This window comes from Lontra canadensis, unplaced genomic scaffold (genome assembly GCF_010015895.1).
Source record: "Lontra canadensis isolate GAN:19392208 unplaced genomic scaffold, GSC_riverotter_1.0 scaffold96, whole genome shotgun sequence".
Lineage (NCBI taxonomy): Eukaryota > Metazoa > Chordata > Mammalia > Carnivora > Mustelidae > Lontra > Lontra canadensis.
In genome coordinates, this window is record NW_022631090.1 from 1,141,992 (window position 1) to 1,284,436 (window position 142,445).

The 142,445-nt window shown below is 49.1% G+C and overlaps 2 protein-coding genes across 3 annotated transcripts; both read left to right on the top strand.

The window, feature by feature from the left end:
- The first annotated feature begins 27,855 nt into the window (after positions 1-27,855).
- Positions 27,856-85,263, top strand: FRMPD3 (FERM and PDZ domain containing 3). Its single transcript, XM_032837141.1, has 17 exons — positions 27,856-27,860; positions 28,449-28,603; positions 29,175-29,187; positions 31,551-31,615; positions 31,717-31,778; positions 34,650-34,736; positions 43,860-43,964; positions 47,589-47,696; positions 50,420-50,551; positions 52,230-52,349; positions 56,968-57,104; positions 57,431-57,557; positions 59,649-59,738; positions 61,652-61,831; positions 70,314-70,458; positions 79,284-80,105; positions 81,744-85,263. The coding sequence occupies exons 1-17, from the start codon at positions 27,856-27,858 to the stop codon at positions 84,797-84,799; spliced, it is 5,409 nt and encodes a 1,802-aa protein (XP_032693032.1). The 3' UTR covers positions 84,800-85,263.
- Positions 85,264-97,810: 12,547 nt separating this feature from the next.
- On the top strand, positions 97,811-117,444 carry PRPS1 (phosphoribosyl pyrophosphate synthetase 1). Of its 2 annotated transcripts, XM_032837021.1 has the most exons (7): positions 97,811-98,081; positions 108,538-108,721; positions 109,674-109,772; positions 110,843-110,967; positions 113,769-113,942; positions 116,284-116,443; positions 117,165-117,444. In XM_032837021.1, exons 1-7 carry the CDS (start codon positions 97,960-97,962, stop codon positions 117,255-117,257), a joined length of 957 nt encoding a protein of 318 aa, XP_032692912.1. In that variant the 5' UTR covers positions 97,811-97,959; the 3' UTR covers positions 117,258-117,444. The 2 variants fall into 2 exon arrangements, with proteins under 2 accessions (XP_032692912.1, XP_032692913.1); XM_032837022.1 differs by lacking the exons at positions 108,538-108,721; positions 109,674-109,772; positions 110,843-110,967 and having other exon boundaries at positions 97,981-98,081.
- Positions 117,445-142,445: the final 25,001 nt, after the last annotated feature.

Here is a 142,445-nt window from a genome sequence, read left to right on the forward strand (position 1 = left end):
GGCTTCCATTTTGGGAGTGTTTACTATGTGCCAGGCACTGGGCCCAGCATTTTACATGCAGGACTCATCTAATCATTGTAATACCATACTATCTCCATTTAAAAAATAAGGCATTTGAGGCTCAGAGAAGTAGGTGACTTACCCAAAGAAAGTCACAGCGAGTTAGCTGCCAAACCATGAGGAAAGCCCAGATCTGGGGGGCTCCCAAGCTGTGCTCTTTATTCATCAAGCTGGGGGACTGGCCTTCATGGAAGAGAGCATCAGAAAGCCTCTGAATTCTGAGGGAAGCAAATGGGCTCCCTGGAAAGCGAAAGGACTAGGGTGTCGAGGAGTGGTAGACATGAGCATTTGCCTCATAATTTTGCCTAGAGCTAGGCCTGCAAGCTAGCCAAGGTTAAGGTTAAGGTTAAGGTGGACCTCAAAAGCCACCTAGAGGGCTAATGACAGAGCCCAGCCTGAATCCACCTCTATACACATAGCCATTCATACGCAGTGTCCCAGACCAACTTCCAGGCATGCCAGTCTCCTTCATAGTCCTTGGTCGCTTGAGACACACTCCGTCCCTGGGTCTTGCACATGCTGTCCCTTGTGCCTGAGAGAATCTTCCCCCTGCGAGCCATAGAGCTCACTCCTTCCTTTCCTTCAAGTCTTTGTTCATCTGAGGAGCACTGAGGACTTCCCTGACCGCCCTTTTTAGAATTGCAACCACTCATCCAGAAACCCATATCCCCTTCCTTGTTTCATCTTTCTCCAAAGCACTCATCATTCCCTAAAATATCAATCATTTCACCTGTTGATCTAAACCATTGTCACTGAAATGCAAACTGTGAGAACAGGGATTTGTGTCTGTTTTGTCCACTGCCATATCCCTGGCATCTAGAACAGTGTCTGGCACATAGTAGGAGCTCAATAGATACCTGTTGAACAAGTGACCAAATACGCAGAGAGCTTTAAACATCCCCCCCACCCAGGGGCGCCTGGTTGGTCAGTCGGTTGGGTGATTGCCTTCAGATAGGGTCATGATCCCAGGGCCCTGGGATCGAGGCCTGCGTCAGGCTCCCTGCTCAGCAGGAAGCCCGCTTCTCCCTCTCCCTCTGCTGCTCCCCCAGCTTGTGTGGTCTTTCTCTCTGTCAGATAAAATAAACAGAATCTTTAAAACAACAACAAAAAACCATGGCTTCCCACCCCTGTCAGATATACAGAGACACACAGGCTCTTTGAGCTAAAACAGGAGGCGAACATAAAAGAGAATGAGTGCCTTTGTAGGTGAGAAATGTGGGGAGTACTCTGTGCACAAAATGCCCATGATCCTTAATCTGGCTAAAGTCGGGGAACCATATTGTGGACCTCTCTTGACAGCAGTTTTACTCTTCACATCCGGTGATTGAGGAACGTGGAATGACCGCAAACTGATATAAACGTATGCAATTTTAACATGAATTTTGTTAATTCTTATGACATCTGCCTAATGTTTGGAAAATAGTGATATGTATCTGTGTGGGATGTTTTAGGGTAGTGCTTAAATGCCAGATCTTTGGCATCTGTCCGCCAGTGTTCAATTTCTGGCATTGCCACCAATTACCGGTATGATATTGATCAAGTTGCCTAAACCTCTGTCTTCATGTCCTTGTCTGCAAAACAAGGCTAATGAGAATACCAAGGTTCATAGGGTTGTTACAAAGACTCGGTGAGATCTTGCAGGTCAGGCTTATGTAAAGTCTCCGCCATGGAGTAAGTGCTCTTCAAATGGGTGCTGCCATCACTGTCATCGTCATTGTCATCATCATCACCATCATCATCATCGCCTATTGATTGACGTATCCACAGGGGATGCTGCCAAGTGTATGGCTGCCATCCTTCCTGCGGTCTTCTGCAGTCCCTGCAATCCTGGGCCCACAGTTCTGGAAGCCAGAGTGGTAGACAGTGGATGGCTTTGGAAGTCAAGGAAGAAGGGTTGGCTGCTGGGTGAATAGGGGCAGGGGCATGGGCATGGTGAGAGTGGGAAGGTAGACAAGAGGGAGAATGGCCCCGGGCACCACCTGGGAATGGTGGCCAAGTGCACATAATCAGAGAGGAGGCCAAGAACCTACACAGGGAGCCTTCCAACCCTTCTGAAATCCTCACTGTTCTAAGATGGCTCAGGAAGATGGACAAAGATGATTATCACCAAATAGCCCCAATAGAAGCTGGAAGTGTTTTATCACCTCCGAGTGTTAGCTCTTGGCGTGTGATGAGGCTGCTGTGATCATCACCCCAGCTGGCCTTGCATTCCAGAGAATCCTGAGTTCCAGATGGTAGCCCATTGGTGGCAGGTTGGTCTGGGTGACCTGGACACTTTCTCTGCGAGATTTTCCTGCTCGCCTGCTTCCTACCCCCCAGATGGGGGCTCCAGAAAACTGTTTTCAAGACACTCTGTGGGGGCTGTGGCACCAAGAGCAACCAACCCGTGGATAGTGGATCTAGGAGCAGAAGTGGGTAGCCAGTGTGCAGGGGTACTTTCTACCATGGCACTTACAGAGTGGGAAACGCAGGGCAGATTAATCAGGGGGTTCAGTGAGTCCTGGTGGTTCAAGAGATCAAACAAGAAGGAGGTTAGGGATGGAGCTCAATGTGGGGGGCAGGGGTGAGGAGGAGTGGCCACCCTCTGAGGCTAACCACTATTAGACAGGAGCCAGTCCACCCATGCAGACAGCATGCAAGCTGTGCCCATTGGCTGATTGATTTGATGAGAGTTGAGTACGGTAGGTGATTTTTTTTTTTCTCAAAATGGGCAGTAGAGCCAATTAAACCTTCCCAGGGAAGAATAGGGAACCCTAGCTTTCGGTTTTATTTTAGGAAGCTGATCTTTCTGGAAAGACAAAAAACTCCACTGACACTTGGTAACATGCCAAAAGGAGGCTTCTTCCTGACCTTCAGGTGGAGAGCTCCAGCTCTGGCACAAGTAAGGAATGTTTGTCCTCAGACCAAGGATCTTAGAAAGATAGCTCTGTCAGTCTTGAATGAATTGGCCGGGGCCCCTTTCCCATTCTTCTGGAAACCTTGTCTTCATTCTCATCATCACGTAAGTGGACCATTTGTACCTGTCCAGCCCCTTTCTGGACCTGATGGGGTGTTCTCCTCTGGGGCATCATTTGCATAGACAAATGCAAACTGGCATATGTCAGCTTAGCACCTCAAGCCAAGGAGCTGGAGCTGCGACGGGCAACCTTCTGGGCAAATACCCTAGATATTGGATTCAAAAATGACAGTGTCAAATTGGGGCTAATTTGCATAGGCTTATCAGGTTAATTACTACAATGTCTCCAGGAACTTGAAAATCCTTGAATTCTTATGCAACCAGAATGCTCGAAGTCTGTTGCTATGAAACTTGGAGTGTAAATTACCATGAATACCATTAATCTGTTCACTAGGAGGTTAATTTGCAATTTGTTGGCAAATCACATGTGGGTCTTATAGCAAAAATGTGGGTGGTGTTTTAGTGCCAGCGTGTGGCCCCGCCTATGTCTCTGGGTGTGTGTGTGTGTGTGTGAGTGTGTGAGCGCCCGCACACATGTGCGTGCATGTGGCATTGGGACCCGCACTCTATGGGAGCTCACGTCCTTGGCTTTCTCACTGCTTGCTAGGTCTCATCGGGCTCTTCTGGCACATTCTGGCTCCTAAGGCATGTGTTCTCAGGGTTGGAGGGCTGTTGTGCCGAGCAGTCTTTGGCCCAGTGCCAGCTTACGAGACATTAGCTCCTCCTGAGACAGGATTGCAAAGGTATCCATTAATGCTTTAGAATCATCTGACTTTTCTGAAAGATGCTCTTTCCCATTAATGGTTCTCAAGTTGTTTTTGTATGCCAGCAGGTTACTCCTGGCAAAGGAACTCAGTCATCAGGAGGAACCAGGGCAGGGATGTTGCATGGGAGTAGGAGATGGTGACACAGACCACCCTGGGTCCGGGTGAGGAGGAGAAGACTGCCGAGCAGAGCCGGGAGGCTTCCGTGGCTGCCCTGGGTTATTGTTCGTGGCGGGGGGCAGACAGAGTGGGTGATAGAGATCTCACCCCAGCTGTCCTCACCTGCTCCCTCACAAAAGACCAGTATTTACAACAAAGTACAAAAAATCCCCTGTTGACTTAGGGGACAGGCTGTGAGGTGTGACTGAAGGGGTATTGGAACCCCTCTCACCTAGAAATAGCTCCCCAGCTAGCCTCCCTGGCAGTCCACTTTGGTTGGAGGCATTGGAGAGTCATATTTGTTTTCTGGGAAGGAAGACCCTCATGGGATGGCCTAAAGGGAATGGGGCCGTGAAATATCTCCATGTGGATGTGCAGGAGGGATCCCCCAGGAAGTGCCTGGTGCTTTGGGGACACCCTGAACAGCCTGGGAGATGGAAGCATGTGAGGGGCTGTTCAAAGGAACCAGGGCATGCTGAAAGTTGGGGAAGGCTGCAAAGCAGCACATCAGCCTGCCCCTGCCCCACAGGTGAGCCTTAGCATAACCCCCGGGGGGGTCGGACATAGAGAATTGATGATGGGAGTTGGAACAGCTTGGCGGGGGGCGGGGGGAGCAGAAGGAGATTTAGGAGTTCTGCCGGACCAGAGAGCCCCAGAAAATGTAGCTGCTAGGCTGTCCTCTCGAACCTTCCTCTTCCTGACATCCCCATTCCCCCCTCCCCCTGCCCGGCCCATGTCAGTCAGCATTTCCCGAGTACCTCTACTATACTCCCTTGCCCTGCCCCACAACAAGCTCGCATTCAAGGAGGGTAGACCTTTAAATTCGCACCGCCTGGGGAGGCAGGGGAGGCTCAGCGTGGGGGTCCCAGAAAAGGTGACTCAGGCAGAGTCCAAAAAGATGTATAGGAGTTTGCCAGGGTGACAAGGTCGTGGGGGGCATTCTGTGTAAGGAAAGAGCAAGTGTAAAAGCATGGAAGTATGAAAGAATTTGGCATGATCTCCATAAGCAGGGCAATACTGCCTTCTCCTAGAGAAGGAAATGCCATCCTCCAGAATAAAATGTGACCCAGAACTTCCACGATGGCCCCGAGAAGGAGACCGTTTCAGCGCGGAAGAAGCATCTGTAAGATTCACCTTCCCCTGTCTCGTTGACCCATCACAGGGTATTGTTTCGATCAGGCGGACACTTTCCAGACAAAACCCTATATTAAAGGCTAGGGGATGACAAAATGGAAACCAACATTTGTCGAGGACTTTCTCTGAGCCAGGCGTTATTCTAAATGTACATGTATTATTATACTCATTGAATCCTCAAAATAACCCCATGAGGTAGGCATGGTCCTATAATTATCATTGTGTCCATTTTATAGATAAAGGCCAGAAAGCTAATCTAGACAGTTTGCCCTGGAACGTACCACCCATCTTTCACTGCCCGGGTCCTCTGGGGACCCATTCTTCCTTCCTAACTCCCAGCGTGCCTCTATGGGCCAGAGGCCACCTACACAGTCCCAGCCACCTACAAGTGCCCCCCCCCCCCACAATGAGCGCCCAGCCTTCCCTCTCCCCACATTAAAGAGGCAGTCAAGGGGAATGGGGTGGTTGGATCATAAGCTCGGACACCTCCAGGGCCAGAGCCAAAGGAGACAATATATTCACTAGGGCAAGAGCAGATGTATGCCCAAGAAATATTTCATTCTCCTCTTTATTGTTCTCTTAATAAGAATAGCACCACAACAAGACCAGAGCAATATTGAATGGCAGCCCACACCTGACCCAGTGGCTAGGGTACAAAAAGCATGGTGGGGTTTGGAGTGACCTGGAGAGAGCCCGTCCCCTCATCTAGAAGGGGCACTGCTCCTTACCTCCAGCTGCTCACGGTCAGGTGGGACTTCACAGGCCCAGGGTTGCCAGGTAGCCAGAAATCTAGATTCTTCCATGAACTCTGAGGATTTTTCAGTGTTAGCAATGAATCAATCGTGTGTTTTGTTTTGGTTATTTTTAATGCTGTGCAGGCGAAACAAAACACACTTGCTTACCAGCTGGGTGAGCTTTGGGCAAGTGACTTCACCTTTGGGGCCTCAGCTCCCTAATATAAAGGAGGGGTAATACCACTACCTACTTCAGGGGATTAAGTGAGCTAAAAGAAGTAAAATGGCTGTTAGGGTGATTATTATTCCTTGGGAGTTCCCATCTTTTACCTGAGGAATATCTCTTCCTAGGTGATTGACATGAAAGTCTCCGTCCTTCACCTCCGGAGAGACCCGAAGCCATAGTCAGGGAATTTAGCTCCACCCCTGCCAGCAGAAGATTCTAGGGCTACACTTACACAGTAATTGGCCAGCAAGTATACATGGGGAGGGGGACGTGTCTCTTTCTTTATACCCTTCCACACAGCACGCTCAGAGCTGAGTGATTTTACCCAGCCATCCAGGGCCTGGGGAAGGGCTGAGAAGGCCTGCAGAATGGTTCCCTTCAGGCTAAAAAGGAGGAAACTGAGGCAGGAAAGCAAGGCCATCGTCCATATTCCAGTCTACCTACCTTCAGTTTTTCCTGCGGACAGCCACGGTTTTCAAGAAAGCTCTCGTCTGCTAAAGCTTTTACACCCTCGTCTTCCTTTCAGGCAGTGGTTCTCTCCCCACCCCTGGGTGTATATGAGAAACACCGGGGCAGCTTTTAGAAAAGACTGATGAGGGGGGCCCGGCCTTGAGAGATTCTGTGACTCCACCCACACACACAATCCTAAACAAAACTGGATATGCACTCGTACGCCTCTGTGCCGTTTTCTGGGCACTTGACTGGGGCCTCAGAGGGCAGTGTCCATAGCGATGGCCTAAGCATGCGGGTAACAGCTGTGGTTCTAGGATCACACAGTATCTGCCCACACAGACTGGCCTTGTCACCTCTAGGAGCTCCAGATTTCTCCCCGGCCCTGCAGGGCGCAGTCATCAACACCCCGTTTGTTTTCTCAGCGGTGGTGTGGGTGGACCGACCTACCCAAGCGCCCACAAGGAAGGGCTTTGAAAGAGCCTCACCCCCTCTCCACAGGGGAGGGCCGGTTATTACAAGGTTAAGGAGGGTGTGGGTGGGGAGGTAACAGAGGCAGGAGGGAAACAACACTGCACATGGAGAAAAGGCCACGCGCGTTAACAAAGCAGCTCACAAATGCGAGCAAATTAACACAGGGCCCAGCGAGAACAGAACATTCGCACCGCAGGGGCAAAGCACCCATTGGAGCAGCCAGGCCTTGGCCGGGGGCTGAGGGGGGGGAACGAAAGAATAGCAGACGGAAGAATAGCAGAGGGGACGGAAGAATAGCAGAGGGGAGACAGGGGCCAAGCGAGGGGGGTTTTCAGTGCTAGGGAAGCTTGCTCTGGCGAAGAGCAGAAGGGAACCATGGGCGGTGGGATATGGAATCAGTGCCCCCTTTGGGGACTAGTAGGAGGGCGGGTGCCTCCAACTTCAACACATTTGCCTTCACCCGCTGGCAACTGGATCCAGACCACAAGGCGGAGGGTTACCAGGGCAGCTGCTACTAACTACAGAGCCAGATCCCCCACTTCCTGCGGCTTCTTTCTTTTCCTTCCTTCTCTGAAATGACCAGGACCCACATGACTCAGAGGCAAGGAGCCGGGCATCCCTCTGTCTGCGAAGCCCTTGACAAATCTTCACAGAGAAATGGCCGGGAAAGGGGGAGGGGCACTGGATGCAACTGGAATCCCAGAAGAGGGTGATATTAAGAATATCCCTATGGGGGCGCCTGGATGGCTCAGTGGGTTAAAACCTCTGCCTTCGGCTTGGGTCATGATCCCAGAGTCCTGGGATCAAGCCCCACATCGGGCTCTCTGCTCAGCAGGGAGCCTGCTTCCCCCTCTCTCTGTGCCTGCCTCTCTGCCAAATAAATAAATAAATCTTTAAAAAAAAAAAAAAGAATATCCCTATGGGTGTATGGCCTGGACACTGACCAGGCAGGATGAACTGCCCTGTAGAACTAGAGCAGTGTTCCTGAGGGCCTCTTCTGGCCAGGCATTAACCCTCTGGTTACTGGATCAGAAGGAGGCCGGACCCGTCAGAGAGCCCTGGCGGTGGGGGTGGGGGTGGGGGCGTGTTGAGTGATCACTAAGTCAGGAATGTAAAATCTGAAGATGTGATGGTATCGTGGGACAGGTGTTCATGGGTAAGGTCAGCCCTGACCTGGGACAGCTGGAATCAGCCCTGGAGGGCACCAGACGGATTAACCTTCAGAGAGCTGCTGCTGGGGAACTGAAGGGTCCTGTCTGCAAGATGGGGCGGGAGCAATGAACAGATTCCACCTTTGTTCCCTGGCAAAGGTGGGTCGGACCCTGGTTTCGCTGCTGAACAGCAAGGTCAGGCTCACGCCCACAGCGCCAGCCCTTCGCTCCCATCTAGCTCCTGTGCACACACAGTGCCATGCCTAGTGTTCTGGAATGAGGGCCCATGCTGGAGGAGACATCAGTCTACTTCAGTGCTGTATAGCCTAGAATCTGAGCCTGGGAAGAATAAGAAGGGACCCTACAGATCAGCTCTCTTTTGTCATGGAGAGACCGAGCTCTAGAAAGGGAAAGTGTAGGGCTGTACATCTAATTAGCTCCAGAGCCGGGATAAGCAGCAAGATGTCCCTGCTCCCCGCCCGGTGTATTTTCTATTGCTTTCTTTGCTATTATTCCAAGTCTTCATTATAGCCGAGGGAAAATGCCAGAATATCCTCAGGGCCAGCCTTACCCGTAGGTAAACATGATGTGATCAAATATGTCTCTTCAGTTGCCTGTCACTCTGCCTGAAATTTCACCACCAAGGGAGTCTCTCCTTTGGATCTTGAAGCTTTCCGGTCTTTCAGGGGAGTATAGGTATGGGATTTATTGACAATCATTGAGAGAAAGACTTTGCAAATTGGACTCAGGCTATGTCATTGGAAGAGAGTAGCAACAGCTGGCCCCTGGAAGAAGACACGGGTTGAGGTAGTTTTGGGGACTCAGGCTGAGGATCTGAATCCAGAGCCCAGGCCATGGTGGTGGGGTTGGGGGGGGCGGTCAAGAAGAAGTAGTCGATATGCCCACACCCAAAGCTTCCATTATACCCTGGCTCAGGTGCTCAGGATCTGTGACCCAGGAGGGTACTATGACCCAGGAGGCCTGAATCACTGCTGTGTGGCCCAAGCTGGGGAGAAGGGCAGAAGAGTGAAGGATAACATTGGGCTATCTAGAGTGGCCTCAGGGGCACTTTATTAAGAGGAGCAGCCTGGGAGAGATGGATGTGACAAGAGAATCTACGAAGACATTGAGAGGAGCCTCAGCTGCAAGAGGAATGGGGCTCCAAGACTGCCGAGGGAGGCTGGGTATGTGGAGTCGGCCTGTTCGGTGCCTCCCCAAGGCACCTGCCGGCTGAAGGTGCCCTGGCCAAGGCTGGGCTCCTTTCTTTTGCCGCCTCTGACTTCCATCCTCCTGTGGCTCTAGAGCTGGGCAGAGCCACTCCAGGCTTGGGCAGCCCTGGTGCCCAGGCTCCTGAGCCCCCTTCCTGTTCCTCCTCAGTTCTAGCACTTTCTTAGGGAAGGGGCTTCAGGGTGACAGTCTGATGGGAAGGGGGAGAGAGAGGAAAGAGGCTATCGGATCTGTTTGGAAAGGGTTTGGCTGGCGTTTCCTTAGAGTCTGTGTTCACTTGGAGTGGCAGGGGGTTGGGGAGAGTGCTTTGGGAACTCGGGGGATTTCATTCAAAGCTGCATTTGCACAGCAAGCACGGTGTCATAATGTAAACTGTGGCTCTATTTAGGTTGAGGTGGCTTGCTGGGGTGAGCTGAGCCAGCCAAAGACCCTCCTGGAGGCTCCTCTAGTTCTGCTATAGATCTCAGCTAGCCAGGCCAACCCAGAACTCCTAGCTCCCTGCCAGAGAGAGCATCCGCCCTCAAGGCCAGCTTGGGCTGTCTGGCATAAGCCTCTTGCTCCCTAAAGGGGTGTCTCTGGAGGCCTCAAAGGGGTTTCTACCCATCTCCGTGTGTGGTCCTGGGCTAGGTGGGCTCCAGTCCGGGGAGGGATGCGGCTGTTGCCAGGAATTAGAGAATTAGAGACCCAGAGCCAAGACTGTCCCCTGGGTCCACTCAAGTCCCCCAAACAATCTCCCTGGCTTAAAGCCAGGCCATCACTAACCCGAGTGTCAGGGGTACTGCTGAGGGAGGATGATATTTCACAGAGCAGAGCCTCCTGCCCAGGTGCAGGACTGGTGACTCGGGGAAGACGGAATTCAGTGCAATCAATTCGGGAGACTCAGCCAGGAATTCTTTTAAGCTTTACTTCCCAGCAGCCCTGCTTCCACCTCGGAGAGGGACTAATCCTTGACATTTGTCTAGTGGCTTTATACTTTTCAAAGCTCCTTCGCAACCATTATGTCCATCGAGCCTCACAAACACCCCCGTGAATGAGGACAGGAAGGTGTTATTACCTCTGTTCGACAAACAAAGAAAACTGAGGTCTCAAAAGGATACATGACTCATCCAGGGTCACACAGCTATTTAGGCAAAGAACTGGGACTTAAAATCTGTTTCCAAACTTCCACCCCTGTGTGCCTCCCTCCCCCCCGGGTGCGGATGCCCCCACAGAATCGTGGAGGTCCCCAGCATCTGGCATGCTGCCTGGCATACAAGAGAGCCTAATAAAGTTTGCTAAATGAATGACTGAGTGGATAAGCAGGAATGAGGCAGAGAGGACTACAGACTGCTCTTTTTTTGTGATCAGAATACTGTGTTGTCTCATTGATTTGACCAAAAAGGAAGGAGTAAGAGATGGTTCCCATTTCACAGATGTCACTGTCAAGGTAGGAAGATGAGGATAGCTCCCTTAGGGAACCCACAAGGCTTAATCTCCCCACTGGCTGCTTTCTACACACACTCGAAAGAGGAATGAGTGACGTGAGCCCTCTCACTCCGGGACCAGGAAGGAGTCACAATCAGCCCTATAGGAGGAACACCCTCCACACCCCGTCCCTCTGAGTCTCTTCCCCCCCTCCCTGCCAGAGGCTCCGTGAGAACACTGGCTGCTGGCCCCCTTAGGGCCTCTGCACCCCCCCACCTTTGATCCTTCTAGCGAAACCCAGACCTCCCAGGCTCAGTGCCTATCTCCTGTATGGCACCTGGACCAGGACTAAGTCCTCTACCTTCTCCGGTGTCCCACAAGGCCAGGCACACAGTAGGTGACTCATCTGAGGTAGAGAGGGATGGCCACTCCCTGGCACCCAGCACTGCAGACAGTAAGTATCCTGCTTCCCGGGGTCCCCACCTCCACCGTCCCCAGCAAATCGGCTGGAGTCGCTACTTATCACTAGTCCTGTCACAGAAAGGGGGAAACGGGAAGTGGAGACGCTGGTATTCAAATGTTGCTTTGCAGCAGCACCGAGGGGCTTTTGAGGCAGGCGACAGCGAACCTGAGATCCCCCCACTTATTACTAGCCCGTGTATCTGAGGTTATTTGCTTCGACCCCTGGACGTCGGTTTTAATTTCTATGAGCTGGGGAGGATGCCCGAGTGGGAAAATGGATGTGGAGCACGGGGGCCGGTCCCAAATGCTCGCCTGGCCGCAGCTGTATTATCCGCACGGGCCCTCCCCGGCTCCCCCGCGCCCCCCCGCCCCAGCCCCGCGGCCGGAGGAGGGGGAAGGACGGGAGGGGGGCTCCTCCGCGGCGGATTGCGGGCTGCCGAGAGGCAGCAGACGCCGTGTTTACCAGAGGCCTCGCTAGTTCGCCACCTCAGCCGCGGCTCTGGGGCCGAGCCGGTCGCCTCCTTCTTTAAGATTCTGGTCACAGCAGGGGCTGGATTTCTAAGGCAGTCGTGATCTTTCTCTTCTTACAGACGCCGCGGCCGCTACGGTCGGCGCGGGGCACAGCCCGGGGCAGCGCGAGGGGCAGACGGCGACAGGGTTCCCGGGGCCGGGCTGCCGCCCAGCCCCGGCCCAGAGAGGGCGCCGACAGTAAGTACGGCGCTCCGAGCAGCCGGGGTCGGGCTCGCCTGGGAAGGGGCCGGAAAGCGTGGCACCCGGCCGCGGAGGCTGGGGGCTGCAGGGGACGGGACGGTATGGGAGTGGGGGGCCGGGGCCCGGCAGCCGAGCGCTTGGGTCCCTGCCGGCCCCTCGGAGTGACTCCCGGAGGGGCGGGCACGTCCCCCCGGTCCCGGGCGCGCGCCCCCTCGGCGCCCGCTGTCAATGGCGGGAGTTGGTGCGTCGGGAGCCAACCTCCCTCCACCCGGCCCAGAGCCCCCAAGGGAGCCCGCGGGGCCCCTTCTCCGCACCGCCCGCGAGGAGACTGGAAGACAAGATGCACGGGGCTGAGGATGTGGACGCCCGTGGAAAAGTGGCGGCGCAGGCAGGAAGTTTTCCGCTGGAGGGGGGAGCGAGGAGGGCGAGCAGGAGCGAGGAGAGCGGGAAGCCGGGAGGGCAGCCCCTGGCCAGGGGGGCAGAGGCGACCCCTCCAGGGGCTCGGGCCCCACTCACCTCGCCCCCCCTACGCAGGGCTTCCCCCGCCCCAGGCTATCTTTCCCACCACCCTCCCACCTGCCCCTGAGAGAGGAGCTCCCCCCTCCTCCACTGCGTGTCAGCAGCGCCCGGGCTTCCAGGCTCCCTGTCCCCAAGACCCTGGCTTCCCCAGGGCCTCGGCCCCCTGGCCGGCCTGCCCTCCTTGGAGTGCTCTCAGCGCTCACGCAGCATCATGAGGCCGAGAAACAAGATCATCCCATGAAGTGGTGCGTTACTTGTAGAAACCTTGGCAGATCTGGACACGCAGGCACATACCTGCCACTTTCTCTTCTTGAGCTGTGTACCATACGCGGGGGGGGGGGGGGGCAGCTGAAATCACAAAGGTGAGTTTATCCTAAGTCACTTAGTCCCACCCATGCTCAGAAAAGATCCCCCTTCCTTCGTCAGCCACCAGTCACTCATCTTTACTGACAGTAGGAATGATCACAGTAGGTACTGATCGCTTTTGCGCCCGGCATTGTGCTAACAAGCTCTTTAGGTAGCAGTAAGAATCCTGGTACGATAAGGATAGCTGGCACTCAGTCAGAGCTTTCTGTGTGCCTGCCACAGTTGAAAGTGCTGGGCATGTATTATATATAATCTTCACAACCCAACCCCCACTTCCAGGAGATAGATCCTCCTATTATCCCATTTGACAGATGAGGAAATGGAAAAGATGGAAATTGAAAGGTGGACAAGCGCCAGGTCCCCACAGCCGGTGAGAAGCAGAGCTGGGATTTCCACCCTGTCTTACTTCAGCAGCCCCACTGTTAACCGCTAGATATGTTCTGAGAAATGGGTTTTGCCGAAGTAGGAAAATGGTTCGTCTTCCCCCACAGAAAAACTAAGTCCTTTTGTAGATCTGAGGTCAGGGCTCAAGGTCCAGAGAGATCTGAACCACCCTCATTACGTTCTGTGGGGAAAGGCAGACCAAGTGGGCTGCAACAGGAAGGCAGACCCTGTTGGTAGTTGCTTATCTAATAATCATTGCTAATAGCCATGATCTATGGAGTGCTCACTTTGTATAATCAATCTTTACAGAGGTGGGTTGAAGGAGGTACTAGCAGGAGCCCCCTTTTACAGATGAGGGAACTGAGACTCGGGAGCTTGAGTAACTTGCCTCAGAGTTGGGATTCCAGCCCGGATCCACTACCTCCGGAGCCCAGACGGGAGCTAAGCTTTGGGGGATGTGTGCCAGAAGCAGAAATGCCCCTATCACCTCTCCTCTATTCCAGCTGGGCCCCTTGAGCTGCCCCCCACCCCCGCCAGTTGCCTGGAGTTCTGCGCTGTTCCCTCTTTTCCTGAGCCCCGGTTGACATGAAAGAAGGGATCTTACAGGTTGCAGAAGAAAGGGTTTCCTAAAGAACATGCAGCATTCTGCATGGATCTGGGCTTTGTTGTACTACTTAATATCGTGCCTGTAACATCAATAAGTTGTTCTGCTTTATAAGTTTTATTAATTAGACAAGTGTCTGGTCTGCTGGCTTGGAGTTGTTAATCCAACATTATGGCTCTATCTGAGTACCTCTGTTAGGAATTATTTTCTGAAAAGTTTTTGGAGCCTTACTTGCAATGCTGAGCAAAGCTGTCTTCTCACCTCCTGGGGAGGGACAGGGGACTTGTTTCTTGGCCAGGATTCCAGCAGCAGGAAACACTGCCTGTACTTGCCTAGTAGAATTGCCCAGGGCCTGTTGATAAGTCATCCCTCCTTCCCCCAGGGTAGTCCCCGTGGGCTGAACAGAATGTGGCCAGGTCCCAAGGGGAGGGGCTCTTCCTTCGTCACTTGTGGTCCTGCTGTGGTTCTGCTGGTAGCTAGCTCCCCACCATGGGCCCCGGCCCATTGGATAGAGCTGGCTTCCGCAGGCCCTCTTCAGTGTGGGCATAATAGGGTATGGGAGCATTGTGACTTTGGTCTCCATTACCATGGGAGCGTCTCAGTGCATCTGTGGCTGGTCTAACCTTCCCTCTTCCTTCTGTGATGTGGTGGGGGGGCCTCCCATGTGTACCTTTTGGGTAGTACATAGGGTACATGGCTGACCACCCAAGGGCTGGGCGGTGTCCCTGGCTGTCACTGTGGCCTCTTCTGAGTGCAGCACATCATCTCACAAGGCCGCATGAAAGGAACCCGTGGGTCACATAAATCCTCTGCCCTCATTCCTGCAACCAGAAACTGAAGACTCCCTTCACTTTTGCCTGAATTGGTTCTCTGATTTCTTCTTTTCATTGCAGTGGCTCAAATACCTAGAAGTTTCCCTCTTTCCTAAATCGTCCTTATTATTTGTTTGCTGTCACGTTTGACATTCCTTTCCTGGATTGTCCTTCTCTGCCTTGACCATTGGCTGGACTCCTCCTCTTCACCTTCACCATTCAGCTTAGCCTGGCGGGGTGGGTGTCTGCTGGAATTCGTGGGGGTGGTAAGCAACGGACCCTCCTCTGGACTCTCCTCACATCCTCTGCTGCCCCTTGTGGTTCCAGGTGACACATGGTTTTATGTTGTTCACATACCTGCCCTCCCCCCCACACACCCCCCACACCCCTCACTCCAGACTGCAGCCTCCCTCAAGGGCCTATTTTCTCTTCTTGTCTCCAGTACTCAGCACCATGCCCGGGCACATAGGAGGTACTTGGTAAATTTTTGTTGAATCTATGAATAACGCATGGCTGAGTGAATGTATCTAAAAACTGGTGGGCAGAGCCTGTGCTCAAGCAAGGGACTCTGCTCTTATTCTCCTTACAAGAAGGGATACAGGAACAGAGCTTGCCTTGTTCTGGAATAGAGTCCCAGCTCTGTAGATTTTAATCACTGAAAAAAATACAAATACACTGAAATGCCAAAACCCCAAAACCTGAATGCCTGGGGAAGTGCTTTTCTGGTTAATAGAATGTTCTGGGTGACTGAAGCTCAGGCAAAGAAAAACAAAAACAAAACAAAAGCAAACAAACAGAAGAAGCAAAAAACACCCTTTTTTCCTTGCCCTTCTCTCTTCTTTCTGAAATGCCTGATTCTGGTTCTCTACCTTCGTGAGTCAACTCTGGGGTCCGTTGTTGAATCTGTGTTGCTGAGTAGGGAGCATGCAAGCTCTCGGGATCCCCTAGGATTCTGTCACCCCCCCAAGTCTGGTTGGAGAGTAGGGTGCCATCTTCTTACCACCACCATCCCCACTGGAGACAAGCCCACAGTCTCTTTGAAGTTTGCAAATTGACTGTCCCCACCTCCAGGAAACAGGCATCCCCCACCCCAGACTAATATCACAGGAGAAGCGCAGAGTGCTTGGGTGCTCGCTCATGCTCTCCGAGATACTAACTCTGAACCTGCTCATGCCCTTGGCTAGTATTCTTAGGCAGAGGGTCCATCAACCTCCCTCCTCCTTTTCTGATTCCATAGGCTCTTCCCTTTTCTTTAGGAAAGACCTTACCATTCCTTCCTCCTTCTCAGCGGGGAGAGGCAGTCAGGCAGAATAGAAGGGTTCTGCTCCTGAAGCTGTATTTGGCACCTCAGGACACCTCCAGGCTGGGTGATAGGAACTTACCAGGCCTCTGCTCACATAACCTCTTTTATGGAGCTGTTTCTTGGCCTGATTCCTGCACTGCCCCCACCCAGGTACTCCTGCAGGGAGAGCAACAGTGCAAAGACAGAGCACAGGGGGGGAAGCCAAGGGTTGCTCCTGTCTGCTCCCTCCCAGGAAGTCAGTCTGGTGCCTGCTGGGCATGGTGCCTGGGTGTCAGATACCACCTGCGGCGTGTCAGGCAAGGAGAGGGCAGACGGGCATGGAGGCAAAGCCATGGGATAGACAGGCCTTTCTTTGTCCAGATATAACTAGACTGGCCTGCCCATCTCCTCACAGGCTCCCCACGGGGGCACTGGGGAGAAGACCTTCTGCCCCAGCAGAGCCAGATGAGACAGAGGGAGAAAGCGAGGGAGGAGAGGAGCAAATGTTTACTCTCCATTTCCCTGCGTTGGCTCAGCTTCCTGCTTCCTGGCTCACCTCTCCCTGCACCCCCTCCCCCGCTCCTGCTGTCATCTTCACACCCCTGCCATAGCCCCCTACTCCCTTCTGTCTCCAGACCAGCATGCTCTCCGTTCCTGCCCTGCGGACTTGCCCAAAGGCAGACCCTTCTCTAGAAAGCCTTTCCCTGCCGCTTCTGGAAGTCTGTAGAGGGTGGGCAAGGGTGAAATAAATAACCTCCCAGGTCCATGCCAACTGTGGGATTTGGCCGTTTGACCAGAGTCAGGGCCTGGAGGTATCCCAGGCTGGTGGCCCAGGACATCAGTGCCTGACAGCCTCACGAAGAGGAGGGAGACTGCACAGCCAGCCAGCCGAGGAGGCCCCTGTTTGGCTTCAGGAGGCTTTGCTGGGAGCCCTGTACAGCCAGAACCTGCCAGGCAGCCCCCTGAAGGGCGCTATTTGAGCCCTGGGTCTTTGGCTGCTGGAGGCAGCCACTTGTTGGGATGTTCCCAGCAGCTCCTGCCCACACCTGCTCCCCCTCTCGGGCCTCCAAGCCTTGTTTACAGTTCAGCCCTTGGCAGACTAGCGGCTAGGATCCAAGAGGAGAGAGAGAGAGCTGGGTGGCCAGGGACCCTCTCCTGGCCTAGCATTCTGTGCCAGAGCACTGCCACCCAGCCTGGCCTCGGAGAGACGTGCTCACTGAGGGGAAGAATTCAGGTCTGCTGCTCCCTTCTCTGCCAATTCTACTTTTCTCATCATGACCATTCCCTCCCACCTTCTGGAATCCTCTCCCCTTCTGATTTTCTCCAACTGAGTTCATCCTCTTTCACAAGAAAAAAGCACAGCCTCTGGTGGCTGGGGAATCAGGCCGAGTTCAGATGGTGTCCTGGGTGTCTTCCTCAGGCTGTTTCAGAGGGGCCGCCTGGCTCACCATGGCCCCAGCCATGAGACGGGCAGGGCCGTCCGTCAGTGGTGTCAGTGGTGTGTAGTCACAGTGCCCTTCCCCAAGGAGCTTGGTCACCCCAAGTCCTGTAGCAGAAGGCTCTCATTGCCCGCCATGTGGCCCTCTCATGGCTGCGAGAGACTGAGGGCAGAGCTGGGGGTGGCCTGGGCATTTAAAGAGCAACGTGCAAAGGGCTAATGCAGACTGGAGTTGGTGGCCAGGGGTTCCCTGCCGGGCTTGCCTTCCTCAATCAGGTCCTTTCTCCTTCCCTGTCTCGAAGGCCATCCTCTTGTCTCACTACTCATTTGTCTGTGTTTTTCTCTGCCTCTTGTCATGCCCCCTCCCCCCACCCCGGCTTTGCCGGGCCCCCTTTCCCACCCAGCTGTCTTCCCCTCCATTCCTTGTCCTCTCCCCACGGTCTGGCTCAATCTCTGCCTTTCCCTCCCTCGGAAGTGGAAGTCTTCAGTGTGGTATGTGAACAGTGGGGGCTGGGGTCCCCAGGGCTCTCCGGAGGGACACAACAACTCCTCTCAGCTCCTGTGAGGAGTCCATTGCTCCAGTTCCCTCTCCCCTCATCTCTGCCAGTGACAGGTGAGTGGGGACTCAAATGCGAGGACCTCCCCACTAACTCTGCCACAGCTCAGAGGCAGCCGCTTTAGACCTTGTGACCCGCGGTGCCATATGGCATCAGCCTCACATCTGGCACAGGCCTCACAACTGTCACTGGGCTGGCAGCCCCAGCAGGAAGGGTTTAGGAGCATGTCTGGGCCTATTAGACAATGTGTCTGAGGCTACAGGATGCGTAGCCCCTGAGGGGAGCAGTAGGGAGGAGGGGGGCGCTTCCCAGAGGTCCCCCACAATGTCCTCCCAGAAGCATCAAAGGGTCAGTCTTTTGTGAGGTGACTCCGGGCTCCCAGGTGTTTGTGGAAGGACAAACAGCCTTTGTCTCTCTACCTTCCCCTCTTGAGCTGCCAGAACGGGTGACAGGTGTTCTCCATTCCAGCCCACTGGGGAAAAGCAACTGTTTGGACAACCAGAAAATGAATCCAGACACCAGCAGGTTTTCCAGAAGATGCCTCTCCAGGCTCAGCTGAGGAGGAAGTTGTAGGGCCATGAAGACCTGGAGGAACAGAGGGAGGGAGGCAACCCTCGGAAAAAGAAACAGATCTTCTACCCAGAGACTGCCAGGAATGGGAAGGGCTATCCGAAGTCAGCCTGCCCACCACCCCCCAGACCTCTGGCCATTCTGAAAGGAGAGTTGTTTGCCCTTAAAAGAAACATTCCTTCCCTGAGAAGGAGTAGCTATTAGATTTCCCACCCTCAGGCCCCCAAAAGGACTGGAGCCATGCCAGCTTCCATCTCTTCTTAGATCGTAGCCCTCCCGGAATTTTCCTTTCACTCGGATTCCTCCCTGCCTTTGTCTCTGCCCAGAGATGTTAAGGAGTTTCTCTCACTGGCCAGACTCCCCATCCAGAAACCTTTCACAGGCTGAGACAGAGCAGTAGGCATTCGGTAATGCATCACGTGGACTGCCCAAAGAATCGTGATCTGTACGCCTCAAAATCACTCCTACCCATGCATCCATCGACCCATTTTAGAAAATATTTATTAGTCACCTCCTAGGTGCCAGGTACCATACTATCTGGTGGAGACACAATGTTAAACAAAAGAGACCCAGTAAATAGTCTTAGGGAGTTTATAGACAAATAATCACATAAATGAATATAGATCGTGATGAGTCTCCTAAAGGAAATGAACAAGCTGTAGCAATGGGGATCATCAGGCCAGAGTTCTCAGGGAAGGCCTCTGTGAGGAGGTGACATATGAGTGGAGACCTGGAGGGTGGAAGATCAGCCATGTAGAGAATGGGGAGAGAGGTTTCCAGAGGAAAAAGGAATACCAAGCAGGAAGGCCTTGAGGTGGCAGAGAACTTGATGTGTTCAGAGACTGAAAAAAGGCCAGTGGGGCCAGACCGTACCAGGCAAGAGTAAGAATAGCATGAGAGGGGGTCTGGCAAGGAGGACAGGAGGAGACCACACTGGGCCTCTTGTAGGCCAGGAGAGAAGGGTCTAGATGTTATTCACTTGTAGCGGGAGAGGTCTCTGGGGTTCTAAGCAGGGGAGCGACAGGATCTGATTTGGACTTGGCATTATCTCCACGGGGAGACCAGGAAGGAGGCTGCTACAGGAATCCAGGGGACAGATGATGGTCGCTTGAACAGGGTGATAGCCGTAGAGATGGAGACAGTTGGGCAGGTTGTGAAGGAAGAGCTGCCAAGACTTACTGAGGGATTCGCTGTTGGGGGGGCGGGGGAGGGGGTGGTGATGGAAAGGGAGAGACAGGACTCCAGGATGACTCTGAGGTTTCTGGCTTGAGTCATTAAAGAGATGATGGTGCCACGTACTGAGATGAGGAAGGCTGGGCGAGGCCTAGGCTAGAGGGGGAAAAGAAAATCGAGAGTTCAGCTTGGGACATCTTAAGTTTGATATCCCTGTGAGTCACCAAAGCCGAGATGTTGGAATAGATCGTTGGAAATAAGAGTTTGGGAGCTCACAGAGAAGGTGGAGGTAGACTGAGAATGTGGGATTGTGTGCATATGGGTTGTACTTAAAGCCAGGGGACTGGTGAGATCACCTGGAAAGAGAGCAGAGGAGGGAAGGCCTGGGACTGAGTCAGGAAGCATGGCAATATCCAGTGGTTAAGTAGCAGAGGAGAAGCCCATAAAAGAGACGAAGAAAAAAGCGAGCAGAGAGGTTGCTGGAGACTCAGGAGATCATTGCAGAAGTCAAGAGAGGAGAGCACCTTGAGGGACTGGCCAACTCTGTCCACAGCCAGGGAGAGGTTGAGTAAGATGAGAATGGAGAATTGACCTTGAAGGCCACTGGTGACCCTAACAAGGACGACTCTGGGGAGTAGTGGATGTGGAAGGCAGATTATAGGGGATCGAGGGGCAAGTGGCAGATGACAAAGTGGAGACAATAGGTGTAGCAAAGTCTTGAGCAGTTTTGCTGTGAAGGGGAGGAGCGGGCCAAAGGGACCGTGTAAGGGGACCAGAGTGGAGGGAAGCGATTTCTATATATTTTCTTAAGAATGGGTGATTTTCATCAGCATGCTAGCATGATTCCAGAGAGGTGGAGAACTCCATGATTTAGGGAAGAGAGTGAATGCCCAAAGGAGCAAAATCCTTGAGAAGATGAGGGGATGGGACCAGAGCATAAATGGAGAGACCTGCCATTGGTAGAAGAAAAGAAACATCCCCCATTTTCACTGGAGGGGAAAGGGAATCATGGGTTCAGAAATAGGTGGGGTGGAGTATAGACATGGTGTTGGTAAGATGAAGGGGTTGGGGTAGCTCTCATTTGATGGTTCACGTTTTCTCAGTCACATACAGGGCAAGGTCATCAGCTGAGGCTTGTCAGGGCCAGTGGGGGAGGGGGAGAGTTGTGGAAGATCGAGGAGTGAGGAGGAGCTATGATATAGTAATCTGAGAGAGCAAGAAAGTGGTGGCCAGACAGCACTGAGAGCCCACACCAGGTTGGAGACAGTGAATATAAAGTGAAAGCCTTGGACCCAATTGTGTGGTTTTTCTCCAGCTGCCTTCAACTAGTTGGATGCAGGCATGGCGGAAGCATATAGTTGGTTTCATCACGGAATGAGGTTTTGCAAGGCAAGAGTAGTAAAGGGAGAAGAAAGGAAGGGGGTTGAAGGTGGGTACGAGAGAAGGATCAGGTGGGCCAGGAGCTCTAATTTGAACATGAAGGGAAATGAAGATAAGAAGGAGGTTGGGGGACAGTAAGAAAGTAAACAACTAGGAGAAAGGCTCCAGGAAGGCCTCTCGGAGGAGATGACATTTAATCAGAGACCTGAAGGATGACACAGTCATCTTGCCGATGCAAAGACTAGAGGAAGAGATTTCTAGGGAAAGGGAGTACCAAATGGGAAGTGAATAAGCGATCATGATGCTTCTGATTATTGCTGCAGTGGGGGTCCTGCGGAGGGAAACTGGCAGGATAAATGGGGTAGTAGTGTAATCTTTTTTTTTTTTAAGATTTTATTTGTTTATTTGACAGACAGAGATCAAGTAGGCAGAGAGGCAGGCAGAGAGGAAGGGAAGCAGGCTCCCTGCTGAGCAGAGAGCCCGACGCAGGGCTCAATCCCAGGACCCTGGGATCATGACCCGAGCCAAAGGCAGAGGCTTTAACCCACTGAGCCACCCCGGCACCCCAGTGGGGTAGTATTGAATGGGATGTTGGCAAGGGTGACCAGGGAGGTGGTGCGCCCCAAGTCTAAGTGTGACGATGGAGTGAGTGATTGAGTGGAGGAAGCTGTTGTTGGAGGCCTCCCCATCATCATGTCTATGCTCAGCTCACCAACGATGATATCAAGAGTTGGAGTGGGCACACCCACTAGGACAGTTATTATCAAAAAACAAAAAACAAAAACCAGAGAACAGTACAAAGTGTTGGCACGCATGTGGAGACACCAGGACCTGTTGGCACTGTGGCTAAGAATGTAAAATGATGCAGCTGTCGTAGAAAATGATAGAGCAATTCCTTAAAAAATTCAACCTAGAATTGCCATTCGATCCAACAATGCCGCTTGTGGGTATCTATCCTGAAAGACATGAAGGCAGGGACTCAGACACTTGCACACTTAGGTTCACAGCATCTTTATTCACAAGAGCCAGAAGGTGGGAACAAGCCAAGTGTCCATTGACACATGAATAAAATGTGGCACATATATACAAATGGGATATTATTTTTTTAAAGATTGTATTTATTAATTTGAGAGAGAGAGAGAAAAAACGCATAAGCGAGGGGGTCACGGACTGAGGGAGAGGGACAAGCAGACTCCATACTGAGCAGAGAGTTCAACTCAGGACTAGATCCCACGACCCTGGGATCACGACCTGAGCCGAAGGCAGACACTCAACCTACTGAGCCACCCAGGTGTCCCACATATGGGATATTATTTAAACTTTCAGAGGAAGGGAATTACGACCCATGCTACAACACAGATGACATTATGCTAGGTGAAAAACGCCAGTTACAAATGTCCTACGCATCCGCTTATATGGGAATCCTAGAATCGGCAAATTCATAGATGCAGAAAGTAAAATGGTAGTTGCTGGGGACTGGGGGAGAGGAGAGGGGAATGGGGAGTTGGCGTTTCATAGGTCCCAAGTTTCAGTCTGGCATGATGAGAAGATTCTGGAGATGGATGGTGGTGATGGTTGCCCAACAATGTGATAAAGTCCATGCCACTGAACTGTACCCTGAAAAAGTGACTAAAATGGTACCTTTTGTGTTCATTGTTATATTTTGTCAGAGTAAGGATCAGAGTAGAGGGGAAGATCACATGCAACCAGGAACTGAAGTCCTCAGTGAATGTGGGGGCTACCCAGGAAGCTGTAGAGAGCAGTAATGGGGGAAATGGGGTGGTAGAAGTGGGCCGCAGGCGTGGTGCTCAAAGGAGCAGGATTTCTGGCAAAAGGAAGGGGGAGTACTGGCCTGGAGGTGGCACTGGCAAGCAAGGAGGACACCTACCCCCACATGTAGGTCCTGAAGGTGTTGAGATCTGAGTGTGTGTGTGTGGGGGGGAAATCCAGCTTCCATTTGAGGGAACTGGTGGGCAAGTGATGTTTGTTCCTCAAGGAACAAGTGAGGCCTTCGTGGGGTGAGAAGGGTGAAGGGTCCTTTCAGAGAAGAAATTGGCAACGTGGGAGAATTCGCTGTTGACTGAGAGTTCCAGAGGGCATAATGGAAGTGTTGGAAGGGAGGGAAAGGGTACCATTAGAGTGTGAACAGACCACTGTGGGGAGAGGACAGTGTAGGTGTCCGAGGGACAACCGGGGAAAACCCCGGAGGTGAGGGGACATCTTTCTGATGATGACTGAAGTTAATGGGCTCATAGTCAGACCCTATGAGCTGAAGCCCCCGCATGGGAGGGTGGACTTTGAGGCGTGTGAGAGGTCAGTTCTGAGTCTGCAGCGTGTCTCCTCCGCTGGGGTGACTCAAGGGAGGCCGCTGTGACAGAGAGTACAGGGGTGTGGCCCATTTCACTTGTGGAGGAGGGGTCTGCTGAATCCTTCCACCTGGTCTCCTCGATGTCACCCGCTGGGCATCTGCTCAGGCCATAGGCTCTTGGCAGAAATGGTATAGGAAAATGAGTTGCTTAATCTCTCCTCCCAAAGCTGTTTCCTCATCTGTAAAATGTGTCGTTGTGGGACCAGAGTGAAGCCATATGTGGACAGAGTTGTTTTCTGCATTTTCCTGTCTTTGTTCATCCTCCTCGCCTTAGTCCTGGATGTCTCAGGTCCTCAGGCTTTCCTTCTGCTGACCAAACTCTTCAGTGGAGCTAACTCAGGCCCACTCTGTCCAGCCATTCCTGTCCTTTTCCCTAATGCAATCTCACTTGTCCTATTTCATATCCACTTAGAGCCCTCCCTATTCCCTGGTTCAGCCAGTGAATCCTTCGTTGGCATGATTTTATGTGTCCTTTTTCCAGGAAAGCATTTTTCTTTTAACTGGGGCCTCCGATGCCATAACCCAGTGAAATAAAAACCCCTCTGTCCTCCCACCGGACTGTGACCTTCCCATTGTCTGAGAATTGCGTTCTTTTTAGATCCTTGCTTCTCCGGGTGTGGTCTGTGGACCAGCAGCATGGGCACCACCCTGGAATTTGCTAGAATCTCAGTCAGTTCTCCATCAGCATCATTGTAGCAATACCCCTAGGTGATTTATATGCGCATGCAAGTGAGTGAGGAGCAGCTAGCCAAAGCAAGGCCCCCTTAAAAGAAGAAGGGTTTGTGCCTGAGCTCCTTACAAGAGGACACTCAGGGCAGCGACTTCAGAACCCCAAGGACGGGGCTCCCATCCCTGACAGCAGGAATAGACGGCCTCTCCTGGCGGCCCAGCTGCCATGCTGGATCTCTGGAGCTTCTGGAAGAACCCGGCTCCTGTGATTGGAATCAGAGGGCTAATTGGTCCCACAAGGCTCCAAATCCTGCCAGTTGCAAGGGGAGTGACAAGACTCCCTAAGGAGCCAACCAAATGTAAAGAAAAAGGAGCCAATGGCCAGGAGAGATGGATAGCCGAAAGCTGATGCCTGGGAATCTAGCTGTTACATTTCTATCTTCCTGCCCAGAAGTGCCCGGGAGAGAACATTAGCTCCGAACCAGTCCATCTTCTCAGTTCGCCTGCCCCTTAGCCATGTCCTGCCTAACAACAGTTGTCGGTAGGCGCTGCAGCTCGTGGTCTGTCTTTGGACGGCAAGGAGGGATTCGTTTAGCCCACAGAGGAATTAGTGTCAGTGTCCACAGAGAGCCAGGCCACCTGACAGCTGGATCAGGGACGGAGCTGCCTGGGGAGCAAGGGGACCGAGTCCACTGTGGGGCTGCCTCTTGCAGGCAAGGAGTTGATGGGGGACGGGCCTGGGCTGCAGGAAGTGGGTGAAGTTTATCTCCAGCTTCCTCTCCCTGCCCCTCCAACCACCCAGATCAAGGCTACGGCTAATGTCGCCGCCTCCACAACTATGTGATGCGTATAACCTTCCAAAGTGCTTCTGTAGCCATGATCTCATTTCATTCTCCCAACAACGCTAAGTGAACAGGATCAGAGACAGGTTAATTAGGACGTGGGCCGGCCTTCCAGACTCAGCCAGGACGTGGAGTGCTGTTGGCCGTGGGGCCAGGCCAGCCCTGCAGTGAGGACTGAACAGCCAGAGAGAGGGTCCAGGCCCCTGTGTGACTGTAGGCAGTATGGCGGGGTGGGGGTGGGGGGACGCCAGGATGGAGGGCCCCACCCGAGAGAGACTTGGCTCCAGCTGGGTTGCTATTGTGCTTAGCCTCCGTGGGTCCCTACTTCGTCACCTTGCTTGGAGGCCGGGATGAAGGAGGAGCAGTCACCAAGCCTCTCTGGCAGGATAGTTAGACTGTGAAGAGATAATGGATGTGAAAGCACCTTTTCTCAGATGAGGTAATGGGTGTAAAAATGAAAAGAAGCACTTGGCTATGAAGTGTCATTATCATTAGGCAGAAGAGAAAGGCTAGGCTTTTACCCAGGTCACTGACTAGAGGGGGCAAGCCTGGAGTGGGGCGAAGGGACAACTTTCGGGGGCCTTGGGTAGGCAGGGGTCAGAACAAAGGCATTGCACGTGTCTGGAAACATAGAGCAGGTCCCAGAAACGAAGCTGGGGTGGGGTTGGTGGGTAGGGGAGGGAGGACCACAAGCTTCAGCTGCTCCATGATTTTGTTCCCGATTGCCCTGTTGGAAGAGATCAGAAACCAAACATCTTTCAAAGTGAAATTGCCTCCCCCCACACCCGCCCCAGGAGGGAAGCCATGTGACCCGTGGACAGCTGAGCTCCTGTCATCCATCACCGCTTGCTTTCATTGTCACTCCCAAGTCTCCAGGCACTTAGCAAAAATTTCAGAGAGACTGCAGTACTGTCCCTGAAAGATGCAGACCCCAGGAGGGAAGGGCCGACTTCCATTTGCGTTGTAAAACCGCCTTGTGTCTGGTAATGGAGGTGTTTCTTCCCTGACCCGAGATAACTTGGGAAGGCTCAGGCAGTGGAAGGCAAGGGCTGCTTGCTGATTGGGGGAGGGGGGGAGGATCTAGTTGGGGACAGTTAGTCCAGCTTGGTTAGGGACAGCCCAGGGGCGAATGTGCTTCAGGCCCACTTGGGAGTGAGACATGTCTGCAGCTCTAGGAGAAGTAGCTGGGATCCCTGGGCGAAGATGGGGTGCCCATGTCTAACAAAACTTAGACCTTAATTATGGACCTTCGCTACTGTTCTTAGTTACCACTCTGATTCTCCCGTTCGGTGTACACCTCTCTTTCTTCCCCCACACTAGATTGGAAGCTCTTTGAGGGCAGAGACCTGTAACTTATGTGTCCCTCGAAGCTCTGAGTAGGCACTCAATAAATACTTGTTGATGAATGACCGTGAGTCAAAACAGGAAAGCAAAACACCTGTGTCACAAAAGCCTCTTAGTGCACTGGTTCTTCTGGCTCTGGGAGCGGTTCTTTGCATCATTATTGGCGGGGCCTTCCGCCCTGCCAAGGGTCAAGTGTGCCCGGCTTCAGAAAAAGGAAAAGGCAGCAACACTGAGCCTGCAGCAGCCAGGGGGCCCTGAGCTCAGGACAGCGTACTGAGTGAGTTCTGGAACCCATGCCTGGGAGTTCTTGCCAGTGTCCCTGCTCTCCGCACACATCCTCCAGCCTGCCCTGGCTGGGGCCCATGTCAGAAAGGAGCTGGTGTCACCCTAAGAAGAGGCTCCTTTGGGTGCTAATGAGATGAGGGACAGGAAGGCGAGGGGCTCATTTCGGAAGCAGCCCCCGGGGTGAGGCAAGATAGCAGCTGCAGGAAAGATGCTCTCTGTCTCTCTTCGAGGCCAAGCTCCTGCCTGCCACCTGGCTCAGACATGAGAGAGGTGCCAGCCTGGGGCCACCGTCATCAGGGCCCTGTCCTGGGAGGGTGCCTATCTTAGGACAGCAGCCAGCCATGCTCCAGCTTCTGAGTGACTTTCTATTGAAAGTGACCATTTGTCCTACCAGCGCAGGAGGGCAGGAGCCAGTTTCTGAATTTGCCTTCAGGGGCCCTGACCACATCCTGGCCAGCCCCTTCTGCCTCCCTAAGGGACGATAGAAATCCCCCAAGCTGGCTTGGTTGGGTGCAGAGTTGATGTGACTGGCATTCAGGCAGCTGTGGTCTGCCTTCCTTCTTGAGGTCTTCTGTGAGAGAGACAAGCCCCAGACTATGTATTTCCCTTTTGTACAATTACTCTAAATCTCCCACCACCACCGTCCCCCCTGCTACCGATAAATAGTCCTAAAGTCTAATTATCGAATTTGTGTCCTGATAAACAACCTAATCGCTTGAAACCATTTGCAACTGAGGAATCCGGTATCCTGAGCTCTCCAGCAATCATTCTCCCCGTGTCAGAACCTCCCACCTCTTTTACGAACCTTATACTACTTTGATTAATCACCTCCCGCCCCTCTGTATCTTGTTTCAACGGGCCCTGCCTGGAACATTGGTTTTTAGGAATACACACACTGAGGCTGGGGAACTCAGCCCCATTTGTGAGACCAGAACTCGCCTGGGGCTTGAGTGGTGCCACATCCTGGAGCTAAGACTCTGCGAGCCTCTTGGCTCTGGTGCCCTCTCTTTCACCTGCACCTGCCCCGGCCTGCCCGTTGGCCATTCATTGCCCTCTTTACCTCCTTCCCTGCCTCTGGCACCTGGTGCCCTCCCAAGCTCCACGATCCCTGTGCCCTTAGCCTGGTCCTTGCTGTAGAACCATTCTAAAGTCCTCGTGTTAATTTTTCTGAGCTTCAACGACTCCATCTGTGGGCATCGGGAGAGCTATGTGAAGTCTCTTCCAGGCACAGGGGCGGTGATTCCCCGCAGCCCATTGGGGTTCACATCCGCTGGCAGCCACGAGACACAGCTCCCCTGCTTGCCTATAGGAGCCACTTTCCTGTTGTCCCATTACCTGAAGTAAGTCGGCATGACGTATGACTGAGTGTGTATGGTAATGGTCCTCCGCATCAGCACATTGGTTTATATACTCCAACTAGTTTGCTTTTATATAGAACCTAAGGGATATCAGAGTTTAAAATTGCCCAAGGACTTCATGAAGGGCTATTCTGAAGTGACTTCGCCTTCCTTCCCCCACTTACTTGCCCGCCTCGTGGTCCCCTTCCTCAAGGTTCTGGTTTCCCTTAGGGAGTCACTAGCCAATTCAGTGGGCACTGCCAGTCAACCTTTGGAATAACGTACCTGCACTTAGGCTCCTTCTAGAGTCCCAGTATCTTGGAGGAAAGGGCTGACTCTAATGTCAAGTTCCGTGGCAACAGATTTTTTTTTTTTTTCTTTTGGCTCTAGCCCCGTAGACAGTGGCTTTTCCTTGCCAGATTCCTCTTTCTCCAAACTGAACGGTGAGGCCGTCATTGCCTCTGCTGATTCTAGAGGACACTGGAAGCCAAGCACGTGAGCCCCCATGTGCCATGGCCAGCACCCTCCTCTGTGTCCCCTCCCAGCCAGTTAGGAGGCTTAGTCGCCTTTGCATCTTGTTTTGCTCCCATCTCCCCCTTCCCTCAGTCATGTGATGCAGGAAGAGAGCACAAATGCTATGGAATGGGAGCAGCTGCCAACAGAGACGCTCCGACAAGTGACCATTCACCGAGACCTTATATATGACTTTGGCTTCGTGGCTGGCAGTGAGCGGCCCGAGGTGGTGCGATCTGTGAGGCCAGGTAGGTGTTCCTTAGAGTGTCCCCCTGGCCCCAGCTCCTTTTCCCCCAGCACCCACCCATCTTCCCAAAGAGCAGGGCTCCCCCCATTCACGGTGGTGATCCCAAAGAATTCACAGACAGCAGGTAAAGTCTCGCTGGCTAAGGACCGCGTGAGGGAGCTGGGCTTTAAGAATGATGGACACAAGCCCCTGAGTCTTCCTGATGGTTTAGTAGAGTCTTGGTAGAACCTTCATAGTAGAACCTTCATAAAAGAGCCAGGCTGCCTTGGATGAGAAATGTCTATTCAAGTCCATTCAACAAGTATCCATAGATTGCCCACTCTTAGCGAGGCAAGATGATAGGGAAGGATAAGACACAGTTCCTGTCCCCAAGCACTTAACCACCAGGCTGTGGAGACTGGTACACACTCAAAAGAAAGGTCAGCCACTGAGGGCTGGATTCAGGATACGGACCAGAGGTGGGAGAGGAGTGGGAGGGGAATGAATCTCTAAATGCCACAGTGGCTGTAACAACAGCTGCCATTGATTAAGCGCCTACTGTGTGCTTTCCTTGTCTTGTTCATTCCTCCCAGCCAATCCTGCAAGGTGAGTAGTCCCCCTTCCCTGTTTAACCAGATGAGGAAACCGAGGCATAGAGGAAGAGAAATGACTGGTTCAGCGGCACTCAGGTAGGAGGCAGCGGAGCCGGGATTTGGACCTGGCTGGGTCTGTCTGATGCCGATGTGGGAGAAGCGGGGCTTGACTGGGACCAGGTGGGAAGGAACAAGTGGAAGCCCGCACCTGAACTGTGGAATCCCGCTGTCATGAATAAAAGGGGCAATGGCCTAAGTGCCCTTGCGTTCCACATCCGCTAGGCGTTGACAGAAAAGACAGACAGAAAGGAGCTTTATTCCTGACTTGCTGGGCCCGAGGCTTTAGATGTTTACAACAGTTTCTCACTCAGTCAAGAGGAGCAGCCAGAGTACAAACTGGTCTAGCAGAAATTTGATGAATTTTGCAATCCTCAAAGGAAAAAGAAAAAAAAAAGGTTTTGTAAGCTCCCTTTTCAACTAGAGGGCATAAAGGAAAAAACAATCTAGTACAGGAGTTCATGGCTGACCCCAGGCTCCCGAGTCAGTCATGCAGTCTGCTGGAAGGTTTTTGAGTCCCTGATCGGAAATCAAATCTGTCCTGGCTAAGAGGAATCAGGAAAAACTTAGTAGCAGGCCACCAGGAGCCCCCGCTTTTGACCTCAAAGGAGATGGGATTTACAGGGCCAAAGGAAGCCCCTAGACAAGGGGGGGATCAGCTTCAAGCCATGTGAAATTGAAGAGGCAGAGTTGGAAGGGGGGGGTGGAACAAAGGAGAGCCACAGGTGAGAGCCATGGAAAATCATGGGCTTGGCAGGCATAGCCCTATAAAGACATAGGCTGCTCCAGATTGCTGCTTCTGGCCCAGGTGGCCCTCAAGTACAGAGGATTTTTTGGTTCTGTATTTAAGATGGTAAGATGAAAGACAAGCGGCATCCCATAGAGGACCAGTCATGGTGGGGCCAGCCTCTGGGAAAGTGGCAGTAGACTGACACCTACCAGTGCCAGCAAGAGTTGAGTTTCATGAGGTTAGCTTCCATCAAAAGGAAGGAAGGGAGGGAGTGGGGAAGGGATACGGTGGCCGCGCTACAAAAAAGATTGGCATGTTGGCAGGAGGAAATAGAAGAAATGCAATGAGTTGAAGGATTGCCCTCGCTGGAGGATTGTAACTACCGTCTAGCAAGTTCGTACTGACATCAATCAACCACCTAAAGTGCTATGCGCTCATCATTTCATGTATCCACCCCGCGTTCTTATAAGGTAGAGAGGTACTGTTATTTTCCCATTTTCCAAATGAGGAGAGACTCACAGAGATGAAAGGTCTTGTCTAAGTTCACACAACCAGTGAGTCGCAGATTTGGAATTCAAGTTCGAGTCTGGCTAGCTGACAAGAGCAGGGCTTCTGCTGACCATTACCCCCCGCCCCGCCCTGTTCCCTGCTCCCGAAGTCCCTGTGCTATCAGGAGACTTGACCCGGGGGCGGGGGGCGGTGGCCAGGGCCAGTGCAGGTGGAGTGGTAAGTCTCCCTGGCTGAGTTACGTCGGCTGCCTCAGCTCACAGACCCCAAGCTCCAAGAGCCACCGGGTCATGCTCAGGTGACAGATTGTTTTGTATGTTCTTGCTTCTGGCATTTGCACAGCGCATTTCTTTGTAGAGAGAGGGAACAGTTGGGATCTAGCCCTTGGAAACAGGCGCACACAAGAGCCGAGGCTAGTTCAAGAGTGGGCCCTTTCAGTGCACATTTCTTTGGGGGCTTGAGTTAGGCTGGGCCTGACTTATCATTCTCCCTGAATCTCTGAAAAGCTTTTCTCCAAGGTCTTGGCTAACCACCAGATTCAGCACACCCTGTGGTACCCCTTGACCCCCTTCCTTTACCCCAACCAAGAAGGTATGGCCCTCAGGTCTGCTTTCTTAACCTCAGCAGTGGAGATGGGAAGTGCAGAAAGCCAATTTCCAACTACCCGTAATTTGGGGTCTGTGCTTGTTCCCCTCACTTAATGAAGAGTGGTGTCTCTCAGAGATGAGAGAAGATAAACCCTCTGGGTCTTTTAGTCCATCCCCCAGTCTTCAGGCAAGTGACTGCCTAAATCATTTTTGACCAGCAAGTAGAAATGTTGTTCAGGTAAGAAGATTCCTTGTGGCTCCTGCCTTCACTTCTACCTCCTTCAGGGGTCTGCAAGTCATTCTTTGGGCCTGAGCAGATCCCACCTGGTGAAAGGGAAACCTATGTCCCTCTTTAGAACCCAACCAGGAAAGCACGTATTCACCTGCTCTGGGGGCCAGGCCTAGGCTTGGGACCTTTTGCTCCCACACCACTGGCAGCCACAGGAGGTCCGAGCTATGCTCTTTCTTCCATCTTCTGCCTTCTGTCTGGCACAGGCAGCCGTGGCACGAACACCGCTACCACCAGGCCGTGAGGCCTACACTCTTTGCCGCAGGCTCCGGTACCCGCTTCAGCTCCCTCAGGCGCTGATGGCTCCTGCCCAGGCCTGTGCTCTCCCAGCAGTGGTCCCAAGCCCTCACACCTCTCTCCTCTCCTCTGCAGGAGGCCCCTCTGAGGACAAGCTCCTGGCTGGTGACCAGATTGTGGCTATTAATGAGGAGGACGTGAGTGAAGCCCCCAGGGAAAGGTTCATAGAGCTCATCAGGTAACAGGGGCCTCTTGGGCCTTGGCAGGAGCTGAGCACGGACCCCTCACCCAGCCCACCAGTGACATGGGGCTCCCACTGTCCTCCCTGGCCCTCAGAGGGAAGCCCTTGAGGCAGAGCAGCCCTAGCCAGGGATCTTGGCTACCCAGGGCTCCAGAGGCCAGCCCTGCCGGGGCCCCAGAGTCCCTCGCGCTCTCTGGCTTAGCTTTCTCCAGTGATGTGGACAGAGAACAGCCTTATGCAGGAGCTCACCTCACCTTCCTCCTCTTTACTGTGTCCCTCACTGAAACCCCTTGGTTTTTGACTTTCAGTGCAGGGGGACAGACCCAGTGAGCGATGAGAACCAAACAAGCCATTAAAAGAACACTCTGGAAAAAAAATTAAAAAGGGAGAAAGAACACTCTGAGATAAGCGAAGTGTGAGCTAGTTATTTTTTTCTCACCTATCCATATTCCCCAGCACCAAAAACAAACAAACAAACAACAACAACAACAACAACAAACCTGAGGAGAAGAAAATCTGAATCCTTGGCTAATGGGTTGAGGAAGGGAAGCTGCTATTGTGGATTCTGCTCAATGTGTGGGACTTCTTAGCGCCCTCTCTAGATGGGGGCAAGTGAGAGAGAGAAAGGAGTGTCAGAGACGGGTGACTTTTCCCCTCCTCACCCCTACACATACCACACACATACAAACACACACACACACACACACACACACACACACACTCCTCCTTGCATAGATGTGTTGATAAGGAATAAGAGATAGAGGTAAAGGCTCTAAGTTCCGTGGGTTGCCTTCAGCTTTGGTGACCTTGGCTGTGCCCCCCCAGATGGAACTATGTGCAGCTCTCTCTCTCTCTCTCTGCCTTGTGTGGTCTGGCCCATCTCTGCCTCCATCTCCTTCAGGCCCTCTTGTTTTAGAATGTTCTTCATCTCACTTGTCTTTCTTTTTCTCCCAAATTCCACCTGTCCCCAGAGACGCTCCCTCCCCTTCAAAGGCAGATTTAGCACACTGTGGATAGAACTGCCCCCTCTCACTTTCTCTGGAAGCATTTGGAATGCTCCCTCCCGAAGTCCAGGGCAGGTCTTCCTTGACTTGCTCCCCTCTCCAGCTCACATCTTGAAACGTGTCTGGTCCCTAATGATGTTTGGTTTGTCTCTCCTCCAAGTTCAGTAGTCCATTGCTTCTCCCTGCACCCAACTCCACCACCACACCGAAATGGGGTAAGTCCTTTCAACCCCATTGAGGACACGTTGGGGTTCTTCCAGCCTGATCATCCGGAAGTCTTTGCTCTGCTTCTAGTGAATATCTTTGCACCCTAGAACAGGTAGCCCAGTTTCGTGAGGGACTCCGGAGCTCCTTCCGGATCAAGACAGAGCTCACTCATTTGATAACCTCAGGGGCTAGCCAATTTTTATTATTTCATTCATTCAATGAATATTTGTTATCAAGTATCTACTGTGCACCAGGCACTGTTCTAGGCACTGAATACACAGCAGTGAATAAGAGAGAAACCCCATTGGAGTGTACATTCTCTTGGAAAGAAACACGCCTTAACGATAAACATGATAAATGTGTATTTGTACAGCAAACCGGAAGTGGATGAAGGCTATCGAAGGATAGAAAGTGGATTGGAATAAACAGGGTCCTGGAGTGCTGGGCACAGGGGTACCAATGCAACTTTAAATAGCCTGGCCAGAGTTAGCCTCATTGAGAAGGTGGCAACTAAAGCAAGACTGAAAGGAGGGAGGGTGTTAGAGAGGGAAGTGTCAGTGCAAAGGCCCTGAGGCAGGAGTGTGGCATGTTTGGGGAGCAGGGGAGAAGCCAGGATGTGAAGTGGAGTGAAGAGGGGAAGACCTGTAGCCACTATAAGGACTTTGGCTTTGTTCTATGTGAAATGGGGAAATATGGCAGAGGCTGGGGCAGACAGGTCACATAATCTGACTTACGCTATGCCCTGCCCTGTTCAAGAGACAGATTTTCCTGTGGGGCTTCCCAGGAACACAGCTCCTTCCTTCTCCCAGGAACTCCCCATCCCTGGACTTGGCCTCACTGAATGTGGAAAATGTTCCAAGTCCTTGAGCAGGAGGCCTTGGCGTTCCTTGAATATCTAGAAGCAAGTGATCTTAACTCTGCTTCTTGAATACCCTTGTTCCCAGAAACACATGAAAAAGTCCAGTGAGGAGAGGGGAAGCTCTTTCCAGGCAAACTCTTTCCATTTCTCTCAGTTATTTTAAAGGATTGTGTATTCCCGGGGGAGAATTTTCATACCTCATGGCCTGTGTGATCATTGGCATAAGTCTTGTCGGAGGAGTTTCAGATTCCTCATCCCTTTGAATATTTGCTGTCTGGAGAGCCTTGGTTCCATCTGTTGCTCCCTGGCTCTCGTTTTTTGGTCCTTCAATTAAAACAAATCTGCTGAGTATGAGTCATGATAACCAAATGACCTCCTTTGGGTTTTTCCTTTGAATTTCTCCTCTTGCTTAAATACCAAATTGCCAATTCAGTTCTATAATTCAGGCCTTCAGTTTCCCTCGAGAATTTTCTATTCTACAGAAAAAAATGCTCCTAAGGCTTGGGGAGTTCTACAGAGCAAACGTGAGAGGGAACTAGAATGGGAAGACCTGACAAATGACAGCCCCAGAGATTATGATAATGCCTTCTTTAGATGCCCACGTGAACTTCTACGGATGGTTTCCGTTGACTGCCACAAAAAATGGGAGGCGAGGCAGCCGGACAGATATTCAGAGTGCCCATGGCCTAATCCGTATCCCTGAATGCAGCCCAGGGGAGAATTCTGGTGTTGCTTCTCGTGCAAGATGAATACCTAGTGCGTGATACACAACTGTCCTGTGCCTTCTTCTCTCTGTAGGAGCGCTAAGGAATTCATCGTTCTTATAGTTCAGCACACTCATCAGGTGAGTGAGCTGCTGTGCCAGCCACCCCTCCTTCCTACGGAGGTGACCGAATCCCATATTGGAAAGTGACCGTGACGGGAGGGCGGGTGGACAGCAAGACTAGAATCCACATGTTGTGAGCCAAGGCGTGAGGAGTGAAGGCAAGGTGTACCTTCTGAACATCTGACTCTGTTTTCTACCCTCAAGGCTTGGGGATTTTGAAAGGCTCTCCAATGCTGTGTTCTGCCCTGTGCATTTTGCTTTACGCTTTACCCCCACAGAGGCCGCATGCTCACTGCCCCGGGTCCCAGACAGATTTTCTACCTTTTTTTTTTTTTTTTTTTTTTTTTGCTATGCCCCCTCAAAATGTACCTGCCCAGGGTCCAACTCCCATAAAGTCCTTGCAGATTGTGGGTGCTAGCTAGTCTCATTCATTCATTCATTCATTCATAGCAGTGTTTCCTAGATGCCCTGCAATGTATGAGGCCCAGAACCACAAGGGGGGAATTTAGTATGACGTTGGTGGGAAAGTACAGTTGGACAGACGGGTTCATCTTTGTCCTGGTGTAGTCTAACTGGCTGTTATAGTAATCTCAAATGCACAGACCCAGGCGCAGAACTTTAATGTGCAAAACTCAGAGCCCTCCTTCCACCTCCAGCCTAGTTGTCCCTTCTCAGTGTCCCCAAGACTGCCCTGCCCTCCAGCACTAATGTCCCACCCCCATGGCCACAGGAGAGGTCCCACCTTTTGGGGTTAGGGAGCATGAAATCAGGAGAGCCTTCACAGAGGAGGCTGCACCTGAGCCATACCTCCAGAGATGGGCAGGATTTCCCAGGCAGAGACAGAGGGAAAGATTTTCCAGAGAGCTGGCCTTTCTGTGCAAAGCCAGGGACAGTGTGCAGGTGCAGGGCTCGTCAGTCAGGGATGGGTTCAAATCAAGCTCTGGCACTAACTGCCTTTCCCCATGGCCCCAAGCCATCCTCAGTGTGAAACACACACACAGACACACACACACACAGACACACACACACATATACACACATTTATACAGGCACATTCTCTCTCCCTCCCCTCCTACTCTCCCTCTCCCTCTCATACTTGCTCTCTGGCAAATAGGTTTTTCTCAGTAGCAATCCTCCTATAGCTCTGGGCAGGCAAGTTCCACCTTAGCGGGTGTAACAAATAGACCCCTTCCTCCCTCCCTGCCTTTCTGCACAGCAAGTTGCCTAGTGGACAGTGGACTGTCATTCCTCACTCCCCAGGCTCCTGTCATGAAATGGCTACCAGTTCTCCCCCCACCAAAAAGAAAAAAAAAGAAAAGAAAACATGCTTGTTGTGTTTTATCTCTCATTGTGGGTTACTGTGTTACTCAGTTCTCCTCAAATGTCATCTCTTAGAAGACTTCCTTGACTACCTTTTTTAAGACAGCATCGACCTATCCCCATCTCCTGATACTGTGTCATTTCTTTCCTCAAAGCAAAAATATTTTATCTGTAGGCTTTTCACTGGGAGATCATTATAGACTCACAGGAAGTTGCAAAGCTATGCAGAGCTAGTACACACAGCCGTGTGTACCCTTTACACTGTTTCTCCCAAGGGTTACAGCTCCCAGAACTAAACTTCCATCTCAAAACCAGGACATTGACACTGATGCAATGTGTGTAGAGGGTTCAGTGTCGGTCCGTCACGTGTGGTGTGGGTCCACCATGGGGCCGCCAGCATAGTCAAGTCACTGGACAGTCCTACCACTACAAGACCCCTCACCTTGCCCTTTTAAAGCCACACCCCCCCAACTTCAGTCCCCATCAACCACTAGTATGTTCCCCATTTCTGTAATGTCATCATTTCCAAAATATTATATACACCAAATAATACAGCACATAATCCCTTGGGATTGGCTTTTTTTCACTCAGCACGGCACCCTTGAGAGTCATCCAAGTTTTGGCCAGTATCAGCATTCTGTCCCTTGTTAATTGCTGAGTAGTGTCCCATAGGGCAGATGGACCACAGGCTGTTTAGTGACTCACCCAAACCTTATTAGAATGTCAGCTCCACGAGGACAGGGCTGTGTATCATTCGCTGCCACAGAGTAAGCATTTGATGAGTATATGTCGAAGGAATAAAGGAGACCCAGCTCCCAGCCATCACGGCAACCCAAACTCAAGTGTCCAAACGTAGGTGCAGAATAAAAGGTCTAACACTGCCCCCCACCTCTCATACCAGTGCCCCCAACACCCCTCTGCCCTCCAGTTCTGATGCCTGCACTGTCCTATTCCAGGGCCTCTTTGCTGTGGCCAGGCTGCTTTCCTTCTCCCCCAGTCCAGGTCTTAGTTCTTATACCCTGCAGGCTTCTGTCCTTGTACTGCTCCACACTTCTTCTAACACGGGTCTGTTTCCTTGAACACCTGGCTTGAGACTCTTCCAGACACCTCAGCCTGACCAACCTCAATGAGAGTTTCTCATTTGTGGGTCCGTTCAGCAAACCTCTGTTGAATACCTACCATTCGAGGTGCTCTTCTGAGCTGGGAACGTGGCAGTCCATGGGACAGACATGGCTCCTACCCTCACAGAGCTTATAGTCTGGTACTTGGTCTTATGCTCTCTAAACCCTTGGAGCATAGAAGTGAGCACAAACACACAGGGGCCATAGTCAAAACAATTAACCTGTAAGTCAGAGCCTTTCGATCAGAATGTAAGCCAGCCATGGGCACTGGAGCAGACTCCTGGAGGCCTCCTAACTGGGCCAGGTGTTAACCCTTCAGTTGACCATTGGTAAAGAGATCCCAGGGCAGAGGTCAGGGGGCACCCAGGAAGCTCAGGGCAGTGGCTACTTACCAATCAGTGTGAAAGAAACCCTCACAATGGGAATGGCCATGCCAGCGCCTCCCCAGTAAATGTCAGTCTTGCATACATGTGTAGTCGATCCTCACTATTCTGGATTCTGCATGTGCAAGTTCACCTACTCCCTAAAATTTATTTGTGACCACCAAACCGAGACCCATGGTGCTTTTCTGCTCACTTACAGACATAGGTAGAGCATGAAAAATTAGAGTCTCCCCATGCACACAATTCCGGCTGAGGTCAAACAGGGCAGCGCCCTGCCATCTTGTTTCAGCCATCACACGGAGGTGTCCGGAAGATAGAGATGGCAGGGAGCAGTGCCAGGTAGTGCAGGAAGGTCAGGCTCTGGAGCAGTTGGATGGGCTTTGAATCCCAACTCTGGCACCCGTTAATGGGGCAGCCGCAAGCAAGTCACTTAACACTTCAGAACTTCATTTTCTCCCAGTGAAAGAAAATAGAATCTACCAGGATGAGTTGTTTTTAGAATTCAAAATTATCATCTGTGTGAGACATACACATACACTCGCACTCCTGCACGCCTGTGTGTGCGCACGCCACACTCACACATACACGCACACACACACGTATTTCCCCCAGGAGCAACTGTTCAGTATTCGTTCGTTCGGTGTTTGAGGTGACTTTATAAAACATAACTACCGTGAGTCACAGAAATGGACTAAGACAGAGAATCTTCTCTCAAGATGTGATGAGAGCTTATCTACACCTCCCAGCCCTGCAGCCTGTGTTCATTGTGATTACTGTTTCTTCCAGAAGACAGTCTCCCGGTAGGTCTAGCCTGTGGCCCAGGAATCCTCATACCTCTGAGGCTCCTTCTGGCTTCCACATTCCGTGGCTGAGGAGGGTCTAGTACAGTGGTTCTTGACCCTGGCTATACATTAGAACCACCTGAGAAGTTCTTAAAACTATTGATGCTTGGGCTTTAGCCCTGAGCAATTGAATTTGAAGCTTTGGGGATGGGACCCAGGAGTTGGTCTTTCAAAAAGGCTTCCAAAAGTATTCTTATGCAGCCAAGATACGTATCAAGAACTATTGATCTAATATGCAGTCTCTTTCAGATGACACTGTTCTTGTAATAGACTGACATTTATGATGTCAGACCATTGAGGGTGTTTTAGTGGGGGTGATCACAGGGGTCCGTTCCCCGGGCCCGTCTATGCATACTGCCTCTATAGCCACTTATTACGCCCATATGTATTTAAAAGAGTTCCTTAATCTTCGAGTGACTGACTATCCCCCGTGATTGACTCAATATATATGCATTTTGGTAACTTTAGACCTTGGCACATGGTAGGTCTTCAATCAATATTTTTTAAATACTTCGTTGGGACTTAAAATGGCCCTCGTGAAGAAAATAGACAGTCCCTTCAAATGAAACTAGTTTTCCAGTACTGAAGACTTACCTATACCCAAAGAGCCAGGATCCCCTCTGCTTGGAACCACCTGCCCAGAAAAAAAAGGCCAAAATAATGAGAACTACTCCAGAAGTATTAGTTTTCCACAGAGCTTCTCAAGGTATGGTGCTTGGCAGATGGTAGGTGCTTAAGCCGTATCTGCCAAATTGGTGAACTAATGCATTATGAACCTTAGCAATCAACCGCTCTCTTTAAGTCTGTGCCTACTCTATGCTTGGTGCTAGGGGTAAGTAGAGTAATATAAAATCTCATCTCTTCTTTTACAACCTAGTGGGGGACATGAGCTCCGGCAGTGTGGGTTAACAAGGAGTACTATAGGGGTGCCTGGGTGGCTCGGTCGGTTAAGCTTCCAACTCTTGGTTTTAGTTCAGATCACAATCTCAGGGTTGTGGGATCGTGCCCCATGTCAGGCTCTGTGATGGGCATGGAACCTGCTTAAGATTCTCTCCCTCTGCCCCTCCCTCCACCTCTTTCTCTCTGAGGGAGAAAAGGGGAAGGAGAGTGCTATAGAAAATCTGGGGAGGGGACTGGAGGAATTGGGGAAGAACTCAGGACCAAGGCGGAATTTGAGCTGGGCTTTAGAGATGGCTTTTAGCTAAGCAAAGGGGACACTGGGGGCCCAGAAGAGCAATGATGGTGAAGAGGCAGCATGAGGTGGGCACCGGAAGTGGGAAGCAGCCCAGTGTGCCCAGGGCAGTGTGCCCAGAACAACTTTGTCGGGGCCAGAGATGAGGAATGCGGGTCATGTGTGTCTTGCAGGGGGCCTTGGAAGCCAAAGAGAGAGCATGTTCACCTCCAGGCCCCAAGAGCAGATCAGAAGCCCTGGGTCCCTTATCAGTAGTCCCATGAAACTAGGTTGGCTAGGTTGGCCCTAGGTTGGCTCTCAGACTCCCACAGTGGTTACTATGGGGATTGCTCAGAAGGAGGCTCAGGTGTCAAAGACAATAAACCAGTGGAAAGGAGACTAGGAGGCTGTCCATGCTGCAGGAACCCAAGCTTTATTCTCTCACAATCCAAGTGGGGCTCTATCTTGCACTAAAATATTGGACCATATACCCGACTTTGAACCCAACCCTGAAATCTGTCCTAACAGAGCCACCAAATTAAAAAGAAAAATGGTCAGAGAATCACCAGCTGCTGAATTCAGTCCTGAGGGAGAGGCAGGCCCTCTCCTCTATTGCTTATTCCACTGAGCTGCTGGCTTCATATTGGCTTCAAGGGGCTTACAGTGGCTCCCAACGGTGCTTCCTGATTCTGGTCCCATGTTCCCAGCCAAAATTCATTTTCGCCAGCGAGGGGGCCTGTTGCAAAATGAGATTCCCAACTGCTTGAGGGGGAAAAACGGGGTCAGTGAAGAGCTCAGATGTCCCAATTAATCTCTGCCTGATGGGCTAGGACATTTTCAACAATATAAATTCCTGTGCCTTATGCTCCTAGAGATTCTGACTTTTTTTAAGTCCGGTGTGGGCCTAGAAATCTGTGCTTCGGCAAGTGCTCCCCAGTGATTCTTACCATCAGGAAAGTTTTAGAAACAGTAGGGAGTGCATGCTAAAAATTTAGTGCAGGGGTTAGCAAACTTTTTTCCCCGTAAAGGGCTGTCTAGTAAATATCGTAAGCTTTGTAGGTGATGCATGATAGTTGCAAAAACAAACACAGGTGGAGCCTGAGTGAAGATCACAACTGTATACCAATAAAGTTTTATTTATAAAAACAGGTGGCAGGCAGGATCCAGCCCAGGAATTCATTACTCCTCCCTGGGACCACATTCACGCTTTGATCAGGGCCTCCCCAATTAGTATTTTCACTCAAGAGAGTGACCCTCACGTTAAGAACTTCAGGCCCTGTAGCTGAGCTTCAAAAATGCTTTGGAACAGGGCGACCTTTGAGAGCCCCTCCTATCCCACTGCAAGGCAGACGTCACCTGTGTGGAGGCACCAGGCTAGACGTGAGTCGGTGACATGTAGTCGGGACCAGCTGGCGATGAGTGAGTCACCATCAGTGATCACGTCTGAAGACTGAGAATAGAACGGAGTCTTAGAGACGGACAGGACAAGGGTCAGTGAGGAATGAGGCATGAACAAGCTGAAAATAGCTCTACCACAGACACCGGAAATGATTACAAGCCCTGAAAATATAGGCAATTCCACTTCCTCCTTCATGGTTTTGCTCCTATAAAAATATCTGGATCTTCTGTGTATAGTCGTATCTGTTGGGCAGGATCCAATCTGAGACTTTTGGTTGGGATCCCAAGGAGGCTGTCCCCTCCTCATAGGTAAAGACCTGGAAGGATACCAGTTGTGGTCCTTCATATGTTCAAAGGTCCATTCAATAGGACCGGCATCAAACCGGAACCAGTGGAGGAAAGATGGGGAATGGACACCACGCTTCAGTGGGCTATGGGGCCTAGTCACCAATCCAAGACGCTGGAAATCTGGATTCCATTTTCAGCTCTACTACCAAATTATTTTGATACTTTGAGCAAACCCTACCCTCTTCCCAGGGGCCTCCATTTTCACGTGTAAAAATAAAGGGTGGACTACATAGCCCGCTGAGGCCTCTAGAGATGCCTCATTCCCCACGGTGCATGAAGGCATCCGATGACAGATGGTTATAGAAAAAGGAGGGAATGATGGGTAGAAGTGAAGATTTCACCTGCCTTGTGTCTGTGGTGCCTCAGGTGGACATTCAGACTACTATGGAGACAGAGCCAAGCAGCACTGCCTGAGCAGAGTTCCAGATCTATCTATCTTGCCCTTGCCCTGTGCTCCTGCTGCAGCCTGCAGCCCCTGCCCAGGATTTAAGCACAAAGCTGCACAACATCCAAAGGCATTTCTTGACTCCCACGAACAATCAATACTGTAATCACTTTCTGCAACGATCTCCAGGCCTGGATTTTGTTGTGCCATACCGTCTGCTGCCGACAAACCACCTCTGTGGCTCAGGATGAGAAGTCTACCGTGCCTTTAGCTCAGTGGTTCCCTGCAACTTTAGCCACATTTGGAAGTCATTGGAAACTTTAAAAAAAAAAAAAAAAGAAAGAAAGAAAATGCCAATGCCTGGGCCCCAGCCCCAGCAATCTGAGGTCATTGATCTGGGGTGTGGCCTGGGCATCAGGGGTTTGGAAAGCTGCCCCACTCTTTCTGTCATGCAGCCAGGAAGGAGACCCACCGCCTGAGGTTCGAGTGCACCTGGGTGGAACAGGTGGCTTCCTACAATCCACCCTCTGTGGGGAATGAGATTGCTGGCTCCAGAAGAGACCCAGCTGGGACCAGGGCCCAAGCCGTGATGAGGACGTTTGTTTCTGGTGTGTCTTTATCTTAGGGCCCTGCCTTCCTGTGGCTGATCTGGTGAATGGATTTCAACTGCAGCATTAATGGCTGAAAATAGCGTAATGGATCCCCTTCCCAGTTGGCAGAGGCCTTCGGGACCTTAACTCTCAGGGATTCTTGATTGTGGGACTCCAAGGCTCCATGACAAAGCCAGTAGAGGAGGTGGTTTGAAGGACCCCCAATCCTGTTGTACCCCCTAGTCCTGCTCACCTTAGTAAGTGGCAACTCCGTTCTCCCAGTTGACTCCTCTCTTTTTCTCGCCTCCCACATCGGATCCGTCAACACATCAGCTCAGTTCTGTCTTCAAAATAGGTCCAGAATTCACTCCCTTTTCATCACCTCCATTATGACTACCCTAGCCCAGGCCACCATCATAGTTGAACTGTGTTATTTCAGGAGACTCCAAACTGGTCTCCCTACTTTGGGTGTCGACCCTCCTACGCTGTTTTCCACACCACAGCCAGAGGCATCCTTTTAAAATGCAAGTCAGACCCTATCTGCTTAAAACCCTCCAGTGGAATCAAATCGAAAGTTCTGACCATGGCTGACAAGGCCCTACGTGACCCAGCCCCCACCTGCCTCTTGGAGCGCAACTCCTCCAGCTCCCCCTCTATCGCTCCTCTCTGGCCACACTGGGCTTCCTTGCTGTTCCTCATGCGCCCAGATCCCCCTTCCACCTCAGAGCCTTTATCATCCTTTCTGCCTGGGAGGCTCTCTCTCCCTCACTTGCTTCCGGTCTCTGCTTAAATGTTCCTTCCTCTGAGAGGTCTCCCCTGAACATCTAGTCAAAAATAATGCCCTCCTCACTCACCCCTCCTCACTAGTGCGTTCTCTTGTGTAGCCCTCCACCCTGCTTGATTTGGCCTCGGAGTCCTTGTCTGCTACCCAAAAGGAACTGATTTGTTTATTGTCTCTCTGATCCTGTGAAAATGATGCTCTTTGAGGCCTGGGAGTTTGGTGTTGCTCCCTGCTGAATCCCTCGTCACCTCGAACAGTGCCTGCAAATAGGAGGTTCTTCCTAAATTTGCCACACAAATGAATAAGTGCCCTCAAAGACATGAAGGGGGCCCCTCAGCAAGATTCCTCGTTTTCCTTGGGTCATTTTCTATAATCTCCTTCCTGGGGGCAGGGCATATCTGTGAGATGAATAAGATCATTCCTTTAACTCCTTTGAGGTGCTCATATTCAGATGTAATAAAAGCCACCATTTAGGTATATCTCACACTACGAACACCAAATATGTAATCATTCAGTGGATGTTATTACTAAAGAATTTTTGCCAACTCCCCTAGGCCTAGAGTGTTAATAACGGGATTCAATTTTCCCGAATTCAATGCACGCCCAGCTTTTCTCAGAACACACCAGTCGTGGAAGGAAGCACTTAGCACGTTGCCTTGCACCTAGCAGGGAATCAATACTTATCGACTTATTGATCAGCAAGGCGAAGTGTACCCGTACTGAGACATCTTAACTCCAGCATGGCAAAGGTCAGGTTCTTTCCGGGGATGGAGCACTCACCGGCCCTCTGTTCTTTTTCCAGTCCCCCAAATCTGCTTTCATCAGCGCCGCAAAGAAGGCCAGGCTGAGATCGAATCCTGCGAAGGTCCGATTTTCTGAGCAGGTGGCTGTTGGAGAAACAGACGCAGTAAGTGCAGCTTTAGCTCCCTGTCCTCGGCCCTCGGCTAGAATCAGCCGGGCCCTGGAGGTCTCCCTCTGGAGCAGGCGCTCATCTGCTGCTCTTTGGAGCGGGCGGGGCAGGCGGCCTTATGGGGCTGGACGGGGAGAACCACAGGGCTCCAGGCTAGCAGTGAGTTAGGAATATGTGGGCCTCCCTAGCCTAGCTCAGGCTCAGAGCCAGCGCTCCACAAACATCCCTGGGCTATTTGACAGAAGCAGGAAGGAGGAGGTAGTGGTTTTCTGAAGATTCCAAGCCAGAGCAGCTGGTGAAATCGATCTCTCTTCGCATCAAAGTGGTCCTGCACTGGCCCAGCTTGACCGGAGAGGACACCGGCTAGCAGCCTGGGGGAAATGATACAGACTCTCATTGTCACAGAGCTTTCATTAGGCACCTGCTGTGTCCCCAGCACAGCAAGGGATGCAAAAGAAACACTTCTTCCCTGCCCTTGGATACCGCTCAGTGATGGTGGGGGGCTCTGGGGGGTAGTGGTTTGGGTTGAGACGACGCAGTGTCCCCCCACTGGGTGGTATGGTTTCAACGAGCAGGTGATCCTTGACAGTCCATTGCTGTGCAGCTGCCAGGCTGGGTGGGGGGAGGTCATGGCCAGCCCGCAGTCTTTCTCATTGCTCTGTTGGGGTTTCCCTGAGCTGAGCTGCCTGCTCCAGATAAGCCCAGAGAAGAGATGGGTGGAGAGCAGGGAGGTGTCTGTTAAGCAGTCATGGATTATGGCCTGAGTGCCCCAGGAGCCTGCAGAAGTCCGTGATAGCCAGGTCGGGGTGGGGGTGGGGGGCGGGGAGAGCTGAGCTAATCGCCGTTTGTGGGCTTTTGCAGGCGTCTGCGGGCTAGGCTCCCGGGAGGCCCATGGCCCATCTGTACAGAGGACAGCTGCCATTGAGAAAAGCCAGCAGGCCCAGCCCGAGCGGGGAAGTCAGTGGGGTGCCAGGCACTGGTGTAGTTCTTTGAAACAGAGCCACTCAGAAGAAGGGTTAGAGAACACAGGTGTCTTCCATGGCCTTTTCCCTGGCACTCATCCCAGCCTCAGCCCAGGCCCTCTTCCATCCCTGTTCAGGGAAAGCTGAGAAGCCAGGGGACTCCAGGGTCCCCCTGGGGAAGCCATCGCATAGTTGGTGTTTGGGCTCCATCTCCGTCAAGAGAAGTAGGAGGTTGGTGATCATGATAAAGGACACTCCAAGGGCCAAGCCACTGAGGGGACATGTGTGTCCTAAGCCCTCGAAAAGCCAGAGGAGATGCAAACTGAATCTGGAAAGGACAGACTATCCCCTTTCAGTGTTACAGAGTAATCACTCAAGACCAGGCCACCCAGTGAAAACCTCCCTTCTATCTCTCCTCTCCTTCTCTCCTCCCCTCTCTGCCTTTCCCTTCCGCTCCCCCTTCCTCACTCTCCCCTCCCCCCAACATGACTCCCCTCTCCTACATCTCAGCTAGCCACAGTCAAGATCAAGGTCCGACCCCAGACAAACCTCAAAGCAAGTGCCCCAGAGTGGCTGGGACCCACCCAAGGGTCCTTCCATCACTCCTGGACAGGCTACCACATGCAGTGTGAGGCCCTTGACTAAGAAACAGACAGACATCAGTCTTCCCACTCTAGCTATGCTCCAGAAGTGACCTGATGTCACAACCCCCATCCCCATGCAACCAGTGTGGACCCTAGCAGCCTCACCATTGCTCAGGACCTAGGGGAGTCCAGGCCCAGGTGACTCCAAGACTGTCCCATCCTCCCTCTGCCTCAGTGTTCTGGGGCTTTATTAAGCAGCCAGAGCACAAATAAATCCAGTGGGCGTTCCTTGCCAACTCTATTTTTAAGCAAAATCAATTAAGTAATTATCTGAGTCCAACCCAGTGTGCTAAATAAAACGTGCCACGGCTGGGTGTCATCAGCCTGGGCCTGGTGGGAGAAAGGCATCTCAGGATCAGGCCGAGAACCAGGGAGCCACGTCTTCTCAACATTATACCCACTCCTGACTCTCCACCACCCGCAACTGAATCCCAACCAGGGAGGACTTGCTTGTTCATTTCTTCATGTCTGTGAGGGTCCCCAGATGTAGACTGCTGTTCTTCTGGTCTCTCTAACAGTCTACTCCCACCATTAGATCAAAATCTAATTCACCTCACCTAGGAAATCTTACCCATCTTATACCTGTTGGTTTGGTTTTGGTTTATAATTGCTTTCTAGTGGATTCACGTGGCCGTGCCCGGTCTCTACAACAAGATTATAAGACCAAATCCAATTCTCTCTTTTTGTTTGGCCCTCATGGAAGTTACTTAGCATAGTGTGAGGTATATACAAGAGGCTCAATGAATGCCCACTGAATTAAGAATTTCTGGCCGTCTTAGAAAGCTTTTTGGTTCCTCTAGAACTGGTGATGGCCCAGGAAAACAATTGGACTCTCCTGATGATTCTAATCATTCAAGTAAGCACACGTTACATATCTACTGCTCATATATTCAATACCCATGTATTGTGCACCAACTATGTGCCAGGAACTCTACTCAATGTCAGAACTACAAAGATTGAATAGAGCCGAGTTCACCATTTGTGAAAGACAAACATTCTTCAAAAATATGCTAAGAGCACTGAAAGAGGTGTGTGTGACATTACCCTGACAACACATGGGAACACCAGATCCAAGTGCCTGATGAGTTTGGACAAGACTTTACAGAACTGGTATTTAAGCTGGGTTTTGAAGGATGAGTAGGAGTTGGCCACAGAGGGAAAGAGGAAGGCATAAAGAACAGTCTTTATTTAACACATATTTATGGAGAACTTAACCACTCTATAAATCAAGGGACATTGGGCTGAGGCTGAGAAAACTTTTGCTAAGAAGTTACCAGGTATTCAAACATGGGCTTTGCCAGTGGTCCTCAGTCAGGGTCGGCACTGCCCCCCTCTCAGCTTTGGGAAATGTCGGAAGGTGTTGTGGGACATGCCAATGACTTGGCATGCTATTGGCATTGGGCGTCTCAGGGTTGGAGATGCGCAGTGTCCTGCAGGGAGTGACACAGTCCCTGAACGATCAGTTGTCAGAAGTATACAGGCTGAAAGGGCAGGATGGGTACCTGGACTGGCAAGACAGGACTCTGGAGAAGTAGGCAGGGGCCAGGTCAGAAAGGACCTAGGAGACTGTGGGGGTTGGCAGAGCAAAGGCACGGATGTGGACATGATCTCGGCCTGCGAAAGGGGTGGTGGAAAGGGGAGTGTCCGCATATAAGAGTGAGTAAGGTGGGTCCTAAGGAGGCCTTCCATCTGCTGTTTAGGGTACGGTGGTATCTGTGGGCCAAGCATCACCCCTAGTTGTGGAACGCTGAGCCACAGTAGATCGGAGGTGCGCCATGATACCGAATGAAAGGTGAACTTTCGATATGGCCCAATGTTTTCGTAGAGCATTTGGTTCTGGTCTGCAGGTAACATGATCACTGATCTGTTCTTTCCTCTGTCTTCTTGTCCTTCCATACCTTTGGCTCCCTGTCTCCTTCACTCACTCCCTTCTCTTCCTTCCTATACCCCTCCTCTGGCTTTCCTCTGCCTTTGAAATGAGCCCCTCTCCTTGACCTTTCCCTGCCTATTCACAGAAAATGATGAAGAAAGAAGCTCTTCTCCTCATCCCCAATGTCCTGAAGGTCTTCTTAGAAAATGGGCAGATCAAATCATTCACTTTTGATGGCCGGACTACTGTTAAGGTACATACAGTCTCCCCTCTCTCGGGTCAGACTTTGCCCTCTCTGGGGCACACACGGCTGCTCGTTCCTGGGTGTCTCTGGGTCTGTGGAGAGTTGCTGCTGGGGAACAAGGTGGCCTTGGTGCTTCTGCCTCTGTGAGCCCCAGGCTGCGAGAACACATAGCCCTTGGATGAGGGTGTGTAGGGGAAGGCGAGAATCTGAGTGCCCAGCTACGCATGTCTGGTGTGTGTGTGTGTGCATGTGCATGTGTGCACCTACTTGTGCACTGCTCTGTGTCCATGTTAGACCGGGTCCTTCAAGGCTCTCAGGAGCTAAGGAGCGTGAAGATCATTAAAACATTTATACAGCAAAAGTGATTTATATTGCTATGATAACACCTATGTACATTTACACACAGAAATCAACAAGCACAATCTCTTGGGAGATTAGCCTAGCCATGCTTTGCTTTTTAAATAACCATCGGATCTTGAGCACTGAACCAAGATTTGAAACATCCAGCAACAGTCCCTTTGGCTATTCCTTTCTCAGGAAGAGCAGTTACTGAGCTGTGACTCTTAAGAGCTCAGCCAGCTGTCCAAAAGCTGCAGTGATTCCCTTCGTCCTGAGGAGGAGAGACAAGGAAACGATTAACCCCCAGGTTCAACTCAGATCTGGGACAGAAATCACCACTCCTACTTCTTCCGGACCCCCTCCAGAAAGACAATGCCATCCTCGGAATGAATTTCCACGCAGCCAGTGAGATAGCATCTATCTGCCCAGAAAACCCACTTGGCTCATAGGTGTTCTGAGGTCCCCAGGCTGGGGCCAAGACAACCTTATAAAGAAGGAAACCCCTGGGCCAGGAAAATTGTGTAAGAGGAATTATCAGGTGTTCAGGGTTGGCCTCGCCGGCGGTTCTCAGCCAGGGTTCTAAGCCCCTCCCGGACAGCATTTAGAAATTTGGGGTCATCCCATGGTTTGGGGTTCTACTGACATTGAGTGTCTCCAGGTCAGAGATGCTGAGCATCCTGCAGGGAGTGAGACAGTCCCTGAATGACAAAGAATTGTCCTGCCCAGAGTACCAGTAGCACCCAAGTTATAGAACACTAGACCTACCCCGTGTGGATGGAACTGAGAGTCTCTTTGGAAGGCTTAGGCCTGGGTCGGTCCCCCAAGGGGCCTAGGACCAAAACGTATTCCTTAGGGTATCCTGGGATGGTCTCTGGCCTATTGGAGGTCTCAGCCTCTGAAAGGGACATCGAAGCCCAGCTAGGCCGCCCAAGGGTGTCCAAGTGCCCCTCCTCCAGATGTGGCCATTTCTCTTCATCAGTATGTGCTCTGAAACTCTGTCTCCGCACCAGAACATTTGCTCCTCTCATTCCCCTCGGAGACTTCTCCGAGCGTCCCCCGACCTCACAACAACCCAATGACACAACCACATTGTTGCCTCCGGGTACCCCCAGCCTTTCAGGACAGCAGTGTCCCCTGGCTTGTGATCTCATCCTGACCTCAGGAAAGGTGCGCCAGCCATTCCTTGGAACTCAGACAAGCCGCCAAGCCACTTGTCCCAGAGAGAGGTACCTGGGTATTGAATCAACAGCCTAGCACGGGGGCTGTGCCACTTGTCACACCAGCTTGGCAATCAGCAGCTTGGCCATTCGCAATCTCAGGGCAGCTAAACGGCAAAGAAAACCTCATTTGTCCCTACCAGAGCTCCAGCCACACTCACGCCTCTGTAACTACTTGAATGCTACAAAGAGACACTCTCAAGTACCCACCAGTTTCCAGGCTCATGTCTGAATGGCTTGGCGTCCTTGAATGTTCACGGAGGGGCTTGTTTGGCAACTCTGGCTGTAAGGGAGCTGTGCACTCCCGTGCTGGCTGTTCTCCGGCCTCTGGGGGCTGAGTTGTGCTGACTCCATGAACACACACCCACACACACACACACACACACACACACACAGTGTGTGTGTGCTGCAGTGACAGCAAATAGATGGCAGAAGTCTCAAAACTGACATCTGGGCAGCCCCCAAGGACATGTTTGCAGACATCCTGATATTAAAAGTAGGGCAGCGGAGCAGACAGAGCCTCGATGTAGTCCGATTTATGACTGTACACAAGACACGTGATGTGGTTTCTCTGCATGGACACATTTTTCAAGCTGCTAAATTGATCATCTCCAAAAGCCAGCTACAATCAAAAATGAACATTTTGCCAGTGACTCAAGTCATTCGATTTAGATTATGAATCCAGAAATAGTCTACTTTTTAACCACGTAATTGGGGCTCTTGCTCTTGTACGCTCCTGAGGAAAGGGTTGATGGACAAGCTAGAGTGAAGGTCCTGACTTATGCAAGGTGGGGGAAGAACCAGCATCGTGCCTTCCTTATTCAGTGGTGCACTTGGTAGGCACTCCAGAAACATTTTGTTGACTGCAAGGAGGGAGGGAGAGCCATGACCACCTTTTGCCAAATGTCTGGCCAGGCCAAGTTCAGAAACCTCTCCATCTACCACCCTGCACCTTTGCTGTTCCCCAGAGCCCAAGTACTCATGGGTTACTCTCCTCAGCCTGGAGGAGGCCTGGGCCACCCTAAAGGCCCGTGTCTCTGTCTGGTCACTCTCCTGGGCCCCGCCTCCTGCCCAGGACCATCTCTTGGTGTGTGGCCCCCCTCTCCCATGTTTGGTGCCAAGAGTGGTGTAGAACTGGAATGTATCTCCCTCTCAAGGCTCTCTTCTCTTCCATAGGATGTGATGGTAACATTACAGGACCGTCTTTCCCTGAGGTACATTGAGCACTTCGCTCTGGTCCTTGAGTACGCTGGGCCAGAACAAAACCACAAGTTCCTGCTTCTCCAGGACAAGCAGCCCCTGGCTTATGTAAGTAACTCCCTCGGCCTGGCTTGGGAACTGCCTGTGGCCTCTACTGGAGAAGAGGACTCCGGGCATCCTCTTTCTGGAAAATTCATAATGATTTTCTCAGCCAGCCAGCCCCCAGAAATGAACAGTTCTCAGTTAAGGTCTACACTAACCACATCCAGTGGGCTTTTGGCAGTGTTCCTCGTGACCTGAGAAGGGCATGGAGATTGTTAGTCTCGGTCTCTAGTGGGGCAGGTGTGGGGTGGTGAGTCACGGCTTGGCTCCCAGAATACTGGGATGGAGAGCGGTGTCAAGCCTGCTGTCTCCTGGAGGCCCTGCCTGCTAGACTTCTCTGCCTCCGAGGGGAAACTTGGCCTTCCGATGAAGGCTGTAATATGAAAAGGTCAACAAGTGGGGTCTACTGAGACCACTGAGACCGGACAGGCATGGGCGGAGAATGGGCTAAGTGGGGGATGGGCAGCATGTCGCCCACATCAACTTTCAAGGTAGAATAGGAGAAAGAGTCTGGGGAGAGCCTGAAATGCTGGCTGGTATTTCACTAATGGGGAAGCACCAGGAAGAACCAGGGGGGCCAACCAGGATTCCCAGAGAGGGAAGGAGGAAATTGGAGAGGGGCCATTGGGAAGAAGTGCCTAAATGGACGTGCAGCAAAACCCAAAATCAGACACACACACACACACACACACACACACACACACACACACACGAGGATTTTAGGAAAGAAAATTCTTCAAGGTTGGCTCTCAGCCAAATGCCGTCCAAAGCCTTATGGGTTCCCACCTATAGAAGGAAGATTGTTAGCTTGGAAGGGGGGCCTACACACCACCCCGGCCCCTCAAGAGGCCTTCTGAATCCAATTGGTCTCTTTTTCTAAATGGGATTTTAAACTTTTTTATTGATAAAAAAAAACACCTCAAACATCTGCAAGAGTAGAAGGAATTGTATCATGACTCATCATGACCTATGGCAGCTTCAACAGTTACCTATACATACATGGCCAACTTGCATCACCTATACCTCCAGATGGGGTTTTAAAGCTTGACTTGCTTTTCATCAGCCACTTAACTCTGCTGGCACTGAGCCTCTCTGCAAGGTGAAGGCGTTAGCCCCGCAGCAAGAAAAGAGTCGGAGAAGTTAACAGGAGCCCCCTCTTCCCATCTTGTGTCTTGGGCCTTAGACCCCATTGTTGACAAAGGCCATGTCCTGGTTAAGTGATTCAAAAATCCTAGTCAGTTTGGGGTGCCTGGAGTGGCTTAGTCTGGCAAGAGTCTGCCTTAAGCTCGGGTCATGATCCTGGGGTCCCGGTATCGAGCCCCACATGGGGCTCCCTGCTCAGTAGGGAGTCTGATTCTCTCTCTCCCTCCAACTGCCCCTGCTTCTGCGCATGCTCTCTCTCGCTCTCTCTCTCTCGCTCTCTCTCAAATAAATAAATACAATCCTTTTTTAAAAGGTCTTAAAAAAAATTCTAGTCTCTTTGGACCAGAGGGGTAGGCAAGACATTTCCTCAAAGGATAATTGGGCTGGATCAGGTGGGAGGCAATGGCAAGCGGCCACCTCACTCATCCCCAAGCCCAGCCTTGAGAATACACCTCAAGGTGTGTGTGGCTCTTACCACTACAGCCATGGGCCACGGATTCCCAGATCTCTTTTCCTCACCCCTCTTATCCCTGGGATTCAGGTGGTACAGCGGACACACTACCAAGGAATGAAATGCCTCTTCCGAATAAGCTTCTTTCCCAAAGACCCCGTGGAACTGCTGCGACGAGATCCTGCTGCTTTCGAGTACCTGTACATCCAGGTAGAGTCTGATTGGGGATACACAGACAGACAGACCCATGGACAAACAACCAGTCAGGCTGTTCTGCCATCACTATGAAGTCTCTATGTAAGTTACTCCAACCTCCAGGTAGCTCTGAAGGCTCTCTCCTTTGCTGCTACCATTGTGGGCCACAGACACCTTGTTCAGCTCAGTGACCAGAGCTGGCTGTGGCTCAAGTCCCGCCTAGATGTTTGGACAGAGCTCCTCGGTTTGGGGGAGCAGGCAACCCATGTCACTCTGTCAGCATCACAGTGTCCCAAGGTTTACCAAGCCCATTTGAGTAGTAGGGAGGCCCTATCCCCAATGCCTCGCTCCCTGATGCCCAATTCAGTTCATTCAGAAACATTCGCTGAGCGCTCCCTCCAGAGCGGGCCCTGTGCTAGGGGCTGGCCATCAAGATAAACAAAGAATTGTCCCAGCCTGCTAGATCTCATAGACAGACATATGCACAAGTGAGTAATAAAACAGCGTGATGGTCCTATGATGACATCAGAGTACGATGTCACCAGGAGCAGCCGGAAGCAGTTTGCCAACTCTTCTTGGGAGGAGGCCAGGGGAGGCCTCACAGAGGAAGTGAAGCATGTGTGCTCTTAGCCTCAAAGGATATGTGGACATTGGCCGTGTGTGGAGAGGGAGTGGAAGGTGTGCATTCTAGGCAAAGGGACAGGCATCTGCCAAGGTTTGGTGGCATGAACCAGCACAGGACGTTGAGAGAACTGTGGGCAATTTCTCATGCCTGGAGTGCAAAACAGGAGGTGAGAAGCAATAAGAAATGAAATGGGAGGAAAAAAAAGAAAAAAGAAATGAACTGGGAGAGACCAGAAGCAGGTGGGGAAGGGCCTGGCAGGTCATAAAACGCACAAAATTATTTAGGCCTGCGTTTTAACAAGCCCTCTGAGGGATTATGACGCCCAGTGGTGTTCGGGAACCACTGCTCTAGGGCATTGGGTCTTACCCCTAACTGTACTTAGAATTATCTGAGAAGATTTGGGGGAAAAAAACATTCTCGTCCACCCAAGACCAAATCAATCAAAATCCGTGGGAATGAGCTCCAAACACTGATGTTCCTCAGGTGATTCTCGGTGGGTAGCCAGGGGTAAGGAAATTCTGCTGCAGAGCAGGGGTACAGAAATGTGGAAAGGAGAGCAGGTCCGGGCAGATAAGCAACTTTGAAAGATTACATAGGTGCTGAGGGAGGCCAGAACCGGGGCAGTTTTGGATACAGGGTTGGGGGGAGAGGATTCAAGAGATAATGAAAAGGTGGAACCAATGGGCTTTGACTCAATACGTGTCTGGGAGAGGTGGTCTCATTCTGCAAGTTAAGGAGTACAGGGGGTTTCTGGAATGGGTTTGGGGAATAGATGGGATCAGTTGGGGATGTGTTGAGTCCTAGGTGCCCATAGAACGTACAGAGTACTTGATGAGAAGAGAAAAATAACTCCAGACTCATCTCTGATGATGTCAGACATCACGGTTGTCTCTTCTAACAATCCCAAACGTGAGGAACATTTCTCAAACAGCCCTGGGCTCCTCCACCAACACTCTGGTGGCAATGAGTTGTGGCTCCTCTCTGAATTTTTTAAGTTTAGCTCTCTCATTTCGTTGACCCTAAATCTCTTCATCCAAGCTTCCAGGGATCATCTTGGTTCGATTGTTTTGGAATTTGTAAGTCAAGACCATGTCTACCCTGTCCCTCCCCTTCGTGATGATATGAACTTCACCTGTAATTTCTTCTTTTTCATATAGAACAGCTTTATTGAGGTCTAACTGACATATAAACTGCACATATTTAAAACAACCATTTGGGCGCCTGGGTGGCTCAGTGGGTTAAGCATCTGCCCTCAGCTCAGGTCATGATCTCAGGGTCCTGGGATCAAGCCCCGCATCGGGCTCCCTGCTCAGCAGGGAGCCTGCTTCCCCCTCTCTCTCTGCCTGCCTCTCTGCCTACTTGTGATCTATCTCTGTGTCAAATAAATAAATAAAATAAAAAATAAAAAGCAACCATTTGATAGGTTTTGACATAAGTTTATACCCATGAAACCATCACCACAATCAAGATATAGAGCATATCAGGCTTCTGTTTCATCCCCTCCCCACCCCTAACCCCCAAGCAACAAATGAGCTGCTTTCTGTGACTATAGATGAGCTCACATTTTCTTGAGTTTTTATATAAATGAAACCATACGGTATGTACATTTATTTTGGTCTGACTTCTTTCACCCGGCCTAATGATTTTGAGATCTGCCCTTGTTATGTATTTCATTACTCCATTCCTGTTTATTGTTGAGTAGCATTCCATGGTGTGGATGTACCAAAATGTTTTTATCCGTTCCTCTGCTGATGGACATTTGGGTTGTTTCCAGGTTTGGGCTACTAGAACAAAGCTTCTATGAACATTCACGCACAAGTCTTTGTATGACATGTGCTCTCTTTTCTCTTGGGTCAATACCTAAGAATGGAATGGTTTGATCATACAGGAGATCTCTCTTTCTTTCCTTTTTAAAAAAGAAACTCCAATACTGTGTTCCAAAGTAGCAGTACCATTTTACATTCCCACCAGCTGTGTATGAGAGTTCCAGTTTCTCTACATCCTCATCAGTACTTGGTATTGTTAGTATTTTTTTTTAGTCATTTTAATAGTATTCAGTGGTATCTCGGTGGTATCTCACTTGCATTTTCCACCAACTAATGATGTTAAACATCTTTTCATGTGTTTGTTTGCCATCGTACATCTTTTTTTGTGAAGTGTCTTTTCAAATCCTTTGCCTACTTTTTTATTGTTTTTTTTTTTTTTTGTCTTCTTGTTAGTGAGTTATGAGACTTCCTTCCTGGATATAAGTTTCTTGTTGGATATGTTATTTGCAGTTTCCTCTCCCAGTCTGTGGCTTCTTTTTCCAGTCTCTGAACAGTGTCTTCCATGGACCAACTTGAAGAAGTCAAATTTCTCGGTGTGTTCTTTGATGGATAATGCTTTTGCAGATCATGCTTGTGATGCCATATCGAAGAAATCCTTGCCTAACTCAAGGTCACAGAAATTTCTCTTTTTTATTCCTGGAAGTTTTAGCATTTTAGATCTTGGATTTAGGTCTCTGATCCATTTTGACATAATTTTTTTATGCAGTACAAGGTATCGACTAAATTTCTCTCTCTCTTTCTCTCTCTTTTGTATTATGGATATCCAGCTGTGCCTGCACCATTTGTTGAAAAGACTATCCTTTCCCCACTGTCTTGTCTTTGCACCTTTGTCAAAAATCAGTTTATAAAGGTGTGGTTCTATTTCTGAACTCTTTATTGATCTACTGGTCTATTTTTTATGCCAACATCACACTCTTGATTGCTGTAGCTTTGTAAGTCTTAAAATCAGGTAGCACTTATCCTCTAACTTTGTTCTTTTTCAAAGTTGTTTTGGCTGTTCTAGGTCCTTTGTATTGAATTTTAGAATTAGCTTGTCAATTTCTACCAAAAATCTGATATGCTTATGATTGGGGTTGGGTTGAATCTATAGATCAGTTTGGGGAGAATTGACATCGTACTAATACCAGGTCTTCTGACCCATGAACTTGGCATATTTTTACGTTTATTTAGATCTTCTCTAATTTTTTTCATCAGGATGTTCTAGTTTATAGTGTACAGGTCTTTCACTCATTTTGACAGATTTTTCCCTAAATATTTTAAATTTTTGATGCTATTATAAATGGTTTTGACTTTTAAATTGAATTTCCAGTCGTTTGTTCCAAGCATGTAGAAATGCAGTTGGTTTTTGTGTGTTGCTCTTATGTCTTGCAGCCTTGCTAACTCATTAGTTTTAGTAAGCATTTGGTGGATTCCATCGGATTGTCTACGTAGATGATCACTGATGAAACATTCATTTTCCACTCTCTCCTGTGCTGCCGTGATACCACTGTGGCTCCCTAGGCCCTCAGCTCATCCTGGTTTCACCTCAACCAAATGGGCAACTGGTCCAACCGAGGCTGAATCATCAAGAGCTGGGACTCTGACCCTTAGGGTTTGGGGGCTGTCATGACTTTAGCCAGTAGTTCCAGGGGACCCCCTTTAGGATAACAGAGAAGATTGACTCATTGCTGCTTTTGACCTTCGGACCCCAAGGATCAGAATATCTGCCCCATCCCTGCAATCCGTCTCTTACCCTGGGCTTTGGGATCAGAGTGCTATGGAGAGCTCCTCCCAGTATCTCTCTTGATTCCTATCTGAGCTAGTAGAGGATCCCTGTATGGCTGGGGAGTGAGTTTAGGCCTCTTGGAACAGGACAAAAGAAAGAGAGTGGTGTCGTGTCTCACTTTTGCAGTGACCTAGATATTCTGCCCATTTGGGCCTTGCCATTGTGTGCATCTATCCCTGTGAAGCCTGTCCGGGATCTGCTAAATGAAGCAAAATAGTGTCCCTGAGACCTAAGATTCTTCTGTTGCCTCTCCCCCAAGGGGAGAAACTTCCTCTCCCCTTTTACTAGGATGTCTTACTTGACACCACAATTCTTTTCTGGGATACAGGGGAGTAGATGGGGCAGGGAGGCTGGAAGGGGGTTGGAGGGAGGGAACATCTTTTTTAATTGACAGGTTTGGACTGCCCTCTCCTGCAGAGTCGGAACGATGTTATCCGCGAACGCTTTGGAATGGACCCCAAGCCGGAGATGCTTTTGGGCCTCACTGCCCTCCACATCTATATCACGGTCTCAGCTACTCGGCCTAGTCAGAAGATCTCGCTCAAGAATGTGGAGTGAGTTGTGCCAGGGCCCTTTGGGAAGGGGGCAAATAGCTGTAAAGGGAGAAAATGCAATGGTTGAGCTGTGCTATGCTTTCCAGGAATGTAGAGCGTGGGGTGGGAGTGAGAATTATGGTTCCCCACCCCTAGACCGCGATGCCGTTGAGCTCCAGCTTCTACCAGGGTATCATGACCAATGGAATTCTCTTGCCCTGTCCCTCTCTTTTTCTTACAGACTGCATCCCTCTGCCTCTCAGATTTAATTTCTGCCTCACCATCTTCTTTTCTGCCCCACTTTGTTGCCCTCACTCATTTCTTGCTTTTCTTCTTTCTGCTTTTAGGAAGGAATGGGGCCTGGAGCCCTTTCTTCCCCCATCCCTCCTACAGGGCATCAAGGAGAAGAACCTCCGGAAGTCTCTCTCTCAGCAACTGAAGGCCCACCAAACACATCCTTCCAGTGGCACCAAGGTACCCAGTGTCATCCATTGGGTGCCCTACTCAGACACTAGCAGCTGTGGGACTCTCCTGTGTGGTTTCCCAGCAGGTCTGGTCTTCTGGGAGAAACCCCCTCCCCCCCACACACACACACACTGTTTTTGACTCAGGTACACATCCAGCTTGGCTGGATATGGGGGATGATGGTGGAGAGTGATTTTTCCCCAAGCCTGAGCCTCGCCCAGAGACCGCTCAGGGGCAAATCACCAATGGAGCCCAGGATCCTCCAAGCAAAGGGGCCAAGATGCAGGAGGAGGCAGTTCTCAGATCATTCCACCCATTTCCTCTGTGCCAATTGAGCACTTGCTGTGTGTGGACAGCACTGGACTCTGGGGAGGCGTGTTTTCCACAGAAAGGACTGCTCTGTTCTTCATTAGTTTTCTAATCTGTCAGGCGGGGAATAGGGAATTCTGGGAGATGAAAGCTCAGCTGGGCCTGACCTGGAGAATGGGTCACTGGGCAGCCAGTCGAGAGTTCACGTCACTGCAGTACCCTGTACCCTCTGAGGGACTCCCAGTCCCCACCCCTCCAGCCCTGAAGGTCTCAAGCCCTTCTCAGTCTTCTGGTTGCTTCCTGCCCAAGAGGCAGGAGGGGTGGTTAAAGGCACCATAATCAGCATACAGACGCAGACAGAGGACACGGTGGCCCCCCCACCAATATACTACCCTTCTGGATTCCTTGTATTACCCACAAGCTTCTCTTTTAAGATGCAAATTTCCCCAGAGACTTAAGCCAGGCCTACCTTGCTGTGCATATTTAATCAAATTGTTTTCCTCCCAGAGGGAGAACATCAGTGCTCCCAGACCATCTCCTCAGCAAACACATTTTTTTGAAGACACCCCCACCCCTAGTGCTTGGGCTGGAGGGGCGAAGATGAAAAAGGCCTGCCTGCTCCCCAAGCTTAAGTCAGGCACAGGCTAGTGGGGAAACACGACAGTCACAACACAGAGCAACAGTCAGTCACAACACCATGCAACAGGCGTGGGGGCTCTGGAAACACGGAGGAGGAGGAACACCCAGCCTAGCCTTAGGGAGATAGGAAAGGCCAGGAATTGGTGCGTTTGATGCCAGATCTGGGTCTTGACAGACAGATAGGGGTTTGTATAGATGAGGGGGAGGTGGGAGGAGGAGGAAGACTTTCCCAGGCAGGCAGATCCATCTGTACAAGGCTGTGGGGGTATAAGAGAACATTGTGCATGGAAATAAATGCAAATAATTCGGCATAAGCAAGTACAGAGAGTGCAAGGCACATGCCTCAGTTGGGGGGGGTGGTTCTGAGAGAAAGCCAGAGAAGCTGGCAGGAGTCAGTTTCTGGAGCACGTCTTGTGCCATGGACATCAGGACAGGACATCCTGTGGGCATCGGGAAACCACAGAAGGATTTAAGCGGGTGACTGACAGGATCGAACTGCTGTTTTAGGCTCTGCCCTTAGAACAGTGTGGAGAGGTTGAGGGAAAGGAGTATGGATATGTCAGAGAGGAAGTTAGGAGATCCAGTCAAGGTGAGATCGTGGCTGGTGGCCATCAGGTGAGAGAATGTGAGGGGAGCCCAGTGTGATACAGGTTTCTGGCTCAAAGGCCGAGGGGAAGTGGGTACTGTTTCGAGAGACTTTTCTATGAGGGGATGGCTGAGGAAGAGCAGGCTTGAGGCTTAGGGGTGCTCAGGATTAAAGGCATTGATTGGGACCCTGGCTGGGGATGGCTGGTACCAAGGTGGCAGGAGGGGATCTCAGGACAGAGGTGCAGACGATGTGGGACGTCTGAGTTAGGGAGAGGTGTTGAAATGACCCTGAGAACAAAATGAGTAAGCTGGGTTTTTAAGGCAGGAGGATCAGGAGGTCAGAGGAGGGTTTAGAAAGGGAGACAGGATGGCTGGAGGCAAGAGTTGTCCAAACTGGAACCTTCCTGCAGTTTTCCTGAGGGTCTCCTCACACACCCAGTGTGGCTTGCTGACGCATCTGACTAGCGCCCATCCTAAGATGTTGATGCTCCTTCCTGAGAACACAGGTTTGCTTTTCCTGTGCAACTCAGGCTTCTCACGTGCCTGCATGGGTTATTTCCACAGGGCTCTGCGATTCAGGCAAAGCTCCAGTATCTTCGAATTCTGAACGAACTTCCGACCTTCACAGGCGTTTTATTCAACACTGTGGGCCTGGTCAGTGAGGGCCATGGTGGGGAGGGAGTCCCTTGCGTGCATCTGGGTTTGGGAGGGGTGCAGGAGGGACTCCACTAGAGCTTTAGGGTAGCATTCTCTGTCAGCAAACACTTCTAAAGACCTTTCTCTTCCTCCTCTTTCTCCCTCTCCCTCCCCATGGTGCTCCAGTCCTGCCTCTGGTAAAATGGTCAAGTAGGAGGCCATATTTGTTTTCAGTATCCCTCCATGACCGTTCTGCGTCCCCTTTCCTCGATTTCAGGGCTCAGCAAACTTGTTGCAGAAAGAGCTAGGTGGTGCATATTTTAGGCTTTGCAGGCCATGCGGGGCTCTGTCACAACTATGTAGCTGCCATTATAGCATGAAAACAGCCATAGACGATGCAGACACAAATGAGCATGGCTGTATTCCAGTATCTCTTTATTTATGGACACTGAAATTTGAATTTCATGGGATTTTCACATGTCAGAAAATATGGTTCTTTTGAAATTTTTCCAACCATTTAAAAATGTAAAAATCATTCTCAGAGTGTGGGCCGGGTAGACGCTGGAGTTGGACTGGATTTGGCCCCAGGCCAGAGTTTGCCAACCCCTGCTCAGCCTTATCGCCTTTCCTCCTACCCCTGCAGCCCCCCCCCCATCCCCTCCTCCTGCCTACCTCAGGCTTTCTGAGTCTGCATACTTCCCCCTACCTGCCCAGGGTCCCCACTGTAGTAACACCCCTCCCTGGTGGCGCACAGGGAGGTCCCCCTAAATCTGCGCCCCAGGCTAGTCCACCCTAAGTGAGCCACGGTGGAAGGGAATTCAGATCACCTTGCTTTCTGGATGCAGGTGCTTGTCATGCTCGGGGGAACACGCTGTCATGCTCGTGGGTCACACTGATGGAAAGCCGCTTATCAAAGTGTCTATAGCAGACCCAAAGAGGTTCCTTGGGGTGATGCTAATGCCAGAAAATGGGCCAGCAGAGGGCTCAGGCTTGATAGTGCTCAGGTGCAGAGGGACGAATTTACATACTGGTACTTGCAGATCCCTGAAAGCCTACTTCCCTCCCTCCACCACTGTCTACCCTCCTGCCACTGCTGATATTCGTATAGGTCATTCCTTTGGGTTAAGACTGCTGTTTTGCTGGGATGCTAGCGTGGCTCAGTCAGTTAAGCAGACCTGTGCCTTCACCTCAGGTTATGATCGCAGGGACCTGGGATTGAGTCCGGCTTTGGGCTCCTTGCTCAGTGGGGAGCCTGCTTCTCCTGCTCCCCCTGCTTGTGTCCCCCGACTCCAACAAATACGTTCATAAATAAAATCCTTTAAAAAATAAAATGTTTTTTTTTAAAAAAGAAGACTACTGTTTTGCCAAAGAACAGATGTTCTTGCAGGGAGGGGCTCCCCCGACCCTGCTCTTAAGCCCCCAGTCGACTCCCAACACCTGAGGCTGAGTGACTGTCTAACTTTTGGCACCAGATGCGGAGTGCAAGCTTAGGTGGCTCTTGGGCAAGGAAGTGAAGACCAGACACAGGATGCCACTTGCTTGGGCAGAACACTGGGTTGGCGTACCGAGTGGCCTGCAGCAACAAATGGAAAGCCCCTGGGGCTTGGTGGGGAAAAGGACACTGCAAAGCTTTAAAACACAAACCTCCCCAATGTCCCAATTTTGCTAGAGCCAGCCCTATCATGGACCACCTCACTCAGCCTGCTGCTGAGGCTAAGGCATCCAGTGACCCGGGGCTTGCCCTGGGAATAGGAGTGTTCCAAGACCATTTGCCCCTCATAGTTGTCCCCCTGCACTGGCCCTAAGCCCCAAATGTTTCCAGATCTCCCAACAGAACCGGTTCAATGCCTGTTTTCTATTTCCTCCCACCTCCTCTGCCACCTCCTCTGCCCTTCTCTCCGTGAATGCTGCCCACCACACTCTGTCCGCAGGATGAGAAGCAGTCGGCCACCACTCTCCTGGTGGGACCCCGTCATGGCATCAGCCATGTTATTGACCTCAAAACCAACCTCACCACTGTGCTGTCCGAGTTCAGCAAGATCAGTAAGATCCAGCTGTTCCGGGAGAACCAGGGCGTGGCCCGGGTGGAGACCAGCATCATGGATGCCAAGGTAAGCCCAGCTTTGAGGAGCTACTCCTCTCCAGGGACAGGCCTTAGGAACAGAGAGAGGAGTAAACTTGAGAAAGAGAGTTTGAGCCTTTCCAGTGAGGGTCAGTGATTCTTAAGTGGTTCAGAGCCTGGGCCCCTTTGGGTTCATCTTTCTTTCCTTTCTCAGCCCTGTGGGACATGCTATCTTGGCCACATAGTATGGTCAGCCAGTGCTAGAGAAGGCTAGGAAGTGTCAGATTAACCCACAAGGGGTCTTCAGTAGAGGGCAGGGCAATTGGACTTGGAGCTACCCCCAGGCCATGGCTTCCCGATCTTTCTTATGTCACAGCACACACAGAAAATGACATTCATGTGGAATGATGGGATAAATGGTCCAGCCCCAGAGACTATGGCCTCCCCAGGCCCTGTCTGGCCACCCCAGAGGCTGAAGGGATATGCGCACACCAGTTGGGGAGCCCTGCCATAGGCATACACACTTGGAATCATGGAGTAGGGGGTGCGTGAATATGTGGATGGACCCACGGAGGCCTGGGGAGACAGGGAACAGGCTGAGCCTAGTCCACATCTGACCTCCCAGAGTCTAGCACTTCCAGAATCTTAGAACCTTTCCCACAGATCCACTCCTTCAGACTGGCAAGCGCCTATTACCTGTGTAGAGTCTGGCAGCCATGGTCAGCCACCCACTCCGTGGCTCTCCTGTTGAACACCCAAGTCACCAGTGTGGGGGTGGGGGCAGCCTTGCTTGCCTGCTGGCCGAAGTTGTTAGAGTAGATGCAATTCTCCTTTCCTAAAGGATTTCCCAGGGGGGTGATGTTGTTAGCAAATTAAGAGATGCACTATTTGCTGTTTCTAAAAGACCAAGTTATTTATTTTTGTCTTTGTGAAACTCAGAAAGCTTTAATATGTTAGTTTTTCCACCTGTGATTCCCAGCATTCACGTTGGTTTAGGAACCCACCTGGAGCTGATACCTAATTGGCTTGTGGCTACTTCCTCCACGAATGATTGCTGCCCTCCGCCAGTGTTGTTGGGTAAAAAGCCGGGTGGACAGGTATGGAAGGGAGAGGAAAAGACAAGACATGCAGTGTAGATATGGCTTCCTGAGAAATAAAAACGGTTTAAAACAGAGAAACAACTTTCCAGATGACTCTTTTTCTATGTTGTATGAGTCATTCTCAACACTTGACTGCCCAACAGACTTTCCTTGAGAACATCTTAAAAGTGCAGATGCCTGGGTCCTGTTTCCAGAGGTTGTGATCAAATTGGTCAGGGTGCAGCCTGGGCATCAGGATTTATTTACTTTGTAGTTCCCTAAGTGATACTGTAGTATAGCCAGATTTGAGAACCACTGACCCCTGGGTCCAGAGATCTGGGAGAAACCAAGCTGAGCAGGGTCAGTGGGTATTAACTGAGTGAGGAGCACTATTCTCATTTCTAGGAGCAATCCAGCAACTGGTGTGGGCATGAATGCTGCCCAGGTGGAACCACAGTCTTACCGGGGAGACTAGCCTCACAAAGACACACAACCTGCCTTAATAACACAACATCAGAACATGTATGGAGCTCTGGAATCTGACAGACCAGGTTTAGCTCCCAGCTCTGCCACTTCCTAAGCTGTGTGTCCTTGAAATTGTGTCTTAACCTCCCTGAACACTGACTTCCTCAACTGCACAATGGAATGCCTATCTCAAAAGGTGGTTGTTCAGGGTTAAATGAGAAAATGTAGGCAAAAGGTCTCAGCACACTGCCTGATACATAGTAAGTACTAAACAAATGAGACCTGTTATTTTCTTGAAAAGCAAAACAGCAATGAAGAAAAGTTAACATGAAGTAAATTTTGCAGGTGAGTATGGTGCAGCACATGGAACAAAAGAATGGGAAGGGGTTAACAAGAACTGACTTCCCACAAGAGCATGTTTTAAGTTGGATCTTGAAGTGATAGGCACGGATTAGCAGAGAGAAGTGGGATTGTGTTCACTGGCAGAGAGCAAGCACAGAAATAAGCAAGCCATATGTGCAGGTCGATAAGCATAGTTGCCTGGCTGGAGAGGAGACTAACGAGAAAAAAAGATTGGAGAGATTGAGGGTGGGCAGAATAAGCTGGCTAAAAGCTTTGAAGGCAAGGCTAGTGTGAAGCCAGGGAGGTGAGGAGGGGATGCTGGCCCTAGCGAAGGGATTAAGTGACAAGAGCAGGGCCTGAGCTCTACAGACAGCAGTGGTCATGAGAAAGAGCCAGTGTGAAATATACAGACGCAACAAGCGCATGCGCACAAATGCCCACACACGTTCCCCTCTTGTACACACAACGCACCTGTCTTATACTTAACCCTGCCTGCCTGCTGCCTGTATCATGGTTACACTGAAGACTGGGGCTATGCACACAGCACACGGAGGGGCCAAATGGGCAGGTGCATGGAGAGATGAGAGATCGCATTACGGGATAAACAGAACATCGCATGGGTGAATGGAGGGGGCTAGGAGAAGGTTGCACTCTGCTGAGTGGTAAACAGCACATGGTTGGGTGAGCAATGCAACCGTCAAGTGGTAGATAGTTCAGGTATGCCCCACTTGCAGCAGGCAATACGGTGCATATGAAAAACCACAGGGGAATTATCTTTTTTTGCATTAGAATGTTTCTGCGAGGCAGAATAGTGGCCCGCTCCCACAGATGCCCATGCCCTAATCCCCAGAACCTGTAAATACCCTATGTGATATGGCAGAGGAGAATTAGAGTTGCAGATGGAATTAATCAGATGACCTTAAAATAGGGAGATTATTCTGGATTATCCAGGTAAGCTCTGTGTCATCACAAGGGTCCTTATAAGTAGAAGAGGGAGGTAGAAGAGAAGGTTAGAGTAATGAGGGGTGAGAAGGACTCTGCAGGACCTTGTTGGCCTTGAAGATGGAGGAAGGGCCCATGAGTCAAGGACTGTGGGTTACCTGCAGAAGGGACGCAGCCTTGTCGACCCTTGATTTTAGCCCAGTGACGCCCGAGTCAGACTTCTGACCTCCAGAAGTGTAAGAGAACAGGTATGTCTTCTTTAAGCCACTAAGCCTGTGTTGATTTGTTGCAGAAGCAACAGGAAACTAACATAACTGTGAGATTCCTTCAAGTAGGAAACTCTCATCCCCTACATTAACGATAGGATTTAACTGAGAAACGTGCTGCTCACCCCCAAGTTTTGTTACATAAGATCAGATGCATCTGGAATCAGAGATGTCTGCTATGTGTATCGCTACAAAGCAGTGCCCTACGAAATTGACAGGATGGTTATTTATACTTTTCACAGATAAAGCAGCAGAGCCAGGATCGGGGATACGGTGATGGGAGAAAAAGAGGAAGATTGAGGGAGAAAAAAAAAAAGATCTAAGCTTCTATCTGAAGGTCATTTAGTATGAACTCAGCGTTGCTAGGAAGCAGGGGGTTTGGGAAATTGACAAAGAATACCCATCAGGACTTTATAGAACTTGTTTAATGTTTCCCAGCACATCACCGCATAGGGCATACTGAAGAAAGAATGTCTGAATCCCCTTAACTAGGAGCATGGAAGTTAGAAACCAGACTTTGCTCATTTCCTCCTAGATATGCCACTCTGGCCTGGGAATATTCTGGAAGGCCCTGGTGAAGCTAAGAGTCTAAACTCAAAGTAGTAGTCCTTAGCTCTGGCTGCACATTAGAGTCATGTATGGAGATTTAAAAACCACTGGTTGCCTGGGCCCTTCCTCTCAGGCCATTTAAACTAAAATGTTGGGGGACGGGCGAGGCTGGGTTATATAGGTTTTTCAAGCTTCCCAGGGGATTGTAATGTGTGTCTGGCCTGAGAACCACCACCTTATAGCAATAATCTGCCTTGTTTCCAGATTGGCTGGTTATGCCCGGTTAACCTTCCCCAGGGCCCTGGAGGCAAGACCCCAAATCCCCTGGGACCCAAGGACCATCATCTTGCACCCTTGCCCTTCTGTGTCCCTGGATTCCCATCTTTTTCCAGTCTTCAGAGACGCTAGAGTGCACTGAGTCTACCCCAAGAACAGTCCCCTCCCTAGTTGGCATCCCAGAGTGCAGGATGCCTGTGAATTCCCAGCACACTCTGAGAACCCCACCAAGGAGTTGGGGCTGGGGCATAGCAAATTAATCCCTGCTCTACCTTCTCATGGCTGGCCATGCTTCCAACCCCACCCCCTTTTCTCCAGTAATGTTTGAAGATGGCCTGGGCATATTTGGTTACAGTTTTCACTCTGCTTACTTGCTGTTAGTGGATTGACCGTGAGATACTGCAGAGCTCTTTCTCCAAGAGACAGCCATCTGGGACTGACACACCACTGGGCCATGACCATACCCCATTACCACAGAAGCACATAAGGGGGTAAAGAAACCATCAAAGAAATGTCCCAAGGGATCTCTTGTGGCCCGGTGTGTCTCCTGTTCTCAAGTTTGAGCTTTATTGCTCTAGTGCTTTCTGTAGGGACAAGCATTACATTAGACATCACGATTGTTAAAATCCTATTTAAAATAAAATGGCTTTGAAGGTTCCTAAGAAAACCTATCCAACCTCTTTGCTTGCCTGCCTTTGATTTGATTTTTACACCTGCTGGTGAAAAGCACATCTGTGTTCCTTTGACAAGTTCCTTTTGGCCCATGCTGGGGTGTCCCCAGTTGGCCATGTGGGCGTGCAGAGGACAGACTCCTGATGTGCTGGACTGGGCCAGCTGGGGATGCCTGTGGCCTTCTCTGAGCATGGGGTTTTGCCTTCATGCTGTTTCATTACCCACATCAGGCTGTATTTGGGGTAAGAGATAAGCAAGGGAAACTGAAATGAAGTCAGACAGGTAAGTCAGTTGGCCAGCTGGTTTCTCTGCCTCTGATCCATCCATTAGCCAGCTAGCCAGCCAGCCAGCCAGCCAGGCAGCTAACCAGTCAGCGTGTCAGGCTATTAGGCATTCTGCCTGTCCCGCAGCCAGATTGTGAGCCGGGGCACCAGTGAGTCAGACAGCTCCTCAGCCAGCGAGTCAGTCCATCTGTCCATCAGTCAGTCAAGCCAGTTGGCCTGTACTTTGGTCAAATGGAATGTCATTCTAGTCATCAGCCAAGGTTCTTTCCTCAGAGAAGCTCTCTCCAGCTTCTGAAACCGATTGGTCACAGGAGCACACGTTCACACCTACCTACCCACACACTGATCCAGAACATTCTATGTTTTGATATCTCTCTGTGCTTTCCCTTCATAGTGCTTATCACACCTTCCACTCATATTCATGATTATTTGATTTATGTCTTATTTCCTGTTAGATTATAAGCTGCATGAGGGCAGGACCTGTGTTGGCCCTGTTCTGCGATGAATGGCTGTCATCTGTCAGTGGGTTATGCTGTCCACGAGCTATCCCACCAGCATGTAGCAGTTCACCCGGTGGGCAGAGCTGACCGCAGGCATTTCAGCCAGAGAGAACAATGTGAGTCAAGCTAGGAAGTAATCAAAGAACGTGGCATCTCTGGAAAACTGAAAATTCTGTGTCATTGCTAGAGCATAAGGAGAGGGGCAGGGATGGGAGAAGGGCACAGGCGAGCTAGCGGGAGATATGCCTGGAGCTGTAGGTTGAGTCCAGGTCCTAAAGGGTTTATGTGACATGAGAAGGTAGTAGGTTTAAGGTGATGAGATACATTTTAAGTGAGAGTTGTGTTTTGGAACCTTGGGCAGCAATATGGAGGTGGAGTGGAGGGAAGTGAAGTGAAGAGACTGGAGGCAGGAAGGCTGGTCAAGAGGCTACGGGGATTCCTGAGATTAGTGTGTCCCCACATTTTCCATATCATGAAAAATGCCACAATGTATGGCCCACTAGAATAAGCAGATGAACCAGCTTGGGGCGAGACGCAACAGGACCCAGAGGCTGAGGGGCTCGGGATCTCAGCCCTCTTGTCACCCATTCACACATACCTTGAGAAGTTTTGGTGTTGGAGGAAGACAAAGAGGGCCTGAAGTAAAGCAGTGGCAGCAGAAGCAGCCGTGATGTCAGCGAATGCTCTTGAGGCGGACCTAGTGAGTCTTGGGTCCTCCTAGTAATGGTGGTAGCAGCTGTTCACACCCAAACCTCTGGGTATCCTTCTGCCACTAATGGCAGGGGGTCAAGGCCCTCTTCTCACCCCCATCCCATTCCCCTTCTGTCTCTCCTTTGTTGTACACAAGGTCAACCTTGTGTTCTCTTGAATGTACAGATTCTGTTGTACACATTCTGTTGTGACAGAAGCATCCATTCACTAGAGGTAACAAACACTCCCTCTGCCCCTTCTTAATAATAACCCAAAGGGTGTGTGTTAACTAACTGGAACTAAAACAAAAACTAAAAAAACAAATGACCCAAAAGTGACATCTCATCCCTGTCCCCTTCTCATTGGAGACAGGATCCACTTGCTCCTCAGGGTACAGATGGTCCCTTTTCTTCCTGATGTTGTTGAGTGAGCTCCACAGGAGTATCATCAACTCAGGCCTGGGGGATGGAATCCAAATGCCTTGCCATGGCCCACAGTGTCATTGGATAGAGAATAACTAAACAATTCAAGATAGGATTTGACCCAGCAGGAGACTATATGATAGAGACACAGCACTGAGGTAGGCAAAGAGTCCGAGAGGGAAATAGGCTGAGGATGGTGATTCTTGGGGGGCTCTCCAAGAAGAGTGAGCCAAAGATAGAGATGGAAATGGTCAGGGACTACAGAATGAGAATCCAGTGCCACCTCATGGGAACAAAAGCAAAGAGAAGAATTTCCGAAAGAGAAGGGGATCGGTGTTGGCAAATGAAACAAGCTGAGAGCTGTGAAAATGAGTGTGAACATTGTGTTGGGCTGGAAAGAAGCTTCCCTCCTAGATCAAACCAGACCTGACCCACTGCTTGTTTCTGTGCATAAGGTTTCCTTAGACCCCTGTCACACCCACTGTTTAGCTCATAGATTATCTATGGCTGTTTTCATGCTATGATAGCAGAGTTACTGCCTAAAGCATTTGCTGTCTAGCCCTTTACAGAAAAATTTGCCAGACCCTAGTCTGATGAACTACAAAATAGTCAACCCGAGCTGTGTGTCAGGGTCCTGGGAGATAGCAAAGGGACTTGGGCAACTCTATTTAAAAGGTGAGCTGGTTTGGATTCAGAATTGTTCCCCAGGTGGTGATCCAGGCCAAGAAGCCTAGTCTAACTGGTGACCAAGTTCAACCAAGTCTTCCACGGTGTTCCTTTTATTGCCACTACCCTCGTGGAGGCTCTCATCACCTCTCATTGGACTGTTGTGATGGCTACCTCACTGGTGAGAGAAGGGATTCATTCCATCCTAATTCTTTCAGTTCTTAATGCCTGGTCTGGGAACAGCCAAAAGTCAAGGTGAGTCATGGCCCCATGGCTCCCTCTTCAGCCAGTCTCCATTAGTCTTTATCTGGAGGCCACTGCCCTGTCCCAGGACAAATACTCCCACTGCTGACTTCAATCTGATCCAGACTTCTTTCAAGCCACACTTTGACAAAATCATGATACAGATATTGGGAAGGTTTCTTGGAAAGGTATTGATTTGGGAAGGGTCTGTCTTTCCTCTGGTGTATCAGTGCCAAGTCACTGAAACAGTCAACCAGCTAATCCTGGAATTAATTTGACTGATTCAGGGTCAAGAACAAAAGTCAACAGAGTATGCTAGCATTTCCTAAAATAGGTTTAAAAAAAATACAACCTTATTACCGTGAGATTTTCTGTGAAAATAGATGGTTTTGGTCAAATAATTTGGAAACGTTGGAATCCTAAAGCCCCCCCTGGCCACACTGTTAACATTTTACAGTGCACATTCCTACGTGAAAGTGTCTGAGAGTCTGAGAGTTCCTGTAAGTACAAGTCTCTGCATAATTTTGTTTGACCCAGGGTTTCACACATTTATTGGACCAAGGAACTGTTTCAGAGGGTACCAACTAACATCTTGAGGACAATCTAGGAAACAGGGGGTAGCATGGAGGTCTGAGCAGGGCTGCAGGCCAGAAAGGACTGGGTCCAGAAGGCACAGTGAGGATTTTGTTGCATGGAACATTCTGGGTACTGGGTGCAAAGGGCTATAGATGAGCAAGAGATAGTTTATGGGTTCAGGAACTTTCTATCAGGGATGTTACCCAGTCCAGCCAGGACTCCCAAGTTCACCCCATCTCTCCAGTTTCACCCCCCGACAAACACAAATACAACAACACAGCAGGCACATGATATTATATAACTTTAATCTTTTTTTCAGTAAAGGTAGTTCATTAAATGTGAAACTAAAGTTTGATTTAATTTTGATACCTGGGTAGGAGTTCACTATAAATAAACTCTCAAACCAGAAGAATTGGTCTGTCAGTCCACACGCCTCGGTTTTTGGTTTAGAAAGTATGACTCCTGTACCTCTGCAAGTCATCTTTTCACTGTGGTCCCCCTGGACGTGCACCTGTTCCCTCCTTCCCACGTCCTCATGGTTCTTCTTCTTTCTCCCCAGCCTCTGGTGCTGTTGATGGAGTGGCCTGAAGCCACCAACTTTGCCTGCCTGATTGCGGGGTACTGCCGTCTCCTGCTGGACTCCAGGAAGATGGTCTTCTCTAGGCCGGCCAGCCAACCTCTTCCGCCTCCAATGATCAAGGCAGGTAGGGCTCAGCCTCAGTTTTCAGTATGCCATAGCCCCTTTGGGACCCTGGAAACAGGGAGGGAGGGGCTCTGCTGCCTTAGTGCTTACCCCCATTCCCCCAGCACCCTGATTTCCCAGGAGCCAGTGCTATACTGCTGGGTCCTTCCTGGCACAAGCCAGTGGGAAAGAAAGCTGACGTTCAGATGGGCCTGTCCCACAAAGGATGCCTGTGACAACACATCACAATCGAGTCAGTGAAGGAACGTAAGATAAAAATAGCAAATAAGCAATAAGTAGAACCAGTTAGAGAATTGCATTAGATCTAAGGCACAGCTTTAGACGTATAGTGATCTAGGAGAGAGGCATGGGCATTTTGGCTTTGTGGAAGGTGGAGGTTGAAAGTGAAGATAAAATTGTTCTCTTATTCATCATAATGGGGATTGACAGAGCTGCCTGAAGTTAATAGGCCATGGAAGACTGGGATAGGAGAGATTGTGTGGGTTTAGACTTTATTCTAGAGATATGACGGGATGACCACCAAGAACAAGGTCAACTGCAGCCCCCAACACCAGGCTTCCCAGTTAGGCAACTCCGTGCAGCTACCCCTCGGAGCTGTCCTGGTGCTGACACAAACAGGGGCCTTGGGAGCGATCAGCCCAGTCCAGATCCTGCCGCCCCAAACCAAACCAGGAGACCTGAACAGCATACCCTCACGTCATTTTCTCTTCATCGCAAGCACCATGACAAGCCCATGCGTACATCTCCTAACATTGCCCACAAGACGTAGAAGGCAATCCACCAAACAGAGACTGGGGAAAGGACAGGTGGCCTTAAGGACAGGTGGCCCCAAGGCACAGACAGAGGTTCCATGTGGAGAAGCAAAGGAACTAACTAGAAATAGGAAGAAGCTAGGAGGCCGAGTTGCCATGCATCCTCAGGTGAATAGCTCCCAAGCGGATGGCCATAGGTATTACCAGGCCTGCAGATGGCCAAGTGATAGCCAAGCCTGTGTTAGTATTATCATTGTCCCCTTTGGTCCTCTCTGTCATCACAGCTAAGTCAATGATGCCTATCCTAAGCAGGATAGGGAGAGAGAGAAAGGGAGAAGGGAATACAGAAGAAGGAGCCTGGAGCCCAGCCAAGAACCAGATGAGGGAGTGAGGGCTCTTTAGGGGGAATCTGCTTTCGGAAGGCCCCAGAGATGGCTCTGTAGTCCCACCTGCCTTCCAGAGTGTTCTGTCATCCCATCAGCACCGTGGTCGGTGCTGCCCTTAAGTATGCATCTCTCTGTGGGGATAATGGCACCAAGTGAGGGCACAGGCTTCCTGTTTCCCTTCAGTCTCACTGAACACGCCTAGAGTTGCATCCCTGTTGCTTCTCCAGAGGCAAATCAGGACCGTGGGATTCCCTTGAAGGTGTTGCAGCCTGGAAAGAAGGCTTCTATAAATGCCAGGCATGGTTTCCAAGCCCTTCCCTGATTCCTGAGCAACCCCCTTGGGACCTGCAGAGGGACAGTGGCTTGGCTGTCGCTAGCACAGGGCCCATCTTGGTGCAGGAGCCCAAGGGACCATGGTGGCATTCCCCTTGTTCTGCTTTGCCTCTCCAGGGGTGTGGGTCCATGCCTGGGCCCAGTACTTAGCCTTTTGAACTGTTAGCTGTTGGCTCGAGGGCAACCACTAAGTGCTCCTGGCGGCTGGGGCAGGGTTAGAGCCCTAGCCCTGCCGTTTGGGGGCTGGCGTGCACATCTGACCCCATGGCCCAAGACACGAACAGGGGGACTGCAAGCAGCACCCTGAGGAGCCCTCCACCCAGGTCACAGTGCAGGGCCATCGGTTCCTGGTACAAAGCTGAGAGACATCTCCATGCCCCGCCCCCCCCCACTTTCATCCCAGAAAAGAAGCCCTGGTGCCCAGTTGTTGTTTAGTGAAGATCTCTAGGGAACAGGCATCCTGCAGGCCTCCTCTGGGCTTTATCCTCAGGGCCAAAGCTCTAGCCCACTTAAGGGCTGATCTGTCTGCCTTCGTCCATATTCTTGTCCCAGAGCAGCTGCCAGCTAGCCCCACCAGCTCAGTGCTCAGCTGCCATTTTTCTCCAGTATCCTGGGAGAAATCCAGCAAAAGAAGGATTTGGGGGCCTCAGTGGGGACCCCAGTCAGAAGAACTCCCTGATTTTCTGCCATGGTTAGGAAACAGCTTGGTCTGGTAAATTGAATATTCTGATTAATGGCTACTGTATATCCCATGCGTGGCTCACCCATTTTCACGTAGTTAAAACCCAGCAACACACAAGAGATCTAAAGCTTGACTGAACATACTAGGTGCTTTTTTGGGTGATTCAGAAAGAACTTGAGGGCCTCTAAAGGCCTCCAGATCGTCCCTTTGACCAGTATTGATCATCAGACTGAGAATACAGCAAAGGCAACTAATAGAAAGCTGGTTGATTCCGTGTTGCACTGTGTGTGTGTGTGTGTGTGTGTGTGTGTGTGTGTGTACACTGCATATATTTTGAACATAACTCTAGTTGGATCACCAGCCTGTTCTTTGCAAGCATTTTTTTAAAAGTCAGTCTTCTGAGCGTCTGAGTACAGAGAGCTAGACTAGGACATCCCCCTTGGGGAAAGCTGATGAGCAATTTACAGCAGATTTGAATCTGAGAGGCACACTGTTCCAGCCATCAGCCCAGCGCACCTGGCTCTCCTTGTATGTCTAACCTTATGTCTGGAGGAGACTTGGGCTTTTCCAGACATATTTTCCTCCTTCGCACAGTACTGTATCGCTCCTCGGATCTGGAAATCACAGTACCAAGTGGTGGGCTAGGCCTCCCCTGGCCTTGTCAGCCTGCTGTGGGGAAATGTTCCCACCTTGCAGGGAGGGGAGCCATCCTTAGACCTCCAGCCCTCATCTGAGAGGAGTCACCACCTGCTTTTGGACATGCCCCCAGGAGCCACCTCTGATGGCAGATTGTTGCCAGGCTGGCTGGGCTGACTGTTCAGCTGTCTCGTAGGTAGTCAGCACCTGGTGCGTGGCCCGGACCTGTGGTCAATGCCTGAGGATAGAAACCTCCGGAACTGATCATTCGTGCTCCTGGCTTAGCATTGCTGTAGAGCGCTTCCTCACTGAGGCTCAGAGGGTTGTGACGTTAATATTCCCCCAGCTGATCCAAAGTACCCTAGATCTAGATACAGCCACCAAGGCCTGATTGACCTGATTACGTGGACTCTGTATTGAAAAGGGCAGTGGGGTCTATGGAAGACAGCGAGGGCTTGGAATCTGAAGGTAGAGACCATGTCTTAGCCACGTGATCATCAACAAATTCCATAAACAGTCCCAGTTGCTTCATCTGGAAACTGACGATAACAGCTCCTACGTCAGGAGAGATTTGACAGGATTATGGTGAGATAAACCCCATGAAGTTCTTTCAAGAGCAGAGCACATTTTTTGGCTCTTTTTCTAATGATTGAGAGTACACTTGGTGCCCAGTGCTGTGCTTTTTTTCTTAAATAAACAGCTTTTCTTTTAAAGATTTTATTTCTTGGGCCGCCTGCTGTGGCTCAGTCGTTAAGCATCTGCTTTTGGCTCAGGTTGTGATCCCTGCTCAGCGGGAAGCCTGCTTCTCCCTCTCCCACCACCCCCCCCGCCCCCGCTTGTGTTCCCTCTCTCACTGTCTCTCTCTCTGTCAAATAAATAAATAAAAATCTTAAAAAAAGATTTTATTTCTTCATTTATTTAGAGAGAGGGAGCACAAGTAGGGGGAAGGTGCAGAGGAAGAAGGAGAGTGAGAATCTCAAGCAGACTTTGTGCTGAGCATGGGCCTGATTCAGGGCTCAATCCCACCACCCCAAGGTCATGACCTGAACTGAAACCAAGCATTGGACTTAAGTGACTGAGCCACGCAGGCGCTTCTTAAAGAATCAGCCTTGTTGAAATATAATTTCAAAGATAGAAAATTTACCCATTTAAAGTTCACAACTCAGCATCTTTTTTTAAGATTTTATTTATTTGACAGAGAGGAAGATAGAGTATGCACACACACAAGCATGGGGAAGCAGCAGAGGGAGAGGGACAAGCGGACTCCCCACTGAGCAAGGAGTCTGACGTGGGGCTCGATCCCAGAACCTTGGGATCATAACCTGAGCTGAAGGCAGTTGCTTAACCGACTGAGCCACCCAGGCACCCCAACAACTCAGCATTTTTTCAGTATATTTAATATATTTACAGGATTGTGTAATCATTGCCACAATTTAATTTTAGAACATTTTTACCCTTCCTAAAAAAATGCTGTATCCGTTAGCATTCATTCCCTGGTTCCCTCCTAGTGACCACCCAGTTCTAAGCAACTATGCATGAACTGGCTTTCTGGGTCTATAGTTCTGCATATCCTAGACATTTTGGGTAAATGGAGCCATACAATATACAGTCTTTTTTGTGGCTTGCTTCTTTTTTTTCATTTAGTGTAATGTTTGCAAGGGTCCTTCGCGTTGTAGCCTATATCACTAACTCCTTCCTTTTTATGGCTAGATAATATTCCATAGTGCTGAAAGACTGCCTTCCGTTCATCCATTCATCAGTTGATGGACAGTTGCGTTGTTTCTACCTTGTGTCTATTACTAATAATCATGTTATAAACCTTTATGTGCAAGTGTTTGTGGAGGCATAGGTTTTCATTTCTCTTTGGTATACAACTAGAGCAGAACTGCTGGTCAAACAGTAACTCTATGCTTAACTTCGAGAAACTGCCAGACTGTTTCCCAAGAGGACTGCACCATTTTGCATTATCATCAGCAATATCGGAAGACTCAATTTCACTGTATCCTCACCAATACTTATTCCTGTCCATCTTGTTTTTTCCTTTGAACATCCACTGTAGTGGGTGTGAACTGGTATCTCATGGTTTTGATTTGCATCATCATAGCTGATGCTGTTGTACATCTCTGCATGTGCTTGTTGGCCATTTGTATATCTTCCTTCACGAACTGTCTATATTTTTAAATTGGGCTCTTTAACCATAAACATGAGGGTTTACTTTCTGGACTCTCAATTCTATTCCATTGACCTATGTGTCTCTCCTTGAGTCAGTACCACACCATCTTGATTACAATTGGTTTGTATTAAGTTTTGAAATCGGGAAGTGTGGGTCCTCCTACTTTGTTCTTTTTTAAAGATTGTTTTTGTTATTACGTGTCCTTTGTGATTCCATATGGATTTTTTAATTACCTCATCAGTTATTTTCAAAGTCAGTTGGGATTCTGATAGGGACTGTGTTGAATCTATAGATCAGTTTGGGAAGTACTGCTATGTTCTATTGGAAGGCACACAAGATTGGGTCTTCAATCCATGAATATAGAATGTCTTTTCATTTATTTAAATCTTCTTTAATTTCTTTCACGAATGTTTGTAGTTTCCGTTGTACAAGTCTTCCACTTCTTTTGTTCAATTTATACCTATGTATTTTATTCCTTTTGGTGCTATTGGAAATAGAGTGTTTCCTAATTTCATTAGTGGATTATTCACTGATACTCCCTAACAATATAATTAATTTTTGTATTGTCCTTTACCATGTGATCCTGCTGAGCTTATTAGCTCTAATAATTTTTTGCAAATTCCTTGAGATTTTTTTTCTATACAAGGTCATGTCATCTGCACATAGAGATAGTTTTACTTTTCCTTTCCAATCTGGATGCCTTATATTTCATTTTATTGCCAAAATGTCCTGGCTAGACCTTCTAGTACAGTGTTGAACAGAAGTGTTAAGAAGAGAAATCCTGGGTTTTGTCGTCACGTTAAGGGGAAAGCTTTCTGTCTTTCGCCATCAGGTATGTTTGCTATGGGTTTTTCATAGATAATCTTTATCATGTTCAGGAAGTTCCCTTTTATTTCTAGCTTTTTCAGTTTTATCATGACAGGGTGGTGGTTTTTGCCAAATTATTTTTCCGAGTCTATTGAGATGATCATGTGTTTTTTGTCCACCATTCTATTAACATGGTGTATTACATTAATTGATTTTTGGATGTTAAACCAACCTTGCATTCATGCAATAAATCCCATTTGGTCATGGTGTATCATACTTTTTATGTTGCTGGATTCAGATTGCTAGTATTTTGTTGAGGAACTTTGTAGAAGAAATATGTGGAAGAAATGTTGCTCTATAGTTTTCTTGTGATGTTTTGTCTAGTTTTGGAACCAGGGTAATATCAACCTTGTAGAATGAGTTGTGAAGTGTTCCCTCCTCTTCTGATTTTTGGAAAGGTTTATGAAGAATTTGTTTAAGAGTTTGAGCATTTGGCATAATTCACCAGTGAAGCCATTTGGGCCCAAGTTTTATTTTTAGTGGGGGCATGGGTGGGTACTTTTAATTACTAATTCAATTTATTTTCTTTTTATTGGCCTATTCAGGTTTTCTATCTTCTTGAGTCAGTTTTAAGCATATATTTCTAGGTATTTGTCCATTTCATCAAGGTTATCTAGTGTTTTTTTTTTAGCATAAGCTTATTTATAATAATCCCTTATAATCAAGTCTGTACCTGTAGAGTCAGTAGTGATGGTCCTTCTTTCATTCCTGATTTAGTAGCTTGAATCTTCTCTCTCTCTTTTTTTTTTTTTTTTTTTTTTGGCTTGGTCTCTACAGCTAAATGTCCATTTTATTGATCTTTTCAAAGAACTAACTTTTGGGGTGCCTGGGTGGCCCAGTCAGGTGAACGTCCGACTCTTGATTTGAGATCAGGTCGTGATCTCAGGGTCATGAGATTGAGCCCCGCATCAGACTCCATACTGAACATGGAGCCTGCTGGCAGTTTTCCCTCTCTCCTTCTCTCCCTACCCCTTCCCCCATTCACACATGCATGGAAGCTCTTTCTCAAACAAAACAAAACAAAACAAAACCAAGTTTTAGTTTCGTTGATTTTCTATTGTTTTTCTGTCCTCTATACTTTACTATTTCTTTCCTTCTGCTTATTTTGGGTTTAGTTTGCTCCTCTTTTTCAAGTCTCTTAAGGTGGAAGGTTAAGTTATGGATATAAAATCTCTTCGTTTTTAATGTATGTGTTTATAGCTATAAATTTAATCTCTAAACACTAATTTAGCTAGATCCCTTAAGTTTGGATATGTTGTATCTTCATTTTCATTCATCTCTAAATATTTTCTAATTTCCCTTGTGATTTCTTCTTTGAACCATTGGTTATCTGGGGATGTTTGGTTTAATTTCCATATTCTTGTGAGTTTCCCGAATTTCTTTCTGTTATTGATTTCTAATTCCATTATGCTAAAAAAAACCCACATATTTTGTATGATTTCATTTCTTTTAAATTTATTGAGGCTTATTTTATGACCTACCATCTGGTCTATCTTAGAGAACATTCCAGATGCCCTTGAGAAGAATGTATATTCTGCTGTTGGTAGGGGGCATGTCCTATAGATTTCTGTGACTACTTAGTGTCTACTTAGTTTATAGTTGTTCAGGTCCTTTATCTCCTTGTTGGTCTTATGTTTAATCGTTCTATCCATTATTGAAAGTGGCGTATTGAAGGGTCCAATGATTGCCGTCGAATTGTGTGTTTCTCCTTTTGATTTAGTCAGTTTCTGCTTCATGTATTTTGGGACTCTGTTGCAAAGTGCCAACACCATGTTTTTGTGATGGTTGGAAGCTCTTGTGTAAAGCAACACTGACACGCTGACTCCATCAAACTGGAAATTGAAAGGCATTTTGAAGTTTTGTTTTCTAGCGTCTTGACTGCCATGATGAACAATAGGGTACTGGTTAAAAACATGGGCTTTGTAGTCCCTCAGACCTGGGTTCAAATCCAGGCCACCATTTATGATTCATGTGACCTTGGATAGGTCACGTAACCAAATGGATCCATTTCTCGCTCTGCAAAATGGGGATAGTGACCTCACCTACCTCACTGGCTTGTTAGGATTGAATGGGATCATGTGTGATGACCTTAGCCTTCGTTAGTGCTTGCTTGCCATCTGTTGTTCTGTCTGCTGCTAGCAAAATGAATTGGCCTTATCTGAGTATATTCTCCCAGATGACATGGGGAAGGGCCCCAAAACAGTCTACAAGAGAGAATGCATTTAGAGAGAAAGCATTTCATTCGCTATGGATAATTCTCAGATGTGCATACCGACCATCATTAAAAAGCTGTTGGCAAGAACACTGTGTAGTATGCAGGCTAGCCCTGCCCAGATACAGAGAAATAATGAGATGTGAGGGATTGGAAGAATGTTCCCCCTACCCTCCTCCCACATACGCACGTCCCAGCCTATTTCCCATACACTTTACACATTCAGATGCCCAGAATACTACCAGTAGCGCTTTAGTCTTCTAGGGTCCTTCCGTAACAGTCCTCTTCAAAATGGGAATTTTCAAGCACCATATGTGGCCTGTTTTGCATTTTCCCACTAAGGCACGAGGAACTGGTCAGGTTATTTCCTTCTGCTAGTAGAGATCCATAACAGAGCACTGGGGGTTGAAAAATATGGGGATGGAGGGCAGGAGGGCGTGCTGGGCCAGTTCCAAGGGGGACATAAAACAAATTTCACTTTTTTTTTAAAGTATGTGGACAGCTGACTTTCAGACCAGGCATACTTGGGTGAGAGCCCAGGCGTACCCAGATGACAAGGTGCTCAGCTCCTCCCCCATCACCCCATGCCTTTTCCCATGGGGCTGGTCTCCTCACTCTACTTTGAGGGTTGGCAACAACATGGCTGCCCCTTCCCCTAACCTCTAGCGGCCAGGTAATCCTCTCTGTCAGTACCTGCCATCCAGTGGCACCCCAGATACGCCAAGGGAGCTCAGCCACAGTCCTCGACACCAGGGCTCATCTGTTGATTCTCTTTCTGGGTTTAGATTACATGCACAGTGCCCACCGCCCTGTCCCTGGGGGCCACCTGGGGAAAAAGGAGAGTAGTTATGTGGGCAGCGTGGGCACCAGCCCCAGGAAGTCAAGCCGCAGCATGCCCCCGCCTGCCGACTCTGAGCTTGTCAGCTTTTGCTACCTCCACATGCGGGAACAAAGGAAGGAACAGGAAAGCCGGACTGATGTCAACGAGAACTTAATCTTCTTTGAGGAGACCAGGCCCCGGACCAAGTCTGACCCCACGTCCAAAAGCTCTGGCCAAGGTTACGACGTGATCCCTGATGACTTTGACGCAGCCAGCCTGGACCATGAGCCTTGTGCCAGCAGGGCCCGGTCCTACACCTTGGACAATTCCCTTGGGGCCGAAGCCCTGAATTTCTACTGTGACTCTTGCAAAGCCAAACTTCAGGAGCAGCTGGGCCCTCGCAAAGGTGGGAGGCCCGGCTCTTCTCGTGACAATATGGTAGACTTGATGTCCCTCCCACCCCCTGGGAGTGAGGAGGAGGAAGAGGAGGAAGATGAGAGCACGTCGCTGTTGCCTGCCATTGCTGCGCCCCCTCCTGGTTTCCGAGACAACAGTTCGGACGAGGATGACCCCAAGCGCCGGGCGGTCCAGAGCCAGGAACAAGGACGCCACCTGCGTGGGCTCCTGTATGATGAGATTCCAGTGACACTGATCGACAGTGTGCAGACCCGGACAGTCCGAGATCATGCCCAGGAACTAGATGATGCCCTGGTGTCCACTCTGCAGGCTCTGGAAGCCCTGGCAGCCTCAGAGGATGGACCCCACCCCCAACCCCCACAGACTGCAGGTAACGGCCTGTTCCTCCTCCCTCTTGCCTCCCCTTCCTTCTCCTGGCCAGGCAGGGCCAGCGGGTGATATTCCTTCTTCCCGAGCAGAGGTCAAAGTCACCGTGGGGTGCCAGGGCAGTGGACAGCCAGAGGTAGCTCAGATAGGGTCAGGGGATCAACAATGCTGAGTCAGGGACCGGCTGCTTAGCTCCTGCTGGAGCTCTGGCTCTCACCATTCCATCTCTGGAAATGTCCTGCAGGTGGACCTCAGGGACTGGGGCTGTGACAGCTACGGAGCCAGGCCAGGATGGAGGATCAGAGCAAAACTGTTGAGAGATCTAGAAGACAGGCAAAGAATATCCAGCATGCATATGACTGGAAGAAAAAACAAAACGACCAACCAACCACCTAGTGCCCTGGGGTCAGGGGAGGCCAGGAGCCATCACTGCTCAGGGCTGAGGTCCTTACCTTGCCTGAGAACATGGGCTCCCACCCAAGTTCTGGCTTCTTCACTCACTTTCAGTGCGACCTTCGGCAAGGCACTTAACCCTTTCTGAGCCTCGCTTTTGTCATTTTCAAAGGGTCTGGTAACAACAGTCATATCACAGAGGCTTGCTGTGAGCACAAAATGAAATCATTTGTACAAAGCACTGCCTAGCACATAGGAATAAAGCTATTAGTCTCCATCATAAGTAGTAGCTAGTAGTGGCAGGTATTATCTGGTGGGAGAGCCATATGACGTGCATGCTATTCCGTTACAGACACACGTGCGTCCACCGTGTAGCCAAGTACGCGTGTCAGACTGTACCCCTACTCACGATACATACCCCCACACATATACGCCTTAAAAAGAACAGGTAAATGCTACAGCAACACAAAAGGAACAGGGAAAAAGAAGACGTATGAGAAAGCGTGTGAGGCAGGGGGCACATGTGGACAGAGAAGAAGAAGAGCTTGGGGTCAGAGGCAGCCTGACTAACCAGGGAGAGACCCAGCCCCTCCCTTTTCTGTATGCAAGGGCATCCTTGGTGGTGGGCAGCCTGCATGCGTTTGGCCACCCCCCTCCCTGACCCCCCACCCCTAGCATTTCTCTTTGCTCAGAGTCTGGAGCACCCGCTCCCTGGCTAGCGAAAGGCCCCTTGTGGTCACCAGAGAGAGGACACACTGAGGCACAAGGGCCTCAGCTGTAGGCTGGCCTGGCCAGATGAGGAGGGCCAGATAGAGAGGGGCCTCTCTCTGCCAGCCCTCTTCAGGACAATTGACAAACATTTCCTTGCTATTGAGTCTAAAAATAGTGATGATTAGCACGTTGTTCTGCATGCGCTGTGCATGTTAATTTGCCGTCACACTGCCCTGTCGATCTCTTCTATGCCTCCTTTGTCTCTTTTTCGGATTCCCGCCCTTCAGGAGCCCTCTGCCAGCTTGTCTCCCTCTGCCCCTCCCCTCCCCTCCCCCCGCCCTCAGCCCTATACCTCCCACTGCCTGCCCCCTCCTCCAGGCCAGTCCTGGGACTGACCTAAGGGCTTTCTCCCTGGCTGCAAATACTGCTGGCTGCCCTTGCCCCCTCACCGCCTCCCCCGCCCGTAAACTTCCTACGTAAGGCTGGCGAAAGGACTCGATTGGAGTAAGTGCAGCAAGCCCCCTCCCTGTCCCTCTAGGTCTGATTGTACTGGCTACCATCACCCCTGAATCATCGCTGGACTCGGGCCACGAAACCAACTCTTCAGAGCTCACAGACATGTCAGAGATGGTGTCCGCCATGAAGCAGCACCAGAACACCACCTACTTCCTGGCCCAGCACCTCAACAAGGAGAGCCTCCTGGCTCGCAAGGATCTGCCCTTCCGGATCCAGAGCTGCGCCGCCCAGGCTGTCCTCACGGCCCCTTATTCTCTTGGGCGCCCAGATCCCAACCCAGCCCTGCAGCCAGCCGTCACAGGCCAGAGTCCTGGCCCCCCCGGCGCTCGGAGGAAGCTGCCGCCGTCAGAATCCCAGCCACCTCAGAGAGAGCGAGCATACGCCCTGGCTGTGCACCCAGCATTGTCCCCGCAGCTTAGTGAGCAGAAGAATCTGAGCCTGCTGTCCCCAGTTCCTGAGGACAAAGGGCCCGGCCATGCGAGGGCAGGCCTGGAGATGTCACTGAGGGCAGCCACACCATCCCTCAGTGAAGAGCAGGTGTCTGAGCTAAGGGAGAACCTGCCCAAAGAAGTCAGGTTGAGCCCCAAGCTTATCCTGGACCCGAAGGGCAGCGTGACCCCTGCTATCATCTCGGCCGCCCTCCAGCAGGTGGTTCACCCTAAGAGCCTACCTGCCCCCAGTGGGGCCATAGTGACCCCTCCCAGCAGCGGGGAGAGAAGGCTGGAGGCCAGCATGGGGAGGCCTGAGGTCAGCATGGGAAGATCAGAAGTTAGCATGATGGGCGGCAGTGCAAATAAGAATCTGAAGTTCAAAATGAGCCCCGGTGCTCCAGAGACCTCACGGAATTCCCAGCAGCCGCTGAGCCCAGAGGTCTCTTCTGGCTCCAGAGCGCCCACAGGCAGCCGGGCTGACAGCCTGCACCTCTCCCCACAAGAGGACCGGCTGCCTGGGCAAAGTTTCCCTCCTAAAAGTTATCTTTCACGAGCGAATCGAGAGTCCCTGAGCAAGCAATCCATAGGGGAGGTAGCAGGCAAGGCCGGGCCAGAGGGGGCTAAGCCTGCCCTGCACAAGCCGGGCGCCATCTCCAGCCAGGGGGAGAAGGGGCAGCTGGAGAGTGTGCCCCAAGGCAGCAAGATCGAGGAGACCAGCCTGGTGCCCCGAGCCAGCTACTCCATGGCTCTCCCGAGCCCCAGTGGCCAGTCCCGAGGCCACAGTCCCAGCAGCCAGTCCCGAGGCCACAGCCCCAGCAGCCAGTCCCGAGGCCAGAGCCCCAGCTACCAACCTCGAGGCCAGAGCCCGCTGAGGCCCCACGCTGCCAGCCGGCAGGTGAGCACCATGCCCTCCAGGAAGCTTGAGACAACCCTGGATGGAGGCCACTCGGCCTCCGAAGGCCCCACCAAGCCCAAATCCTCCCGAGGGCCCTTCCGGCTCCGCAATTTATTCTCGGCCACCTTTCCAACCCGCCAGAAGAAGGAGACTGATGAGCGGCAGGCCCAGCTGCAGAAGGTGAAGCAGTATGAGCTAGAGTTCCTCGAGGAACTTCTGAAGCCTCCCAGCCAGGGGGAGCTGCCAGGCCCCGAGTACCTGCAGCCCCCCGCGCCGGGCCGCTGCAGCTGCCAACTGCGCAGCAGCCCCGTGCAGCAGGGGCCAGGCATGTCACGGGAACAGAGGCGCAGCTGTGATTGCAAGCGCATCTGCCGCGGGGGCCGGCCGCAGGCCCCCCAGACGCCCGTGCCCGGGCTCCGGGGGCGGGAGAGGGACAGGGTCCCCCCTACCCAGAGGCAGCCGGAGGCCGGCCCGGGCCTGAGCCTCGGTAGCCCCACCAACGTGGGGCGCCTCCGCTCCACCAGCCTGGAATCCCGGGAGTGCCGATCGGACCCTGAGAGCGGCGTGTCCTGCCTGACCACGTGTGCCTCAGGCGGGGAGTGTCTGGGCGCTCCCAACTATAGGAAGCTGATGCGCCGCTACAGTATCAGTGAACTGGACCAGGGCGACAGGGCCTCGCTGACCTCTGATATCTATCCACACCCACCCCTGGGCATGCTGCCCAGGGAGCCCAAGGAGGTAGAGGCAGGCCTCCCCCTAGGCTTGGGTCCCAAAACCAAGTCCCTGGAGTCGCCAACCCTGGGAGACCCCTCATACGTCCACGTTGCCCCCGAGACCAAAGGTCCCAGACAGATGGCAGTGTTCTCGCTGCCGGAAGAGGTGTACCAGAAACCCGCTGACCTGGACGAGGACAGTGAGAGCGGCAAATGCTGCTCCATCCGCTACTGCTTCTACTACCGCAAGTGCGACATGGCGGATGACGCCAGTGACGGCAAGGACGAGCTCTCCTACTCCATCCCCATGAAGATCCTGCCCGGCATGAAGCTGGACGAGCAGGTGGTGCCCGTGGTGAGCAGGACCCTGCAGGTGCTGGATGCCGCCACCTGCAGCAGCAGCAGCCCCGAGGCCTCCCGCACCCAGGAGATCGACCTGCGTGTGTCCACCTTCGAGGGGAGCCTGGCCAAGATCAATGCCCTGCGGGCCCATGCCTATGGCCTGCCCGACGGCTTCCTGGCTGCCAGGCTGGACACCAATGAGCTACTGACTGTCCTGCGCCAGTGCGTGGCCAGCCCCGAGGCCCGTGCGCCGAAGCCCTATGTCTCTCAGATCTCCGAGTACAAGCTCGAGCTGGCTCTCAAGTTCAAGGAGCTCCGGGCTTCGTGCCGCCGCGTGGCCAACGTGGACAAGAGCCCGACGCATATGCTGGCGGCCATCACGGGCAGCTTCCAGGTGCTGAGCAGCCTCATCGAGACCTTCGTGCGGCTGGTGTTCATCGTGCGCTCCGAGGCCCAGCGCCAAGAGCTGCTAGCCAAGGTCGAAGAGGTGGTGAGGAACTACACCTTTCTACTGCGCGCCGCTGAGGAGTCCACCACCCGGAACCTTAACCAGCAGCAGCAGCAGCAGCAGCAGCAGCAGCAGCAGCAACAGGCGGTGGCAGCTGTCAGTGCGGCCACTGGGCACCCCCCGGGCTCCCCAACTTCAGCGACTGTTATGAGCACATTCACCCGCTCCTTAAAAACCCTCATCAAGTAGGGCACCCGCCCCGGCCTGCCCCCTTCCCCACCTCCCCCAACCACGGCCCCAGGTTTGAGCTTCGTGGTCTTTGCATCTCGTGGTGAGTGTCCGTGTCTGCCCGGCCAGTCGGGGTCCGCGGGCCTTCAGTCTTCGGGGAGTGAGAACTCCCCGGATGAAGGCTGTTCCCTGAGGGCTCCGGGTGGCCACCACCCTGGGCACCCTCGCCCCTTCCCCGGCCTCTGGTCGACACTGTGAGGGCCAAGGCCCCTCGTCACTGCGCCTGCCTGCCTGCCGCAGAGCTGGATTTTTATCTCTTCTTTAGGGCTGACAGGTGACATCAAGCTCACCTTCCTGCTCCATTCTGGGGGGCCAGGGGAGCCAGGGCTTGAAGCAGGCAGGCCCACAGGCCTTGAGCTCCTCCTGGCATCTGCTCCCCTCCCCCCACAGAGCAGTAGCTGTAGCACCAGACACCATGCCCAGCGGCGGGGTGGGGGGGGGACCCCAAGGGCCCCCCCCCCCCCCCCGTGCCCGCCCACCCTGGGCTCACACTCACGAGGCAGAAGCCACCCTAGAGGGCCTGGGCCCGGGGGGCAGGTCTGCAGAAAACAGCCACCACTCAGGGCTGTCAGTGGCCTGCCTCACAGGCTGGCGGCCTTGGGAGCCCTTTGCCCCCCAGGCCCAGTAGCTCCACACCAGCCATCCCCAAAGTGCCCTGTCCCTCGCTGATGGGCAGGGTGGCTCAGTCCACTAGGGAGCAAGCATCTGGGATCACCCCACTCGTTCTGGGTTAGGTACCTGGTGATAAACGTCTGCCCTGGGGAGACCCGGAGCAGGCCCCGGAGCCTGCCCGGCCCAGGCCAGCTCAGCCTGGCCCAGCCCAGCCCAGCACCAGGGCTGGCGCTCCAGGCGAGCGGTTCCTCTCTCAACATCTACCAGACAGACTGTCCTTAGGAGTTTGACTTAGCTACGGATTGGGGATGGGGGGTGGGGGGAGGGGGGATGGGGGTAGGGGTGGGGGGTGTTGATGACTATATCTTAAACTTCTGGAAGCTAGCGTGATATGTTAATCCTGAGTATATGCTTTTGGCTGTGTATTGACCCTGTGGATTTGTCTCTCTAAGAAAAGAAGCTGAGCGCCTTACCCGGTGCAGTCCTGCACCTCTCTCTCTCTCTCTCTTTCTCTTTCTCTCTTTCTCTCCCTCTCTCTTTCTCTCTTTCTCTCTCTCTCCGGAGTCATCTGGAAGGGAATTCACACTGTTTAGCATCCTCCTTGACACACATCTACCGCTGCTGCCATGTCCCTACCCCCTCCAGTTCCCCCCCAACCCGGCCCCGGCCCCACCCCCGTCCCCCCACAACCTTCCCGGGAGTGAAGACACGGAGTCCCTACCAGCTGCCCCACTGTAGGGAACAAAGAAAGCCAATGTTTCTTCTGTATAGATTGCTTCTTGTCCACCTCTCCATACCTGCCCCACCGTTTGCCACATGCTCACGCCCTGTGTCTGCCTCTCTTTCACCATTATGTGAGAGGTCTGTGGGAAATCTCTTGTTCTTATGTGAGTTTTATAAAGATGTACACTGTGCTTAACCCCCGCCCATCCTTGGTACCCCCCAGCGCAATAAATTCCCCCCCACCTCACCGAGTGGTGATTTCTGCCGGCAAGGATCAGGGGAGCCCCTTCTGCAGAAGCCAGCCCCCTATTTCCTTGCTTCTCCTCCCCCCTAGGACCAAGTCGTTCAATGGGCCAGAGATGCAGCCAGTGGGGAACCCTGTCCCCCGTGACCACTGCAAGCCCCAGGGCTGTCGTGGTCTTCCTCTTCTCCCAACTTCTTGATCCTGCACCTTTGCCACTCAGCCCACGGTCCGCGTCATTCCACCACCATCCTTCTTCACCTCTCCCTCAGCCTCATGGAGAGGACACATTTTCTAATGTCTGTATATAGTATATATACTACATAAAATATATAAATTATATATATATATACTAATTTATGTCTTGTTTTTCAAACAAGAATGATTAAATCTATTCATCTTACTCTCCCAATATGTCTTTGCAGTGCCTCTTTGTGGGTGTCCTTGTGTCCTTGAATCGCTGGTTGGTGGTGGGCCCCCGCCTCCACCCCCGACTGCTCTCCCTAGCTTCTGCTCCCATCTACCTGGGCCCCAGCGAGTGACAAGAGCTTAGGACCCTGCTCATGCTGCCTCCCCTTCGCTACTCTTAGAAGCCTCCTGTGGGTCGTAATCACGGGAATTGAATATGGTCTACTCCTTTCTCTTGAGCCTGGCTGTGACCTCAGAGCTGAAGGGAGCAGAGGGTGGGGATTAAAGTGCCCAGGAGGTAGGGGATGAACAGGTTTGGGGCAGCTCTCTGGGTGGAGCTGGGAAATGGGTACTCTCCCTCTGAAACGAGCCCAGTTGCCTCAGAGTATAGCTTGGCTGGCACAAATCCCCTACAATGCCCTCTGGTAATTGTTTTTGGGGAGGTCGGTGTTTCAAAAGGATAGGAGCAGCAGGACCCTAAGCAGGGCTGACCTCTCTGGCTTTTCAGAGTTTATAGCTAACCGAGAGAAATGATTTCGCTTCTCCCATCCTCTTATTTTCTTCTGGTAATCACAGGTCCCCAGGAGCATATGAGGCACCCCCATGCCAACTAGATAAATATTCTCCCTGCCACATACACTCCCTGTGATGAATTAGAAAGAAAATCATCCTCGGGGTGACACCTGGGCACCCATGGGCACATGAAGGCTTCAGCTCCATCTAGCCTCCCCCGGCCTTGCTGGCCCAGTAGGCAAACAAGACAACCATGTACCTTCGCCCTGATGAATCACTGCCTCCCAGAGACCAGAAACAGATTCTCTTCTCCCATCTGCAGAGGTCCTGGCTAAAGTGGTTTGGGAGCAGGGCACAGAGGAGGAGGCAGAAACAGCATAGTCAGAGACCCCCTCTGCATGCGGGAGGTCACAGGGTAACAGGCATGGCCCCTGCCGCAGAGCTCTTCTGGGGGCTGCCCACTGGGGATACTGTCCCACAACCCCAAGGCTGGGACTCAGGGGAAGGCAGTGCCAATGTAAAGTGAGACCTGTCAACCATTTAAGAGAACCAACTGGGCAGTCCAGAGCCCATGGGTGGCTCCCTCTAGTCAGCATTCTTACTCGGTTCTAGACCCTGGGTACCTACCCATCCACACAGGACCCTGAATGTAGTAGGTCTTCAAGAAATATTTGTGGAATGAATGAGTGTTGGATGAGATGACTGTCACGAGAGAGCCCTCCCAGACCTCTGTACCTCATGTGAAGGGGACCCTCACTGCCCTGGGAATGGCTAACCCAAGGCAGCGCAGTTGGACAAAGCCAGGCAGCCTGGCCTCCTCCTGTCAAAGAATGAGAAGTCAGGTCCATTGTCCAGTGTCCCATTCACTCAGCAGACTTCCACACACTACTTTCCCAAAGCTTCAGAAGCTCTCCTGAGATGACCGATAGTCTCCTTTTCTGTGGAACCAGGACCACTGTGTGGTATCCCCAAGCACTGGGGGACACCATATTCCCACCAAGTATCTATCCCGCCATCTTCGGCCTGAACCAGAGCCCGAGGCGGAGGCTTTTCAGCTGCCCCCTTCCAGACCTGAGTCCCCAGAGCTTGACTGCCGCTTTCTGGCTGCAGCCAATTATGGGAAAATGGGTTCGTGCAGTTGGCATAGACCCAGGAAGCCCATGGTGCTGGCAGAGTCACATTTTTGTCAAGCTGTTGTCAAGGCACTGTGGATAATAGGCAATTTCATCAGAAATGAATTGAAAGGAACTGCCTCAGCCAGAACTCTCCTTTGCCAAGAGGGGCAAGGGAGGATCAGCTGCCAGCACTGGGAAGGGGCATCGATGTATATACCTTAGGATTGAATTCCTCCCAACAGCTGCTAGGATGAGAGTGAGATCCGCATCCCATTCCCCATCCTGTGGGCTGGAGGCCAGACTCTGGGTGTGCATCCGGAGCGAAGAGGAGCTCCTCCATGCAGTCAGAGGAAATAACCACTGAGGGTCAGTCCTAGGCCCTGGAAAACTGGCCTGAATTCCAGGAGGGTCGCTTAGTTCCAGTGGCCTGAGCTGCTGGAAGCCACTGTGAGGAGAATTATGGAGGCCAGCCTTCTCACAGGGACAGAAGCTCTTGAATCACTTCAGTGCTTCTAGCAACTTCTCACCCAGGCCACAAAGCCCTTGGGTGCTTCCCACACTCCCAGTATTACTGAGGCACATTCTGGCACCCTCTCAGACATCTCCAGCTGTAGGTTCTAGACCCACCACTTAGGAAAGAGCCCCAGCCCTCCTGTCTGTGATGTCTGTCTTTCCCTCTGGGTGGTGACCCCTCGTTCTTATTTTCATGGCTTGAGCTAAAAGGAATATGAGACAGCCTTCTACAATGCAAAAAAGTTGATCCCTGCCCTTAAATATGCAAAAACAACTGTGTGGTCACTTGCCATATGTCAGGCACTGTGCTAAGTACTTTACACACATGATCTCATTTAATTTTCCTAGCAACCCTTTGAGAGAGAGAGAGCATGCAACTTTGATTTCAGGGTCATGAGTTCAAGCCCCACAGTTGGCAAAGAGCTTACTTAAAAATAATAATAAATAATAAAATAATATAAATCAAATTATAAATATAAAATAATACAATAAAATAAAATGTATAAATATAAAATAAAATAATTATATATATATATATATATATATATATATATATATAAAATAATGAGACACTGGAATTCAGGCCATATATATATGGGTTTTTTTTTTTAAGCTAAAGTGAGAGAGACTATGACCATATTCATTTCTCAGGGGCACCTGTGTGGCTTAGTTGATCGGGTGTCTGCTTTTGGCTTGGGTCATGATCCCAGGGTCCTGGGATCAAGCCCCACACTGGGCTCTCTGCTTGGCCAGGAGCCTGCTTTCCCGTCTCCTCCTCCCCCTACTTGTGCTCACTCTCTCTCTCTCCCTCTCTCTCTCACTGTCAAGTAAATAAATAAAAATCTAAAAACAAAATATTCATTTCTCAGAGGAGAAAACTGAGGCCGAAAGAGGTTCAATCCCTAGCCCAAGGTCACACAGCCGGTAAGTGGTAAGCCAGCCAGGGTTCAAACCTACCCAGGCTTTCAATGGCTGACCCCCCCCCCCCCGACTCAGTCCAGCCCCACCTTTGAGGCAGTTCCCCTAGAAACAGAGGCACAGATGCAGCCACACTCATCAGAAGATGGCCCATCAGTGTTGCTCGCAGATCCAGGCAGCAAGTGGGTAACCAACAATTCACTGGCAACATTGGGGTATGAAGTGCGGGATGCTGCAAGCCCACCCGCCCCCCACCTCTCTTCATCAGGCTGCCCCAGTGGCACATGCCCCTTGGAACCCCGGGTTGGAGTAGTATCTGTGCATTCAAGTTTGTGGGTGGAACAGTGTGTCCAAAAGGCCGCCATCAAAATTACGGAACACCACCCCCACTCCATGCTCCAAACCAGAGTCTGAGTCCACACTCCTTATGCATTTGCATTTTTCTCAGAGATTTGGGAGGAGGATATCGTGTGAGTGATACATTAAATATTTTTTGTGGAAAAATACAGCAAGGAATGCACGAGTTGCATGCCTTGTAAAGAATACATATCATTTTGGGGCACCAGGGTGGCTCAGTCGGTTAAGCCTCTGCCTTCGGCTCAGGTCATAATCTCGGGGTCCTGGGGTAGAGCCCCGCATTGGGCTTCCTGCTCAGCGTGGAGCCTGCTTCTCTTTCTCCTTCTGCCCCTCCCCACTGTTCATGCTCTCTCTCTTTCGCTCTCAAATAAATAAATAAATAAGATCTTAAAAAAAAAAAGAATACATACCATTTCAGACACTTGAGACTCATGTCTGACACTTCCAGCTTCATCCCCATGCCCACCTACCTAGTGTTCGCTATCCTCTACTACTAGATACGCTTTGGTGGAAATAATGGGCACGCTCCAGGCCCATCAGGTGAGCTGATGGCTGGCATGGTAGGACATCAAGAACTGGCCTATGTCCGTGAATCTGGGCACACAGCAGAGGTCAGACACTCTTTCAGGAATAAGACACCTGGCATGACATGGTGCCGGGAAAAAATAGGGTCAGCCTCCCTCCCTCCCTCCCAGCCCCTGCCTCCCATGTTGCCTATTACACACTGTAGCAGAGGGTCGGCCCCAAGAATAGACAGAGAGCCAGATTCCCTCCAAGCTGGAGAATTTTGCACCTGCAATGAGCAAGCAAAGCAGGGAGGCCGTGTGGGCTAAGTTGAGCGGTTCCCCAGAATAAGGGCTCTGTGCTATTTTCAGCACAGTTGCTGACTTACTATATATGATGGGGGTAAAAGTCATTTTACCTCTTTGTGCCGCTTCTCTAAAACAAAGATGACTGGGTCTTCAGCCTCTCTTGGTGGCTCAGAGGGCTGAAAAGCAGCTATAAAAATCCCCTGTTCAAGCTCTTGGAGCTTAACAAGTGCAATGTCCCCGCTTAGCAACTGGTCCGGAAACTAAGCTTGCACCAAGAGCCTGTGACTAGAAACCCAGGGGCCTGTTTCTTTCAAATCCCTGTCGTCCTCGGTCAAAGCCATCTGCCGGTCCATTCCCCTCAAAAGGGATATGCAGGACCCCTGGCCCCCTTGGGCCTTTCTTTTGACATTGGGCACCTCAGTGGAGAACACTTGTTCTGTGGTGGACACGTTCAGGCAGACCCGAGGCTCTTCTTGGCCTTTGGCCGGTGCCCTGGCTCGTCTCCCTGACATCCTCCTGTCCTCTCTGCTTTCTGCTCCTCGCTAGAAGCAGCTATAATTGAAGGAGGCTCGAACTTGTAATTTTTCATCAACGTTTAGGCTTAGCTCATAGGAGAGGGCTTTCAACCCCAAACCCTTAGCCAGTTTTCCAGAGGCAGCTGCAAGGTCTAGCTGCTATGCCCAGTGTTTAGTTCTGGGGGTGGAGGAGGTCCCACCGCCACCCTAGCCATGTGCCAACCTATGGTGTCCTGCGGAGGGCAGCAAGAGAAATGAATTTCAAAGACCTGCAGGGGAGGGGAAGAGTTCAGCTCCCAGGATCATGGCAAAATGGCTTAGGAGGCCAAGGTGGTCTTGTTTCCCACCCCCTGGTGGCCCTCCCTACCCCTTTCTCATCAGGACATCCTGGGTCCTCACGTGTTCCTCTGGCTTCTCATTGATCTACATGCTGACCACCCGCTAGGCCTGGCCTCCCTTCTAAAAGACCTCTTCTTCTTCTTCCTCTCCCCTAGCAGAAACCGGTATTATGATCATATGTTCGGTTTTAAGCCATCTGATTAACAAATAAAGCAATTTTTGTTGTGCCTTAAGGGCTTCCTGCAATGTGAGATATCGTCATATCCAATAGGGATGCGGTGAACTGCTCTTTTAATTGGTAGGCATGCTGCGTGGCCTTGGTTGTTAACATGGCTGTTGGAAATCCCTTCTCTCATTATGGGATTTTGACCATGGGGAGTGGCCAAGCCACTGAGGTAACACGTTCTCTTTGACTTTTCTAGAACCCTAATCACTTGGTACTTGTAAACTCAGGAGCCCATCTGCTTCTCCCTGCCTCATCTACATTTGAGGCTAAATCTGCAGGATGGCCAAGCAGGTTTGCAGTTTCTTGGGAGTAGCTGTCATTCCTGCTTCCTAGTATCACTTATAGGCACAACAGTGTTTGATGACAATGGCAGGACTCTTGGCCATCAAGGACAGAGGAATCAGTAGGAAAAGTGTGAGCAAGGACAGACTTGTCTCTTTCCTAACTTGGCATGGCATGGATATTCGTACAATGTCCCCCAGGGACCTGAAAAGAAATTCAAAAGAACCAAGTAGAAGGTGGACAGTCCCCCTGCCCCCTGCCCCAAGCATTAGAAAAAAACTGATTTGAATTGCCAGTTCTGCAGCCCCAAGTCCACGATGCTCGATGCTCAATTCTCGGTGCTTGCTTGGTTCTGTAACAGAGCTGCAAGCAGGAGCCATACACCAGGAGCCAGGAGACTTTTGTTATACTCAAAGCTCTTCTAAGAACTAGCTGTGTGACCTTGGGCATTCACTTTCTCTCGATGGGTATCAGGTTTCTCTCTAAGTAAAATGAGTAGGTTGAACTGGAGGGCCTATTAGCTTTTAAAAGGCACATTTTTCGACGTTCTTTGATTTTTTAAATTTTTTAAACAAAGGCAAGTACTTCCAGCATCACCCAAACACTCCCCAAATCAGTCATTAAACTGGGAGGAGTCCAAAGCTCATAAAAGTCAAACACCAGAGCAAACTACAGAGCCCACTTGTCCCTGCAGGGTTTTTTTTATCCAGTGCTAATCTGCCCAGGGGGTGCTAAAGTCTCCCATCTCTTAAATCTCTAGATGATTCTAGATTCCTGGGTCACGGACCTTGTACAATCAAGCCCACAATCATAGGAAACCAACTTATGAGAATCCTAGGAGAGAATGCATCTGAAGGGTCTGGCCAGATCCTACTTAAGGCAAAACCGCAAACTTGGCTTTGTGAGATAAAGCTTCTGGAATGGGAGTAGTTTTAAGATAGACTTTGTTAATAAAAGCCATGATTTACGTATATGTCCTTTGCTCTTTCAAAGGACTCCTACATGGAATCTTTTAGAAAAAGCCCCAAATACTCACCTCCTCATCTATCTCCCCCACTCCAGGGGTCTGTGCTAGGGGCTATGGGAGAACATGGTCTCTGCCCTCAAAGAGCTTGCATGCTCCCTGAAGACACAGAGCGTGAGATAAGGAGTTCAGGACCCAATGGAAGGGCCAGAGGCTGACAGCTGGTGAGCTCAGGGGGGTGACAGCACGTGGGGAACTCTCTCCAGTTGTGATGCGCTTTGCTGCGGCCTCTGAAAGCCCTCCGCTGTACTTACACGCAAGATGCCCACCTGCCATCACCGAACAATATGAACCATGAGGACAGGTCATGCTGGCCTACAGGGTAAAAGAAACAGAACAGAGAAGACAGAAATGGTTGCAGGATTTCTTTCCCCTCGGTGGGTGCCCATGGTTCTTGGTCATGCAGCTTCCAAGAATGAAGAGGTAGACCAGATGAAGGGTGGTGGGCAGCAAAGCAAAGTTTACTGAGCGACGGTATGAAGTTCTGGAAGAGGGAGGGGACCCGAGAGGGTTGCTACAGGAGTTTCTGAGTCTACCGGATTTTGGGGGCTTGTTGGCGGGCTGTTTTAATCCGATTAATCCTCCACACACCTGTCAGCAAATCAGGAATCAGGCTTTTGTCATCTACCTATCGCCAGGGAAAGGGTGGAGGGCTCCTTCCAAAGGGGTGTAAAATCCTTTTAAGGGTGGTTTCCTCTTGGGGAAAGAACCCTTGTCCCTGCAGGCCATTCTTCCCACTATCATTCCTCATCATTAAAATGAGAAAACCTCTTGAAAGGGAGGGAGCCCTTCCAAGGAAGAGGGTGTTTACAAAATTCTCCCAGTGGCCCCGAGCTTTAATCGGATGAGTCCACAATCCCAAGATCAGTTATCTGGAGAGATAGATGATCCACAGTGTTCACAGAATTCTCGAAGGCAGCCGTGATCTCCAAAACATTGAGACTCACAAATCACATTCTTCCCGACCCGCTTGTTAAACCCTCTAACTAGTGGCCCAGTTGGGGACATGACTAACTTACCTTCCCAACCTGGGTCATCTGCCTCCAACCTCTATTACCCATCCTCTACAGATAAATTTGCCCAAAGCACAATTATGATCATGTCCTTCCCTTTCTCCAGAACAATGGCTTCCCATCACTTGCAGAATAACTTCTCAACATAGTACCTGATACTCCAGCCAAGGTAGACTACTTCTCTTTCCTGAAAACCCCTCTCTACTCCCTCTTAAAACCCCCTCTACTACCTTTGCTTCAAGCCCAGGGAGACCCACCTCCTCCCAGTCATTGTCTGGTCAAACTCTACTCATTCTTCGCCTAACTCATGTACTTCGACCTCCAAAAACACCTCCCAGGTTGTGCAGCTCAGAGGTGACACCTCTTACCACTGAGCCTGCGTATCTTGTTTTGGATCCTGTGGCCGATGTCTAGTTATACCCCCAAAATCAATTTTCCATTCCTGCCTGGGCACAGGGCCACCTCCCAAGGTGTTTCCTAGTCTTGCTTGTGGCTAGGTGTGACCTGCAACTAAGCTCTTGCCGTGTGACAGAGCTCTTGCCAAAGGGATATGACAGAAAATGAAATGAACAAATTCCACCTGACTCGCTTCCGAGGAGGGCCCTTTGCTGGACCTCTTTCTTCCTTCCCATGAGCTAGAATTGTGGATGCACTCATGTCCTTGCATGGAGCAGAACTGTCCCACTGGGCTAGGCTGGCCAGCATGTGATGTCAGAGAGAAATCATCCGTCTTACTTGAGCTGAGGCGTTTGAGGGGCTCCTCTGTGCTAGTGTATTAAATCGTTCTATGGCTTATAAGTGTCTCATTTTCTCTACTGAGAAGCCAACACTTTATTGGTCTCCCTGCTTTCTGTTATGACCCCTACACTCTATTCTCAGCTGAGATGATCTTTTTTTTAATACTTTTTATTTATTTATTTGAGATGGGAAAGAGCATGAGCAGGGGGGAGGGGCAGAGTGAGAGAAGAAGCAGGCTCCCCGCTGAGCAAGGAGCCCACTAGGGGCTCGATCCCAAGACCCTGAGATCGTGACCTGAGCCGAAGGCAGACACTTAAACAACCCAGCTGCCCAGGCGCCCTTGAGATGATCCTTTTAAAAGCGAAGTCAGATCATGTCATGCTTTGCTTAAAACAACAACAACAACAAAACACTTGACTGGGTAAAAGCAGAAATCCTTCAAATGGCCGACAAGGTCTTACAAGGTCCATGGTCGGCAGCCTCCCACCAATTACTCTTACCTCACTGACCTTATTTTCCTTATTTTCTCTTACAGGTATGCTCCACTCCCACTGCCCCAACACTCACTCCACACCAGACACAGTGACCATTGTACCATTCTGCAAACAAGTTAGACGCTCTTCTGCCTTGGGGTTCTTGCACCTGCTGTTCCCTCTGCTTGTCCCACATAGGAACATGGCTCCTTCCTTTATCTCCTTCAGGTCTTTGTTCAAATGTTGCCTTCCCAGGTTGGCTTTCTCTGACTACTCCACTTAAACCTCCCTCTCCCCTACTACCATCCTGGCACATTATCCCGCTTCCTTGCCTCATTTTCCTCTACAGTACTTACCACCATTTGACATATTATATATCGTCTTTATTTATAAATAAATAAGTATTTCTTGTTTGAGAACATAACCTCATGAGAGCAGGGGCTTTGAACTGTTTACTATCATATTCTCAGTGCCCGGAACAGGTAATTTAAAGTATTCAATAAATGCTTTTTAAATGAACAAATCCCTTGGGTGCAAATACTTTCTGCCTAGCATGCTGCCTTTTAAAAAAATATTTATTTCTTTATTTTCGAGAGACAGAGAGTGTGTGGGGGGAGGGCCAGAGGGAGAGAATCTTTAAGCAGACTCCCTGCTTAATGCAGAATCCAACCGGGGGCTGGATACCAGGGCCCATGAGATCATGACCCGAGGCGAAACCAAGAGTCGGCCGCTTAACTGACTGAGCCACCCAGGCACTCCCACACTTCCTTGTATGCAATAAAGCACTCAGTAAATATTTGAGGAATCAACTATGATGGAAGACTACTAACATTCTGCCTTGTTATCTGCTGCCTTCTCCAAGTACCCCTCGACACCTGGGCCTACATTAAATTTCTGCACTCATGAAAGTATAGCAAGAGGTCAGAAGGAGAGGTCCTCCATGGACACTGCTGTTTTGAACATGGCAATGAGAGAAACACAGGATGCTGCTTTGAGTATTTTCCGCCTTTGCCACTTGGACAAATCCCTTCCCATCTCTGGGACTTAGTTTCACCATATGTAAGATAAAGCTAGGAGACTAGATGATTTCTGAAGTCCCTTCTATTTTTACAGCTTGTAGTTATGGTGCTCATGACTAAAATTGTATGATTCTAAAATTGTATGATTTTTCTCTTCTAACCTGTTCTCCGAATATGCTGAATGAAAATGTGGTGTAGGGATGAAGGCTCTCTTTGATTCCATTAGTGCATGTGTCATTAGAAAAATAATAAAATACGGTGTAAAAGGCCACATTAGCAACATGCAGATATGATGCTGAGGCTCACATGAGGCAGAAGACCAAAAACTAGGTTTTCTGATTCCTTCCGGGCTCCTTATCTCAAGTCCCATACATATATACATATATTTTCTCTCCTTTCCAAGGGTTAGCTGAATTAGACCTTTATCGCCAGGGTATTTTGGAAAATCCACACTCCTTCACTTGTTTGAACACACTTGGTCCCATCGCCCAAAACAAAACACAACTTTCTCTAGCCGTGGTTCTGGATGATGGAGGTGGCTTGCGTTCAGCCACTTTCCAAACCTTGAGACTTGTCTCCCAGGCAAAGGCAAAACAGCATAGTTGCAAAGGGCAAACACGCCCTTTGGATGCACCTGTGCCACGGGTGTCTCTCGGTGCTGTCGACGTGTTTTATATCACCCCCGCCCTTATAAAGAGATAAAAATCACGTTCAGAAACAGGCAAACTTCTGCTCAGAAATCTCCCCTTCGTTCTGACAAACTGGCTGCCATCCCGATCAACAGATTTTCTTAAACGGAACTGCAAACCAGAGCCAGACTTACTCCCCGCTGCCAAAGGGGATAAATAAGCGTGCCTGAATTCCCGCTTGCTAGCAAGAGCTGGCACGACGCGTCACCAACATCCCTCCACCCCCCAATCAAGCGTGGTTCGGCTTGGCGCTCGGGAGCCAGCGCTCCCCGACAGCCTAGCTGCAGGGGGCGGGGCCGTGCCTTAGCCTCGCCCTTTTCATGGCCTCCAGCCAACTGGAGGCAGGCAGAGCTGCCGCGAGAAACCCGCCCCTCGCTCCCGCTCAGCTAATCGGGGCGGCGGGGTGGGGACCTCCCCGCTGACCCCGCCTCTCTGGCGCTGGGCAATTTAGAGCCGCGCGCCGGGCGGGAATGTAAGATGGCGGAGTAGCAACGCGAAGCGGTTAGCACTGAGTCTCTTGGCCGACTTCGGGTCCCGTCTCGGCAGCAGCAGTGATCGCTGAGCGGAGAGTGCCTAGGGTAGTGAGCCAAGATGCCGAATATTAAAATCTTCAGCGGCAGCTCCCACCAGGACTTATCCCAGAAAATTGCTGACCGCCTGGGCCTGGAACTAGGCAAGGTGGTGACTAAGAAATTCAGTAATCAAGAGACCTGGTAAGGGCGAAGTTGGGACCCCGACCGGCCTCACCTGCCGGGGCGGCGGGGTTGACGCCGGGGGGACAGACGGTAGGGGGAATGGGGCCGCCGCCGCGGGAGTTCTGTGCGACCCGGGTGGGGGGCTGGGGTAGGGGAAGGGGCAGCTCCGTGGCAAGCGTGCCCCGCGGGTTGTTTCCGTTATGTTACCTCTCGCGGGAGGGTCACGTTCATTCTCACCGTGCCGTGGGGTGGAGTCAAGATGGAGCGTGAGGCAAAGCTGCTGGGTTTGAAGGCAAGGGTTGGAGGACCCAAGGTGGGGACAGTGGCTGCCTAGAGCGACGGAAAGGGAAAGACGCTTAGCCTCAGCCAAGGGGACACGTGGCTTTGTCGCTTCGCTGTTGAGCCATCCAGACAGGACTGGGTTCACTTTAACTCTTGGACCAGCTTGCTTGGGAGAACCTTACTGCGTACTGAGCCCTCCCGGTGTTTTTCTTAGAGTCTACGAAGCAGCTTTTCAATTCGAAATGGTGTCGGTCAGGTTTTGTAGTGAGGGAAATTGACATTAGGTACCGAGGGCGCCAAAATTATTACTAAGGACTTCCGCTGGATTGGCAGGCGTTAGCTTTTCACATCTTTAGCATCACATCTTGAGAAGCGGAGCTCTATTGAAGTTAAATCTAGCTGCTCAGTTAAAGTGGTGCATCAACTCTGCATCCTGATTGCCAGCATCTCAGCTTGAGCCATCCAGAAAGTGTTAGGTAGGGAACCTTAGTTCTGGAATCCTTGACCTTCCCCAGTGCAGCTACTGGTACAGATGATACATACAGAAACCTATTTTTCAGTTAGCAGACTCTATCCTGAACTTGTCCACTTCCCTTGGCCCCCGTAGAGCATTTCGGAAACAGTTTTATTATCCCTGAGTGTTAAGATAATGGTGGAAAGATAATGGAGTGGAAGACCGGAATTGCATAGTGCATTGCAGCTTGAATTTTTTTCATTGCCTTGCTAATTAAACTTGCTCCCTCCCCCCACTTTCAACTTCCTCCTGCACCTTGGGGGCCATCTTAGAGATAAACTTAATTACCTGATCCTTCCACCAGAAGGTAGAATCTTCTGGTTCTGATATTCATACTTTGTGTTTCTTTGCCCTGTTGATCAAATCAGGACAGTGCCCACAATCTCATGGGCGCAGTCATCTGTTAAGGGGAAAGTTTACTCCAAACCCAAGAATCCGTTAAATTAGTTAAGGTTGCTTGCAACATTTATTCCTAGATGCCTTTCCTTTTTCCTTTCTTTAAACTTACTACCCTAGTGTAACTCCCTTATCCTTCCTAGACCTGCTGATAAAAGCATTCATGTGTAGTGGACAGCTTCCTTCTGGATACTTACTGTGCCGCTGGTTGTGATGCAGATGATAGTGCAAACACTGACACAGTCTGTAACCAGGCAATAGCTTAGTCAGAAGAGGCTGGCCAAGCTCCTGTCTTTGGCTGTGACCACACCATTATGACACCATAATAAGAAGACATTACAGGATCAGACTTCGCCAGTGGCAGTATAGGTAGGGGCCAAGAATGATTTTCATTTAGAGGGGTTTTTCTGGCCCCCTTAACTCTGGTTGTTAAATTCTTTTCCTACCCTTCTAGGAAAAATACAAAGACTTTATTTTTCTTTGTGTTAACCCTTCACCCTCTGCCTAATGCAATATCCTAGAACCTGAAGCTGTACTGGGAGACAGGGAGGGTGAGAACAATTTAGTGTTCTGACTCATCTGAATTCATCAGCAATCCCAATCTACTTCGGAGATCAGGCTGGTTTCATTTTTAAACAGCTGAACAATAGCATGCTTGAAAATCCTGGCTAAGATTAAGCCAAACATGGAAAATTGCTGACTGGTTTGGTTTCCCTGTTTCAGGCTTAATCATTAGCTTTTTGGTTCCTTAGATGGTCTAAAATCTTCATTGAACATAATGGACTATGTTACCTATGGAGCTTCCCCCTCTCCATTCCCCCCTCCAACCTTTGGCTCTTCTGCATGACTCCTGGGCTCTAAAGGCCGTGGACAGAGCAGCTCAGTGGGTACTCTGGGTCATCAGAGAGGGGAACTGCAGAGTCCAGCCTCAAATGAGCCAGTTTTACTGTCTGTACAATTTGGCAGAATATCAGAGGTGGTGCTCTTTTGAGCAGAGTGGCTTTTCTCGAGTCAAGATCATCCATTGCTATCCAGTTATATAGGAAACATGCATACATACATACATACATACATGTAGTAGGTGGGTGTCTCACACACACACAGGTAGATAGGAGGGATTAGAAGTTCATGCTCTGGAATCAGAGAACCGGCATTTGAAATCTTTGCTTTTCTTTGCCCCAGTAAGGTCATCTGTAAAGTAATATCTACCCATGGAATTATTGTGAAGATTAAATGAGATAGGAGTAAAGGAAAACACTGTCCCACACAATAAATGCACAGTGAATGTTGATAAGAAGTGGAAGTGATTATATGCAGAAAATGTGGAAAATACAGAAGAGGACAAAGGGAAAAAAGACATCCCAAATAATCCTAGCACGATCACCTGTTCACATTTTCATCTATGACCTTCCAGATGTTTGTGTGTGTTTAAGTACTTTTTCAAAAATGTAAGATGTTTGGGGCACCTGGGTAGCTCAGTCAGTTAACCGTCTGACTCTTGTTTTTTCAGCTAAGGTCATGATCTCACGGTTGCATGATCAAGCCCTGCACTGGGCTCTGTGGTCAATGTGGAGTCTGCTTCAGATTTTCTTTCCCTCTCACTCATTCGCTCTCTGTCTCAAATAAATAAAAGAAATCTCTAAAAAAAAAATTGAGGTGTTCTAGCTTTCATCACGTAGCAATATTTTTTGAATAATTTCTCCCCTTAATATTTAGTCCACATGGTTTAAAATAGCTGTAGAGTCTTGTCTTATGGTTTTATCATTATTTTAGATAACCAAGTCCCTGCTAGTAGTTATTTCCCATTTTTTATTAATGCTTTTATATGAAAACCTTGGAACATAAATCTTTGTCCATTTTTTTTTTAAGATTTTACTAATTTATTTGACCGAGAGAGAGAGATCACAAGTAGGCAGAGTGGTGGGGGGAGCAGGCTCCCCGCGGAGCAAAGAGCCCGATGTGGGGCTCGATCCCAGAACCCCTGGACCACGACCTGGCCGAAGGCAGAGGCTTAACCCACTGAGCCACCCAGGCACCTGTGCTTTATCCATTTTAATCCCCTCAACCCTGCTGAGAAGTTACTATCCCCATTTTATGGATGAAAGAACTAAGATTCAGAGGTTAATGTGCCCAACTCTAGGTATTACTTTTTAAATTTTTGCTGATAAATTATCTCATCTGGCTTTTAAAATTTTAGTATATTCAAAAGTTTTTGTTTGTTTGTTTTTTTACTCTCTTCAATAGTGATAAGGACCTTTGGTTTATTTCGTTACTCTGGATAGGCTGAGAGGGGGAAGACTAACTTCGGTTGCCTAGGATTTTCCTAAGAACCATATCCCCTGGTTAGTTAATCCCTTGCATTTTGCACATGCCAGTGTCTCCCTCTGAATTCTTGAGATTTTCTTACGACTACTAGTTGCTTTCTAGATTTCAGTTGATTCTTCTTTGTAGCCTTCCGTGCTAGTTGGATGCACATGCCTGATGCTAAAGGAAAAGTAAAGGAGAAGCTAGAAGCTAGTTTTCTCATTGGATGGACATAGCCAGTCTGGCCTCACTAGGAGATTGGGAGAACGATTGGCCCAAAGCTACTTGGAAAACACGCCATTAGCTAGAGGGAGAGAACATGGGGTATTACCCTTTAAATTGCTAAACCAGGTTTTTCCACCTGATAGAGTATATTAAGAGCAAACAGGTTTTAGGCACAGCTGTTCTATCATCAGTCATTGCCTAATTTATCATCTCTTTGACTTAGAGGAAGCCATAAGAAAAATACTAAGATTTTTTGGAGGATTCCTTGGACTGTTTCTTGACCGAGCTGTATAATCTGAGTGTCGGTTGCAGGCTTTTTAGGCTTTATGAAAATGTACACTACAGTACTACTGGAGAGAGGGATTGATCTTAATTCGCGAGATCAGTTATGCACAGTAAAATAAGGCAATGTCCTACTTTACTTGCACCACTTCGTTTCGATTTATTTATTTTTTTGAGAGCGGGCTCACAAGAGTGCATGAGTGGGGAGAGGGAGAGAATTCTTCTAGCAGATTCCCCGCAGAGTGTGGAGGCCTGATGGAGCTCCATCTCACAACCCATGAGATCATGACTTGAGCCGAAACAAAGAGTGTAAAGCTCAACCACCCGAGCCAGGCGCCCCTGCACCACTTTATTTTGAATATTGTTTAATAAAGAGAATGTCCAAGTTACTGGATACCTACCTGGTCATAACACCTGTCTGTGCTTGAGGGTAAGTTTTAATCCTGAATTTGGCTTTGGGGAGTGGCTGAACGGCTGACAGCTGGGTGATACAGTAACACAGAAGTGTTCCCAGCGGTTGTGCAGGGTAGTGAGCTGGTGTTTTTATAAAAATCATTTTTCAAACCTCTGATGTTAGAATATAATTTCTAAAAGAGTCACCTCTGCCAAAGTATTATATTCAGCAAATAGTCCTGATGGGTAAGTTGGCAGTGATAATTTAATTTTACAGTTCATACCTTATCTGCTCTCGAAAAAAGATTGAAGCGTGTTTCGTGTTGTGTCACATGTCACGTGTGTCCCACGTACAAAAGTTTCACTGAATAGATGCATTAGGAGCCCTCTAGAACAAAGGACTGTCGTAATCATGCCAAGAATTTGGCATAAAGTGATTACTGAAGTTGTGTTAATTTAACTATATCCCTTGGCTTCCTGGCAGCCAAAGGGATAAAGACATACGCAGTGGATCGTGTAGTTTTTATTTTCGTAAGATACTTTAGACACCTCCAGGCACACAATTTTAGGAATTTTATGGATGGGATCCTTAAACAACGATATTGAGTAACATAAGGAACAATGTAAGCAGTTTTGTGGGTATTTTTTAAAAAGATGTATTTACTTATTCCAGAGAGAGAGAGAAAGTGCCAAGAGAGCCAGTGGGGGTAGGGGAGAAGAGGTGGCAGGGGGAGAAAGAATCTTGAGCAGACTCCCTGCTTAGCATGGGAGCCCAGCACGGGGCTCAATCCCAGGGCCCCAAGATCCGCAACCAGAGCTGAAGTCAAGAGTCCGAGGCTTAACCAGCTGAGCCACCCAGGCGCTCCTTTTAGGTATTTTTTATATTGACCCCAGTAATTGAGGCATTTTTGAAGAGAGACGGCATCATGGTCTACGGATATTGCTTTCTGGTCTTACTTGAAAATAAGAAACCTTTGAAATAGAGACTTAGCCTTTCTCTTAATACTCTCTTGGACCACTTGTTAAACTACTGTTTAACACTGTTCCCCTAGCTTCTCATCAAACAACCTGGTTCTGGTTGAGTGAACGTCTGGACCACGGATGATATTCTGTGTTCTTGACTGAAATAAGAGCCGTAGGCCTCCCATATCAGATGTACAGACTACCGTTGACTTTATTGGAAATCATTGTGCCTGACTTTGGTTCTACTCCTGGGAAATGAAGATCTTAGTCAAGGAGGTGATGCGGTATGGGGCTCTCACCATAAGAATTTCGAGTTTTGAAGTTGCTCAGATAGTTGAAGTACCAGGTCAAGACCCCGGAATTGTGCACCATAAAACGTAGAAGGAGCTCTTATAGCCTGGAACTTCTCACAGGGTGGGCAGTGTGAGTAAAGGAATTGAGAGAAGTCTCTTTAAACACCACTGCCTGTTACAGGAGACCAGCACATGGTCTCCTCCGGGAGGTGTTATTCAGCCTTGTCTGCTTGTGGTTTGTAATTTTTTAATACTCTTTTTTATTTATCCCAGCATATCCCCAAATAGGGTAGTTTTAACACTTAAGTGACAATACGTTTTTCCTTTTATTTATACCATCCTCACAATAGAGTGTGTATTTTATGCTTCTCGCACATTTCAGTTCAGTTCCTCACACTAGTCACATTTCAAGTGCTTGGTAACCACACAAGTCCAGTGCCTCCCAGACTGAACGGTGCCATTCTAGGACCTACACTTTGGAAACGTGGAAGTTGCTCTCCCAGAAAGCCTTTCCTGGCTCCCTTCTCCTTGTCCATTTGAATTTTTTTTTAAAGATTTTATTTATTTATTTGACAGATAGAAATCACAAGTAGGCAGACAGGCAGGCAGAGAGAGAGAAGCAGGCTCCCTGCTGAGCAGAGAGCCCTATGCGGGGCTCGATCCCAGAACCCTGAGATCATGACCTGAGCTGAAGGCAGAGGCTTAACCCACTGAGCCACCCAGGCACCCGTGTTCATTTGAATTTTTGAAGTGTCTTCAGAAAGCAGTTTTGGCATTGGCATAGTTAACATTACCGACAGAGTCTGTTGCTTTTTAAGGCTGATCCTGGTGATTAATAGATGGCAGTTCACAGGGCATCATAAATGAGAAATAAATGGTCAGTCGGTGAAGCATCTGTCTTTGGCTCAGGTCATGATCGCGGCTCCAGGGATCCAGTCCCACGTGGGGCTCCCTGCTCAGTGGGGAGTCTTGCTTCTCCCTCTACTCCTCCCCCTGACTCGTTCTCTCTCTTTCTGTCTCTCTCAAATAAATAAGATCTTAAAAAAAAAAACAACTAGCAGTCGGTTAAGCTAAACCAGGGTCCACAAAAGTGCCATATTGTTCATTAGGTTGCCTCTTGTATCAAGATTGCAGGATCCTGCCATAAAATTCTTCGTAACTCTTCCCACTCTGGTGGGCCCAACAGGTTGTGGTTCTACCCAAAACAAAATCTCTGCCAGCTGGGTATCTGTCTGTGGAAAGGGTATGAGCAGATTTATCAAAATCCTAAAGAAACAGGTTGGACTCACTTGCCTCTAGTGTGAAGTGAGTTACTTTGTGAGGGATGATGGAAGCCAGGCTTCTGAATCTTCTCAGTAGCACACCTGCAGAAGGTTTGCATTCTGACTCAAGTGAGTGGCTCTCAAGGGGCAGCCTAATCCTGAGGGGGTGCTTACTAATTCACTGTGTCCAGAAGAGCACAACAGATCTGGTCCCCGCCCTCACGGAGCTTGCAGTCCAGGGGAACAGATGACCATTAACAAGTGGGTAAAAAATAAAGCGGTAACAAGTCATGATAAGTAGTAAGTTGTGAAGGTAGTAATTGGGGAGGGTCACTTTGTTAGGGAACATTTCAAACAAACAGAAGCAGAATAGTATAATGGTCTCCTCCAGTGTACACATCACCCACCCAGATCAAAGGTTATCAATTACTGACTTTAATCTTGTTTCATCTGTCAATCTCCCCTCCCACACACCTCCCCACAATTATTTTGAAACAAACATGGATGTTCTATCCTAACACCCATATGTATTTCAGTAACTACGATACCATTTTCTTGCCTAAAAGAGCACTAGGGTTTCAAATTTCCCTGTTTCATAATGGGGGGGGGGGCTTGCTTTCTTGACTCGGCATGCAAATGAAGCTCATATGGCACAATTGGTTGATTTTATTAAGATTTTTTATTTATTCATTTGAGAGAGCAAGTGAGAACACGAGCAGTGGGGAGGAGGGAGAAGCAGACTCCCCACTGAGCAGGGAGCCAGACAGTGCTGGGCGCAGTCCCAGGACCCCTGGATCATGACCTGAGCTGAAGGCAGATGCTTAACCAACTGAGCCACCCAGGCACCCCGGTTGATTTTTTTTTTAAGTCACTTTTAATCTTTTGGTCTTCAGGGAGGTCACCTTTTTTTTTTTTTTTAATTAAGATAGTCAGAGGACACACTTTGAAGACCTGAGAAATAAATGAGCTGCTCACAGAAAGACCATTCCAGGTAGTGGGATGAAGTGCAGGATGCTGACGTGAGGAGGGATGGATGCAGGGAACTTAGAGGAAGACAGACCATGTGACTGCCGCATAGTAAACTAGGGAGAAGATATTTGGAGAAGAGCTATTTATCAAATCAGAAAACTGAGTTTTCCAGATTCCCTCACCGTATTAACGTAGTTTCTCAGACCGTAATCCAACTGGACGAGAGGGGCGTAATGCCCTTTGTTGTTAAAACCAAATTTCACAGCACTCGCAGATTCACATGTAATTGTAGGAGATGATACCAAGAAATCCTGTGTACCCATTTCCCAGTTTTCCCAAGTCTCCCAACGAGAGTTCTTCCAAACTATAGTTTTTTGGCAAACTATGGTGTTAATGCGAGAGGCATGATAAAAAACCATCCTGTCACCGCAAGGCTCCTTCCTGTTGTAACCACACCCACACTTCTCCCTCTGGGTAGTTTCCTTAGCTTGCTTTTGTCTGCTTTGGGTGTCTCGCTGATACTGGCCTCTTAAAATGTAAAATGCGTTGGAAATATTCCCATCTCATCTGAGTTCTGGAAAAGATGGTGCACAATTTGTGTTCATTCTTCAAATGTTTGATAGAGCTCTCCAGTGAAGCTGTTTTCTGGTTAGTCTTGCTAGAGGTTTATCTTTTTTTTTTTCTTTTTTCAAAATTTTTTGAAGTTTATTTAACTAAATTCTGTACCCAACATTGGGCTCCAAGATCAAGAACCACTGAGCCAGCCAGGTGCCCCGAGGCTTACCAGTTTTTTAATTCCCCTTCCCCCAAGAGCCAGCTTTGTGTTCACTGGTTTCTCGCTATTGTTTTCCTGTTTTCAGTTTCACTGACTTTGCTCTTACGGTTATTTTCTTCTGCTTACTTCGGGTTTATTTTGCCCATTTTCTACTTTATCAGTATAGGAACTAAGATTATTGATACTGATTTTTTTTTTGCTTTTTTAAAGGTTATTTATTTGAGCTAGAGAGTCAGCAAGAGGGAGAGGGAGGAGCAGACTCCCTGCTGAGCAGGGAGCTCCACGTGGGGCTTGATCTCAGGACCCTGAGCCATGACCTGAGCCAAAAGCAGACACTTACCTGACTGAGTCACCCAGATGTGCCTTATTGATATTGATTATTGAGAAAATAATGCACTTTTAATGTGAGGATCCCTAGTATAAAATACTTCTTGAATTCAGTGCCTGAAGGTTTATCTCCAGATAACTCCAGACCAATGTGTTTTCCTCTTTGTTCTGGCTACCAGGAATCTCAGCCTCCCTGTTCTCATTGATTTCTGGCTTGATTTTTACCATTAGCGCTTATTTTTCTTGCTTTGTAATATAAACTAATCCCATTCTTTTTAAAATCAACTGTCGCTTGGATTGGAAAGGAATAAATATTAAATAATTATCTTCTGTATCAGCTGCTTCTGGCAATGGAATTACCTCCCGTTGAAGTTTTGCTCTTGATGGCTAGAAGTCATCAGCTCTCTGGCCTAGTCCTGATTGATACACACTACATACTGTACACACACATCTGCAAATAACCCCCGCCGCCCCTGCAGGTTAAATTCGGGAAGTGGTGTTGCTGTGAGGTGTCACGGAGGTTATGATTTTTTAATCCTAAGTTATTCTTGGTAAGGATCCAAGCGTGGCTGTTAAAACTTTCTTTTTATGGTAAAGTATAGCCCTACTCCATAATTCCTGTGGAATGGTTTTTAAACAAGACTTACTAACTGGACAGAATACAGTTAGCATAAAATGGAGGCAAGGGCCACATCTGTTTTGTTCTCCACGTGTCTTTGGAACTTAGCAAAATGACTGGCATATGAACATGGACTATTGAGTGAGGTGCCAATGTGGTAGATGTATTGGCTTCTGTAGAAGGCATCACTATAGAACAGTAGTGACTCACTCCTTACGTGATCTTTCTGATTTTGTTCTGGGTGGACTGTGACAGTCACAGATTTTGTGTCAAATTTGCATTCACATGTCCTGTTCCTCTTTATAATGAGATATAGGCAGCTCACTGAAATTACGTTCCAAGTACTTGTGAGTGCTTTAGCCAATCTTCTTGCCACATCACATGTAAAAGTAGCTATTCGTATGGCTACTGGAGTAAACTGAGGCAGTAGACTGTTTCCGGTACAGGGCCTCCTCCAGGGGCTCTCCCAAAGTGAGGGAATGTGTCCATATGACCGTGTGTCCACATGACCCCCACTGGGCTGTAACCCATGAACAGCACAGTAGTAGGGAAGGTGTACTTTTTAGACCTTGCTGTCCATAGAAGTGTAGTATAGTGCTTTAAAATCTCTTTGATTTTTGTGGCCCCTGGGTGGCTCAGTGGTTAAGCCTCTGCCTTTGGCTCCAGTCACAGTGCTGGAGTCTGGAATCAAGTCTCATATCAGGCTCCCCGCTAAGCGGAGAGTCAACTTCTCCCTCTGACCCTCCCCCACCATGCTCTCTCTCTCTCTCTCTCACTTTCTTGCTCTCAAATAAATAAATAAAATCTTTTAAAAATTTTTTTAAATAAAATATCTTCCTTGTTTTTGCTTTCCTTCCTTTCTCGTTGTAGTGTGGAGATTGGAGAAAGCGTACGTGGAGAGGATGTCTACATTCTTCAGAGTGGTTGTGGCGAAATCAATGACAATCTAATGGAGCTTTTGATCATGATTAATGCCTGCAAGATTGCCTCAGCCAGCCGGGTTACTGCAGTCATCCCATGCTTCCCTTATGCCCGACAGGATAAAAAGGATAAGGTGGGAGCAGAATCTCCTTTAAGAAAAAAAAACTTTTTTTTTTAATCATAAGAAGCACTTGCCCAAAGTCACAAAAACTCCTAAATCCTCAGACCCATATGTAGAAGGTGTATTACTTTTTTATCACATCCTCATAGGTATCACCCAGTGTTCAGAAACAATTGACGTGGGGTTGGTTTATATAAATCAACACATTCATTGTCTGTGTTCCACTTATTCCTATGTGACTTCCAGTTAGCTCACTGCGACTTTTTCATTATGTCAGTAGGACTAAGCACCAGCTACCATGGAGGAGAATTATTTTTTAAACTCTCGTAGCTCCTCTGGGACCCTCTCAGGGTTCCAGCTGTGACCTCTTCATCAAACTTGGAAGTCGGTTACACGAATGCTTAGTCTCATTACACACATACACATCTCACCTCATTTGTCTGCTGTATTAGAGGCTAAGGTAATACACATAAAACTTTGCCAGGACTGTTGTAATAATCGGTGCTTAGATTTTGCATACAATGACTGGGAGAAGGCCAGATATTTTTATTCTGAGAGAGTATAGTGCTCCCACAGAGTAAAGCGCAAGGGCTTTGCTGTTTTATAGTGCAGCAGGTGTACTTGCCTGTTCTTTTTTAAGTCTGCCTGGTTTAAATAATTGAGCATTGCAACACTCGATAGGCTGAAACTATGCACATTGAGTTAAGAAAACCAAAGGTAGGAAGGTATTTTTCTTTTCGGAAAGCCTATCCTGATTTGGAAAAGTGATACTCTGCTTACTATTCATGCTGGACTGTGATCTACTCATGAAGTCAGTGGCCACGGCACTTTCTATGAATTTCCTGGCAGCACAGTGCCTTGAACCTAGTAAATGCACATTAAAGGGATGCTTCTCCAGCAAATGAATTGTTTCTCAAAAAGGCTTTTTTGGTTTTTTGTTCTTCTTTCCTCCGCCTCCATTTAGAGCCGGGCTCCAATCTCAGCCAAGCTGGTGGCAAATATGCTGTCTGTAGCAGGCGCGGATCATATTATCACCATGGACCTACATGCTTCTCAGATTCAGGTATCTGGAAGCGAAATAGTGGGCAGCAGAAAGGGGTTGGGGAGGAGAGAGCTGATAATGCTGGAGACCGCAGAGAAGCAAAAACCTGCCCAAGTGCCGCTCAGATTAACCAGTACACTGACACCGCTGCAAGCACGCTCCCCTTCAGCGTACTTCCTGACCTTAGTCTCTGGGATGGATGGGTAGGGGAGGCTGGCTGGAATTCGGAGAAAGAGCATTGGGTTTGGGTTCAGACCTGGTTTGAATATTGGCTCTGACAGTCGGCGGCTTTGTAACCTTGGGCAGGTTATTTTAACTCCTCTGAACATACGCTGCGTTGTTACTGTGAGTGTGAAATTTATGGTGGAACGCGTGGCCCAGGACAGGTGCTCAATAAATAGGAACTGTTACTGTCATCATTAAATTGAGAACCACAGCTATCAGAACCTACTTCCTAGCATAAACCCAGAGAAAGGGGAGTGGGATACTACCTTCTGTTTTGTACTATTTAAAGGGACTTTCGGATCCTCCTTGGAGGCTTGTGGCAATCCAGTGAGGTACCGGAGTAGGTGATTCCACCCATTTCGTAGAAGAGGAACAGATTTGTTGAGAAACACAACTAATTAATAGCAGCTAGTATTAGAATTACTCTGTGTGACCATTTATTATTATAAATACATTCCACTAGCTTCTCTAACTGGTTTAGCAGTTAGCTCTTGCTCCCTAACAAACCAGCCCAGCATTTAGTGGCATAAGGCAGTATGACCTCACGAGTATACACATTGACTGGGCTGTTCTGGTATCAGCTGAACTTGGCCATTCTTCCCAAGGGCTCACTCATGTCCCCTTCGTCAGTTGTGGGTTAGCTGAGGGCAGGCCTTGCCCATCTTGGCTGGACTCTCTTGTGCCGCCATTGCCGCCTCTCTTGAGTAAGCCATTTTTAGTCTCTTCCACCAGGCATGCCTTCCAATCAGTCTGAACGTTACAGGAAGATATTCGTTGGGCAGATTATTATTAACCTCTTTGTATTGGTCATTTATAAATGGAAGTGCAGAAAAACAAAGCAAACGTGACTCAGCTTCTTTCTACAGGGCTTTTTTGATATCCCCGTGGACAATTTGTATGCAGAGCCGGCTGTCCTGAAATGGATAAGGGAGAACATCTCTGAGTGGAGGAACTGTACTATTGTCTCACCTGATGCTGGTGGAGCGAAGAGGTATGGCCGGAATGCATATTATTCTCAAAGTACTGGGGAAGTCGTTTAGACAGTTGTGTCAGAAAGTGGTATTTTTCTTTCTTTTTTGTAAAGATTTTATTTATTTGAGAGAGAGAGATAGCGAGAGGGAGCATATGGATGGGGGAGAGAGAGAGAAGCAGGCTCCCTGCTGAGCAGAGAGCCTGGCTGGGGGCTCCATCCAGGACCCTGGAATCATGACCTGAGCTGAAGGCAGGTCTTAACTAACTGCCTCCGCCCCCCGCCCCGCAGGTGCCCCAGAAAGTGATACTTTTCTAGCAGGTGACAGTTTTTAAGTACAGTTGACCCTTGAACGACATGGGGGTTCAGGGTATCGTCCTCCCCCCTCCCCCCTCCCCCCTCCCCCCTCCCCATGCGATCAAAAATCCACATAGAACTTTTGACCACCCCAAAACTCCACTCCTGACAGCCAACTATTAACTGGAAGCATTCCCAGTAACATAAACAGCTGATTAACCCTGTTGTATTTTATGTGAATTACATAGTACATTACAAGAAAGCAAGCAAGAGATAAGAAAATGTTACTGAGAAAATACGTTTTCAGTACTCCACTGCACCAACAGAAATCGGCTCTTAAGTGGACCTGCACAGGTCAAACCCATGTCTTTCAAGGGTCAGCTCTACTTCAGAGTGGGTGGAGCTGGGGCACAGGCTGGGCATAGTTTTACTAACCCTCTTTTACTGGCCTGAGTCACTGCCTGAAAGGCAGGGCAGCACAAAGGGGGCCCTTAAGTAGTTACCATGTTGTAAGTAGGCGTTTTCCGTGCCTGATGATGCTGGTGGTTAGGCCATTTTCATTCTGGCATGAAGATATTAAGCAGGAAGGAAAATAAAGTGGAGTAACTTTATTTAAAAACAAGACCTTTTAAACAAACTGATTGCCAAGGATTACAAGTTTGGGGGCTTTACAGTTCACCTGGTGCAGACTAAGAGCTCTTGATTTCCTTGGTGTATCACTCACTAGTAATGCATTCAGAAGGATAACACGTGTTCTTCTTGTTGGTGGAAATAGAATGAAGAAGCTACAAAACACAGATGATTAGGAAAAGCTAATTCAGATCCTTGTGAAGCCACTCAGATTTTCAGTGACTGTTTCTCAATAACATTATTTCACTAACTTCAGCAGAACCACCAAACTGAGAACTTGGGTTCCATTATTCAGCCAGAGACATGGCTTCGTGAGTCCCACGTAATTGCGAGTTACCATCTGTAAAAGCAGTGCGCCTAAGAAGCATCCCCCTACTGGTAGTTGTCAAACTTGTCTTAACTTGTTGGCCAGTATTTTCCCATCTTGCCATGGGACTTAGAAAATAGTCATGTTTGATTTAAATAAATAATCAGGCAAGCTTTTCTTTCCAAAGTTGGGTACGGGAAAACTGCCTTCAGTAGGTGACTCTCTTGTGTGTGTGTTGATAATGTTCTTAACAGCAGTGGAGTGTTTTCAGAGTGAGTGGCTGTTATCACTTCTGCCTTGGCAGGGTTTTCGGAGTAGGTGGAGATCCCCGTGTGCTGGTGACTTGCAGTTTCTCCCCTCAGGGGTATAAGGAATGACTTTTCCAGCCCTTCTGCTTTGTCGGTCATTGAGTTTGTTGGCCATCGAGTCTGGACGGTCGGGGACACTTGAGCTAATTGGATCATGCATTTGTCTTGGATAATAAATGTTCCAAGCAGATGGGTTATTCTTGATGTTCCTCTTGCCCACCCAGTAGTCACAGAGAGCACAGGCTGTGGTCCCTAGGTCAGGGTACAGATGCCATCCAAGTTGTGGTTCGGATCTTTTGTGTTCTCTGTGACAGGGTCATGCATTCTCCCTATCCAGCACAACATCAGTCACGTGACCATGGTCACAGCAGAAACCGGGCATAATGCTCTGGTTGGATCAGTGCTGCATTAAAAAAAAAAAAAAGACCCAAGGCACAGGCTTCTTCATGGACGGGGGGAGGATGACACAGCAGACCACGGGCCTGCACGCCATTTACACTGAGCAGCTCGCTGTCATTTACGCTGAATCGATTTCTGGTTGAGTGAATTGTTATACGGGACTTGGTCATTAGAGATCGGTCTTCCCGTCCCACCCTCTAGTTCGGTTTGTATTATTGTGTAATAGCAAAATGAGACTGACGTTTTGACTTGGAGATACTTTGGGCTGTGCGGCCAGATGTCCAGTTTTCCTGGTTAATTGGTATAACTTTCTTTCTAGCGCTCCTAAAAGGAACTTCCAAGCTTGGTGTCCAGGTACAGTTGACATTGACAGTTGGTGGAGCACTGAGGGGAGTGTGGTGAGAGCACAGGCATTCTGACTCCTCTCCTGCCAGGTTCAGGTTCACTTTTCACAACATCCGCATGTCAAATTGGGCCAATCTGTGCACTCGCGGCCTTAGTTAATGACGTCTTCTCTCTCTCCCCCTTCTGCTGCCAATCTATTAAATGAACGTGCCTTCGCATCCTACTGCTTCCTGGGACTGGTGAGGCATCTGGCTATCCCCCGCTCGCTGTAAACCAGAATTAATTGTAATCGAAGTCTGACTAATACGCTCATAAACTGCTCTCAGGATATGGAGGCTTTAGTCTATAAAACCCACTTTGTGCCTTTGGCCTCTGAGAAGTCAATCAATGAGAGCTCTTTTCTTCCAGCCCTGGGAACAGTTTGGTTTCAAAGAGTGTTCCCTCCCTCCCCCTGCACCTCCCCGCCGGAAAACAAGCCCATCGTTTAGTCCCTGTCTTTCGTCCTTAGGTTTAACTTCGAACACCCTGTTTTGCAGAGTGACCTCCATTGCAGACCGGTTGAACGTGGACTTCGCTCTGATTCACAAAGAACGGAAGAAGGCTAACGAAGTAGACCGCATGGTGCTGGTGGGAGACGTGAAGGACCGGGTGGCCATCCTAGTGGATGACATGGCTGACACCTGTGGCACAATCTGCCATGCTGCTGACAAGTGAGTGAGGAGAGGTGGGGCCAGTGGTCAGAAAGGGAACACATAGCCCGATGCCATCTCAGTGCCTTATGCCAGCGGATTCTCATGGAAGTGAGTCGAGGGGGATGGTAACTAGCTTTGGGAGATTTCTCACCTGAGGCTTGAGTTGCAGTGTGCATACGTTGATGAATATCCCCCCTCATATCTCCTGACTTTATTATGCTAAACCATACAGAGTATAAAATTGGCCGTTTTGAACATTAGGTGTACAATTCAGGGCCATTAGTTACATTGGCAGTGTCGTGCGACTGTCACCACTTTATTTGCAAAATGTTTTGACCACTCTGAATACTCGACTTTTTGTTTGTTTGTTTTAAAGATTTTATTTTTATTTATTTGACAGAGAGAGAGAGAGAGAGACAGTGAGAGCAGGAGCACAAGCAGGGGAGTGGGAGAGGAAGAAGCAGGTTGCACGCTGAGCAGGGAGCCCAATGTGGGGCTCCATCCCAGGATGCTGGGATCATGACCTGAACTGAAGGCAGATGCTTAACAACTAAGCCACCCAGGTGCCCTTGAGTACTCTATGTTTGGTAGTTTTTTGTTTGTTTGTTTGTTTTTAAGATTTTATTTATTTATTTGACAGAGATCACAAGTAGGCAGAGAGGCAGGCAGAGAGAGAGGAGGAAGCCGGCTCCCCGCCAAGCAGAGAGCCCGATGTGGGGCTCGATCCCAGGACCCTGAGATCATGACCTGAGCCGAAGGCAGAAGCTTTAACACACTGAGCCACCCAGGCGCCCCTGTTTGGTAGTTTTTAAAAACAAAGGAAGTAGATATGTATGGGCCTGAAAAGATAGGGATTGGCCCTTCATACAGATTTGAATTGTGTGAGTCCATTTATGCATTTTGTTTTTATAAATACAGCGCGGTACTATAAATGTATTTTCCTTGTGATTTTCTTTTTTTAAGATTTTATTTATTTATTTGAGAGGGAGCGAGCACAAGTGGGGGAGTGGCAGGCAGAGAGAGAGGGTGAAGCAGAACTCCCTGCTGGGCAGGGAGCCCGATGTGGGGCTCAATCCTAGGACCCTGAGATCATGACCTGAGCCGAAGGGAGACAGTTCACCACCTGAGCCGCCCAGGCGCCCCTTGTCTGCACTGTTCCAAGCTGTGCCTTCACTCTGTTCACTCTGCTGCCCGCCACCAGTCTCTTACCTCCCCAGTCCCTCTCTCTCGTTGCCTCCCCGCTAGCTAATCTATCTGAAACTAAGGCTAGAACCCATCACTCCTCTCCTTAAAAACCTTAAGTGGCTCCCCATTGCTTATAATCCACACGACTGTGGAGAGCCTTGTTTCTCCTGATTTTTTCTTAACCTCGGGGTATCTGTGCCATGCCCAGGGCCTGGCATATAATAGGGGCTAAGAAAGTGTTTGTGGGCTGAGCAATTCCTGATTGGTATCCTGGAGTACACATTGATAAAACTCATATCGTCCTTGTATGATTAAGGTGACCCTAATGCCTGTAACAGATCAGCTCCCTGAAATGTCTGTTCATAACCATGATAGTTTCTTGTTCCTGGCTTACTCTGGTGCAGGTAAGCATCCCTCTTTCGGTTTTGTGGTGCTGCATCTTTAATAGATGGCTTCCAAGATTACCTTGGAAGACATTTCCAGTTTGGCCAGCCAGAAAGAGAAAACAAGAGCATGGAGAATCACCATGGAAGATTCTTCTAAGCCCAGCCAGTGGTATACATCGCATCTACCCACATTCTGATAGCTAGAATTAAGTCACAGGGCCACTCCTAACTTTGCAAGGGAGGCTGGGAAATGTAGTCCAGCTGTGTGCCCAGGATAAAAAGGCGATGGATTTTGTTGAGCCTAGCAGTCTTTTCCAGTCTTAATTCGTTAATCCGAACCAGTTCAGGTAAGTTCTTAGTCCAGTTATTTCTCTTTGCTATGAACTGTGAACTGAATCATGTCCCCCTAAAGTTCATACACTGGAAGTCCTAAGCTTCCAGTGATGGTATTTGGAGATGGGGCCCTTGGGAGAGGTAACTAGGTTTAGATGAGGCCATGGCGGGGGATCCTTATGATGGGAATAGTGCCTTTGTAAGAAGAGACTCCCAAGAGCTGGATCCCCCCAGGCGTAGGTGCACACAGTGAGAGATGGCAGCTGCCAGCAAGCCAAGAGAAGAGGCCTCAGGGTGACAGCTACCTTGTCACCACCTTGATCTTGACCTCTAGAACTGAGAGCAAGATCTGTTTTTTTAAGGCACCCAAGCTGACTGATAAAATCCCCTCCCCGCTAACTCAGGCCCTTTAGTGACAAGTGAGTAATCCAGAGCAACTCTGCTTTTTCCTCTAGACTTCTCTCAGCTGGAGCCACCAGAGTTTATGCAATTTTGACTCACGGAATCTTTTCTGGCCCAGCCATTTCTCGCATTAACAACGCATGCTTTGAAGCAGTAGTTGTCACCAATACCATACCTCAAGAGGATAAGATGAAGCATTGCTCCAAAATACAGGTGAGGAGGGGACTTTTGCAAAAGAAGTCTCTGTGAGGTATTTTCAGGAGGCGGTTGCCTGTGGCGAGTTGGGGGTCTGGATTCTGAAGATGTCCTCCTTTGCCCTTAAGGGCTGAGTCTGTCATCAGGACCTGTGACCCCAAAGGAAAAAAAATCACGCTTAAAAGTTCAGATTGCAAGGTGAACCTCTGGAGGTCAGAGGACTCTCTCAGTGATGGTGATACACACTCCACTTTGCAAGTCCATGCTTTACACTGTGCGTGTGTCACTCTTAGCTGTTGGCCCCTGCAGACACAGTGGGAAACCTGTGAACGGGGGTACACCCCTCAGAACTTCGGTGTCTCAGAGCCTGCTATGGAAACAGCCTAAGTTAATTACCTAGGGTTCTTGTTAAAACGCAGATTCCTTGGCTCCATTTGAGACCCACAAAACCAGGAGGTCCTGGGACCACTCCTTTAATTCCCCCAAGTAATTATTTAAGAGCTGTTGCACTGAAAGAACAAGGCCTTGCTTCATTAAAAGTGTGTACACGAATCCCTTGAGTCTCTGAACTTCATATGGAGAAATACTATGCAGAATATAGCTGGGGTGGCTCACGAGGGGACACAGCCCTGTGCTGCCATCTGAAGGGGAAGGCCCCATGTGATGCTGCTCACCAGTGGCGGCCAGCGGGTTTGTCCTCTGTGTGCCACTAACCTGATGCTCCTCTCGGCTCCCATAGGTGATCGACATCTCCATGATCCTGGCAGAAGCCATCAGGAGAACTCACAACGGGGAATCCGTTTCCTACCTGTTCAGCCACGTCCCTTTATAATAGAGTAACCGCTGAGGCTTTTTACAAAGTGAACCCCACCCCCTTGTTTTCCCTTGGTATTTGATGACAAATTCCACCGAAGGCCTGGCTTTCTAAACCCCTCATCGGGTGTATTAGCATTTCTCCTAAATGTAGAGAAAGACGGATTGAGACAAACTGCTGTGATTTCCACCCCCCACCCCCCACCTCCGCCGCCTGCATTGTCTCATTCTGGCTTGACGCTGCTTTGAGCCTTGTAGCTTTACCTGTAGCCCAGCAGCGAGATTTCAGGCTCTGGAGGGCGCTGTGCAGGGGTATTTGAATGTGGCCCCGGGGAGGAGGGGGGAAGCACAGACTACTTTGCATGTGAATACTTCAGGGTTTCCTTGGTTCAGAACTCCTGGCAACAGAGCCACCCCGGTTCCCCCCTCCACCCCCAGCCTGTGACAGGTTCTCAAAAGTCTGTGAAATGACAGCAAGAGCCCTAGGCAGCCCCAGCTTGGGCCTCTGAGTCCTGTAAGGCCACTCTCTGGAGGGCGTGGGGGTGCCCCGGGTTGGTTGGGGAGGCAGCACACAGGGCAATGACTGCTTCTCGGGAGGAAAAAGCCTGATCTTTCATCCCCTGCTCGGCGATTGTGTCGCTTGGGTTCTCCTTTGTGGCCATTCCTTTCCATTTGGCTTGACCTTCAGCCATGTTGCCCTTCCCCTGGCCAGATGTCCTCTGGGCACAAGTGTTCCCCATACCAGTCTTCTGGAAAGCAAAGTCGCTTCCTGCTGTGTAATCTCTGACATTGACACGGGATTATTTTTGCCATAGAGTAATCTTCCATAGCCCGCTACCACCATGGTAGTAGGTTTTAGGTGGGGTCGTAGTGCCTTTTGATTAATTTAAATATTTCATCTTCCTTCCATCTCTTTGGTCTCTCCAGTGACCTGAGATTTCTGTTAAAGACTGATGTTATTGTCTCTTGTAGAGGAAACTAATAAAGTGTCTGTGTGTGATTTGTGGGTCCGTATCGTGTCTGTACCAATCTTTCTGTTGCAGATTTGGTCTAAGGGGTCTTGCTGCCTAATGATAGCTCGTCCGCGTCTCTAGACTGTTCGCTGCATGGTTCAGCCAAGAGAAGACCTTGGCCACAGTTCTGTTCAATAGTAAGACCTTAAGAAGTCTGGGGTTTACCGAGAACTACATAGGGTTTAATTCTGTGCCTTATATACCAGAGGGTACATTGCATGTCAGGCCTGCTGGATCTCTGGTACTCCCCACGGCTGGACATTCAGTACTTTCTCATAGGAAGAGTGTAGTTTCTATCATTTATTCATTTGGAACCAATTTTGCCAAATGCAAAATTTCCCTCCATCGGTAGTAGACACATGTGGCATTTCGTATCAGGCCTCCTAATTAAAAACCAGGGAAGATAAATGTGTACAATTGAAGAATGAATTATAATGCATTCCAGAACGCTCAGTGGGGTTTTTTTGTTTTGGTTTTGTTTTTGTTTTTGGTGCCTCATCCAATAAGGGTGCCCTTTTTCTTCGGGAGAAGCCACGTGCTTCCAGAGCTTTCTGCAGAGCTCAGCGCCCCTTTATCTTTGAAGCCTGGTTCTGCTTTTGTTTGCCTTGGTTGCGCTTTACGTTGAATATTGGGGTCTCAACTTTACAGTGAGTCTTTTGGGAAAAAAAAGGGGGGGTGATTCCAAAGGGATTGAGGTGGGCTCTGAAGTATGTGCCTCTGACCTGCTAGTCCACATTCACCTGGTCGGGCTGCTGCTCCAGGAGCCACTGACGTGAAGCATCAGTGCCCTAACCTGCCCATCATGCAGCTTCCTGAAGTACTGGGTCAGTGGGTCAGGGCTTGCTGTGTCCAAACATTTCGACTCTACTGTGGGCCCCCTTGGGTCACTCAGTTCCTAGGATGAGGTTTTAAGGTCACTCAGGAGAGGCCCTTGGTCCCCACCTTTGGCCCCTCTGCCTGGGAGAGGGTCAGTATTGAGTCCCCTATGGCACCCAGCCAAGTGCCACAAGCTCCTCTAAGCGGGAGAGCCCCCAAGGGCCCTGGAAGGCAAGTGGATCTCGACTAGGGAACGGCGGCAGGAACAGAGGTGGCGGGTGAGAGGGGAGGCACCAAAGCCAGGATCAGCCTGCACCTGTAAGGGCCCGATGCCTGCTGCTGAGCGAAAGGCATCCCCAGCTTCTCCACATCCCTCACCTTCCACCCTCTGAGCCAGAGGATGGGAGAGGCCTTGGGACAACAGAAACCTCACCTCAACGGAGTCCCCAAGCTAATGCCTTTACAAGAGATTTCATTGCAAATTGGGGCTACCAATCTCCCTGCCAGATTGGGAATAGAAGCGTTTTCTGCTGGAGAGTTTATTTAATTGGACTGTTAATAGCATGTAGCCCTTGGCCTGAGGGTTATTAGGATCATGGAGAAAGCCTGCAGTTAAAAAAAAGAAAAACCTAGGGCGCCAGGGTGGCTCAGTCGTTAAGCCTCTGTTTTCTGCTCAGGTCATGATCCTAGGGTCCTGGGATCAAGCCCCACATCGGGCTCCCTGCTCGGCGGTAAGCCTGCTTCTCCCTCTCCCACTCCCCGTTTGTATTCCCTCTCGCAGTGTCTCTCTCTCTGTCAAATTATTTAAAGAAGAAAGACCTGCCCCTCTTAGCGATCTTGCCTAGTAGTCTCTTACTAGCTCTGGTTGTGGAGTGGGGAAGAGGCTTCTGGAAAGCGATCTGGGTATTGGAGGCACACCCCCAGAAAGAACTTCAGAAGTAAGGATGAGGGAAGAAGGTTCTGCCCTGCTTTTGGGCCCCCCATGCAGACTAAAGACCACTGAAGGAATAAATGCCCTAGTGGTGAGACGAGCCATTACATTCGGTTAGGAAGGGGAGGCAGCCTCCTACCTTTCAGTGGACACCTCTAGCCTCCCACCAGATGCGTCCTCCAGCGAAGCCAAAGCACCACCCGCCTCCGCCCATCACATGGTAACAGCTTACCAGAGTCCTCTATACTGCCCTCAATAGCTGCAAATGGGAGAAGGGAGGATTAGAATTAATACAACCATGGGGCAGGAACATACTGGAAGTTAACTGACACCTCATTTTCAGGCCAAGGATTGACCTTGTGCCTGTTAGTCATTTGCTGCCTTTTTGCCAACTGCTGGCTCTCCCAGAAGGCTGTTCTTACAGGCTCAGCCTTTTGCAAAGGCTTTTATCCAAAAGAACACACCGGGGGTATCTCCCCCCAACCCCCCCCCCACCGCCCACCCTACAGCTGCTTGGAACAGGTGGCTCCTATCATGACGTCAGGTCATGGTTTAACAGGTGGCTCCTATCATGACGTCAGGTCATGGTTTAAAGGCAAGAATGCTACAGCTCAGGACTCCCCCCCGCCCCCCCGCCACCACCTCCTCCTTTATTCCGGCCATGTTTTGAGGCCGGTCTTTTCTCCTGCAGACCTTTTTTCTACTACTCTGATACTCCCTGTTTAGGAGTAAAGGAAATTCTGCCCCAAATCCTGATGGATAAAGTGCGGTGTTCCACAGAATCATTGATAACATGTGTCTTCTAAGTCCCCTTTTTCAAAGTCTAGGTATTTGTGGGACAACTGTGGTGGAGCTAAGATAGCCACAGGTATATTCAGACCCAGAACACCCATGGTAATGATTATCTAGTTCTGTTCTCCGTGGCCCCAGTGATTGCAAAGGGAAAGGGCTCGTGGTGGCTGCACTGATTCCTACGACATCACCCTTCCGGAGATCACTTTGTGTCTCAGCACCAAGGGCTCCAAGAAAGCGGACACTTCTTCCTGATCACCATCTTCCATTCCCCTCTCCGCCTCGCTCTCCTGCCCGCACACCTAAATGCCTTTGGCCTCTGAGGTTCCTTAGTAGCCTGGCCATGAAGCTTCTTAGGCCCACTTGTCTTTTTTTGAGGTTGTTCTCTTGTGGTTTTGCTCGTGAGTGAAGGGAAAGGAGAGACCAAGGGGCAGGGAAGCTTTTTCCATTGCAGCCCTTGGTCACCTCACCAGCAACCCCGAGACTCAGAAAACTGGCTGATTCCTTGCTCCAGCCTGAGAGTGTGCGAGTGTGATCCTCTTTGTCGCTGGCCTGTTGGATGCCCCTCAGTGACAGGCTACTGTTCCTACGCATGCCCTAAGCCACCAGAGTGAGACCCTTCTCCCATCTCTCCCTTCCCCTCCCCGCCCACCTCTCTTCCCTAAGGCCTTCCTCCAGTAGCTCAGCTATAAACTATGAAACTCCAAATGGGGGAACGGAAAGCTCATTTTGCAGCAAAATCAAACCAACGGGCCTTCATCCCATCCCCTTCCACCCCGTTTTGTGTTTGCAACTGACTCCATTCTTAGATTTTCCAAGTCCCCACGGCCACACTCGGCGCATCCACTCACGTCGCAGCTGGGTCTTGTCGTTTCATCCACAGTGTTGCCCTGAGCTCACTCACATTTTGTGGCTTGGATCCAGGGTTTGAATATAAGACAAAAGAGGGCAGCCAGGCTTGACTAATCCATTTTGCAAGGGCAATACACGGAACAGCAGTTTTCCACCTCCAGCATGGAGGTTAGCCTGGAGCCACACTACCCGACTTCAGTCCTCACCCTCAAAGCTCGTGGGGTAGGACCTCTGGTGGCCCCGTGGATGGGGACTCTGTGGCTGCAGCCAGGCAGGGTAGGGCTGCCCAGTAGGAGTTGAAGCCTGGCTGAGGACGCTTCCCCTGCCCGTCCCTTTCCTGCCTGGGCCAACGTGGCCCACAGGACCGGTCACTGCTGCCCAGCTGCCACTAGGGGGAGCCAAGCAGAGGATGGAGGGAAATAGCTCCAGCCTTGAGAGGCACCTGCGGGTCCTCCAGGTCCGCTCTTCCCCTTAACACCCCAGCAGCCAGGGAGACAGCCTGATTCCCATTCATTCAGCAGACAGGAAGGTGCGCAAAGTTTCAGTGCGCAGCCCAGTGCCTTTTTGCAAGCCAAGCTCTGTTCTAGATGCTAGGGGCACAGAAACAAATCCAACAAGGGCCCCCTCCCCCAGGAGCTCTGGTCCAGAGAGGAAAACGGCTTTACAGTTGGGTGTGATTAGCACTGCGAAGAGGGAAGAACAAGATGCAATGTGAGCACGGGGCAGGCGGGGGCGGGGGCCGGGAGCGGGGACACCTCAGCCAGTGCTGGGAGTCAGGAAGGCATCCTGGAGAAAATTATTTTGACTTTGGAAACAGTTGGTTAGAAATTCGCCAAAGGGAGAATGGGGAGAAGGATCTTTCAGGCAGACAGAATAGCATGTGCTTACGTGGGCACCCTAAAGAGTGGTGTGTGTGTGTGTGTGTGTGTGTGTGTGTGTGTGTGTGTGCGCGCGCGCGCGCGCGCGCATGCGTGCCTGTGTATGCCTGTGTTTCAGGGTTTGGTGGGGAGTGGTGAGGAGGGATGGTGCTGCTGAGACCAGATCATGAAGGATCTTCGAAGTAGAGTGACCACACACCTGTTGTCCCAGTGTATTTATTGACGGCACCACCTTTTGCTCTCAAAAGCGCCCTGGTTAGGATAAGAGTGTAAGCCTATTCTGTGGTTGCCCTACTCACGTAAGACATACTGTGGCGTTTGAACTTTATCCAGGGAGCAAAGAGGAGCCACCAAGGGATTTAAGCAGGATGCTGGCGGGATGGGATTCACTCAGTTACAGTGGCACTGATGTGAAGACCAGATTGGGTGGGGTATGGTAAGAGTGAAAGAGGGAGGCCAGGTAGACAGCCGTGCAGTCGTCTCAGGGGAGAGGATGAGAGAAGACCCGTTTACAGTGGATCCCGGAGGAAAATGCTGCAGAACCTGGTGACGTTTTGACGTTGGAACTGAGGGAGAAGGAGTCCAGGACAACTTCCGTCTTTCTGGCCTGAGTGCCTGGTAGACGCTGGTACCGTGGAGTATCGGGGATGAGGCTGAAGTTCAGCTGAGGGGCTGCTCAGTCCAAGGTACCCCGCCCGGGAGCACCTGGCCAGGAGGGCTCAAGGGGCAGGCACTGCAGCCAGTGGAGAGGTGGCCATCCATCCACGTGGGCCCAAATGCCCTCTCCAGATAGTCCCGGAGTGGCGGGGCTGCAAACTAGGCCAGGCTTGAATATTCTGCGTGGTTGAATCCAAAGGGCAAGCAGAAGTGAAGGTATGGCTGAGTGAAGCAGGAGCAGCAGCAGCAGGTTACCTGAGGAAGATTACAGTAACAGTTTAACAAGTCCAAGGCCAGACTTCGAAGGCTACCTCAGCAACCCAGATAGGGAATGGCAATCAGAGACTCATGGAAAGGGGGGGCAGGGCGAAGGCTCCAGAGCCTTGTGCCAGTGCTGAACAGAGTCCCTTTGCCTTTTTTTTTTTCATTAAAATGCTTATTCTGAGATAATTACAGATTCACATGCAGTTGTAAAAAATAATAGAGATCCCATATGCCCTTCACCCAGTTTCTCCCAGTGTAATATCTTGCAGAACTGTAGTGTAATATACAACTGAAAGTGATTTATTGATACAAAGAAGATACAAACAGGGCCATCACCAGAAGGAGTGGGCCACTGCCTTGAATAACCACGACCACTTCCTTCCCACCGAGGGGACCCCCCCGCCCATGAACCCTTGGCAATTAACACACCTGTGCTCCATTTCCAAGATCTTGTCATTTCAAGAATGTTGTAAAAATAGAATCTGACAACACGTAAACTTTTGCCTTTTTCTCTAAGCTACAGCCTTATTTTCTGGAGTTTCATCCAAGTTGTATGTTTCAATAGTTTGTTCCTTTTTAGTACCAGTAGGATTCCACGGTATACATGGACCAATTTGTTTAACCATTTACCCATTTACCTTTGTGTTTCTGAGTTTTGGCTGAGAATAAAACCACTGTTGACATTCACGTATAGGATGCTGTGCGAACCTGTTTTTACTTCTCTGGGATAAACACCCAGAAATGCAGTTGCTGAGTTGTATGGTATTTGCATGTTAAGTTTTTTTTTTTTAAGACACCCCCAAACAGGTTTCCGGAGCGGTCATGCCATTTTGCATTCCTACCGGCAATGAATGAGTGATCCAGTTTTCAAACTACTATAGAAACATAAAGATGGATAAAAATTAAGATGGACATACTAATGCTTCAGTAAGGCTTGACTTTGAGCTGAACGGATTTTTCTCTTCCTCATTCTTGAAGCCTCCCTCTCCCCTTCGCTTGTTTTTCTGTAGAAACCTTTGTTCTAGGAGCTCTATTGATATTGACATCTCACTGACCTCAATGTATACTTAGTAACGAGACTGGGATGGTCCGGCACTTGTGCTAGTCTAGTCATGAGACTACCTTGGAGACATGATCCAACGTGGCTCACAGCATGTACTAGATTCCTATCAAAACCACCCAGAATCTGCATTTTTCCTATAAAACCCTTCAGCCTTTTTCTCCCTGGGTGGGTCTGCAGTTTTGAAAACATTAGCCTGCTGCAGCCTCCTTTCCCTGGCAAAGTAATAAAAATATAGTGCTCCTCTTAATTTATTTAATTTTTTGAGAGAGAGAGCAAGTGAGCAAACAGGGGTGGAAGAGCAGAGGGAAAGAGAGAGAATCTTATGACTTAGAGCCGGATCCCGCGACCCTGAGATCAGCACCCCAGCCAAAATCAAGAGTTGGATGCCCAGCCACCCAGGCACTCCTATCATTCCTCTTTACCCACAAATTCTTTGTGTTCTATTTCATGTCCAGAGCCCAGAGATCAGTTTTCCACAAGAGTTTTTCTGCGTCCTCACCGGCATTCAATGTTGTCACTATTTTTAAAAGATTTTATTTATTTATTTGAGAGAGAGAGAATGAGAGAGCGAAAGAGAGTATGAGAAGGGAGAGGGTCAGAGGGAGAAGCAGCCTCCCTACCTAGCAGGGAGCCCAATGCGGGACTCCATCTCTGGACTCCAGGATCATGACCTGAACTGAAGGCAGCCACTTAACCAACTGAGCCACCCAGGCACCCTCACTATTTTTTTTTTTTTAATTTTAGCTACTCTGATAAGTGTGTAGTGAGGGCTTATGGTGGCTCTCATTTTCATTTCCCTAGCAGCTAATGGTGTTTTACATCTTTTCACGTGTTTATTTGCCATCCTTCTACCCTCTTTGCTCCCATCAAGTCTTTCAAAGCTCTCTCTTTTAGCTGGCTCCCTCTGACACTGTTTCAGCCCTGGAAGGGGAAATCGGCATCAATTCGGGATTGCCAGCTGGGGCTTGAAGTGCAGGTCCCACTCAGCATCTGCTGACAACCAAGCGGGGAGCCTCCTTGTCCCTGCAGACGCGATTGGGAGTACCAGCTTCCACCAGGCTTCCACTGATACCTCCTGGCTGGGAGGGGTAGGACTGCCTTGGAGCTGCTCCCCACACGACCTCCACTGACACCACAAGGTTGGAGGAATGTGGTCTCGCTACTGCTGGGTGATGGTGAAAACCTTAAAGTCTCCACCAGATCTGATATTACTCAGCAGGAAGGGTAGTTAATATTGCCTAGTGGGGATGGAAGTCGGGCTGCCCCGCAGGGTCTCCACAGATACCGCTAGCCGGGGACCTTCATTATTATTCAACCAGACAAAAGCCCCGCCTCTCTACTCGCTCAGCCTTCTCTGACACCCCCTGGTAGGGGGTGCAGACGAGGGCTTGGGGTGCTCTTTACAGCCTGAAGTCCAAGTCTCTCCTCCCTGTGTGGCCTTGGCTGGTGGGGGTGGGGCCACAGTTTTTCCTGTGCTGTCTGGCTACAGTAGAGAGATTGATATCTAACATTGTCTGTTTTCCTAGGCTGTCCCTTTCCTTGGGAGAGATGCCTTTGCTGGGGTTCTTTGCCTACGCCCATTGGCATTGCCCAGTCGGCTTCTTCAGCTTCAAGTCTGGAATATATGAGGTAACAGGAAAACCCAGGGAACTCACGACCGTGTTGTTCCTTGACTCAGGGACCCCTACCTGCTCTGTCTTCTGTCCACCTCCCAGAAGTCTTCTGTGGTTGCTTCAGAGCTAATGTCCAGAGCTTTTAGCTGGACTTACCAGAAGGAAAAGAAAAAGTGTATCTACTTGGTCTTCTCAGACCTTTGTATGTCTCCGAAGAAATCAAAAGTTTTTGTCACATAATATATAGAGAAGTTGACAATTCCCCAGTTTATTGCTCACTGAATTTTCACAAACTGAACATACCCAGAACCCAGATCAAAAGACAGAACGTGGGGCGCCTGGATGGCTCAGTTGGTTGGGCATCTGACTCTTGGTTTCGGCCCAGGTCGTGCTCTCCGGGTCGTGGGATCCAGCCCCACGTGGGGCTCCACACTCAGTGGGGGGTCTGCTTGAGATTGTCCCTCTCCCTCTGCCCTTCCACCCGCTCGTGCATGTGCTCACACGTGCACACTCTCTCTGAAATAAATGAAATCTTAAACAAACAAACAAACAAACAGAACAGAACCTGATCAGCACCCTCGTGACTCCTTCCAGCACCACTGTCCACACTAGAGTAGCTGCTACCTCTGGTCCTTACGTGGCTGCCCCAGCTGAAGCGCGTCGAAAGCTTGAGGTGTACTCTGACCCCCTTCAGTTCTCCTGTGTGTGTGTGAGAGAGAGAGAGAGAGAAAGAGAGAGAGAGAGAGAGAGACAAGGCCTCTTGCGTGTAGGCTTGTGGGTTCGGGCACACAGCTTTTACCAATCTGACTTCCTTGCCTACATTTGAGGATTTGAAAGTTCTTCACAGACCTAGATTCAGATCTGAGTTCCATTACTTACCAAGAGTGACTAAGAGTGTGGGCTTTGAAGTTGAACCTGAGTTCAAATCACAGCTCTGCCGCTCCTCAGCTGTGTGGTTAAGAAAGGGGCAGTGATGGGGCGCCTGGGTGGCTCAGAGGGTTAAGCCTCTGCCTTCGACTCAAGTCATGATCTCAGGGTCCTGGGATCGAGCCCCACATTGGGCTCTCTGCTCAGCCAGTGAGCCTGCTTCCCCTCTCTCTCTGCCTGCTGCTCTGCTTACTTGTGATCTCTCTCTCTGTCAAATAAATAAATAAAATCTTAAAAAAAAAGAAAAAAGAAAGGGGCAGTGATAACACAGACCTTGAGGCTGTGGCATGAGGATGAAATTAAATGACTCATGCAAAGTGCTCAGAACGGTGCTTGCCGCAAAACCCAACACTCAGTCAGCGGCAGTATTACCATTATACGCATTAGGATGGTTGTGAATATTGACACAAATTCTAGCAAGCACCTGATACCGTCCCTGGCACTCAGGCTGTTCCTAGCACTCAGTAGGCCTGAGTTCGCCTCCTTCTTCCCTGCAGGGAGCAGCAAGGAGTTAGTACCAACTGTAACTTTGTTCCCATGGGTTGGAGGGAGGGAGAGAGGGAAGGAAAAACTTCCAAGGAGGGGGAGAGTAGCGGTGTTGTGCTGTCCTTCTGGGGAGGGGGGGGCCCTCCTGAGAATATGCAACATGCTTCCTTTTGACAAACTTCCTTCCCCTGCTGAGGAACAGGGTTAACTCCCACTGCCTCTCTTCATGCCCCTACTTAGGAGTCTGTCCGCAAAGGCCTGGATGGAGTAGAAAGCAATGGGGAAGGAAAGCCAGCCTATTTCCGTACGTTGAGGCCTGCCTGCTTCCCTCGTTCTAACACTGTTCTACTTCCTTCTTAGTCTGGCAGAGTAAAGGTTCTGGAAGTTTCCAGACTAGCACAACCCCACATCCTGGCTTGTGTATCTGTGAGTCCTTTCCTCTCTCTGGCAGATAGTACGGGCTGCCGTGCCCAGGCCTGCCTTGGGGAGGGCCCAAGGTGGCTCTTAGTTCCCCAATTTGGGTGTTAATGGGAGCGGTTGGCACTAAAAGTCCAAAGTGCTGTTTGACCTGAACTTCATATTTAAACCGTGCCACTACACCTCTCTGTGAGGAGAGAGAGAAACGGTATGCTGAAGTTAAACAGAACTAGGGTGTTCCAGCTCCCCAAAGTTTGGGGGATCGGCTATGCTAATAACTGAGTGTAATTTATGAACTCCTGATCCACCTTGTCCTGCCGCAGAGAAATGAGAAATTTGCCACAGCCTCCAGATTTATGGCGTTGCCCTTCTCTCTGCAGACAGCAGAGGGCATCATCAGCACAAACTCAATGTCCCTGGCAAATCGATGGGAAGGGTGGTTTGCCAAGGTTCTAGAAGCACAGTAAAACTTTGATTAACAGAAATGTGCAAGAAAATTGGCTGTTCAGCTGAATACTGTCTCTCAAAAAAAGAATTTTATGAGCTAATAGGGACTGAGAAAACCTTATCGTTCCACTCCTTGTAGTTGAAAAGGTATGCAAAATTCCCATATTGTCTTTACTGCCTCAACTAGTAGTAGGGATCCTGGGTAGGGTTGCCTGCTTTTGAGAATAAAAATACAGAATGGTGAATACGGGACATTATATAGTTTAAGAAATAAGATTCTGAGGGTGCCTAGGATGGCTCAGTCAGTTAAGCATCTGCCTTTGGCTCAGGTCATGATCTCGGGGTCCTGGGATCGAGCTCCCTCCTCCAGTTGGGCTCCCTGCTCCACAGGGAGTCTGCTTGTCCCTCTCCCTCTGAACACCTCTCCCACCCCCACCCCCACTCATGCTCTGTCTCTCACTTTCTCTATCAAATAAATGAATAAAAATCTTAAAAATAAGAGGAGACTCTGAAAGGCAGAGTGAGAAAGCAGAGTAGCTAGGGTCCTCATAACCTGAGCAACAGCATAACTGGGGAGTCTTCTGGATTTTCTTTTTGCCTTGCATATCCTGGACTGGGCACTGGAGACACAGGCAACCCAGAAACGCCAAGGGGCTGAGACAAAAGAAGCCCTAACAAAATCTGCCTCTTTCTAGGCAAAAGAACAGGAAAACAGACAGTCTAACAAGACAGAAAACTTACACACAACAACCACTCAAGGGCAACCGGATACCGCAAAGAAAACCAGCTCTACCTGTCCCAAGCCAGCAAAGACCCAGGGGGAAGCCAAGATTTCCACCCTCGCTAGGCTGTAAGGCAGTGTCCCTAACCTCCCACCAGGGCCGTTTCAGGAAGGCCTAACATGGGTCCCCTCCCCACCCCCCATGCTCTTGGCATGGGGCCATAACGAGGTCTCTCACCCCATATTGTCAGTGGGGGTACTCCTGCCCCTCAAAGAGGGGCCTCGTGGGCCTTGTGGGGATCCTCAACTCCCACTCGCATTCAGCCTCTGGGTGTTACTGGAGCCTGAATGGAAACCCTGGACTTCCATCTCACCTGACTCATTATGAGACCACGTCTCTCTTCTCTCCCCAGCATGGGTCTGAGGCAGCTAGCTGAAATAGAAGCTTTAAACAAGATCCAGGGTCTCATAACATCCCATATGTCCAAACAGCTATAAAAAATGACTCATATTTTCACGAACCAGGAGGATCTCAGGCTCACTGAGAAAAGGCAATCAATAGATACCAGCCCCAAGATGACAGAAATGTTAGAATCATTTGACAAAGATTTTAAAGGAGCCATCATAAGAAATGCTTCAATGAACAAATACGAACACGCTTGAAACCAGTAAAAATAACAGACCGTCTCAGCAAAGAAATAGAGATATAAAAGGACAATTGGAGATTTTAGAACTGAAAAATACAAAACAAAAAGCCAGAGACAAAAACCCAATGGCTAGGCTTAACAGCAGAATGGAGGGACCAGAGGAAAGTATCAGTGAGTGAACTTGAAGATAGAACAACAGAGGTAACTCATTCTGAACACCAGAGAGAAAAGAGATGGAAAGGAAAAAGAACGAAACTTGGGGACTTTTATGACTCTAACCAAAAAAAATCTAACATTCACTACCTCAGAGTTCTAGAAGGAGAGGTGAAAATGGTGTGGCTAGGGTCGCCTGGGTGGCTCAGTCATTGAGCATCTGACTTCCTCTCAGGTCGTGATCCTGCAGTCCTGGGATTGAGCCCCTGCTTGGCCGGAGGCCCGCTTCTCCCTCTCCCACTCCCCCTGCTTGTGTTTCCTCTCTCACTGTGTCTCTCTCTCTCTCTGTGTCAAATAAATAAATAAATAAATAATCTTTTTTTTTTTTTAAGGGAGTGTGTGGCTTAAAAGGTACTAGAAGCAATAATGGCTGAAAACTTCCTAAATTCAGCAAAACAAAAGCAAAACCCAAAACACAAAAAAACCATACACCAACAGATTGAAGAAGCTGAGGGAGCCCCAAACAGGATAAACCCAAATATAATCCACACTGAAACCCATCACGGTCACGCTTCCAAAACCCAAAGACAAAGGAAAAAAGATCCCAAAAGTAGGGAGAGAGAAATGATACTTTACTTGTAGGGGAAAAAATTCAAATAACAGCAGATTTCTCATCAGAAACCAGGGGATGAGAAGGACGTCCTGACAGAAAACTATCAACCCAGAATCCAATGCAAATACCCTTCAGGAACAAAGGGGAGGAATCAAGGCATTCTTCAGGTGAAGGAAAGCGAAGAACACGTGTCGTCATCAGACCTACTCTGAAAGACTGGCTAAGGGCAATTCTCTGAACAGAAAGGAATGGACAGAAACAGGAATCGACTCTTGGAACATCACGAAAGAGGAAAACACAGTAAGCCAAAATATGGGTAAATACAAGAGAAATCCTTCCCCTCTGCCTGAGTTTTCTAAATCAGGTTTGATGGTTGAAGCCAAATTTATAATCCTGTGTGACATGGTTCTCAACGTACGTAGAATATTTAAGACAATTATATGCTGGTTGATTTTACTTCGATAAAGCAAGAAAAAAATTAATGGATAGGATAAAAGACAGCTATGAATGAGGGAGGGTAAAGGGATGCGAAGGGAGGTAAGATTTCTATGTTTCACTCAAAATGGTAAGATGGAGATGTCAGTAGTCCGTGATCAATTATGTGTATTTTATATCATGTTCAGAGCAGTTATTTAAAAAGTTAGAGAAAGAGATGTAGCCCAAAGCACTATAGATACGGGCATATCTTGCTTTATTGTGCTTTACAGATTTTTAAAAAGATTTTATTTATTTATTTGAGAGAGACAATGAGCAGGACCAGGGGTAGAAGGAGAGGAGAAGCAGACTCCCCACCGAGTAGGTAGGCCATTGTGGGGCTCTATCCCAGGACCCTGGAATCAGGACCCAAGCCGAGGGCAGATTTTTTTTTTTAAGATTTTATTTATTTATTTGACAGACGGAGATCACAAGTAGGCAGAGAGGCAGGCAGAGAGAGAGAGGAGGAGGAAGCAGGCTCCCGGCTGAGCAGAGAGCCCGATGTGGGGCTCGATCCCAGGACCCTGGGATCATGACCTGAGCCGAAGGCAGAGGCTTTAACCCACTGAGCCACCCAGGCGCCCCCCGAAGGCAGATGTTTAATCCACTGGCGCCCCAGCTTTGTGGATATTGAAGGTTTCTGGAGACTCTGCCTGAAGCAGGTCTATCGGGGACATTTTCCCAACAGCATTTGGTCATTTCTTGTCTGTGTTTCACATTTTGGTAACTCTTGTAATATTTCAAATTTTTATTTGTTATGGTGATTTGTAATCAGTGATGATGACTCACTGAAAGGTTAGCCTTTTTAGCAATAAAGTATTTTTAAATTAAGGTGCATTTTTTTAAAGATTTTCTTTATTTATTTGTTAGAGAGAGAGAGAGGGAGAGAGAGCAAACGAGCACAGGCAGACAGAGTGGCAGGCAGAGGCAGAGGGAGAAGCAGGCTCCCTGCCGATCAAGAAGCCCCATGTGGGACTCCATCCCAGGACACTGGGATCATGACCTGAGCCGAAGGCAGCCGCTTAACTAACTGAGCCACCCAGGCGTCCCAAGGTGCATATTTTTAAAGGTATAATGCTATCGCACACTTAATAGATGACAGTATAGTGTAAACATAACTTTCATGTGCACTGGGAAGCCAAAAAAAATTACTTTGACTCACGTTATTGTGATAGTCGTTTTATTTGTGGTGGTCTGGAACTGAACCCACAATACCTCTGACATATGCCTGTAATTAAAATAGAATTCTAAAAATGGTAAAAGCAACACAGGCAGTTAGGGAAAAGAAACAAAAACAGAACAAACAGGAAACCAACAAGAAGATGGTGGTCTTGATTTCCAGGATAGCTAGCAAATAATTACATTTGATGTATCTGGTCTAAATATACCAATTAAAAGCCTTAGATGGGCATTGTGGATTCAAAAAACATGGAAATTATATGTCAAATTGATTTAATTTTAAAAAATCACCTGCGGATGCCTGGCTGGCTCAGTCAGTGGAGCACGTGACTCCTGATCTCGAGCTGTGACTTTGAGCCCCAAGTTGGGCATGGAGATCACTTAAAAATAAAATCTTTTATTTATGTTTGCTTGTTTGTTTTTAAAGATTGTATTTATTTATTTGAGGAAGAGAGCAAGCAAGCACAAGCAGGGGGAGCAGCAGAGGGAGAGGGAGAAGCAGGCCCCCCACCTAACAGGGAGCCTGACATGGGGCTTGATCCCAGAACCCGAGCAGACGCTTAATCAACTGAGCCACCCAAGCCCCCCCAAAATAAAATCTTTAAAAATAATAATCATAAGTCTTAAAAATCTTCTAATTTTTTGAAACATGGTGAAATACCAGATTGGTATTAACCAGACTTAGTGTGGTGATCACTGTGCCGCATATACACACATATTGAATCATGATGTTGTGCCCCCGAAACCTACTGGAATGTGAGATGCCAATTATATCTCAATTTTTTAAAAGTTAAAAAACATTCTGGGTGCACAGCTAAATTTGAATTTCAGATAAACAAGGACTAATCTGAAAGTGTAAAGTGTCTCCCATGCAGCAGCTATCTGAAATTCCCCATAGCCCCCGCTTTCTTACCAGTTTTTTTTTTTTTAATTTCTCCTACAAATCAACAGCGGGAAGAAAAATAAGCAATTTAACTCATGCGTCCTCTCCAAGAAAACGGAGTTGACTGTCCATGAGGTAGATTTCTCTCCCAGGACAATTATGTGGATTAAATGAGCTCATGGAAACGAAAGCCCTTCCCACCCAGGAGCTACTCCAAAAATATTACTTTCCTCCTGTCCTGAAACATCAAGAACTTTCCGACATCCCCAGCCTGGCTATGGCTCTGAGATAAAACCCAGCTGACCCTCTGGAGGCTGAATGTTATTATTATTTCAGTAATTAAAATAGGAACTAAAATTCAGTAATTCAAATTTTATTTAAAAAGACAAGACATGGTTAACACAAATCCAGGCGGTACAAAATGGTATTCGGGTGAAAAGGAAATTTCTCTCCTGTCCCGGGCCCGGCCCGCAGGCCTCCACTTCCTCTCCCCAGGGGCAACCCCTGTTACCAATGTATCCTTCCAGAAGAGTTCCATGCATATGCATGTCTATATATAACCGTTTTTTTTCCCACCAGTGTGAACATACTGGATGTACTGTTGTGCACCTTCACGTGCTATTTTTAGCTCCTAATTGCCTGGCTGCAGTGGGATCCAGGCGGGTTGATCCTGAGGGTCCTCATGAAAAACAGCCCTTTGAAACTCGTTTCTACCGCTATTGTAAGGATGTTGTCAAGGATGTCGTTCATTGTATCCCACAGCATCCTCTCCGAGGACCCCCGGGGAGGAATTCCTGTCTGATCGTAGTACTAAGAACAGTTGCCTTTCTGAGCAATGAGTTTGTTTTTATCTCCTGGACATTGTGAATTGTGTAACAACAAGGTTTCCCCTTTCCTGTTGGCTGCTGGAAAGCTTAGAGCCAACGTTGGGGCCCCCCGCTCCTGGGAGCAGAGGCTTTTATGGTATGCACTTCTACCCTTATTCTTGGCTCCACTTTCTGCCCGCCCTTGTTTTGCTAGCTTTAATTTATGCTGCCCTGACTTACCTTGTGTGTCCTTGTAAGCGGACTGGATCTCTTTTTTTGAGAAAAGGTGAAGCTGGAATAATTAAATAACCACCTGGCTTTATTCACTCTCTTCTGTACAGGTCCTCACCTACTCCGCCACTATCCCCCATCGTATCCTCCCAGCAGCTTCCCAGCGCTCCCCCCATGGTCTGCATAGCAATGACTCTGCCCTGCAACCTTCTATCCCAGCCGGCCTCCTTCGCTCTTGGGCCATGACTGGGGGGCATGGGAGCCTCTCTTGCTTGTCATTGCCCCTATCCCCACTCCTCGCCACTGTCCTCACCTCCATATGCATTGTGGGCAGCCTTTCAAGGCTTGATTTAATCATTCTAAAACTGAAGATTCTGGCGCCTGGCCACACATTAGAACCAGTCTCCATCCATCCCCGATTCCAGCCAGGCCGGCCGTTTGGTAATGCCAGTATCGTGTGCCATAAGAGCAGGGCCATCCCCGGCCCACGTTACCTCTGGGGAACAAGAGAAGATTCCACAGAAGAGATGAATTCTTTTTGCCGGGAGCTGCAACCTGGCTAAACTTGATTCCCAGGCGAAGTGTTTGAACGACCAGAAAGGCAGAATGATCTCTAGAAAAGAGCACGAAGACCCTACAGAAAACTTGGGAGCCCCAAGTACTGTTCCTAGACCCGCTACTTGAGTGGCTGGTCAATATTGGACCAGTCCCGTCCCCTCTCTGGACCCTAGTTTTCTAATCCCTAAAGGTAGAAAGATTAGACGATCTTAGGGGCACCTGGGTGGCTCAGGTGGCTAACCCTCTGCCTTCGGCTCAGGTCATGATTCCAGAGTCTTGGGATCGAGCCCCACATGGGGCTCCCTGCTCAGTGGGGAGCCACATCCCCCTCTCCCTCTGCCCCTTCCCCTACTCCTGCTCTCTTGTGTGTATGCTTTCTCTCTCAAATAAATAAAATTTTTTTAAAGAAAGATTAGAGAATATTTAAGGGCCTTTCCAGCTTTGGCAGTTCTTAGGTACATGTTTCTGCCCACACTTTCCATGGCCTCTAACTACTCCCTCTCGTCCCAGGCATTTCCCAGTGATCTCCTCCGATGTGCTCATCCCTTGCTGCAGCAGATCTGCCTAGACTGGGCTCTGTAATAAGACATTTCCAGTCCTCGGCCATAGAAGGGAGGGTCCTGTAATTACCAATCTCCTAAACTGGTAGAGATGCCCCTGTTGGCTATGGTAGCCTGAATGTGAATGTAATACAGCAAGACATTCAAGGGAAAGCCAGCAAGAAGGTCCGACAAATCTGCTGCTTAGCTAGTTGATTTTCCACTGATGCACATGTGGGAGGGTCCTTTTCTCACTAGCAGCACTGCAGCTAGTGGCTGGTCGGGACCATAATGGATGCCATTCGCTGTGCTCCTGATTCATACAACATTCCCATCAGAGCAGACAATGCTCAGAGAAGTTCCTAGGTGCCCCTTCCCACGGAGTGGTTAATTTTCTTAAATATACATTTTTAAAATTTAGAGACCATTAAAACGTACAGAGACAATAGCTGACTCTCAAAGTTCATTCTTGAGTGCAGTCAGATGCCAGTCCTATTCAAAACACATTGAATGAAGGAACTCATTCTCTGTAAAAACCCAGTGAAGTTGGGACCATTAATTTTTTTTCAAGATTTTATTTATTTATTTGACAGAGAGAGAGACAGCGAGAGAGGGAACAGGAGCGGGGGGGTGGGGGAGGGAGAAGCAGGCTTCCTGCCAAGCAGGGAGCACAATGCAGGGCTCGATCCCTGGACCCTGGGATCGTGACGGGAGCTGAAGGCAGACACTTAACAACTGAGCCACCCAGGTGCCCCAGTTGGGACCATTGTAATAAACACCTATGTAGCCACAACTCGAAGTTAGCAAATATTCACCTTTTGCCATTTTTACCTTAGATCCTTTGAAAAAACTCAAACATCGCCGAAACAGCCAACACTCCCTATTGGCTGCCATCTTCTAAAGTTGGTGGTTGTTGAGGGTGTGTCAGCTTTATGTCTTCATGCTTTTACTTTTATATCCCTACGCAGTATATAACATGAATGTCTGTTGTTTAATTTTCCATAAATGGTGTCATCATATATATTTCCTTTTTTAATTACTCTTTTTTAAAAGATTTTACTTATTTATTTGAGAGAGAAAGGGAGAGCACAAGCAGGGGGAGCACCAGAGGGAGAGCTCACCACTGAGCAAGGAGCCCAATGCAGGACTTGATCCCAGGACCCTGGGATCATGACCCAAGCCAAAGGTAGACGCTCAACCAACTGAGCGACCCAGGTGCCCCTGTACATTTCCTTTTGAAATCTGAGTGGTTAATTATGTTGCTATAGTGGATGGCTTTTGTTCATGCAGCTTCCAGATGCTACAACGTCAGCAGTTAGGGCCTATCAAGACTTTCCTTCACCATAGGGTTCCTAATTCCCTCACAGCCTTGGGCTTAGAGAGGTCTTCCCATCAATTTCATCAGTCCCTGGAGCTTCAGTAATTACCTGTGGAGTGGTTGACAAGCAATATATATCTACAGCCAGACTTTTCTCCTCCTGATCTCCAGGCTCCTATGTCCTTGTCCTAACTGGACACTCTTGCCTGGATGTCTTACAGGCACCTCAGGTTCAACCTGCATCAGACTGTACACATTTCCACCTTCCTCTCTAAAACAAAACATGACCCTTAAAAGTGTCTATGCTCATGGTTTTGATGTCTCCCTTTTCTCCCACTCATGTTTTTTGAATCCATTCATTCCTGAACCCATTCCCATCTAGCATCCATTCTTACCTCTTTACCAAAAGTGTTCTTTTTTAAAAACTTTTTTCAAAAGTGAAGAAAAATTGACATACATTTTTTTTTTATTTTTTAAGATTTATTTATTTATTTATGAGTGAGAGAGAGATAGAGAGAGCACAAGTACGCAAAGCAGCAAGGAGGGGGGAGAGGGAGAAGCAGACTCCCTGCCAAGCAGGATGCCCGATTCGGGGCTCGATCCCAGGATCCTGGGATCATGACTTGAGCTGAAGGCTGACACTTAATGACTGAGCCACCCAGGCACCCCGACATACAGTTTTAGTTCCAAGTTTTCACCTCTCTCTCCACCCTCTTCTTCTCTGGCAACCTCCAGTTTGTTCTTTGTATCTATATCTGTTTTGTTTGTTCAATTTGTTTTGTTTTTTTAGATTCCACATATAACTGAAATCCTGAGGTATTTGTCTTTTCCTGTCTGGTTTATATCACTTAGCATAATACCCTCCAGGTCTATCCGTGTTGTGGCAGAGATCAAGATTTCATTTTTTTATGGTCGAGTAATATTCCATTGAATTTATTTACCACAACCTCTTCATCCTTTTATCTGTCGATGGACATTTCGGTTGCTTCCATATCTTGGCTATTGTAAATAGCTGTGCTGAACATAAGAATGCACATATGTTTCTGAATTCGTGTTTTTGTTTTCTTGAGATAAACACCTAAAGTGGAATTGTCAAATCTTATGGTACTTCTACTTTTAATTTTTGGAGGAATCTTCATATTATTTTCTGTTATAGCTGCACCAATTTACATTCCCACCAACGCTATATAAGAGTTCTCTTGTCTCCACATCCTGGCCAACATTTGTGATTTCTTGTCTTTTTGATAATAGTCATTTCAACGTGTGAGGTGATAGTTCATGGTTTTGATTGTCATTTCCCTACTGATGAGTGATGTTGAGCATCTTTTCATGTGTTTGTTGGCCATCTGGATGTTGTCTTTGGAAAAATGTCTGTTCAAGTCCTGTTCATTTAACCCACTGAGCCACCGAGGCATCCGACTGTCCGTTTTTTAATTGGACTTTGTTGTTGCTGTTTTTTATATTAGTTGTAGGAGTTCTTTATACATTTCGGGTGTTAAACCCTTGTCAAATATATTATTTGCAAATATACTCTCCCATTCAGTATGTTGTTTTCTCGTTTTGTTGATGGTTTCCTTCACTATGCGAAAGCTTTTTATTTTTTATTTATTTATTTATTTATTTTTAAAGATTTTATTTATTTATTCGAGAATGAGTCAGAGAGAGCACAAGAGGGGGCAGGTCAAAGGGAGAAGCAGACTCCCCGCTGAGCAGGGAGCCAGGCACGGGGTTCGATTCCTGGACACTAGGACTGTGATCTGAGCCAAAGGCAGTTACTGGACCAACAGAGCCACCCAGGCACCATATTTTTTTTTTTTTACAGATTTTATTTTTTTATTTGAGAGTGGGGAGGGGCAGAGGTAGTAGGTGACACTCCCCAGTAAGTGCAGAGCCAAGATGCAGGGCTCAATCCCAGAACCCTGAGATCATGACTTGAGCTGAAGTCAGACACTTAGCTGACTGAGCCACCCAGGTGCCCCACAAAAGCTTTTTAGTTCCATTCAGTCTCATTTATTTATTTTTGCTTGTCTTGTCCTTGCCTGAGGAGACAGATTCAAAAAATATCACTGTAACCAACATCAAAGATCTTACTGCCTATGTTTTCTCCTAGGATTTTTACAATTTCATGTCTCACATTTAGGTCTTTAATCTATTTTGAGTTTATTTTTACATATGGTGTAAGACAGTGGTCCAGTTTCATTCTTTTGCATGTAGCTGTCCAGTGTTCCCAACACCATTTATTGAGAAGACTGTATTTTCCCCCTTGTGTATTCTTGTCCCTTTCATCATAGATTAATTGACCATGTAAGTGTGGGTTTATGTCTGGGTTTTCTATTCTGTTCCATTGATCTATGTGTCTGTTTTTGTGCCAGTACCATACATACTATTTTGATCACTATGGCTTTGTAGTATAGTTTGAAATCTGAGAGCATGATACCTCCAGCTTTGTTTTTTGTCTTTGTTGTTGTTTTTGTTTTTCTTTCTTTTTTTTTTTCCTCAAGCTTGCTTTGGCTGTTCAGGGTCTTTGTGGTTTCATACAAGTTTTAAGATTATTTGCTCTAGTTCTAGAAAGAATGGCATTGGTATTTGGATAAGGATTGCATTGAATCTATAGATTGCTTTGAGCAGTACGGGCATTTTAACAGGATTCATTCTTCCAATCCATGAGCATGTTGTGTTTTCCCATTTATTTTGTCGCCTTCAATTTCTTTCATCAACATGTCACAGTTTTCAAAAGACAGGTCTTTCACCTCGTTGGTTAAATTTATTCTTAGGTATTTTATTCTTTTTGATGCAATTGTAAACGGGATTGTTTTCTTAATTTCTCCTTCTGCTGCTTCATTATTAGCGTATAGGAATGCAAGGGATTTCTTTATATTGATTTTGTCCTTACTGAATTCATTCATCAGGTCTAATAGTTTTTTGGCGGAATCTTAGTTTTGCTATATACAGTGTCATATCGCTTGTAAATAGTGAAAGTTTGACTTGTTCTTTACCAATGTGGACGTCTTTTATATCTTTTCCTTGCCTTCTTGCTGTGGCTAGGACTTCCAATACAATGGTGAATAAAAATGGCAAGGGTGGGCATCCTTGTCTTGTTCCTAATTGTAGAAAAAAAGCTTTGAGCTTTTTCATCATCGAGTATGATGTTTGCTGTGGGCTTCTCAGACAATGTCTTTATTATGTTGACGTATGTTCCCTTGTATACCCACTTTCTTGAGGGTTGTTATCATGAGTGGATGTTGGCTTTTGTCCAATGCTTTTTTAAGGTTTATTTATTTATTTGAGAGAGGAAGAGAGTGGATGGAGGAGGGGCAGAGGGAGAGGGGAGAGAGAAGCTCAAGCAGACTCCCTGCTGAGCTCGGAGCCCAAAGCAGAACTTGATCCCAGAACCTGAGCCAAAACAAACAGTCAGAGGTCCCTAGGCACTCTTCATTTCCTTTTTAATTTCTTCATTGACTCATTGGTTATTTAGAAGCATATTGTTTAGTCTCTGATTTTGTTTTTTCCAGGTTGGAAAAAAACAGTCGGTTAAGCATCTGCCTTTGACTCAGGTCATGATCCCAGGGTCCTGGAATCAAACGCCACATCAGCCTCCCTGCTCAGCGGGGAGTCTGCTTCTCTGTCTCCCTCTGCCACTCCTCCTGCTTGTGCCGTCTCTCTCTCTCTCTGTCTGTCAAATAAATAAACAAAATCTTAAAAAAAAAAGTGCCCTCCTGAATCCCCATCACCTTTTTCACCCATCCCTCCACCTACCTCCCCTCTGGTAACCATCAGTTTGTTCTCTAGAGTTAAGAATCTGTTCAAACAATGGATTTTGGAACACTGAAAAAAATAAAATCAAATTCAAAAAAGGAAAAAGAAAAAAATCTGTTTCTTAGTTTGTCTCTTTTTTCCTTTGTTCATAGGTTTTGTTTCTTAAATTCCACATATGCGTGAAATCATATGTCCTCTGCTGTTTTTAAATGAAATATTCTGCATATATCTATTAAGTCCATCTGGTCTAATATATTGTTTAAGGGAATGTTTCCTTATTCATTTTCTGTCTCAATGATCTATCTATTGATGTAAATGGGGGTATTAAAGGCCCCTACTTTTCCTGTATTACTGTCCATTTCTCCCTTTATGTCTATTAATATTGGTTTTACATATTTAGGTGCTCTTATGTTGGGTATCTAAATATCTACAAGTGTTCTATCTTCTTGTGGGATTGATCCCTTTATCATTATGTAATGCCCTTCTTTGTCTCTTGTCACCACTGTGATTTAAAGTCATTCTGGTCAGTTACAAGTAACACTACCCCACCATTCCGTGGCCATTTGCATGGAGTATCTTTTTCCATCCATTCACTTTCAGTTTGTGCATGTCTTAGATTTGAAGTGACCTCTTGTAAGCAGCATATAAATGGATCTTATGTGTTTGTTTGGTTTTTAATCCATTCAGTCACCCTATGTCTTTTGACTGGAGCAGTTAGTCCATTTACATTTTAAATAATCATTGCCATTTTGTTAACTGTTTTCTGGTAGTTTTTGGAGTTCTTTTCTTGCTCTCTTCCCTTGAAATTTGATGACTTTCTTTAGTGTTATGTTTGGATCCTTTTCCCTTTATTTCTTGTGTATCTATTTATAGGTTGTTGGTGTGTGGTTATCGTGAAGTTCATATATAGCAACATACATATGTAGATAGACATATCTATCTATCTGTGTGTGTGTGTGTCTATTTAAAGTTGGTTGTCACTTAAGTTTGAACACTCCTTTTTTAAAGATTTTTTTTAATTTTAAAAGATTTTATTTATTTATTTGACAGAGAAAGAGAGATCACAAGTAGGCAGAAAGGCAAGCAGAGGGAGAGGGGGAAGCAGGCTCTCTGCAGAGAGCCCGATGCGGGGTTCAATCCCAGGACCCTGAGACCATGATCTGAGCCGAAAGCAGAGGCTTAACCCACTGAGCCACCCAGGTGCCCCAAGATTTATTTATTTTTATTTGAGAGAGGGAGTGAGTGAGAGAGAGAGAGAGCATGATCGGGGGTGGGGACAGAAGGAGAGGGAAAAGCCCACTCCCTGCTGAGCGGGGAGCCCAAAGAGGGACTCAGGATTTGGGGCTCCATTCCAGGACCTTGAGATTGTCACCTAAGCCAAAGGCAGACATTTAACCGGCTGAGCCACCCAGGTGCCCCTAAGTATGAGCATATTCTAAAAGCACTAAACTTTTACTCCCCTTCCGCACATTTGATGCTTTTGATGTCATATTTCACATCTTTTTTTGTAGGTGTGTGTATCCTTTAACAAGTTATTGTAGACATGGTTGATTTTAAAAACTTTTGTCTTTTAACCTTCAGATTAACTTTATAAATGGTTGGTCTACTACCTTTACTATATATTCACCTTTACCCGTGGGATTTTTTCCTTTGATATATTTTCCTATTTCTGGCTTTGGCCTTTTCTTTTCTAGTTAAAGAAGTCTCTTTAATATTTTTTATAAAGCCGGTTTAGTGGTGATGAACTCCTTTAGCTTTTGCCTGTCTGGGAAACTATTTTTCCTTTAATTGTGAATGATTACCTTGCCAGGTAGAATATTCTTGGTTGTAAGTTTCTTCTTTTCAGCACTTTGATTATATCATGCTACTTTCTTCCAGCCTGCAAAATTTCTGCTGACAAATCTGCTGAATGTTTTATGGGTCTCCCTCATGTGTAAATAATTACTTTTCTCTCTTGGCTTTTAAGATTCCCTCTTTATCTTTAATTTTTGACATTTTAATTATAATATGTTATTGTGTAGATCTCTTTGGGTTGGTCTTGTTTGGGACTCTCTGTGATTCCCGGACCTGGATGTGTGTTTTCTCCTCCAGGTTAGGGAAGTTTTCAGAAGTTACTTCTTCAAATCAGTTTTCTGCACCCTTTCTCTGTCTCTTCTCCTTCTGGGACCCCTAC

Bases quoted from the DNA above. Each gene is read 5' to 3' on its own strand.
- FRMPD3 (XM_032837141.1), top strand. The intron at 31,616-31,716 runs GTACCCGCTTCA...TCTCCTCTGCAG, and splicing joins ACTCTTTGCCGCAGGCTCCG to GAGGCCCCTCTGAGGACAAG. The intron at 80,106-81,743 runs GTAACGGCCTGT...CTGTCCCTCTAG, and splicing joins CCAACCCCCACAGACTGCAG to GTCTGATTGTACTGGCTACC.
- PRPS1 (XM_032837021.1), top strand. From the start codon at position 97,960: ATGCCGAATATTAAAATCTTCAGCGGCAGCTCCCACCAGGACTTATCC. The intron at 98,082-108,537 runs GTAAGGGCGAAG...TTCTCGTTGTAG, and splicing joins TTCAGTAATCAAGAGACCTG to TGTGGAGATTGGAGAAAGCG. The intron at 113,943-116,283 runs GTGAGTGAGGAG...TTTTTCCTCTAG, and splicing joins ATCTGCCATGCTGCTGACAA to ACTTCTCTCAGCTGGAGCCA.